The sequence below is a fragment of the Pseudophryne corroboree genome, chromosome 2, assembly GCF_028390025.1.
Source record: "Pseudophryne corroboree isolate aPseCor3 chromosome 2, aPseCor3.hap2, whole genome shotgun sequence".
NCBI classification, from domain to species: domain Eukaryota; kingdom Metazoa; phylum Chordata; class Amphibia; order Anura; family Myobatrachidae; genus Pseudophryne; species Pseudophryne corroboree.
Genome location: NC_086445.1, coordinates 254,646,688 through 254,790,866, shown reverse-complemented (window position 1 = coordinate 254,790,866; position 144,179 = coordinate 254,646,688). Strand labels below are relative to the sequence as shown.

At 44.2% G+C, this 144,179-nt stretch overlaps 1 protein-coding gene across 1 annotated transcript; it reads right to left on the bottom strand.

Annotated features, from left to right (window-relative positions):
• Nucleotides 1-23,773: 23,773 nt before the first annotated feature.
• C1QL4 (complement C1q like 4) lies at nt 23,774-123,053 on the bottom strand. Its single transcript, XM_063957104.1, has 2 exons — nt 121,944-123,053; nt 23,774-25,316 (listed from the first exon to the last, which is right to left on the bottom strand). Exons 1-2 carry the CDS (start codon nt 122,505-122,507, stop codon nt 25,137-25,139), a joined length of 744 nt encoding a protein of 247 aa, XP_063813174.1. The 5' UTR covers nt 122,508-123,053; the 3' UTR covers nt 23,774-25,136.
• Nucleotides 123,054-144,179: the final 21,126 nt, after the last annotated feature.

The window sequence follows — 144,179 nt, the reverse complement described above, 5'->3', positions numbered from 1 at the left end:
GGCGTAGTTTTCCAAGATCAACCAATCCAACAAGCAAAGGCGAGTATCAGAAAACGATCCGATAGAAGAAATTGTGATGGATTGTTAGCTGAGGAAAATTGTATCTGTAGGCTCTGTGGTAATCTGGTTGAAGATGGATGCATAAAGCAATGCCAATCTAGTTTTAATATCCATATGGACCGGCATCCATTGAGTGACTATCACTCTCTAGTGGGTAACGTGTTGAACCAAACAGATTGTTGGGTATGCTCTCAAGTACCTCAGGGTCACAGCAAATCAGGGCTAGTACCATTTCCTTTAACGTTAGGGGAGGTACTTGAGCTAAGTGGTGGGAGACCGGTGGACCGGAGGTTTAACATCTCCAGCCCTCCCAGTTTGAAGCTCCACCAATACCATGTGGATAGGTCCCTCTTATGTTTTAACATCTCCAATCCTAGAAAACCGGGAAATTGGGAAGTGTCATGGAGCAACCTTACCATGACCTTTTCACACAGAGCAGATAGAATGCCTACAGATACAGAGCTTGTACGCCACATAGCCAGTAGAGGAAAATCTTTCCGGTATAGGTATACCTTAGGAAATAGAATTACTAAAGTTGGAGAGGTATCACCAGGATACTGTGCACATATCGTACAAACCGATACATGTATTAGACAGATGGAAGAATTAGGGTCAGGAGATTTCACCTGGAAGGTTTGTAACATGGTCATGTCCTTCTCCGTCCCTTATGTTCTCCCCGATGATGCATATTTCATATGCGGGAGAAAGGCGTACAAGTGGCTTGCCCCAAACTCTGAAGGATTGTGTTATATTGGAAAAGTATTGCCTGAAGTGATGACTGTAACACATGACAAAATGAAGGACATACACCGTGGTGCCCAAGCTCCTTATACTCACACTCACTACGAACACCGAGTTAAAAGACAACTGTCAGAAAGGTTAGAGCATCCGGCCTCTGATCTTATCCATGAATCCACCGGGATTCAGGTTCTGGTAGCGTTAGATTTCACTCGTACCGCTCGAGGAGTGATGAATTATAAATACATTTCCGCACTCGCCAATTTGTTAGATAATATCACTGAAATGTATGATGACACGTTTAGATACACTGGAAGAGAACTTCAAGCTTACAAAACAGAACTAGTTCAGCATAGGATGGTTCTTAATTACCTTACAGCAGTAACAGGCGGATATTGTGTTACATTGGCAACACAGTACGGTATAAAGTGTTGCACGTATATCACAAATAACACCGAGGATCCGGTAGAGGTCATAGACCAAAAGATGGACGATATTCTGCAATTAAAGTGGGAATTTCGTCGGAAACACAATCTCACCCTTGCTGCTGTAGGTAATGAGCTGACTGGTTGGGTGTCATGGTTGAACCCGCGAAATTGGTTCTCCGGTTTGGGAGAGTGGGCTCAAGGAGTCATAATGGATGTTGGAAAGTTTCTCCTGTGTATCTTAGGTGTTGTTATATCTATTGGATTGATATTTAGATGCGGGCAGGCTTTGATGAGGTGTAAACAAAGTACGAAAGTGATGAGCTTGAGGAGTGAGGAAACTGTAATTAACCTGGATTTGATTTATGACCCAATGCTAGAAACCATGACGTAATGATGTAATGAGTATACGGTCCGTCTTTCACCCATTTCTATGTTTTCCTCCGAGGTACAAAGACCCACGTAGACGAAGGACCTGATGAGCCAAGGGGCCGACAACGGAAAGATGGAAAGAAGAAGAGCAGACGACCTGATATACAAGATTTTATGGACAATGCCATGGGTACCCCAGTTTCCCTAGGAACTTTAAAATCACGCTAGCCCAACATTTTTTGTAAATCCATGGACGTTGTTTGCTTTACTCACGATTTATGAGCAAAAGCACAAAGAAGAAGACTGCAATCAAACGACACCAATCAAGACCTCAATCGACGAACGTACATTAACCTGACATAGAATATCATTGCATTTTTCGTAAGTGTTCTTTATCTTCATCTCTGCAACCCTCAGGTAATAACACACATAGTCGATAGGGAATACAGGCACAGATAGCAGCAACCACATACCCCCCCAATTCATGTATCATCAACTAAAATGTGCATCCCCATTGTGTTACAACCACAGCCGAAATGAGCTCGGTAGAGTTTGACAGCCCATCCACAGACCTGTACCACAGGATAAGAAGGAATTCAAATGTATACTTCGCAATACCTCGAAGCTTGATTTACCACACGTACGGCACGATGATACATGACCCCCCCAAACATGGACTCATACACACATGCTCCTGCTTTCTCACTAGGTCATACTCTCTTCACACCTACTCCATTCTTCCTCCTTTCCCCACCATGGAAATCAATTAACCCCTGACTTACATTTTTCTCCTTAAATATTTTGTGGCAGTTATTATTGACTGCCAAAGGGTGGACTGTCGAAGTCAGAAAAATGTCTCAATGCACACTGCCATATTTGCACCGCACACTGGTCCGTGCTGCGCATGCGTATGCTCTCCCGTGGAAGCGCATACCCGCAATAGCGTGCACTCGCACGCGCAGTATGCGCATTTACGGTAGAGTTTATGTGATCGTAGCGTGCGACTCATTCGTTACAAAAGTTCACAATTAATGTCGTTTATAGATCATGTTCCCCTCAATAGTTTCTGTAAGTTTGGTTTAGATAGAATGTCCCTGAGCGGAGGAGTCCCTCTTTGTATTGCACGAAGGGTCTAACAGGAGTCATACAGCAGTATTTGGTACCCATCGGAAGAGTATTTAATTAGCAATATTCCGGTGTTGGTTTGGAGCGTATTAATCGCTCGTGCGAATAGTTATGAACATAAGAAGTTTATGTCCATTTCTATTATTTACCCATACTCAGGTATGCGGCGGGAAACCCAGTTTCCCACCCACCTGAGCCGTTTAAACTCAGCACAGCCCACCTGTATGAATCAACCTATGACCTTTGGTTACAGTACAGGGCCGAATTCCTGTGTCCAATAAACTGAAGGATTGTAGGACCAGGAGATTGCATTGTGTGTGGGGCATAAATAGGCAGGCCGACCACATCCAGCTCTCACTCTCTCATCAACGGTTATCTGCTGATAATCGGGAGCTGGATATCGAGGCGCAGGCGATCATACCCTTTGTGCGTAAGTTCTCTCCGTAATCATTGTCTTTCTGTGAGCCAATTCCTCTCTCTCCCTCTGTGTCTATTTCTCTCTCTCTATTTTCTCTTTTCTCTCGTAACTCCCCTAGACTAAACTTTATAGTATTGTATTGTATTGTGTTAGGCCAGGATAGTATTGTAGTTTATCCCTTAGTTAGGTGTTTGGTTAGGAAGTCTTTGTTATATTGTAGTGTATCATTTGTACTGTGTTACTCTTTTACAAGTATACTAGATATAATACAGATAATAGGCTTTGGAACCCTAAAACAGTATCTGTGTATTTACTATAGTGTTAAGTGTTCACTTGAGCGTCGGTGACGCTCAAACAGCTTTGTAGGTAGTCAGGCTACACAAAGTTGCATTTACACCCTGTACTCACATTAAAGGTATTCTGTGTGTTTCGTCGGTATAAGGTTTAATATCAAGGTATAGTGTTGTGAGCGTCTGCATCGCTGGTGACCTCCTCGTGGTCTCGAGTGTATGCTACGCCATAGCGAATCATTCCCCTAGACATAACCAATAACGTGTCCTGTGATCGCTGGGCCGTGAGCGAACGTGACGCTTGAGCGTCTCGCCTACGGCTGAGCGATCGTTACGCAAATAGCGTACCATTACGGTATTTCTTAAGTAAACAGCGTACAGTGTTCTTAGCTTCATAAGGGTTGTTTATACGACATAGGAATTTAGCATTGTCAGTATGTATAAAGAAAGAAAAAAAAACCACGGTTAGGGGGTATATACAATTATGGACGGGCTGCCGAGTGCCGACACAGAGGTAGCCACAGCCGTGAACTACCGCACTGTACTGTGTCTGCTGCTAATATATAGACTGGTTGATAAAGAGATAGTATACTCGTAACTAGTATGTATGTATAAAGAAAGAAAAAAAAAACACGGTTAGGTGGTATATACAATTATGGACGGGCTGCCGAGTGCCGACACAGAGGTAGCCACAGCCGTGAACTACCGCACTGTACTGTGTCTGCTGCTAATATAGACTGGTTGATAAAGAGATAGTATACTCGTAACTAGTATGACTATAAAGAAAGAAAAAAAAACCACGGTTAGGTGGTATATACAATTATGGACGGGCTGCCGAGTGCCGACACAGAGGTAGCCACAGCCGTGAACTACCGCACTGTACTGTGTCTGCTGCTAATATATAGACTGGTTGATAAAGAGATAGTATACTCGTAACTAGTATGTATGTATAAAGAAAGAAAAAAAAACCACGGTTAGGTGGTATATACAATTATGGACGGGCTGCCGAGTGCCGACACAGAGGTAGCCACAGCCGTGAACTACCGCACTGTACTGTGTCTGCTGCTAATATATAGACTGGTTGATAAAGAGATAGTATACTCGTAACTAGTATGTATGTATAAAGAAAGAAAAAAAAACCACGGTTAGGTGGTATATACAATTATGGACGGGCTGCCGAGTGCCGACACAGAGGTAGCCACAGCCGTGAACTACCGCACTGTACTGTGTCTGCTGCTAATATATAGACTGGTTGATAAAGAGATAGTATACTCGTAACTAGTATGTATGTATAAAGAAAGAAAAAAAAAACCACGGTTAGGTGGTATATACAATTATGGACGGGCTGCCGAGTGCCGACACAGAGGTAGCCACAGCCGTGAACTACCGCACTGTACTGTGTCTGCTGCTAATATAGACTGGTTGATAAAGAGATAGTATACTCGTAACTAGTATGACTATAAAGAAAGAAAAAAAAACCACGGTTAGGTGGTATATACAATTATGGACGGGCTGCCGAGTGCCGACACAGAGGTAGCCACAGCCGTGAACTACCGCACTGTACTGTGTCTGCTGCTAATATAGACTGGTTGATAAAGAGATAGTATACTACTAATATTATATATACTGGTGGTCAGGTCACTGGTCACTAGTCACACTGGCAGTGGCACTCCTGCAGCAAAAGTGTGCACTGTTTAATTTTAATATAATATTATGTACTCCTGGCTCCTGCTATAACCTATAACTGGCACTGCAGTGCTCCCCAGTCTCCCCCACAATTATAAGCTGTGTGAGCTGAGCACAGTCAGATATATATATACATTGATGCAGCACACTGGGCTGAGCAGTGCACACAGATATGGTATGTGACTGAGTCACTGTGTGTATCGTTTTTTTCAGGCAGAGAACGGATATATTAAATAAAACAAACAACTGCACTGTCTGGTGGTCACTGTGGTCGTCAGTCACTAAACTCTGCACTCTCTTCTACAGTATCACAGCCTCAGGTCAATCTCTCTCTCTCTCTCTCAACCCTAATCTAAATGGAGAGGACGCCAGCCACGTCCTCTCCCTATCAATCTCAATGCACGTGTGAAAATGGCGGCGACGCGCGGCTCCTTATATAGAATCCGAGTCTCGCGAGAATCCGACAGCGTCATGATGACGTTCGGGCGCGCTCGGGTTAACCGAGCAAGGCGGGAGGATCCGAGTCTGCTCGGACCCGTGAAAAAAACATGAAGTTCGTGCGGGTTCGGATTCAGAGAAACCGAACCCGCTCATCTCTAGTTACTACTCCATGTGATCAGCTTCTGCATTTGAACACTGATTCCTGTTGGGATGCAAGTCATGATCAGGGCAGGGTACTGAAAGGACATGGCCAAATTCAGGGAGCTGTGGCCACGACAATTGGCAGGTGCCCACAAGTTGGTAGTGCGTAGTGGATGTGTGTAGGGAGGTTAATCTACAAGCTGACCCCAAACCTGAGTAGGTTTTATTAAAGATAACAGGTAAAGGATATAGGTGATAGAAGATATTGCAACACCTTGCGCATGCGTAGACCACAAACTATCAGATTTGTATTTACACCATCAGTTTTGAGTACAAATCCGAATTAGGGCCGTAGTTCACTGAGTTTACCTTGTTCTCAACATGTTCTCTAATGAAATGATAGCGCTGTTCTTTGATCTGCTGTGGTGCGTTGTACAAGCAGACAAGTCTATAGTCCCTTTCTTGTCGCATGGATGTTGAGAACATCCAAAAATATACTGGTAGGTTAGTTTAACAAAAAAATGAACCCTTCTGTGTAAGTGTGTGTATATATGTGTATTTAGAGCAGACTAGATGGGCCAAGAGGTTCTTACCTGCCGTCAAATTCTATGTTCTACTGTATGTTTGTATGGCTTCTAACACTTGCATACATCAGACTCCCAATTGCATATTGGTATGTGATAGCTATCATTTTTTTTTTTTTCAGATTCTGTAGTAGAGACATGTTTCTAGTCAATTTTGTTCTTTTATTGAAAGAAGTATGCACTAGTTTTGCACCTGACATATTTCAGTAGAGCTGTTTCAGTGTAGTTTTGCTGATCTACAGTATGCTGATAGTTCCACCTTTTAGATTTTGCAGAGTCCTTATATTTAAATCCTTTAATTACATTTTTTCCCTAAAAGTCTCTTTACATTTTCAATGTGGCTTTCTTGACCAGCTAGTTCACTATTATGATATGTTGAATCAAAATCTAGTTGCTATTGTTGTCATTACAGAGTACTTTACCAGCGCAGTCAGGATCACCTCTGAGCTATCTTTGAATCATGTAGGCACACACCGGATAGCTCTTTGTGGTATAACTTGTTTGTATATTGAAACTGGAACGGATCATAATACAAACTGATAGTCAAAACAGTATATCTGTGCATGAGCTGCCATCATGCATGCTCCATCTCTCTCCTTTAATGCAACCTTCAGAATACAGGAACAAACAAGTGTAAGACATACATCACAGACTGTAAAACACATAACATATATACGACAGCTCCACCTGCTGTCCCTCCTGTGTAACACATCAAGTCTGAATCTATTGAATGCTGTTTCTCAACACCCCTTCTCAATAGGTGAGACTTGATCCACGAGACCCATCTTTCTAGATAGTCTGTGATGTCTTTCTCCAGCCAATGGCTTGGTGAGAATGTCTGCAGTCATTTCTACTGTTGGGCAATATTCCAAGTTGAGAAGACCTTGTTCCTGTAGATCCTTCAAGAAGTGGTACTTCACATCAATGTGCTTGGTCCTTGGATTTACACGTTCTGTTAGTGCTAATGCAAGACATCCTTGATTATCTTCAAAGATTTCTGTAGGTTCTGCTTGTTGCTGTCCCAAATTAGCTAACAATTGTCTCAGCCATATTAGCTCTTGACTTGCTTGAGCTGCCACAACATACTCTGCTTCTGTGGAAGAAAGTGTTACACATGATTGCTTCCTACTTGTCCAACTGATTAGTCCTTCACCAAGTAGAAATAGGTAACCACTTGTGGACTTTCTGTCTTTAGAGTCTCCAGCCCAATCTGCATCTACATATCCAATCAGATTACACTTTCTGCTTGCTGGAAGTCTAAGTCCTAAACTGATGGTTCCCTTTAAGTAACGTATAACCCTTTTCACGGCATTCCAGTCCATCTGACTTGGCTTGGAGACCTTTCTGCTTAGAATTGCTACTGCTGTGGTAATGTCGGGTCTGGTATTAGTGGCAACGTAAAGCAATTTTCCTATTGCCTTTCTGTACTGGTGATTGTCTGGTAGTGGTGTACCTTCATTGTACATTTCCTTTATGTAGTTGGTCTCCATGGGAGTACTTGCCGGTTTTTCATCTTGCATCCCAAACTCCTCAATGGCTTCCTGTATTTTTTGTCTCTGTTTTAAGGTAAAGTCGCAATTTTCTTCTCTCGCTATTTGAATACCTAAATAGTGTGTTATATTTCCTAGGTCTTTTGTTTCGAATTCCTTGTTCAGAATCTTCAGTAATTCCACTTTACCCTCTTCTTGCTCAAAACATACTACAAGGTCGTCCACATAGATTAACAGGTAAATCCACCTGTCAGCTATTTCCTTAACATATAAGCAGGGATCTGCTTTGCTTCTCACAAAGTCTTCCTGTATGAGTACTTCATTTAATTTTGTGTTCCAGCCTGCTTCAGACCATATAAACTCTTCTGGAGCTTGCATACATGGTCTGGTCTTTCAGGGTCTTTGAAACCTGGTGGCTATTCCATGAAAATATCCTACTTTAGCTCCCTGTGTAAGAACGCTGTCTTTACATCGAAGTGTCTCACTTGCATATCCTTTGCGGCTGCTACTGTAAGTAATGTCCTTATGGTTGTGTCTTCTCCATATTTTTGCGACTATCCTTTGGCTACTAATCTGGCCTTGTATCGCTCCACTTTTCCATCTGTGTTGTATTTGACTTTGAATGTCCATTTGCTGCCTATGGTTTTTCTTCCTGCTGGCAGTTCTGTTAGTGTCCATGTTTGATTGTCGCACATGGATTTCATTTCTTCTTTTGCTGCTTCTATCCATTTTTCAGCTTCCCTTTCTGGTAAGTCAGATACTTCTTCCCATGATGCGGGTTCACGTATACTGATGGTGCTAGCTTTATATGAGAGACGCACTGGTGCTTTGCCTTTGTTCTCTCTGGTCGAGCGCCTTACTTCATCTGTGGTGCGCTCTTGCATACCTTTGGTATCTGGTTCGAGACTAATTTCAAGCTCTTGGTCAGCATCTGTTGTGATGGTGTCACAAGACTCAGCGTTGTCTTCTTTAACCAGATCTGCTGGAATCATCACTTCATTTCTTAGTTCCTCCACGAAGGTCACACTATTGCTTATGGTTATCGTATCTGTCTTTGGGTTCAGAATTCTGTATCCTTTGGAGCATTCACTGTATCCAACAAAGATTCCTTCCACTGCGCGGTTCTGCAGTTTACTGTGTCTTTCTGCTGGAATATACACAAATGCTTTACATCCAAAGACTCTTATGTGTTTCACTTTAGGTTTTCTGCCATGCCATAATTCATATGGGGTTTTCTCCACTGTTCTTGAAAGCAATCTGTTCTGTAAGTATGTGGCTGTCGTTACGGCTTCACCCCAGTATTTGTCAGGTATACCTGAATCTGTTAACATGCATCAGATCATTTCTGTCAGAGTCCTATTCTTTCTTTCAGCTACCCCATTCTGTTCTGGTGTGTAGGGTACTGTCTTGTGGTGCTCTATACCGAGTCGTCTCAGGAAGTGTTCTATTTTGTGACCTGTGGCATTCACCTCCATTGTCGCTATGAAATACTAGTGGATTTCTTTGAAATTTATTTCTAGCCATTGTTACGTAATCATGTAACTTGTCCAGTACTTCATCCTTGCTTTTGATCAGATAAGGAACTGTATATCTGGAGTAGTCATCAGTGAAAGTCACTATATATCTGTTACCGCTTGGTGTACGTATTTGCATTGGGCCACACACGTCGCTGTGTATGAGATCTAGAGGTCTTTGGGCTCTGTTCTCACTTTGTTTTGGAATTGTCATTCTTGTGGCTTTGGCTTTTATATAGCATTCACACCTCATGGTTTCCGAACAGTCTGATACTGTGAGGTCCTTTGTTAGGCCTCTCTTTTGTAGTTCCTTAATGCTGTCTGGGTGCCTGTGTTCTAGTCGTCTGTGCCACATGTGAATATATTCTGTGTGTCCGTGTGTGCTTAATCTCACCTGTTGTGCCGCAGTGTCTAGACGATACAGGTGTTGTTCTCCTTTGGCTGTGGCTATAATTGTCGGATCTTAAGTCTTTAGTTTGTAACCCATTTTACTAAAATTCTACTGAATTCCAGTAGTCTGCAATTTTATGTATCAGGTTTTTTTTGCACTTAGGAAGAACACATGGGTCATCCTTATAAAATTATCTCTTAGTGTCATGAAATACCTGAATCCACTAAATTTATGTTCCATATGACCACATACATCTGTGTGCTCCAACGATAGTGTTATCTCAGCTCTAGTTGCTGATTTCAGGAAGGGGTATTGGGTTTGCTTACCCTTGATGCTACTGTCACAGACCAGATGATCAGGATTGCTTATAGTTATTCCTGTCACCAGGGGCGGATTGGGAATCAAAAGTGGCCCTGGAAAAATTTCGAAAAGTGGCCTCATGTGGGCGGCACGAATCAACTGTAGGTGGAGCCAATACCAAAGTAGGTGGGATTAATACTTAAAAAATGTAATGTACATGGAGTTACACCAACAAAAGGCAGAACATGTTATATTAGCTGGATGTAACACATTCAAAAGTTTAGAAAGTATTGTGTTGTAGCAGACAGAAGTAATTAAGAATTTAAAACTGGGTGACATTTAATCCTCTGTACACTCACTAAATAAATTGTAAGGAAATTATAGCTACTTTATGCTATATTCTGTCACAGTGGTTCTCAAGCTGGGTCCTCATGGGGCACAAGCAGGGGTGCCACGGGATGTGGTCCAGGACCAAAACAGTGATAGGCAAAACCAGTGATAGTGGCTGCCAATCATAAAACATACAGACAATGAGAAGCACAACTCTGTACACCACCACATAACTGAACTAAGGATATCATGTAAGCCCAATTTACCTAACTTAATATTTGTCAAATTATCAATAAGAAAATTTTGGACAAGGGGTGCCAAGAAAAAAAGCCTGATATTCTAATGCACTGTGATTCAAGCAAGTTTGTGAACTTTTGCATCACACAGTCCACATTGTTTAAGCAGCTTAGCATTAAATAACCTTCCTCCCCCTATTACAGAATAGCCCCCCTCAGTACAGAATACCCCCAAGACAAATCTCCATACATAGCATATACATAATCAACTACACATAGCCTATAAATAACCAACAATACATAGCATATACATGGCATACCCCTAAAAAACCTGACACAGGGCAGGTTTTACCAAAGGATCATGGTACATCCTGTCACCTACCGCATTGATACTAATCGCATATGTACTAACATATGTGATTAGTATCGCAAAGGACAGCTCTCCCAAAAAGAGCTGTTTTTTATGATTCACTGTGGCTCCTGAATTTTCGAATCTATGATCCGGGAGTCCGTCTGCACATGCGCAGACAGGTGGCGGCCGTGGGGGATGCTGGGAGAGTTCAGTGAGAGAACCCTCCCACATGGCATTGCCCTGCATGATGGACACCCGGCTCATGAAGGTAAGTACATATGAAAATTTGGTAAAAACCCTGAAAACAGGGGGATGCTGGGAGAGTTCAGTGAGAGAACCCTCCCACATGGCATTGCCCTGCATGATGGACACCCGGCTCATGAAGGTAAGTACATATGAAAATTTGGTAAAAACCCTGAAAACAGGGTTTTTTTCCGCATTTTCAGTTTAGTACATCCCACCCACAGCATGTGCATAGCAGATACATTGACAACTAAACATAGCATACACATACTATATACAAAACTAAACACAGAATGGACATAACATATAAATACCCAAGTATACATAGAATGTACATAGCATATACATAATTAACAGTACATAGCAACCTGCATAACATATACATAACTAGCTATATAACCAACACTATACAGAGCATATACATACCCTTATAGCCCCCCTGCCCCCTCAAAACAGATCTACATTAACCCTCCATCCGTGTATCCAGACAAGCAGACTTAGTCAATGGACCTGCAGCAATGGATCAGCTTTGTTATACCCCATTCACACTGCACAAATAACTCGATATCGACCCGGGTCGACACAGGTCAGCGTGCGGTGTGAAAGGGCCATGGCAGAATTCCCGGGTCGCCTGACCCGGTAATTCAACCTGGGAATAAACCAGTGTTATTCCTGGGTTGAATACCGGGTCAGTGGCAGTGTGAACGGTTTCCCAGGTCGATGTGACCTGGGACCCGTTCACTATATAGGGAGAGGCGGCGTGGAGATGAGCTTATCTCCCAGCGCTGCCTCCGCCCCCTGCTGCTATGTCTCTTTGCACTGTATGTTGTCTGCAGAGGCGTAACTAGGCTTTTTGGAGCAAGATGAGAGGACCCAGAGTGAGAGAGAGAGTGTGGCACCAGAGATCCAGACACAGAGAGAGTGGCAGCAGGTACCAAGACACTAAAAGTGCTAGCAGGAAGAGAGAGTGTCAGCAGGGACACAGAGATGGAGAGAGTGACAGCAGGGGCATAGAGACAGAAAAAGTGGCAGCAGGGACACAGAGTGACAGCAGGGACACAGACAAAGAGTGACAGCAGCGACATAGCAGCAGGGATACAGAGTAGCGTCAGGGACAGAGAGAGGCAGCAGTAACATACATTAGGAACAAAGGCAGCAGGGATGTAGGGACAGAGAGAGAGGCAACAGGGACAGGGACGTAGGGACAGAGAGAGGCAGCAGGGACAGAGGCACCAGGGACGTAAAGACAGAGAGAGAGAGGAAGCAGGGACGTAGGGACAGAGTGAGAGAGGCAGCAGGGATGTAGGGATAGAAGCAGCAGAGATGTAGGGACGAGAAGTAGCAGGAACATACAGTAGGGACAGAGGCAGCAGGGCATAGCGAGAGAGAGAGAGCAGAGATGTAAGGACAGAGAGACAGCAGTAACGTTGAGACAGAGAGAGACAGCACTGATGTAGGAACAGAGACAGACCAGAGACATAGGGACAGAGAGAGGCAGCAGGGACTGAGGCACTAGGTACGTAGGGGCAGAGAGAGAGGCAGCAGGGATGTAGGGACAGAGAGAGAGGCAGCAGGGATGTAGGGACAGAGAGAGAGGCAGCAGGAACATAGAGACAGAGATAGAGCGGTAACAGGGACAGAGAGAAAGAGGGAGCAGGGATGTAGGGACAGAGGGAACAGGGAAGTAGTGACGAGAGGGACGTAGGGACAGAAAGAGAGGCAGCAGGGATGTATGGACAGAGAGAGGCAGTAGGGATGTATGGACAAAGAGAGGCAGTAGGGATGTATGGACAGAGAGGCAGCAGGCAATATGGACAGAGAGAGAGAGGAAGCAGGGACATAGGGACAGAGAAAGAGATGCAGCAGGGATGTATGGACAGAGGAGAGGCCTCAGGGATGTATGGACAGAGAGGCAGCAGGCAATATGGACAGAGAGAGAGAGGAAGCAGGGACAGAGAAAGAGATGCAGCAGGGATGTATGGACAGAGGAGAGGCCGCAGGGAAGTATGGACAGAAGCAGCAGGGATGTAGGGACACAGAGGCAGCAGTAACATACAATACGGACAAATGCAGGAGGAACATACAGTAGGGACAGAGAGAGAGAGGCAGCGAGTGGGGGTGCTGGGAATGGGGTGACAGGCTCTGATTGGGGTCAATGGGAGTGGGGCAACAGGCTGTGAGCGAGAAGGCGGTGTAGTGGGTTCGGGGTGACAGGCTGTAAGTAGGGGTAGTGGATATGGGGTGACAGGCTGTGAGTGGGGTTAGTGGGAGTGTCATGACAGGCTGTGGGATGACCAGGAACAGAGCAGAGGACATGGGTGGAAGAGGAAGAGCAGAGAAAATAATACATTAAAAAAGCCGGATAAAAAAATATACTCACCCGAAATCTAAGGCTTCTGTGACTGGAACGCTCACCTCCGCCAGGGACAGGCAGCTGTCAGCAGTCGCCAGACTGTGTGGTGACCTCCATTCTGTGGGTATGCAGCTCCACCGAAGTTCTTCTTCCCCTGACATAGCTTGGCACGCGGGTGATGTCATCACAAGGGGCGGATTTAATTCATTAAAAGGCATTGGGAGGAAGAGCTGCTCGCCCCACCCTACTTACATCTTTGGTGGGGACAGAGAGAGAGAGGCAGTGGGGACAGAGAGAGACAGCAGGGACAGAGAGAGATAGCAGGGATATAGAGTGGCAGACAGGGACAGAGAGAGACAGTAGGGACAGAGAGAGCAGGGACAGAGAGAGAGATCAGGCATAGAGAGAGACAGCAGGTACAGAGTAAGAGAGACAGCAGGGTCAGAGACAGACAGCAGAGAGAGACATCAGGCATAGAGAGAGAGAGACATCAGGTATAGAGAGACATTAGGGTCAGGGAGAGACAGCAGAGTCAGAGAGAGAGACAGCAGGGACAGAGCGAGAGAGACAGCAGGGACGGAAAGAGAAAGCAGGGTCAGAGAGAGACAGCAGGGACCGAGAGAGAGAAAGAGAGCAGGGTCAGAGAAAGACAGCAGGGACAGAGAGAAAGAGAGCAGGGTCAGAGAGAGATAGTAAGGATAGAGAGTGCAGGGACAGAGAGAGAGAGAGGGAGAGCAGAGTCAGAGATAGTACGGACAGAGAGAGAGAGAGAGAGAGAGCAGGGTCAGAGACAGTAGGGACAGAGAGAGAGGGCAGGGTCAGAGAGAGACAGTAGGTACAATGTAACATTACCAACTTGCAGTAATGGGCCCTACACCAGGGCCGTAACTACGTGTGTGCCAAGTGGGCTTGGCACACAGCGCAGTTGCCCTGAGGGCGCACGGCCAGCGGCATGTAATGAGTCAAATTGACTCATTACATGCCGCCTCTGCTGTGTGCGCCGTGCGCCGCGCTGTGGAGGGAGAAGAGGACCAGCGCCGGGCAGCGGAGAAGGAGGAGGAAGGAGAGGGGGATGCTGCAGCAGCGCTTACTACCAATGACATAGCGCTGCTGCGGCTCCCTGCTCCCCCTCCCTCCTCCTCCTTCTCACCTCACTGCCTGCACCGAGGGAGCTGCACGAGGAGCCTGACTGCCAGCAGGGAGATGGTAAGTATATCTCTCTTCTCTCTCTCTCTCTCTCTCTCTCTCTCTCTCAGGGGGTCACCGTCTGCCGCAATGTGTAAAAACGGGGATGGCTGCCGCAATGTGTAAAAAGGGGGTCTGGCTGCCGCAATGTGTAAAAAGGGGGACTGGCTGCCGCAATGTGTAAAAAGGGGGCCTGGCTGCCGCAATGTGTAAAAAGGGGGACTGAATGCCGCAATGTGTAAAAAGGGGGCATGGCTGCCGCAATGTGTAAAAAGGGGGACTGGCTGCCGCAATGTGTAAAAAGGGGGCCTGGCTGCCGCAATGTGTAAAAAGGGGGCCTGGCTGCCGCAATGTGTAAAAAGGGGGCCTGGCTGCCGCAATGGGTAAAAAGGGGGACAAAAGGGGGCCTGGCTGCCGCAATGTGTAAAAAGGGGGACTGGCTGCTGCAATGTGTAAAAAGGGGTCCTGGCTGCCGCAATGTGTAAAAAGGGGGACTGGCTGCCGCAATGTGTAAAAAGGGGGACTGGCTGCCGCAATGTGTAAAAAGGGGGCCTGGCTGCCGCAATGTGTAAAAAGGGGGACTGGCTGCCGCAATGTGTAAAAAGGGGGACTGTCTGCCGCAATGTGTAAAAAGGGGGACTGGCTGCCGCAATGTGTAAAAAGGGGGACTGGCTGCCGCAATGTGTAAAAAGGGGGACTGGCTGCCGCAATGTGTAAAAAGGGGGACTGGCTGCCGCAATGTGTAAAAAGGGGGCCTGGCTGCCGCAATGTGTAAAAAGGGGGCCTGGCTGCCGCAATGTGTAAAAAGGGGGTCTGGCTGCCGCAATGTGTAAAAAGGGGGACTGGCTGCCGCAATGTGTAAAAAGGGGGACTGGCTGCCGCAATGTGTAAAAAGGGGGACTGGCTGCCGCAATGTGTAAAAAGGGGGACTGGCTGCCGCAATGTGTAAAAAGGGGGCCTGGCTGCCGCAATGTGTAAAAAGGGGGCCTGGCTGCCGCAATGTGTAAAAAGGGGGACTGGCTGCCGCAATGTGTAAAAAGGGGGCCTGGCTGCCGCAATGTGTAAAAAGGGGGACTGGCTGCCGCAATGTGTAAAAAGGGGTACTGGCTGCCGCAATGTGTAAAGAGGGGGCCTGGCTGCCGCAATGTGTAAAAAGGGGGACTGGCTGCCGCAATGTGTAAAAAGGGGGCCTGGCTGCCGCAATGTGTAAAAAGGGGGACTGGCTGCCGCAATGTGTAAAAAGGGGGACGCTGTCTGCTGTAATGTGTAAAAAGGGGGACGCTGTCTGCTGTAATGTATAAAAGGGGCTCTACCTGGTGTAGTGGCGCTACTGTGCAGCGTAATTTGAATAATGTAGACTACTGTGCACCGTAGTATGAATTGCTATTATTTTGTGGCCACGCTCCTTCCCCGTGAAGCCACGCCCCTATAAATTTTGCGCGCGCCTACGGCGCGCACTGCCCCTATCTTACATGGGGGGGCCCCCACTGTCGTTTCTTGCACACAGCGCTAAAATGCCTAGTTACGGCACTGCCCTACACACATACCGATCCACCGCCGAGCTGCCCGACGGCGGATATGGCCGACGGGCGACCCAGCAGCAGGGGGAGTTGACGGGAGGAGTGAAATTTCTTCACTCCCCCCGTCACCCGGCTCCATAGCACTGCATACTAATATGGACAATCTCGTCCATATTGGCCTGCATGCATAAGTGACGAGGCACCAACCATTAACGAGCATGGGGCCGTGCTTCGTTAATCGTTGGTGCCTCCACACTGCACGATATGAACGAGTTCTCGTTTTATTAATGAGCGAGAATGTTCATATCGTGCATTTTATCTGCCAGTGTGTAGAGCCCTTAAGGAATTACGGTTCCGCTCTGCTGAAGTCTCCCAGTCAGTGCAGCCATGCATGGGGGATGCCGTGGAGGAGCGGGAGTCGGAAGCTGCGGCAGCTTACATTCGCAGCAGTGTGAGGAGGTGGAGCCATAAGTGAGGAGAGAAAAGGGCAGTGTGCTGTGTGGTGTGACACGGCGGCTGCTGCTTCTGCACGTCAAATCAGCAAACATCTCCGGCCGAGGTCACTCACCCACACTTGTGGAGATGTCACACCTGCAGGACTGCTGCCTTCCCTCCCTCCCGCTGGGACCTGCGGCGGCACAAACTGCTGATATGGCAGAAATGTAAAAAAAAATAAAAATACAGACACATGGTGCAGAGCCTCCAGGATTTGGACATCCCACCCACCCATGATGCTCCGTGGGCTACTTCCCCATCCCCACCCTTACATACTCCTATTGGCCCGGCAATGACATCGGGTGTGGCTACCCAGTTCCACACTCCCCGACTACCCCTACAGATCGGAGGCGGAGCAGTGGGAGGCTGGCAGAGCTCTTCATACAGTAAAAACCCTTGAAAGACGCTGCACAGGGTACACTGACCTGGCCGGCTGCACCCTCCTCTATCAGACCTGTCATCGCACCCAGGGCAAGCACCCTGCTCGTCCCACCCTGGATACACCTCTGGTTGTCTGTCCCTATTATTCACTTGTCCCCCCCCCTCTCCCCCCAACCAGATCTCCATTTATTTACCCAGACAGATCTCTATGTACCACTGGTACTGTAGCTCTGCAGGCAGCATGTCAGTCTACAGAAAAATGTCCTGCAAGCTGCAGTGCCAGTGGAACATAGAGATCTGTCTGAATGGAGCAATCAGGACAGACTCAATGGCCCCATTTCTTAAGTCCTGGCTGCTTCTTCCCTCCCTGTAGACAGGCCAGCGTCACATCACAGTGGTGGCCCAGGAGCACAGTGCAGAACGCGGTCAGAGTAGACTTATACTACTCACCTCTCCTGCACCGTGGCCGCACTGTCTACTCTCTTCCCTTTCCCCTGAGGTCTGCGCCAATGACGTTCGGCGCGCGGACCTCCTCTTCTTGTCAGCTGGGGTGGTGGGGGCCGAGCCTGTTCTCCCATCGGCTGACGGCCGCGGCCCCCATACACTGTGTAAGCCGGGTCACCTGGGTGTGATGGGGGCGGAGCCTGCCCTCCCAGCGGCCGGTGGCCGCGTCATACTGATTTTACACAGTATCAGTGGGTGAAGCGCGGGGGGCGGGGCCACATAAGACAGTCGGCCCCACACACCAGTCGGCCCACCGGTATTCTCCCCGGTAAAGACAGTGGCCAATCCGGCCCTGCCTGTCACCATCCCTTCTTGAAGTTTTTGTATGTTCTCAAACCCTAAATGTCCCAATTACCTATGCTGCAGTTCCATAGTTTGAGTAAAGTCAGCAGAAGTCATCGCATAACACTGTTCAGTATCTAAAGATGGGTACACACATACACACCTAAAGATTTATCTGTTCAATCTGTCTGGTGGGAACAAAAATCTGGTAATGTGTGGGAACAAATCAACCATTTGTTTCCAAACACTGGAAAAGAGACACTGGTCATTCAGACAAATTGGTTAAATCCGTTTCATTTAACAAACTTATCCGAAAAATGTCTGTCTGTTTTCCATGGTTTTGCATTTGCTCCCATAAATTGCCAGATTTTTGTTCCCACCAGACATTTTGGGGCATCACTATCTTACATTTAAATTTTTAACACTGATATCACTCTGTGTTTTGTATTTATGTGATATTTTCCCACATCTTTCACTTTTTGAACACTTTTAACATTGATCAGCTAACCTCACCTTTTTAACTCTTTAACACTTTGATTTTTAACTGCTATCCTTTATTTGTATGGTATCCTGGGGAGGTTTGGTACGGGTAGTTTGGGGTTGCCCTGCGCCCCAGAGGTAAACCCCTATAATGTTAGGGACCTGCCCGATGAGGTTACCTTGATGATTGGTGGGAAGGCTCATAATAATAATGCCCAATTTTATGCCAAAAACCACAGACATGATGTATAATTACATTTATTATAATTATAATGGTTGCATGGTGTACCTGCTCTCTTTTTCCTATGTTGTAGTACAGTATATATTTCACCTTCAGTAAGAAGTGTCTGGTGACTCAGGCATGTGATGTTATTGTGGCTGATGAGTCATACACAATAACTCAGTTAAGAGAAAGCTTGTAGTGTTTAACCCATACTTGCCTACCTGACCCTCTCCATGAGGGAGAAAATGCTCTGTTCCTGGACTCTCCTGGTAATGTATGATTGCCAGTAGCGGATCTTGCCACTGTCAAGCAGGACTTTTGCCCGGGGCTCCGCCTTCCTGAGGGCGCTGGCGCTATCCGGAGGGCGCCGCACCATAGCAAGATCCGCCACTGCTGTGCCCTCCGCTGCCCGCTGTGTCCCCTGGCTGTGTCCCCTGTGAAGGGAACTAGACGCTACGCGTCTAGTTTCCCTTCGTGGAGAGGACCTTTGCTGTGAAGTCACAGCAAAGGTCCTCTCCACGAAGGGAACTAGACGCTACGCGTCTAGTTTCCCTTTGTGGAGAGGACCCTTTGCTGTGCGGTGCGCGATGACGTCATCGCGCACCGCTCAGCATTTAAGCGGCGCTACTACTGTACAGGGGGCGTAACTGACCACGCCCCCTGTATTAAGCCACACCCCCATTTCCTGCCCGGGGCGCAGAGAGGGCTCAAACCGGCCCTGATGATTGCTATCATCTGTGGTGAAACACCTTTCTTATCAATTAACTTGCTCACCACAGGCGATGGCAATCATACATTACCAGGAAAGTCCAGGAACAGAGCATTTTCTCCCTCATGGAGAGAGTCAGGTAGGCAAGTATGGTTTTACCATTTGACCACATGTCAACAATGTCCCCTAAAAATCATATAGTTGAACTGCACAGGGAACAAGGACAGTACAGGGAACCTCACAATCTTCCCTGGCCCATTGTTGCAGCTGGCATCTATGATTGTGGTGGGGAAAAGCACCTTGTATTGGTGAATTAATATTCGGGGTGATTTGAAGCTACGCAGCATTTCAAGCACCTCAGTCATCCAAAAAAAGGTAAACAGACATTTCTTGGTACATGTCACACAGCATCAAATTTTCAGACAATGCCATGCAGATCATGAGTATTCAATTAAAGAACTTTACAAGTCAATGGGGCATCACCCACAAAGCCTGTAGCCCTCGATACCCACAGTCACATGGGCTTGCTGAAAGGGCAGTTCACTCTGCTAAGCACCTGTTCAAGAAGTGTTCAAGAGATAGCAACATAGAATTTGACAGCAGATACAGTAAGAAACACTTTGCCCATCTAGTCTGTCCTAACAGATGTACATGCAGATACTTACACACTAGAGGTTTTTTCGGTTGTCAGGAGCCACTTAACCTACCAGGAAACCGGAGTACCCAGATGGTGGGAACTGAACCCATGACCTCAGTGCTATTAGGTAGTAATGCTAGCCATTACACCATCCAAACTGATGTTTCAGATATATTCTTGACACTCTCAACTACTGTAATAACAATCTCCAAGTGCCACATACAAGCTGTTTTGGCATTTTCCAGACACTAGCCCAAGTCTAGCTGTTACCGTCTTGGCCATCTACATCCTGGCTAAGCTCAGAGGTGGATCCAGCAATTGCGGGCAGGAAAGAAGTGTTACAGGGGGAGGGGGGCTAATCACCCCACCCCCCTCATGAATACTCCACCACAAAAGCTGTTTATATGCAAACTCTTTTGGGATTCGACAAATTGGACAGTGCAATGACTTGCCAACAGACCCTCCAGCTATGTTGTAGAATCTGGTGTCCTCTTGTATGAAAGTAATAGGTGCCAATTTCTGTGAGTGTCTGAACCTGCACTCTCACCTGCTCCACAACCTGCTGAACCTGTAACACAATCCATTATCATGGATAGAGACTCTGTTAATGACCCACACTGATAGGTCTCAGTAACAGCCTTTACCATTTGATCTTTTCTTTATTACCAAATCTGGTTGATTCTCCAAATTCAGTACCAGGTTCCAAGACTTTGGGGGTCATACCGAGTTGATCGCTCGCTGCCGATTTTCACAGCACAGCGATCAGGTAAAAAAATGGCCAAACTGCGCATGCGTATGCACCACAATGCGCAGGCGCGTTGTACGGGTACAAAGCGGTTCATTGCTGAGTGATGGTTTTAATGAAGAATCCATTCGCACAGTCAATCGCAAGGAGATTGACAGGAAGAGGGCGTTTATGGGTGTCAACTGACCGTTTTCTGGGAGTGTTAGGAAAAACGCAGGCATTTCTGGGCGTTTGCAGGGCGGGTGTCTGCCGTCAATTCCGGACACAAACAGGCTGAAGTGATCGCAAGGGCTGAGTAAGTCCAGACCTACCCTGAAACTGCACAAAATGTTTTTGCATCGCTTGGCTGCAAAGGCGTTCGCACACTTGCAAAGCGAAAATACTCTCCCCAGTGAGCGGCGACCAGGGGTTAAAGTGAGCAGGAATGGGGCGGAACTGCATGTGTGCCGGCGTCACAGGGAGATGCCGGGTGCCCGCTGCACAGCGGAAGCCGGCGGCAGGAGCTCACTACTGCTTCCGACTCCCGGCTCTGTCAATGAGGACCGCAGTGAAGCAGACGCCAGGAGGATCACAGCGGGAGCGGGGATTGATAAGTATGGTGTTTTTTTTTTGTTTTTTTAAAACGTGTGACTACTGGGGGCATAACTACGGGGGGGGGGCTAAACTACAGGGGCTAGCTTCAAGGGGGCAAGCTACTGGGGGCATTACTACATGGGGTAAACCTACAGGGGCGCATTACTACTGAGGGCATAACTACAGGGGCACATTACTACTGGGGGCATAACTACTGGGGCGCATTACTACTGGGGGTGTAACTACAGGGGCATTACTACTGGGGGCATAACTACTGGTGCTAAACTACTGGGGGCATTACTACTTGGCACAAACTACTGGGGGCAAACTACATGGGGCTAAACTACAGGGGCGCATTACTACTGGGGGCATAACTGCAGGGGCGCATTACTACTGGGGGCATAACTACAGGGGCGCATTACTACTGGGGGCATAACTACAGGTGGGCATTACTACTGGGGGCATTACTACTTGTGGCACACTACATGGGCTAAACGACTGGGGGCATTACTACAGGCGACATTACTACTGGGGGCAATACTACACAGGGGCATTACCATTAAGGGCATTACTAATGGGGGTACTACTAATGAGGGCATTGTAAAGGGGGCACTTCACAAGGGGCATCACTCCTGGGGACATAAGGGCACTACTACTGGAAGCATTGCATAAGGGGCACCACTACTATGGGCTCTATATAAGGGGCACTACCACTGTGGGCACTACCAGTACAGTGGACATTGCTGTGGGCATTGTGTATTATTGGGTGCTACTACTGTTGTTATTATGTGTATTAGGGGTGCTACTAATGTGGGCATTATTACTATTGTGTTACCACGCCCCTTTCTTTTTTAGATCACACCCCTTTTTGGGATGCACGCCTATGGCGCGCACAATACCTTTATTGCATTGGCGCCGGGGGTAGGGTAGGGGGGGGGGTTTGAGTTCCACCACCTCTCTAGGACCACTTTAAGCACTGGTGGCGACAATGCATTTGCACGGCTGCTAAAAGTTGCTAGTGTGCGATCAACTTGGAATGACCCCCCTTGTCCTTTAGTACTTTCCCAGTTATCATCCCATACATGGTTGCATTTGTTTTGTGTACACACTGTTCTCACATTCACCATTGTCACACTGTTCTGCATTCACAGTCACACACTTATTTTGTTTACACGTTGAAAAAGGGGAATGTACTGTAGATATGTGTACATCTTGGTTGGCGGATGTGGCCAGGGCCTCATGACAACCAGTCTCTGCATATAAGCACCCCGATTGTCCCTTGTTAGTAATAAAAACATGCAGTAAAGTTACATTTGGCTATAGCTATTGTGTTCTGTAGAGCCTGTACTGATTCAAGTGAATGTAAGTACTCACTCTATTTCCCTCCATGTAAAGCAGGGATGGGGAACCTTCGGCCCTCCAGCTGTTGTTGAACTACACATCCCAGCATGCCCTGCAACAGTTTTAGCATGGCCATATAGCAAAACTGTAGCAAGGCATGCTGGTATGTGTAGTTCAACAACAGCTGGAGAGCCAAAGGTTCCCCATCCCTGATGTAAAGAATGGTGTCTGAACTATTTTCCAAATAAAAAATTGTGCCCCAATATAAAATAAAAATTAGCTCCCCGTGGCATTATAAAAACAGATAGCATATCCCCCATCCTGCAAATGAATACTAGAGTCCTCAGTTTGGGCAGAATGTACAAAATAACAACGCCACCCATCATCGTGATGCTAATCACATATGTGCTTACATATGCGATTAGCATTGCGAACGACAGCTCTCCAATAAGAGCTGTCCATTGCGATCTCCGGCGGCTCTCTGACTTCCGGGTTTCAGCCCCCGGAGTCAGTCTGTGCCTGCGCAGAGTGACGGGGATCACCGCGGGTATAGAAAAATACAAAGAATATATTATAAAATCTTCTTTGTATTATTCTAATCATTTTTATTGTCAAAACTCTGGAGTAAAGAGTCTACGGCAGGTGATGCAGTGCCTCCCCTGTGTATCCTTTCCACACATCTCTAATCAAAGCTCACCATATTTCCAGCGGTATATACTGCTGCACCTGTGTATAATGCCCATATGTATATACTGCACCTGTGTATAATGCCCACATGTACCGTTTGGCTCATATATTGTGTGTAAATCTGGCTCTGGTACTAGCATGTGCCTCCTGAGCCATTTACCTCTCCGCACATCCCTGCTAGAGGCCCTAGCCTGATGCAGAGTAGGTTGTCCTGTTGAGAATCTAAAATATAAAGCTGTATTTTTACCATCCAGTTTTACTATGTGCTTTGGCCTAAACCACATGTATTTTAAGGATTGCAAACCAACACACATTAAATGATACAGTTTCAGTTTCCAGCCTCCAAATGGCGGGATAGTAAATCCTTTGGCTTGGATCCAAAAATTGCATCTGAGCTGTGATGGTTTGCAAACTGCGTACTAAACCTCAGCTTACTACATTTCCCACTGTAACTCTGCCTTAGTATCCCAGAATTCCTTATACATACTTTCATTTCAGTTTCAGCTTAAATACATTGAGTCGTTATTATGGTTTGGAATCATGTGTTTTTATTAGTAGTAGTACAAAACACAGCAATATGCCACGCTGCACAACATAGAGACATGGGACAGAGAGGTGGAGGCTTAAACCCAGTCGCATGCACAGCCAGAGTACTGCTATCAGGCCCTGTCATTACATCAATGCTCCATACACACCTCTGCACTCACTTTCTTGTAGAGGGAATGGTGATCAGACACTTACACTCACTGACTCACCCACACATATACATTACATATCATTATTTCTATAGCACATTGGGGTTTGAGACAATAAGGCTGATGCCTAATGCTGCTAATCTGCTGTCCCGACATCCTCTAAAGTAGAGCACTTACACTGTTTTAATATTAATGAAATAAGAGAACATTTTCAATGGGACTGTATAGATCTGGTGCCTCTGCTACTCTTTGCTTAGTGTAAATAGTTCTTGGGTTCTCCTACTGGAATAGGTTTCCCAGCACACAAGAGGCTGTTCACTTTGGCTTATACAACCTGGCAAAAGGAAAGGGGGGCTGACCTGTATAAGAAACAGCAGACACTCTATGGATGGATTGAAGCACGTGAACTGAAAGTTAAATGCAGTTGGCATTTTCTTTTCACGAACCTACAACCTTCACATTAAATAACGGTGGAACAAACAGCTTTCAGCATTTTAGACATTTGCAAAGGTGGAGTCTTTCTTAGAACTGTTAAACCTGCTGAGTACCAACTGGAAGGAATGCTCTGTGATTGGCGTGTTCTAAGATACTTCCTGTCTTCCTCAGCATTACATGCTCCATTTAAAGGATGAGGTGCCATTAGATTAGCCGTATAACACAAATCCAATTAGATTATGTCTTCTGCATCCACTTATTGACAAGTGGGAAACACAATTAATTACATACATGCACACAGATGGTTCACCATACTCCGATGTTGTGTTTGCCCCAGGTATAGTCCCCCATGTTCACATCTCCTTCCAAGACATCCATAATGATGGAGCATCGAGTTATCCATGATCTCCAAGATAAGATGGCTGATAACCAGCACATATGAGTAGGTTCTGCAGATCAGAACAAGTAAGTCCTGACCTCTGGTCTCCTATAATGGAATCTTCTGTGTTTGTTCTGTTTTATATGGAGGAAGAATCTTTATTTAACCTCTCATTTGCTAGATAAGTCACCAGTATTGTACTAGCCAACAGTAGCAGAGAAGGGGTTAATATATGTTCTACAGGTCACCGGTGAGGAAACGTTCTATGGAGCAACATGGCCAGTCTTGCAGATTAAGGGTTATTGGAGCAATGCTCTGCAAGTCTCTGGCAAAGAAAAGGGGTCATGAAGAAACTGTTTCTAGCTGATATTGTTCCTCAGTCAGGATAGATGATGAAACCAGAGAAGGTGCTATATTTATTGGTATTTCCACCATGCACTTTGCCTCCATCCAACTTCACATATACCTCGTCCCCCACATCCAGATGCAATATTACACTGTTACTGGCGTAGTCATAGTTTTGATCTGCGTCCTGGGCTATGGCACTCGCTCGTACCTGTAAGGTAAATAAAAATAAGAATTGTGACAAGTAAAACAAAAATCATCTTGGTAAATGTAATAAAATGACAAAAAATTGGGTACAGTATGTTGAATGATCATAAATGGCATTTTGGAAAGTGCAAGCCTGCAGTGTAAATGCATTTTTCTGGCATAATGTACCACATTTGTCATAACATATTAATTTGTGGGTAAAGCTAGTTTAATTGGTGCAAAACTTAGTATCTTCCGATAAAAATAATTGGACGGATCAGAGGAGCTGTTTGCACCCACATGCAGAACTCAGATTTGGTTTTGTGGGAGTTTATTTACATTCAGTAGAAAGGTGAAGAGAGGGCATTTTGAGGTGACATCCCCATTTCTCGTAACCAGACATCATCTTATCTTTTCAATGGAACACAGCACTTTCATGAGAAAGCGTCTTTCTACCAATGTAATAAAAACATTCAAACACAAAAAATGACATAATGAAGTAAGAGAGACAGTCCTGATGTTTCATCATTCCCAAAATAATATGATAAATAAAATATTTAAATAAGCAGATTTTGTATAACTGTTTTCTATAAATTATGCTTTTTGTATCTATAGCCGTGTTAGCTTCTGTGGTTTTCCAATCCCTCAAATCTGGCTAGATTGACCTGTGATTGATGTGTCTGGGTTAAATTGGTATCTCTCATGCTGCTTAAAAATAACTTTTTAATTTTTTTCCCCCCCAGATATATTTATCTAAACCTGTGGAAATTAGTGCCCTGCAGTGATAATCAGTGCCAGATATTTGGGCTGATGTATAATATAAATTGTTACAAATTATCCGCTGGAAAACTGTTTTGATATCTGAAACTGTAACTATTTCTCATATTTTGTCTGTGCAGTCCTGCTGTTACGGTGATGGTACACGATCTTGAGACACACCCCTCCCTGGGCGGCCAGCTGGTGACGCTGTGTTGAAGACACACCCGGTGACAGCAGCAGGACAGTGCTGGGAAGTGGGCGTGTTAGTTTGAGCACCTGGGTGAAAGTATATAAACTATGTAATAAAATGCTTCATGTATTTTGTCATGACGGCAGAGATTAAAAGGTCTCCAAAATGTTGACCTCTTTGTTTACAAAGCTGTGTGTTTCCCGAGTGCCATTTATCCTACTTGTCCATATTACTATAAGATATAAATGAGGCTACAATGAGCGGTATTTTAGGAGAAAAAAATGCAAAGCTTAAAATGAGGGAAAGGGATAGTTCTAAAGTGATGGTAGGTTGGACCTGAAGTAATACTGCCAATCTTTCCCCCATGCACATGAAATGGGCATTTCTGGGTGATACCTGAGGAAACACATGCATGTCATGGTCGTTTTCGGGCCTGCCCAATGACATTGCCTGTGTTTCCTGCGATCGGAAACATGGTGGAGGTGCACCTGCCTACGTAGGCAGGGGTCAACCTCTATTTCAGGTTTTTGCAATGCGATCACAATTAAACTGCGATCGCATCGCTGGGGTGTGCCACACATGCTGGGCGGCCTTGCCCTGTGCTGAGCGGCCCCGAGCATGTGATTTTAGTGGTCACAGTTTTTGCTATTATAGTAAAAACTAACTCTGAATAACCGCCTATGTCACATGGTACGGCTGCCAGTACACATTATACTGCACTGTACTCCCAATTCACAGTAGGGCATACAGTGTCCACAGTTCATCTTATAGCACATTACAGTGTCCCTGGTTCATACTGTGCCACATTACAGTGCCCCAGTTCCAAGACCGGATTAAAGGAGGGTCAACAGGGGCAGTCGTCCCTGGGCCCCCACACATTAAGGGCCCCTGAGTCAAAGTCGACAAAGTCAAAAGACGAAACGCATTCGGTGTGACAAGAATGAAGTGACGCCATCTGCCACTGAGCCAGTGTTTGTCTGGGATCGATCACAGACTCTGGGTTTCCGGTCTGCATTGTGGTGAATCGATTCTATGACACATACTTGAATTTTTAAACTGAGATGTATGTGAGCACTGATTTTATAAGTAAAGTTTTTATATCTTTCTCACGAGTGCACTCTCCATTGTTATTTCAATATATATATATATATATATATATATATATAGGTTCTAGCAAGTAGGCACTCTCCAATCCATAAAATGTGCTTGAGGAAAATTTATTATATCATACTCACAAGGATACAAATGCAAGGCTTCATTATATGCATGTAGACAGAACAACAGCGACGTTTCGGTCCATCCGGATCTTTGTCAAGCATGTCACCAGTACAAGCCACCAACATAACACTACAGCAGAGTCATTGCAGCGGAAGTCACATACCTGTTCCCTAGATGCCTCTTAAATACCCCCAGCCCAAGTGTACAGCGCCGTATCCCGTTCTTTGTCAGATGTGCATTCCACCAGTGCCGGACCCGGCGTGCGTTCCACTGCCACATGTCCGATCACGGAAGTACAACTACTTCTGGTTCAAAGGTATTCCATCAATAGTAACTAGCGTAGTAGTGCTCAAATAATACATAATTTTAAATAACTACATCAGTATTACGGATGCATAGAGGTTATTATTCAATATCTATGGTGTTAAACATAAGGGGTAGATAATCCCCACAAAACCCAATAACCAATGGCTGCCTCATCTCCGTTACCTAGGGAACACAGCCATATCCACTCTATCTTATGCATCATTATAAACAATGCTCAAAGCGCATTCCAAAACCGGATACTACAATGTACTAGTCTCATGTTACTAACACAGCACATATTATCACATAATTTGAACACAGGTCCTCTAATGCGGGGGTACTCAAGGGACATCCAAGTATAACATATTATCCCAACAACACACATTTATATAATCACAAAAGACAGAACATACAAGACACACAATACAAATAATCAGGGTGGGTGGTGCAACCAAACAGAAGCACAGTGTCGGTACATATGTAGACCCATGTACACAGGAACCATAATTCCGTGTCACGGGGACAGATATACCAACAAATAGCACAGACCATCACACCAACCCTTACCCACCAAATTATTGAAAAACGACTAAATATTAAAAACCACAATGGCAAAAATGAATAACTATAATAGTATGATGGAGCAAAAAATTATTTCAAAAAATTCTTCAAGACAAGCTGTTCGTTCAATCCTCTTTGGGAAATAGTGTCCAAACGAAAGATCCACTCAGATTCACGTTTGTGCGGTTGCAGTAAGCGATTCCCACCCCTTACGGACGGTGGAATCCAATCGATAATACGACATCGTAACATAGGAATTTGATGTCCAGCTTCAACCCAGTGCCTAGCAACTGGTTTGTCCAAGCCTCCTGACTCCAAAGCCTGTCTGATTGAACATCGATGGTTTGCCATCCGAACTCTAAATCGTTGTTTTGTAAGTCCAACATACACCAGCCCACATGGGCAAATAATAAGATAGATCACATGATCCAATAGGCAATAGGTGCCCCACTATGCGGGTGTGGGAAGGTGGATCCTGCTATTATAGATCGACAAGTCGTGCAATCTAAGCACTTGAAACATCCCTTCTTTGAGGATCTTAACCACGTGCCACTCACTCTCTTAGGTGGACCAGCAAACGGACGCATCAGCATTTGCTTTAAATTCACACCTCTGTGATATGCCATCATCGGTTGTCGTTGGAACTCTCTACCAAACTTGGGATCAGATGAAATGATGTTTAAATTTTTATTAAAGGCCTGCTTAACATTCAGTGCCTTATCAGTGCAATATTGAATAAATGCTTGTACGATCTGATCTTATTGGTCATAGAGGAATCCCGGAGAGAGTTAAATTTAACTAAGGATAAGATTGCGCCTTTGAATCAGCACATCTTGAACAGATCCGCTCAGATAGCACAGTGGATTGGATTACTAAATTGTCTACAGAATTGGACAAATACCGCACAGACCTCATTCAATTTAAAAAATTGAAGCGCAATACAGTTGAGAAGATTATCTGGAACATAGGGTGTACAGCTGGGCATATAATCGCAATTCCAACTCCAAACGGGGATCCAGATAGAGACGGAATAAAAAGATCAACCGTGAAACTGACAACTCCAGTGCAGCATCATCCAGTGAGGCAGAATGTGTCAGTGGATCCCACACACAGAGTTCACAAAAGTCCCCTTTAGGGGTCACTACAAGGGCTCAAAGGGCCCCCAAAAAGGTCCTATACCCGTCGAGGAGGACAATGGGCAAGGAAAATAAAAAAAAGCCAAAAACAGGAGAACATAGTTGTCAACCTCTCGATGCGAGTCCTTACAGATACAGAATTAACGGTTTTGAACAAAGGATTGTCCTTTTCGTAATAAAATTGATCTATACAAATTTGGCCGTCGAGCAAGGTTAAAGGAATATTTTGGTGATAACACATTGGATATGACAACAGCATTGCCAGACTATAAGAGCTCCACTTTTGATCCAGCCTCCTCTAATCAATTGCTAAAAAGTTTTGTGAACTATGGCCCTCATTCCGAGTTGATCGCTCGCTAGCTGCTTTTAGCAGCAGTGCACACGCTAGGCCGCCGCCCTCTGGGAGTGTATCTTAGCTTAGCAGAAGTGCGAACGAAAGGTTAGCAGAACTGCTCGTAAAAATTTTCATGCAGTTTCTGAGTAGCTCCAGACCTACTCCTACCTTGCGATCACTTCAGTCAGTTTAGTTCCTGCTTTGACGTCACAAACACGCCCTGCGTTCGGCCAGCCACTCCCCCGTTTCCCCAGGCAAGCCTGCGTTTTCACCTGTCACGCCTGCGTTTTTTAGCACACTCCCGGAAAACGCTCAGTTACCACCCAGAAACATCCACTTCCTGTCAATCACTCACCGATCAGCAGAGCGACAGAAAAGCGTTGCACGCCCTTGTGTAAAACTGCATAGTTTTGTGTGAAAGTACTTCGGGCGTGCGTACTGCGGCCCGTACGCATGCACAGAAGTGCCAATTTTTAGCCTGATCGCTGCGCTGCGAACAACGGCAGCTAGCGATCAACTCGGAATGAGGGCCTATATGCACACTGTATATGACAACATGAATTTGCATCCACACATATCCACTGGGAATCTGTCTGTTCCTGAAAGACTGGCATTCAAAAATCTGGGGAGTTATCAGGATATTATTATCCGCCCAGCGGATAAGGGCGGAGGTATAGTGGTCCAGAGTCTGAAGGATTACAAGGAGGAGATTTATGATCAGCTTGCAGATCCTCAAGTATACCAACTTTTATCGGAGGATCCAACTACAATATATAAACAAGAAATCAATGATATCTTGAATCACTCTGTGGAAAACAAAGTGATTTTGCCTAAAATACGAGATGTGTTAACACAAGAATGGCCTATAGTACCGGTCTTATACACCATCCCCAAGTTACACAAGAATCCAGTTAAACCATTGGGTCGTCCCATAACAGTGGCCCGTGACACACTGTATTATGTTATCTCCAAATATTTAGACTTCTACCTGCAACTAATAGTACAGTCACAAACCACTTGTCTTAAGGACACTACAGATTTTTTGCTGCATCTACAGGCTTTGACTCCTCTACCACAATAGTGTTTGATGTGTACAATAGATGTCATTAGCCTGTACACAAATATTCTGCATCAGCGAGGAATTCAATCCATCAGGAGATTGATTACAGGCCATGTTGATTACATAGGTCCGGATGTGGACTTCTTTATGCAGTTGCTGGAACTTACACTATCACACAACTATTCTGTATTTGATGGTAAGATCTACCAGCAAAGCTCGGGCTGTGCAATGGGTTCTTGTGTAGCCCCGAGCTTTGCAAACATCTATATGTGTGACGTCGAAAAGGTTTTTTCTTTGCAGAATCCACAGTTTCCATGCATATCAAAGCATTCTTTCGTTATATCGATGACATCTTCATCTTATGGTCAGACATCAAAGATTCATCTATCAAGCTCACCTATTCCACAAGCTACGAGGAGATACATTACCTGGACGTACGTATTAGTCAGGATTCAACTCAAGGCACAATCTTCATACATCAGTGTACTTCAAGGAAATGGACAGAAATACAATCTTGCACGCTAACAGCCATCACCCACCAGCATTAAAATGGGGGTTGCCGTATTCCCAATTTCTGAGGATATTCAGAATTTGCAGTGACGGCCAAGACGCAATCCAGCAGATTGATGTTAGTGAAATTTTTGATTAGAGGCTATCAGTTGAAATTATTGAGAAGTGCGAAAGCACGTGTCCTGGCACTAAACAGGACCAAGACCTTACAAAAACAGAGTAGACTTAACAACACCAACCGTATTGTGTGGCCACAAGACTTTTCTATATCCAGTCAGGAGAGCATGAAAAAGGCAAGGGCAGTATGGCCTATTGTCACACAACTTCATATAGAAGAGGACAGAACATCAAAGATGTTACTGTACACAACGATGTCACGGGGAGAAAACAACAACCATTCAAACATTTCTTAACCCACAAAGCAGGGAGTTATAAATGTTTGGGATGTACTACATGCAGCAGTTTGGAAACTGGTGCATTTTTCAATCATCCCAGGTCGGCCAAAAAATTTACCATAAAATTCCCCTTGACGTGTACCAGCAGGTTTGTCATCTACTACATTAAATGTCCGTGTGGACTTTTATATGTAGGTAAGACAACACTGCAATTTAAGGAGAGAATAGCAATGCATCGGTCAAGCATCCGTGCAGCAATTGAAGGAAGGGGCTCAGATCAACCAGTGGCCCGCTATTTCAAGGAATGCCAACACTGTCTAGCCTTTATACGGTATAAAATTATTGATTTCATCCCTGCTAACATCAGGGGAGGTAATAGAGGCCGAAGTCTCCTACAATTAGAAGCAAGGTGGATCTACACCCTACAAACTGTGAAGCCTCTTGGCTTGAATGACATGCTCTCTTATACTTGTTTTCTATAAGGATTAGATCATGTAGTTATGGGTTATACAACATTCGGTTCCTGGCTATTAATCATTAAGCTCTAAGGTTAATTTTGGTAGTGCTCTTAGATGAGCTATATCATGGTCACTGATCGGGTGTGCAAGCTAGTGGTTGTTCTTGATAACAGTTTGGTTCTCTTCAGTTTCAGTTTTTTGGTACTTCCTGAGATTGTGAATTTGTAAGTATACTTTGAGGCTAATAGAGTTACAGTTAGACATTAATGGCCGCAGTGTTAAAATATTGAGAAGTACTGCGTTTGACAGCCTTTTTTACCCTACTAGTCTAGTTTTGTATAGTTATGTGCTTATAAGACGCATGACATAACAGTCAATGGGGCTGTGAAAATAGGAATTTTTATATACCTGTATCTAGATGCTCTGTGCGCCTTAATAACTAGTTACTGTATGTATAATGGCCCTCATTCCGAGTTGTTCGCTCGGTATTTTTCATCGCATCGCAGTGAAAATCCGCTTAGTACGCATGCGCAATGTTCGCACTGCGACTGCGCCAAGTAACTTTACTATGAAGAAAGTATTTTTACTCACGGCTTTTTCTTCGCTCCGGCGATCGTAATGTGATTGACAGGAAATGGGTGTTACTGGGCGGATACACGGCGTTTCAGGGGCGTGTGGCTGAAAACGCTACCGTTTCCGGAAAAAACGCAGGAGTGGCCGGGGAAACGGTGGGAGTGCCTGGGCGAACGCTGGGTGTGTTTGTGACGTCAACCAGGAACGACAAGCACTGAAATGATCGCACAGGCAGAGTAAGTCTGGAGCTACTCTGAAACTGCTAACTCGTTTGTAATCGCAATATTGCGCGTACGTCGGTCGCAATTTTAAGAAGCTAAGATTCACTCCCAGTAGGCGGCGGCTTAGCGTGTGTAACTCTGCTACATTCGCCTTGCGAGCGAACAACTCGGAATGAGGGCCAATATATAATGTATTGGTAGGTATATTATTAGATTTTATATCCGGATTGTTTTGTTTTGCTACCGTACTGTGTGTATATGTTTTGTATGGGACTAGTCACCATGGTGATGGTACACATTTGTTTTAGCACCCGTCCCCGTGCGCTGATGACATCACAGGCTCTCCGGGAGAGCGGAGGCGGGGTGCTGCATGTGGGCTCGTCACTACAGGTATTTATTTGTTGTTTGTACATTGTTTGCATTGTCTTGATAAAAGGGGTATCCTCTGAAACGTTGACTGAAGCTACAGTGTCATGCATTGATTTTTTTTCTGATGACAAGCCTCCTGCAATGCCCACCTTACACGCAGCATAGATATACAGTCAGTCTACCTATCTATCTATCTATCTATCTATCTATCTATCTATCTATCTATCTATCTATCTATCTATCTATCTACTAGCTGTTATACCCGTTCTTCGCACGGGAGTTTCTGATTTTCATGGCTGTAAATATATGAGTGTTAAAAATCTGGTAAATCTATAGAGCTGTAAATTTGAGAATATTAATGTAAGTAAATATTAATCCATGGTTACCCGAAGAGTACCTGTAGCAGATACGGCAAAAAGTGACAGGACCATTTTTTGTAGTTTATTAAATTCTACACACTGGAGGTGCAATCCAAATTTTGATCCGACTGTCCATTTGGGTGTAATCGTTCACGCAACGCTAGCCACGCATCAGTAATGACATCATTATGTCAACCCCCTTTTCATCCCCTTAGGGGAGGTTTATTAAAATTCTAATTATGTAGTTTTCCTATTTCCTACTTGCAGAATACCTATTTTAAATGTCAGCTTCCTAACGTATCGGGAAGTAAGAGAATTAGTAATGAGTGCGTCAGTGACTGAGTGAGTGAATGAGAGATACGGTAAAAAGTGACAAGACCATTTTTATAGTTTATTAAATTTTACGCACGGGGGGTGCAATCCAAATTTTGATCCGATTGTCCGTTTGGGCGTAATCGTTCACGCAACGCAAGCCACGCATTGGTAATGATCATTATAGCAACACCCTTTGTCATCCCCTTAGGGGAGGTTTATTAAAATTCTAATTACGTAGTTTTCCTATTTCCCACCTGAAGAATACTTATGTTAAATTACCTAACATATCGGGAAGTAAGAGAATTAGTGATGAGTGAGTGAGTGAGTGAGTGAGTGAGTGAGGGTTTTTGCATCTATATATATATAGAGAGAGCTCTCTTTCTCTGTATGTATGTATGTATGTATGTATGTATGTATGTATGTATGTATGTATATATATATATATATCGCTAGTATATAACTTTGATCATTTTATTGATAGGGACCCCCACAAGTTTGTTGCCCAGGGGCCCCCACAGACATTAGTCTGTCCCTGCAGTTCATATTATGTAACATTATAAGGCCCTCCAGTTCATTATATACAACATTACAATGAGCAGGTCCAGTGGCATAACTACATATATTGTAGGTCCCAAGGCAAAAGTTTGTAAGGGCCCCTATAGCTAGCAATGTCAAAAAATGTAAGGTGGGTCCCTCTCAGTGCTAAACTCCATAGCAGCTTCACTTTCTGTACTTAGGATAGCTATGCCTTAAATTTTTTCACAGTACCCCTAGGCCAAAATTATTTTTAATTGAGAATTCTGCAAACGCTTTTTAAATGAAGTAAGTTGTGCTAATCAGTGCTTACTTCCTACACTTCTGTATAAAACAACATTCAGCTTCCTCTCTGCATGGTGAGCCTGTAGCGGGTGATAGCTGTAGTTACTATGCAGGATCCTTTGCATCAGAGGCGTCACCGGGTGTGGTGACACTACTCGGTGTGCACCCCTGATCTCTCGCAGCGCTGGGGGCACGCTATCGGTGAAAAGGGGCATGGTCATATATAAAGGGGATGTGGCCTCGTGGGGATCCCGAAAATCGTCACTCTGGGGGCATGCCCAGCATCTCCAGAGATGCTGAGCTCTACTGGGCTACCCCTGAAGGAGCAAGGTGCTTTATTATTTATTTATTTTATTTATTAACAGTTTCTTATATAGCGCAGCAAATTCCGTTGCGCTTTACAATTTGAAATAACAATAACAAACTGGGTGATAACAGTCATAGAGGTAGGAAGGCCCTGCTCGCAAGCTTACAATCTATAGGGAAATAGGCATATGTACACAAGGAAAGGTGCTATCTATTGCATAGAATGAGAAGACATGTGAGGATATGTGTGGACTGTACAGAGTGGATGTAATTTGATAGGAAGGTTTATGAAAGTTATGTGGGTGGTTCAGGAATTTGATACGCTTGCCTAAAGAGGTGAGTTTTGAGGGAACGCTTGAAGGTTTGGAGACTAGAGGAGAGTCTTATTGTGCGTGGTAGGGCATTCCACAGAGTGGGTGCAGCCCGATGAAAGTCCTGCAGTCTTGAGTGGGAGCGAGTAATGAGTGTGGATGAGAGACGCAGGTCTTGTGAAGAGCGAAGAGGTCGGGTTGGGAGATATTTTGTGATAAGCGAAGTGATGTACGTTGGTGTAGTTTGGTTAATGGCCTTGTGTGTGAGTAAAAGTATTTTATATTGAATGCGGTAGAGTACAGGTAACCAATGGAGGGACTGACAGAGTGGATCTGCAGACGATGAACGTCTAGCGAGGAAGATAAGCCTCGCCGCTGCATTCAGAATGGATTGTAGTGGTGAGAGTCTCGTTTTGGGAAGACCAGTTAGGAGACTATTGCAATAATCAATGCGGGAGATAATGAGAGCGTGGATTAGAGTTTTAGCAGTGTCTTGTGTAAGGTATGGTCGTATTTTGGATATGTTTTTTAGATGCATGTAACATGATCTTGAGACAGATTGAATGTGGGGAACAAAGGACAGATCAGAGTCAAGGATGACACCTAGGCAGCGAGCTTTAGGAGACTTTCACACTGCAGCACCTGGCTCCTGTCACTGCGGAGGAGCCAACATTTTGGTGTCACCCTCTCCAGGTGTCACACCTGGGTGTGGGGTGCACCCCCCACACCCACCTTGTGATTCCACTGCATTGCATAGTAATCAATTAAAATCAAACAGCTGTTACCTCTCACCAAGCAATCCTTTTTCCAAGTACTCATCTCTTCTCAGTCCTCCAGTCCACGCCGTCTCTTTGAAACTTTCAACACTCTCCTTCGCCCCCCTCCTCCCTCACTGCCATTGACTTTGCCTCCTTCTTCATCTCCAAAATTGAGGATATCTGACACGACATCTCCTCCCGTCACCCGTCTGCTGCCCCCCTGCCCCCATCATCCTTCCCCTCCATCTATCCTACCCTGTCCTTCTTCCGTCCCACTTCAGAAAAGGAAGTCTTATTCTCCCCCCTCTCAACCTACCCCCTGGACCCCCTCCCCTCCTGTCTTCTCCGCTCCCTCTCCCCCACTGCCTGCTCCCACCTTGCTCACCTCTTTAACCCATCACTCTCTACCGGCATCTTTCCCTCACCTTTCAAACATGCTCTGGTCTCACCTATTCTCAAAAAAAACAACCTCGACCCTTTATCACTCACTAGCTACCGCTCCATCTCTCTTCTCCCATTCGCCTCCAAACTACTTGAATGACTGGTCTACAGCCATCTCACAATCTACCTTTCTGACAACTCCATCCTTGATCCACTACAATCTGGCTTTCGCCCACTCCACTCCACCGAGACTACCCTGGTGAAAGTCACCAATGACCTGCTTTCGGCCAAATCCAGGGCCACTTCTCTCTGCTCATCCTTCTGGACCTCTCTGCTACCTTTGACACCGTGGATCATCCTCTCCTCCTCCGCACACTCCAAAACGTTGGCCTCTTTAGCACTGTCCTTGACTGGTTTACCTCTTACCTCACTAACCGCTCCTTCTCTGTGTCTGCCTCCGGCACCATCTCACACCCTTCCATCCTTCCTGTTGGTGTCCCTCAGGGTTCTGTCCTAGGCCCCCTTCTGTTCTCCCTGTACACCTCTTCACTGGGTGCACTCATTAACTCCTTTGGCCATCAATACCACCTCTGTGCTGATGACACACAACTCTACCTATCCTCTCTTTATCAGTCCCCCTTTGTCCTCTCTCAGGTTTCCAGCTGTCTCTCTGCCATCTCCTCCTGGATGTCTGAGTGCTCCCTGAAGCTCAACATGGACAAAACTGAACTCATTATCTTTCCCCCAGCCAGAGCAACACCCCCTACCAATATCTCTATCACTGTTGACAACACCATAATCTCCCATGTCCCCCAACTCCGCTGCTTGGGCGTCACTCTTGACTCCTCCCTCTCCTTTGCACCCCACATCCAAGCTCTGGCGCAATCCTGTCGGTTCCAGCTATGCAACATTGCTCGCATCAGGCAATTCCTCTCCCAGAGTGCAACTAAACGTATCATCCACTAACTGGTCATCTCACGACTCGACTACTGCAATGTTCTCCTCACTGGCCTCACTCGCTCCTATCTTGCTCCCCTCCAATCTGTCCTCAACTCCGCAGCTAGGCTTATCTTCCTCTCCCGCTGCTCCACATCTGCCACTCCCCTTCGACAAAATGTACACTGGCACCCATTCCCCTACAGAATCCTCTTCAAACTCCTCACCTTCACATACAAGGCCATCTCTAATTCCACTGCTCCCTACATCTCCAACCTCCTCTCCCTTCATACTCCCTCCTGCCCTCTATGGTCGGCCAATGACCGTCGCCTCTCCTCTGCCCTGGTCAACTTATTCCCATGCTCGAGTTTAAGATTTTGCCTGTGCTGCACTCCTTCAGTGGAACGCGCTCCCCTGCTCCATTAGACTTTCCCCAACCTTGCAAAGCTTCAAACGGGCACTAAAAACCCACCAATTCATCAAAGCATACCCTTCCGATGCATAACCTAGTCCTAAGGTTGCTCCCCCATTCGCATGCCTCATGCCTTGAACATCTCTGCTTTGCTTACATACTGCCATCAGGCTACCTCCTGCTTGCTTGCACCTCATGTCATCTGTCTATCGCCCCTTCCCACTAGATTGTTAGCTCTTCAGAGCAGGGCCCTCTTTCCTCTTGTTGTCAGAGCCCTCTACTCGACACATTTCACTCACAGCTCTCTCCTACTCAGCAACCATCTTTTTCTCCTGCTGGTAAAGGCTCATCTCTATCTATGGCCACCAGCCCCAAGTAGTACGATGATTACTCCCTTGCTACTTACATCTTAGCTGTATTATGGGGGTCATTCCGAGTTGATCGTAGCTGTGCTAAATTTAGCACAGCTACGATCAATCACACTGACATGCGGGGGAACGCCCAGCACAGGGCTAGTCCGCCCCGCATGTCAGTGATGGCCCCTCCCCAGCACAGCAGCGATGCCTTTGCACTTCAGGACTAGCTCCCGACCAGCGCAGCTTTAGCGTGCTGGCCGGGAGCTACTCGTCGCTCCCCGGGCCACAGAGGCTGCGTGTGACGTCACGCAGCCACCACGGCCCGCCCCCCCAATGGTCCGGCCACGCCTGCATTGGCCGGACCATGCCCCCTCCCTCAGAGGCGATCACTAGGCAATGACGGCTGGCATGCGCTGGCGCACTGTGGCGCCGGCACATGCGCAGTTCCGACCCAATTGCTGCGCTGCGAGAAACTGGAGCGAGCGATCGGGTTGGAATGACCCCCTATGTTTTGAGAATTGTGGTGCTTTGTTACCTGTACTCTATTTTTGTTATTTATTTACTGTAAGTTTTGTCTCCCTGTACTGTCCTTTGTACGGTGCTGCGAAACACTTGTGGCGCTTTATAAATAAATTGTAATAATAATAATAATAATAATACCTCTTCTGTCCTAATATGTTGACAGCCATAGCAGTCTGAAGTAAACAGAATGACAAGACACGCCACAGATCTAGCAATCATAGTAGCTAGCATATGTCAGCCATAATAGGTTCATACAAGAACTAGGGGGAGATGTATCAAACCATTGAGAGAGATAAATTTGAGTAGATGCCAACCACAACCAATCAGATTCCAGCTGTTAATCAAATAGCACAGTCTGTAAAATGACAGTTACAAGCTGATTGGTTGCTATGGGGATTTCTCCACTAAATCAAAGGTTTGATACATATAACTCTGGATTCAGATTGAAGTCTGAAGTTTCCTTGTCTGACTGAATGTGCAGACACCCTTTCCAGCAGTGGCAGCTCCAGAGGTGGGACTATAGTGCAGTCCAAATTCAAATTGTAGAGCCCTGCCAACTGCCAGTAGTCCCAGTCTGCAACGTGTGTCAGTGTTTGGAGTGGCAGTTGGTGTGGGCCCACTATTTGAATTTTGCACTGTGTTGCTGCCTCACCTCTAGATCCACCACTGCAGTCCCCAGTATTTTAGATAGATAGATAGATAGATAGATAGATAGATAGATAGATAGATAGATAGATAGATAGACCTACATCTATAAATCTGCTAGGGAAGGGCTGGCAAGGGGAGAAGGGGTGATTTGCCCCACATGAAATGTTGTGTATGGCATCTTCCTGGAGCTCCCAGTGATGTGCAGCTTGTGACAGCTTCTCCATGCTGCCAGACAGTGCTGTTGGAACATAGCCAATGGTGAGTGGGCAGCCACACGATTTATCTCTATGGCCCCATGATACAATGAAGGAGACTGTTAAGAAGTTTTGTCCGTTTACTATCAACCTGTTATAATGGGATTGCTGAGGTCACAAGAACATAAGCACAAAAAAGAATGGGTAATAAGCTTTAAGGGTCAGGGCACCGGCACATTAGGTTACTGGCCATTGAGGCATTTGCCAGGTGACGACCAGTTTTGGGATTACAGCAGTGAAGACAGAGTGACTATGAAGCTGCAAGAGACAGGAGTATAGAAGAACATTTTTCTTTAAATGTCAGCGCAGATGGGGACCCATGGAGTGAGCCTCTCAGCGCCGGAGCTCCGTCCTGCCGCCCGCTGCATCTCAGCTTTTCAAGGCTACCACAGCCTCCACACCGCCCAGAATACCTCCCGCGAGACCCGCGATCGCTATGGATCGCTTCGTGACGCCCGTAACCGCGGCTCCACAGGCCCCCGCTGGCGCAGCCACGAGGCTGGAGAAGCGCCGCGCGGGCAGCAATATGGCGCCTGGCACCGGACCTGAAGTCACCACTCCTGCCTCCAAGAAAGCCGCGGCGGAGGGGACTGATCATGCAGGCTCACAGGTATGCCGAGATCCGGAGGCCCCGGTAACATATGGGGACGTTGTGGCAGCTATAAAAGCCACTATGGCTCCCCTGCTTTCACAGGCTGTCAGTGATATTACAACACAGCTGCAGCACTTACAGCAGAGAGTCTCACACACTGAATCTCAACTGCAGGCTGCAACACATGACATAGAAGGGCTACACCACTCAGTGAAATCTCTTACTACGGAGAACTATCAGATATGGAATAAGTTAGATGATATGGAAAATCGCTCAAGAAGAAATAATATCAGACTTGTGGGATTACCGGAATCACTTAAAGGCACGGCGCTGGCTCATTTTGTCCGTGTTACCCTACCTGCAATTTTAAATATAGAACGGGAATGTAGTGATCTAGTAATTGAGAGAGTTCACCGTGTGGGTCCTGTGCCCACCCCCAACAGACCGCGCCCACGTGTAACTTTGTTCCGATGTCTGAACTACCTTCATAAATTAGCATTCTGGTCCGCATCTCGCAAAATGAGAGATATCCAATGGGAGGGTAACAAGCTTTTCATATTCCAGGACTATTCGGTGGAACTGACCCGGGCCCACAAAGCTTTTTCCCCCATTTGCACTCAACTTGTTTCAGAGGGTCGCAAGTTTGGCCTGCTCTACCCCGCTCGCTTGCGCATTTATGAGGGTACCTCCCACAAAGATTTTCTGTCGCCTGCTGATGCGGCGGCCTACCTCCGTAATGTATCCAGAGAAGACACCGCGGACATTTCTGATCTCCCCTCAGCGACAACTTGAACGTGTTCTACTGACTAACCCCCTGCGGTCTAGTCACTCACTTCACATGGACTGTCCTGGTCTGTTTTGTTATGGCAACAATTACGCACGGACACTACTGTAGCCGCCGCTACTCCGCAATTGCTTTGCCTGTTCTTAGATTCTGTTTTGACTGATTTTATATTTCTTTTGAAATGTTCTTACTTACGTGCTTATTCTACTGACAAATCTTTTATGTTGGCTGGGATATACCCCATTACGCTGAATTTTAATGGTTATATCGCCTTATTAATTACATTAGCCACAGGTCTCCTACTACATGCTGCTCACTGCATCTCACTTATAACATACTGTTTATTGGAGCATTTGGTTATATAGATTAATTACTAGGAGTTTCTGGGTGGGATTTGTTTACGTACATCGCGGTGGGGGGGGGGGCTCCTCCTTTACTGCTGGTGCACACCAATTAATGCCATGGTGCGGGACCGCTACCGCTGGTGTTTGCCCATGCTCGTTGACCAGAGGTCACTGGTCACAGAAGTATCGGCTATTTATTGAAGTTTCTCCTTTTCAATTGTATGGCCTGTTATTTACTACAACTTTCTGTTTCTATTTCTATTTCTTCTTATCTCCTCTTGTTTTGTCTCTCCCCTCCTCCCTCTTTCCCACCCCCCCTCCTCAGGAAGGTAATTATGTTCATGCCTCTTATGCGGACAGCATACAATTCCACTGTTTTGCCCTTTCCTCTGAACTATGCCTGATCTGATGGTGGGATCTTGGAATGTCGGGGGCTTTAATTCCCCAGCAAAGAGACGGAAAATACTCCTGTATTTGGGTAAACAGCAAATAGACCTGGCATTCCTCCAAGAAACGCACCTGACCCCAGAGGAAACGGCAAAATTGAATGCCCTGAACTGGCAGGTATTAGGTTTTAGCTCTTTCAATTCTAAGGCTAGAGGGGTTGTTATATTGGTGAAACGTTCTATGCCCACTGAAATCCTGTCCACTGTTATTGATCCTGAGGGTCGTTATGTGATAATGTCTGTTAAGATTAATGGTAGAGTCTATACACTATGTAACGTATATGCACCCAATGTTTACTCCAAGAGTTTCTTTCAATCCTTACTCGCCAAATTGACCCCCCTTCTCACAGACCCCTTAATACTCTGCGGAGATTTGAACCTTATCTCCTCCTATTTAGACCGATCCCATACACCGACAAGACCTCTTTCACTGCCCAAATTTGGGGTCCCTCTATTAGCTGATAGCCTACAGACAGTAGATATTTGGAGAGCCTTACACCCCACAGAGAAGGAATACACATGCCTCTCAGCGGCCCACCACACGCTAGACTACATTTTATTATCCCATTCTCTATTACCGAATGTATCAGATTCGCAAATTGAGCCAATTTCCTTATCGGATCATGCCCTAGTTACTGCAACACTTCATTTTCCAGACATATCCCCCTCACCTAGATTGTGGAGATTCCCCTCCTATCTCGCACACTCCCTGAAATTTCAACAAAGATTGGAATCCTCTTGGGAGGCCTTTAAAATTAACAATGCATCCCACTTGGATGAAGATCCAATTCTATTCTGGATGACTGCAAAATCGGTCTTCCGGGGAGACATCATATCCTATGTCTCAGACACCAATAAGAAATATGCCTCTCAGTATTTAGAGTTTCAGAGGCCCCTGTCGGCATCCTATCAGCAATACAAATCTTTTCCGACTCCTCAAAATCGCCTCATATACATCGAAGCCAAAGTACACTTTGATAAATTCATGTCTTCCATGGGTAATAGATATTCATTCTCGGTGAACTATCGGTTCTACAAATTTGGCAATAAAACGGGCAAGTTGTTGACGACACTCCTCACTGGTTCCCGCCCTCCCATGGTAACTCATCCTCTGCATACCCCCGCTGGTACTTTAACTACTAATAATCAGGAGATCTCTGATGTTATGAAATCATTTTACAAGGACTTATATTCTTCTTCCTCAGGCTCCTCCCATTCCACTCCTCCCACCCAATCGCCATGGCCCAAGGACTTTTGGGATAATCTTTCTGTTCCCCAGCTTCATTCTTCCATGGTATCACCATTGTTAGTTCCGATCTCGTTAGAGGAAGTCAGGAGTGTCATTGGACAGTTTGGCAGGGACAAGGCACCGGGCTCTGATGGCTTTAGTGCCGATTTTTATAAAATTCTTCTACCCCGAATAGGAGATACCCTGGTGTCTGTCCTTAATGCGGTTCTGTCCTCTGACACTCTTCCCAAACATTTCAACACTGCCATCCTCAAAGTCCTCCCCAAACCTGGTAGAGACTTATCCCAACCGGGATCATATCGCCCAATTTCGCTGTTAAATCTTGACTACAAACTACTCACTAAAATCTTGGCTGATCGAATTAAACTATTACTCCCTCATATCATACATAAAGATCAAACTGGGTTAATCTGGGGCAGACATTCGGAGATCAATGTACGGAGAGTACTAGCTGCCATTTATGCTTCCTCTTCCTCTTCAACTACTCCTTCCTCTCTTCCAGTTATTCTCTCACTCGACGCAGAAAAAGTGTTTGATATGGTGAACTGGGGCCATCTTTTTTCCACGCTACTACACTTTGGCTTCCCTGCAGATTTTGTAAATCTTTTAAAACTTCTCTACACGGCTCCACAAACCAAGATATCCTGTAATGGAGTTCTCTCTTCTCCCTTTGAGATCCAGAGGGGTACCAGACAGGGCTGCCCTTTATCGCCCTTACTATTTGCAATAGCACTGGAGCCCCTGGCGATAGCCTTATGCCAATCGAGTGTAATTAAGGGAATTAAAATTGGAGATGTTGACCTCCACCTTGCCCTCTTTGCCGATGATATGCTATTATTTGTTTCAGATCCGTCGACCTCTATCCCAGAGATCCTTGGATTGATACAGGCATTCGGAATTAGGGCGGGGTATAGGATTAACGTGGCCAAGTCAGAACTTTTACCCTTAGGCCCTCCTCCCGTACCATTTCCACACTTCTCCCGTCTCTTTCATTCAAAATTGCCCACACAAAGATTACATACCTAGGGATTCAAATCCCAGCGAACCTTTCCAGACTATATGAGGAAAATTTCCCTCCTGTCCTGGCACGTATCACCACACTATTGGATGGTTGGAAATTGTTGCCCCTGTCCCTGTTAGGGAGAATAGCTGTGTTACAGAGTATAGTTTTTCCAAAAATATTTTATCTCATGCAGATGCTCCCAGTCCGCCTTACTAAGCATGACATTCAATATTTACGGAAAGTTATGTCGAGGTTCTTATGGAAAGGCAAAAAAGCATTCATCGCTTTGGATAAATTGATGGCCCCTAAGTCCGCAGGTGGATCCGGTGTTCCTTATTACGCGTCCTACTCAATGGCGTCTTTATTCAGATGTGCTGCTGACTGGCTGTTTGACAGGGAACTCTTTACAGACTCTGCTTTAGATGAGGCACTATTCACTCCTTACTTCCCGGGGGCATTGCTCCTCTCCAAACCCTCACTGGTCCCGAACCACATCCTCACCAACCCACTTTTTCGTGATATCTATTATAACTGGCGCTCTTTACACAAGAAATTCAAATGTAATCCCGAGAAATCCATATGCATTCCGCTATGGGGTAATCCAGCTTTTCCCCCATCTGTCATTAACGCAAATTACCGGCTCTGGAAAGAGAAAGGACTCTCAAACTCTTCCAAAGTATTTGACCCGGGAGGCTCTGTGTATTCCTTCTCATCACTCCAAGAGAAATTTGACCTACCCCACTCTCATTTTTTCATGTACCTCCAGACACGACACTATTTAGGCTCAGTCAATCACATGTTTACTAATCCACATGAACCCCCTCCATCTTCTAACCCACTACTGCTCTCGCTTAATACACATAGAACGGGCCCGACACGCATTAGACAAATATATTCTATTCTGACATCTAGTACAACGGACAGTAGATGGGATAGACTACTTACCCAATGGCGTAAGGATATACCTAGCCTGACTAGTCATCACCAACTCAGTGATCATTATGTCTCTACCCCTAAAGCCCTGGCTTCACCTTACTTACAGGAGGTCCACCTCCGTACTCTACAGAGAGCCTATATTTCCCCGAGTCAACATGCTAGGTTCCACCCTACAGAAACTGGGGAATGCCCCAAATGTCATGTACGTACGGCTTCCTTCTACCATATGTTTTGGGAGTGTGGTATGATTAGACGTTTTTGGAACAAACTTCTGGCCTACATTAATAAGCTCCTGAATATATATGTAACAGCAACACCCCTATCTTGTTTATGTGCAAATTTTTCTGACTGGAATTTAGGACCTGGGAAAAGGCGAATTATACCATTTCTCACTATTTTGGTAACGGTCTCAAAGAAAATGATCCTTTCTCACTGGTTATTATCCTCTTCCCCTACACTGGTGGAAGTTCATGGTAAACTTTTACAGATACTATATTACGACAGGAAGTCGGTTCAAGTCAATATAGAGGTGGGGGTTAAAACTTTCTACAAGAAATGGGGTCTCTATATAGAGTCGCGGGATCAGTCCACACAGGCCCAGATATTTAAGGTCTTTGAACATACCGAATGGTTCCTCCATAGGAAACTGTTAGAAGAGCCTACCTCATGATCATCTGTGTCGTTTATGCTGTTGCGACCTTAGGTTGAACTCCTCCACACCCTGCCAGGAGAATGATACATTCACTGCTATCTTTCCTCGATTCTATTGTTAAGAGCATCTTTGCCCTCCTTCCCTATTTACCCTAATGTACTTTCCTGCCCCCTTCTTCTTCTTTCTCTTTCTGAACTTTTTTCTTATCTTCATATTAAAATAGATTTTCGATTGATGTTTCTAATGTTTAGTTTCAGGGAATATCTTCTTGTGGGTTACTATGGTACAAATATTGAATACCTGAACTATGGGAATATGTGCCTTTTTCTATCTCCATACTCCTGTAACTCCGAGTACTATTCTTATTAATGTTACCCTATGCTTTTTGACTTGTTCTTGGAGTAAGAGATTTAACGATTTTCAGATCATTAATGACAACAGGATTGTAGAGTATGATGTAATTACTGGAGTATTACCTCTGTTCCCATACTCAGATGAGATCGAATGTTTTCTTTATGTTTTCTTTTTGATACAGTTTGATGTACCCACTCACATGATCTAATTGTTTACTTCATCAAATGCTGAAGATTTGTTCATGTTGTGCCTTATATTCTATGAAAATCAAAATAAACAGATTTAAAAAAAAAAATGTCAGCGCAGATGCAACAAGATTCACCTACTATGCTAACGGATCCTCCACACACAAAAATATCACAACTGTTAAGTAATTAAAACACGAAAGAACACTGAAATGCTTTATGTGTTAAAACTCCCTAAAATAGGTTGATCTAATACAAACATAAGAATAGCAAGCATAGGGATATGTAAAATTAAGTTCACTGTGCTAGAACATATATCTTAATTGCAAGGTCTTACAAGCTTGGATAACAGTGGATGTAACTAGAGCTGGAGCTTTCTTACAGTATATTAATTATCAGTGCATTAGAGTATGCCAAATGTAGCCTAATGAGTGTCTGATCGTAATCAGTGCCACAATTAATTAACGTGCGTATTTACTTTTGTATAGAAGACAAATACATGTGTTAAATGATAATTGAGGATACTAATGAGCTATATTTATTGTTAGAGCCATACGCATTATTCCAGTGTGCATAATAACTGATCATAAGAAAATATGGGATTGATTCTCATACATGTTTCAAGTGAGGTAAAAGTTATAACTATTATTATTATTATTTTTTTAATGCTCCTTTTTTACCATCTTGTGAAGGCCATAATTCTAAATTTTTCTTAATTTTAATATATGCCTTTTTATCCCTAGTCTGATTAAAGCCCCCCAAATATCTATTTTAATATTTTGTAATAGCAGGGGTGTAGACAGAACTTTGTGGCCCCATAGCAACATTTTCAAGGGACTCCCATCCCAATGCTTCTAGAGAGACATCTCTTGGCAGCGGTTGTTAATGTTATGCTCCATAACAGTGTCCTAGTTCATTTTATGTCCCATAGTAGTGCCCTAGTTCATTTTATGTCCCAGAGTAGTGCCCTAGTTCATTTTCTGTACCACAGTAGTGCCCTAGTTCATTTTCTGTACCACAGTAGTGCCCTAGTTCATTTTCTGTACCACAGTAGTGCCCTAGTTCATTTTCTGTACACAATAGTGCCCTAGTTCATTTTCTGTACCACAGTAGTGCCCTAGTTCATTTTCTGTACCACAGTAGTGCCCTAGTTCATTTTCTGTACCACAGTAGTGCCCCAGTTCATTTTATGTACCACAGTAGTGCCCTAGTTAATTTTCTGTACCACAGTAGTGCCTTAGTTAATGTTTTGTCACATTGTGGGGCTGCCAATGTACTTTATGCAGAGACATATACACATTCCACTTGTGTCTGATATCAGTGAAAGCCAACTCTCATTTGGCCAATAGGTTTAGGCAAAAACAATAACAAACCCTAATCAGTTTAATATTCAAACAATAGTATTTTGCTGAAGAACCTTCTAAAACTTGTATCAGGTTACGGCACTTTTATCTGAGCTGTACAGTTTGCCAGCCTTTTCTTGCTCCAGCGGTTAAACTAAACACGATGATACACTAATGCCTAGTTCCTATTAGTTTGTGAAAAGTATATAATTATAACTTACTTATGCTAATAAATAAAACACATTTTGCAAAAATCCTTTCAATCTACCTCGTCTCCCAGATTGGGCAGTTTTACCACACAATGGACCTCATTCAGGTCCAGTTGTTCTGCAACCTGATGTGCAAAGTACTGATGTTTGCTACTTGCGCATGTGCAGAACCCGTTTGTGTGGTCTTGTGAGCCCTAATACAAGGACGGCATCAGAATGGCAGTGATTGACAGTCTGATGCCGTTTGCAGGCAGGTAGGGGGCAGCAACAATCTCCATTTGTGAAAACAGAGCTTGTCGCCGCCGTTTAGGGAGCGGTAAGAGACCAGGAATCTCATTTGTTGCACAGATATATCCTGACCTCTGCGATGGGCAGTTTGCGCATTCCCATGGGTGCCGCAAGCCATCTGATGGTGCCAGGGAAGACCTGATACTAGATGCTTGGATGCAGTTTGGATAAGTAATGCAGCAGGAGGCGTGACACCTACTGATGCATTACCATAATAGTGCTATCGCTGCTGCTTCTATGTAAGCAGCAGCAATAGCACCTCCAACCACTTCTGAATGAGGGCCGATATTATAAAAATGTCTGGACTCTTGTCCCCTAAAAAATAAAGTATTTTATTAACTCAATATTAGATGGGACAACTGTTGGTCCTGCCATGACTAGATCCAGAATAGCTCTTTTACCAGTGCATATACTGATCTTCACTGTTAGAAATCTTATCTGTTGCAGCCACACAGCATTCCGGCAGGCAGGAAGCAGCAGCCTGTCAGGCAGGTCCTGTTGAGGATGCTGTCAGTGAGGAGGATAAAGAGATCCATGCAGAGACAGAGGAGACAGGGTCCATGCAGCATATTGCTGCAGGACCCTGGACCCTGGGAGGTGATAACTGTATGCTTACCACCCTCCCTGCTCTGTGTGAAATAAAAACTTGTCCCCAAGCTAACACTCTAGAAGAGTACCGTAAATGTTTTTTTTGTATTCTGCTGCTGACTATAAAACCTAGAGAACCTCAATATTCCACCAGGTCATTTTTACTCTTTTTATTTATATATACATTCACCTGTATGACTAGTACTCCTCTTTTTACTTGTATGACAAGTTATCTGGACATTTGGAACGCAGTGTTTCCTATATACTGTTGTAATGCAAGGAGACCTAAAACACTGCCTGATTTGGAGTTTCAGCTTTCTTTATACAATCTCAGTCATGTGCCTGAAGAATTGCTTATATAAAACTGAGACTTAAAAACCTCCTTGTCAAATATTATATAAGTAGCTTGAAAGAAAAATATAGTTCCTAAAGCTTTCTAACTTTTTTTTAATGATATGATCTTATTGTTTTAACTATAACTTGGAGTTAAACTGGTTAATTATGTTGCTTTTTAATAACCAGGGTCTATATATTAATACTTTTTCATTTATGAATTCCCATTTAAGGAATTTCTTTCATGCTAAATAATCTTTAAAAGTGCTCTACACTTTACCTCCCTTTACAGCTGATGGAGTAAATTGGAGACTTATATTTCTGATAAGAAACGTTCTGGGTTATATGGATTGCTAACCATCAGAGCCGTAACTAGACCTCTTGATGCCCTGTGCAAGAGAGAGAATTGGCGCCCCCCCATTTTTTTCAATAGGGACATAAGGCACATGCCTCATGGGGAAGGACTGATCCCAAAGAAAGCTCATGCTATGATGCCCCTTCCCACATGATATAGATAGATAGATAGATAGATAGATAGATAGATAGATAGATAGATAGATAGATAGATACATAGATACATAGATACAAATACTGCTGGCACTCATTAATATCCTCAGGTGCCCTGACTGGAAAAGAAGCATATGATCCAAGAAGTAGACTGCCACTCAGGAGGCTTGTTTTCAGCAAACAGATGTATTATCCCATGATCAACATTTCGGGGGTATCAGCCCCGTCATCAAGACCATATAACAAACATACAGTCTGTATGTTTGTTATATGGTCCTGACGACGGGCTGATACCCCCGAAACGTATATCATGGGATAATACATCTTTTTGCTTAAAACAAGCCTCCTGAGTGCCGGTCTACTTCTTGGATCATAAATATATATAATACACATGCTTTCTAGATTACTGTAAGAAAATAAATTTGCACACAGATCCTGTTTATACAACATTCATGCACTTAACTTGAGAGTTCGTTGTCATTCAGTTACAATACCCTTTATTAAATAACACATTTCAATATCCTGCCATACCCAGGATTCAAACCAGTAACCTGTTGAATTCTGATCAAACACCCTGCTCATTGAGCTAGTTGATCCTGCATAAAATCTAGGAGAACTATATTAAGTTACTGGTACTTTGTAAAAAAAAAAAAAAACCAGCACTGCAATTGAGCAGATCTATGTAGCGGCGTATCTTGTGGATTCGCCTTGTTTTATCTCCTCCTTCAATTTCTACTATTGTTTTTCCAAAAGCATAATTAGGGGAACCACCCCAACTATGGTATACTGGGGTGCAGTGCACACAATAAACACAGTTACATATCCAATCTCTTGCAGCCACACACTGGATCTGCTCAGCTGCAATGCTGATAATTTTTTCACAAAGTACAAGGTAAGCTTCAAATGGTTAGAATTCTCTAGCTTTCTATGCAAGGGCGTATAGCTCAGTTAATAGATTGTCTGACTGCAATGCCACAGGCAATGGGTTTAAATCCTATGTATGTCTGCATCTTCAAATGTAATAAAGTACAGTGTGACTGAATAACAAAGAGCTCTCAAGTTGAGATCATGAATGTTGTATAGGTATTAGCAACAGAAGGGGTCAGGGTAGGAGACAGCAGCGGTCTGGAGATGCTAGTCTTCAAACAGGGGGGAAGCTGCAAGTGAAAGTAATTAAAACAGATAATTGACAAGTGCCGCCAACAGCGCCCCCTACCCTGCAGTGCTATGTGCAGTGCCCCCTCCACACACACCTAGTTACGACCCTGCTAACCATATTCGTTTTTACCCAGATGGGATCATATCAGATACAATGGGAATACTACCTTATGCTTACAGATGCATTTGACAATTTCCCTATTGCTAAATTACATAGGTCAAACCCCAAGTGGTACATAACAGTTCATCAGAGAAATAAAGAATAAAATAACAAACTCTTATATTTACATAGAAATAATTTTTGCAATGATTTATGGCTGGCGTGGGACCTCTTGACTAATGATAGCATTAATTATTCTAAAATGTATGATCTACATACTATGGGGTATATTTACTAAAATTCGTAATTTTCTGAATGAGGTTAAAGTTCAAACACGAATGACATCGAATGTGTGAAATTGCACCTTTTTGAATTTTTTACGACTAATTTACTATGCTGTCGTATTCTGCATTTTCGAGTTTTTCGATGTCAATGTCATTCATATTTTCAGGCAGTGTTTTATGGGAGTGAATAGTAAAACACTGCCGACATTAACACAGTGAATCTCGGCCGGATCTGTGAGATCCGTGCAGGGCTTCATTGTGCACCTTTAAAAAAATTTTTAAGTGTTAAAAATAAAAAATAAAAATGCGTGGGGTCCCCCCTCCTAACCGCTGACCGCAAAGTTCCCACCATTGGATACAATGGAGCGCCTATGCGCTACATTGTATCTTCAGTGCGCAGCCTCACTGACAGTACAGGAGCGCAGAGCCAATTAGGAGAGTGCCACGAAGTGGCGCTCCCTGATTGGCAGAAGGGACCCTCTTTGACAGGAGTCAGGGGGGGTCCTGGCAGTCGGGGAAAGGGATCCCATGTGTAAACATGGGACCCCTTTCAGTGCGTGGTTCGGGTTTCCAGTTTGTTTTTTTGCCAAGTACGTGGATTATAAAGAGGACACACTGCTACACTGGATTATGTGAGTATATTTTTTTTCACAGGTACCCCGTGGAGTCTACATGGAGAAGTGGACCGAGCCTCGTGTGTACATAGGTAAGTATGTGTGTATGTAGGTGTGCATGTATGTAATAAAGTTTTACTGTCACGGTGTGTGTGTCCTGTTTTTTTTGGGGGTATTTTTTTTTTTGTAGTACTGCAGGTACCAGCGGGCCCGTTTGTCCACCGCATGCTGGTACTTGTGGTTCTCCAAGTACCAGCTTGCGGGGGAGGCTTGCTGGGACTTTTAGTACTGCTACAAAAAACAATATTCTTATTTTTTCACAAGGCTGTCAGCCCCCCATCCGCCGCCCTTGGATGGGGGGGACAGCCTCGGGCTTCACCCCTGGCCCTTGGGTGGCTGGAGTGGGGGATCCCTTGATTTAAGGGGTCCCCACTCCTCCAGGGTACCCCGGCCAGGGGTGACTAGTTAGTGATTTAATGCCAGGGCCGCAGGGACCTATTTAAAAGTGTCCCCCGGCTGTGGCATTATCTCTCTGACTAGTGGAGCCCGGTGCTGGTACAAAAAATACGGGGGACCCCTACGCTTTTTGTCCCCTGTATTTTTTGCACCAGGACCAGGCGCAGAGCCCGGTGTGGGTTGATCAAATATGGGGGAACCCCTGTCATTTCCCCCCCCCCCGTATTTTGGCAACCAGGACCGGCTCAAAGAGCCCGAGGCTGGTTGCGCTTAGGAGGGGGGACCCCACGGTCCCCCCTCACGGATCCATGCATGCCTGTCAGAACACGGTAAAAAAAAGCAGGTCTATTTTAAAACTGCTTTTTTTTTTACGATTTGTATTTTTTCAAGGCAGTGTTTGGCTATTGCCGGCAGTGTTTGTGAAATAGAATTTTTAGTAAATTACCGAGTTGTATCAAATAACAGCCGTATTTGACCGATGGTGTATTCATACATATTTTTTTTCTTTGACTTAAAAAAAAATACGAATGCCCTCATCACTGCCGAGATTTGAGTTTAGTAAATTCTCGAGATGACACTTTGATGAAAAAACACCAAATCGGTCAAAATCGTGAGCTTAGTAAATATACCCCTATTATTTATATTACTTTTCTCCCTGCCAGATTTTACAAGATCTTAAATTCCTATTTTAGTTATTCCAAATCAGAAACTTCTCTTGCATACTCATTATAAAGATAAATCAACATTATCCCAGATTCTCAATTTCAACTGAAGACTTTAGAAGATAACATTTAGTTATCTATATTACAATACATTTTTATTATTAAAAACAAAAAAAGGATTTTAATACATGGGGCAGCATAATACCTGTTTTATGGAATCACTGTCATTAAAATTAAGGTTCTTCCTAAGATGCTCAACTTATTTCAGAAAATTCCAGCATGACCCTGAGGAAGCCCTATGATTGGGAGAAACTAGTTGGCCAGAGACGCACACACAGACTGGGACACAGAAGCAGCGCAGTCCAGCGGTTACTAGCAGCTGCAGCACACCTCCGCATCCCAACCTGCCGATGGCGCCCGGCTTAACAGATCTATTCATGAAGCAGTGAAAACAGTGTAGAAATGAACCAGTGGAGAAGAGAAGTTGCCCATTGCAACCAATCAACTGCTATTTATCATTTTATAGAATGCCCTTGATAAATGTTACTTCCACTTGCTCTCTTCTCCACTGTTTTCGCTGCTTCGTGAATAGAACCCATAGAGAGGAAAGAGCATAGGCTGCTAGTAATAGAGCACAGCGGCTTACCAAGCTGAGTATGAAACTGGAGTTCATTTATGCACAATGTACCTTATGCATGCACCCAGTGATAAGCAAAGTAAAGAGATAGCACTTTGCCATACGACTCTTTAGAAGTGAACAGTGTCACTGTCTATGTTATAAAAGTTTGAAATTAAGGAATAAAGATCCCTTTTTGCACCTTTAAGGAAAGGCAGATCATTTAAGCCTAAAGGTGCATACACAATGGGCATTTTTGCCCAGCGTGTATGCACAGTGATGATCGCTGACATCCATAGGTGTGCGCAGGGGGAGTGCCTGGTGTGCACAGGCACCCCCTAATGTCTGGCACCCCGATCTCACATGCCTGATGCAGCAATCACCGAGCAGGCAGATTACTGTCCCCTCTGCGCTGCACCCTGTCAGGACTGCATTACTGACCGGATGCCTGGGTTAATCAAGGGTGCCACTGCCACCGGCTTTCAAATTCCCAGCTCCACCTCCACGTACAAAAACAGTGTGATGCTCGCACGCCCACCCGTCACACCCGCCACATGCCCACCTCTCTCCTTCTTTGCTATGCCAACGCCAGCCACTGATGAGGAGCAGCATGCAGCCAGCGTTCCTCTAAGGAAGACAAGTTCAATACTGGCAGGTGGTCTGCAGCAGCATTGACACATCACTTGTTTTTCCAGCAGCAGCAGTAACTAGTCTGCGACTGTCAGTGTCAGTTCAGTTACCGACTTGTAAGTAAGCTGCTGCAGCTTGCAGGGGAAAGAGAGGGGGAGCCAGACCAGGCTGAGTAGGAGCAGTGTAATTGCAGTGAGTGCCATCAGGGGTGTTTGTTTGGTGCACACCACAACATCTGACAATGTATCTGCTTTATTAGGATTGGTACAAGGGTAGATATTTTATATGCGTTGATCATCAATAGATGTGCTAGACATGCCCAAAAGGCGGTGCTAGACACACCCCTCCGACAGTGCACCCCCTAATAAAATGTGCTGCGCACGCCAGTGCTGACATTGCTGGGCTGACAATCGCTCAGTGCATACACACTGGGCGTCAACCCCCCTGCCCAGCGATGTCAGCGGGTGCGAGCGGCTTTCCATAGCAGGACGCTATGGAAAGCCGCTCACCCCGCCGTTCATCTACTGGTAATACCAGTAAATGAACGACGGCCGCTGGCGATGAAGCGGGAGCGCGCATCAGTGCTCATCGCTCATCGCTTGTCCATACACACTGGGCGGCTTTGAGCTGAAAGCCGCTCAACACACCAAAAGTGATCTGCTCTCAGCTCAAAATCGCCCAGTGTGTATGGGCCTTTGGGCAGCAAGAAAGTTAGTGCAGATTTGCCAAAGACTATAAATAAGGCTGCACAATATAAAAAACACTTTTTCTTACACGGATATAAGAACCTTTATACAAGCAGTAGCTAATAGTGGTACTAACTCTGCAGAAATGTTTTAAAGAATCATTGCATATTGACATTAACCATTGCATGACTGCATTGTTTTAATTGTGTATTGTTCTAGATGTTTTTCTCTGCACAGCATTTGCATGCAATTTATTCAGTGTTTATATTGCATAATACCCCACAGTAATATTATTTATTATGACTAGCGCCAGGACAATAAATACCTCATTTGAATCACTTATCTATTCCAGGATAGAGGGAGCCCTTGGTAAAACTTTGTCCAACGTGCAGCTTGCAAAATAAAGGAGCAGCGCAGATTTCTAACATTCTCAATTCACAGTTCACAATCACAATTCACAGTTCACAATGGTAAAACAGCCTATTGAGGGAAGGTGGTCAGATATTACCCAGGGCCGGTGCAAGGCCTCTCTGCACCCTAGGCATAGCTACAGCCTAGCACTCCCTAACCTGCAAACACCACCACCACCACCTCTCATAGGGGAGATGCAGGTGGCCGTGGTGGGAAGGGGTCGGTTGCATCATTATACATATACAGAGAAAAGGGACAACACTCAAGGACTTTTAAAGTGAAAAAGCATATTATAAACAAAGTCATGAAATTTGGTGACTTTGTTCACAATATATCTTTACTTTCAAATTGTTGAGTGATGACCATTCTTTCTGCCTATGTATACATGCTAGCCAACATGTTAGAATTGTATAGGATCCTGAGGCTGTGGGCGCGGCCATGGGGGCTCTCTTTGGGAGCCATAGTTATATCCACCTCCTATGTGCCTTCACATGACTTGATATTACATGTGTCAGCACGGAGGAGACAGTGGCGCTAACCCTGATGAGGAGCACTCTACATCCGGAAGTGGTAGATTAATTAGCATAAAGGAAAAACATTAAAATGTAATTTTATTAGGTATGCCTTAAAATATGTATTTTAAATAATAATAAGCATGTGTGATCATTGGTGAAAATCTCTTAGATAATTCTTACAATGCATCTGACAATTTATGCAGGAATACGTGAGGGTCCGTATGCACAGTGGTCCCCTATCCGTATGCGACTTTTTAAGGTCCGTACCGTATAATACCTGGTCTTCCCAGGTGGTCGCCCACCAAGTACTGACCAGGCCCACCACTGTTTTGCTTCCAAGATTGGACGAGATTGGGCTTACGTAGTGAGGTAAAGATTGGGCCAAAAGTTATAAAGGTGCCAACTGTGCAGGAGGCCCCCTACTCCAGCTAGTCTTATAGTTTAGGATGAGAGGATAATTTCCTTAAAAAAGTGACCATCATCTGTTAAATAACAGCCAATATGTTGTGGGTCAATATTAATTTTTGAATCATAGGTCACGGAAAATTAATTCCTTCCCTGTGATGACATTCTTTTGAAGTAGGTACAATAATATAGTGCACTACTATAAGTACAGGGTAGATAGTTTATAACATAAAATATTAGGTAAATGATATAATTTCAGTGCCTGAATATAATGAGCTATGAGGCACATATATCTCAATCAGAGTATCCAAAAAGAAGTAAGTATGACAGTTGGGGCCTATGGTGCTAGTACAGATAGGGTTTTAGGTTACCAGTCCTCTGTGTCCACATTTATTTGATATATAGCACTCAGGTAGAGAGAAGGAGGTAAAATCTGGCTTGGATACAGGGAAAACCTCCCCTCTGCTGTTCTTTTGTCTTGCTCATCGGTATTGGATGAAGAATGAGAGCGGGTAGGTTCCCCAACCTAGCCAGAAAGAAGAAAGAGGAGGTATCAAGCTTGTGGGACCAAAACAATTTACCCCTGATGCCTGCAACAGGTAGTGCAGGGGAACGAAATTGGATTGTTGTCCCTCATGCAGTACACTCCAAAAAAACGGGAGAAAAGAGGGTGATATAATATTCTATGGTGCAGAATGATAGCTATTTGTTGCTGACTGTCACTAAGTAATCAAAAATAATGATTGAATTTAGACATATATTGCTATTTAGCTTATAAATTGTGTCCAGATGTCAGTTTGTTGTTAGAAAAAGAACCGCCAAGATACTGTACACTCCTACTGAGACTTAGGGGGACATTTACTAAGCAGTGATAAGAGCGGAGAAGTGAGCCAGTGGAGAAGTTGCCCATGGCAACCAATCAGCACTGAAATAACCTCCATAATTTGCATACTATAAAATTATGCAGAGCTACTGATTGGTTGATGGGGCAACTTCTCCACTGGCTCACTTCTCCGCTCTTATCACTGCTTAGTAAATGTCCCCCATAGTCCCTGAGAGATACACTGCAGTTGCAGAAAGACACAAATGTAGATTAGACAATCAATAGCAACAAAATAGCTTATTGTATACTTTTTCATATGTAACCCATTTTGCCCGCATTGATACCTTTTATACAGACTAATGTTACAAAGTATGTATGACTTGTAACAGTTGCAAGATTGATCCTGTAGTTAATAAAGGAAAATAAGAGGAGGAGAGAGGCGGCCCATTTGCTCACTCTGAGCGGTGGCTGGCCTTGTTATGCTACCATGTACGGACTCACGTCTGGGAAGGGAAATCGCCGTGAGGTTCCTTTATCCGATGTCCTCTGCACCAGATGGTGGGAAGACCAGGGTATGGCCCTTAAAAAGTCGCGCATGGAAAGGGGACCACTGTGCGTACGGACCCTCATGTATTCCTGCATAAATTGTCAGGTGCATTGCAAAATTACTTTCTTCTCTCTCAGTACTTGTTTACTACTCTAATTCTAATTGGCTCAGACTCTAACTTTTAATGCTTTGCCTGCCTTTTTAGTATGTATGTTCTAGGTTCTTCTAAGGTCCACACTGCGGCTGGCAACCCTGAAGAGCAATTTATTTTCTAACATCATTGGAAACATAATATTAATAATGTCATTTAACTATGTTCCTCCTGTTTGTCAATGATTTGGGATACACCAGATTTTTTTCTGTGGCTCTTCATCATCATACTTTCATTCTTGGAAAAGAGTATCCAAGGATCCTAGAATTGTGTAAGATTTTTTTTTAATATATGATTTGTTGGCATTTACCTGTCCAGTTGTCCCCGTGGTTGCGCACTTATATGTTACCTTTACATAACTCAGATAAGTTCAAATTTCAATATTCTGAATGCAGCTAAATCTGTATTAGCTAAACATTGGAAAGATTTAGCTCCCCCTTCCCTTCAGAATGTTTACACACCATTTGGTTATGTGCCTAAATGACATGCGTGCACCTCTGCAAGGGGTTTCACTACTTCAATGGCAGCCTAATGCTGCCACTAAAGGGTCACTGTAAAATGCACATATGCTGCCTGCAGCGCACATTCGTTTGACCAGGCGGAGATGAAGCAAAGCTCTTCTGTCTTTGCAGGTCCCCATTTCCAGATCTCCATCTCAGGATGGCGTTTGTTACCTGGTAATGAAAAGAGAAGCTTTTGTAGCTTCTTAAATAGAGTTAAGCCGCCATCCTAATAAACCTTGGTGGCACTAGACAGGTGGGCAGCAGAGAAATCTTTATTTACTCCAGTGTTATCCTTTTCATAAGTTGACAGAATGTAATAAATGATCTATCTTTGGTGTAAACGCAATAGAAAGCGTTTTTCTCACCTACATAAACAGACCTTCATTCCGAGTTGATCGCTTGCTGACGATTTTCACAGCGCAGCGATCAGGTGAAAAAATGGCATTTCTGCACATGCGTATGCCCCGCAATTCACACGTGCAACATACGGGTACAAAGCTCTTTGTGGTTGTGCACAGGTTCTAGCGAAGTTTTCCTTCGCACTGACGGCCGCAAGAAGATTGACAGTAAGGGGGCGTTACTGGGTGTCAACTGACCTTTTTCAGCGAGTGTTTGCAAAAATGCAGGCATGTCTGAAAAAACGCAGGCGTGGCTGGGCGTTCCCTGGGCGGGTGTATAACGTCAAATCCGGACACGAATAGGCTGAAGTGATTGCAAGTGCTGAGTAGGTTCAGAGCTACTCAAACTGCACAAACTGGTTTTGCAGAGCTCGGCTGCACATGCGTTCGCACTTCTGCTAAGCTAAAATACACTCTCCAGTGGGCGGCGGCATAGCGTTTGCACGGCTGCTTAAAACTGCTAGCGAGCGATCAACTCGGAATGACCCCCTGTATGCAGTCATTTTGAAGTAACATCACTTCTGTTTTTCTTTATTAGAACTTGTGTTTGTTTCAGCCTCACTAACGATAGCTAGGTAGTAACATCTTCCTCTAATCATGTTCAAACAGATGACGCATTACACTCTAAATAAGAATAATGTCTGGTCCAAGGATTAGGGTATTGCCTTTTCCATCTCCAGCAAATGAGCAGTCAGAGATTGTTGGACCTCCTGAATCCTAGTTTTAGTTTGTAGCATGGACAAAAGCTGATCCATTCATTCAGCCTGTGCAGCATATCTATTGACATTTACATTATTTTATTATACTCAATTAGGTGGAAATATCAGGAGTGCAATTAATTAGAAGTACAATCTTTTATGAAATAAGTGAATGAGTAAATCAGTGTTTACATCAGGTTGAGAATATGTTTTCTTTCCTATATGATTGCGCTTTGTGCATTTCTTGCAACACATTTCATTTATTTACAATGGAAAAGGGATGATTTCAGGTACATCAGTGGTGGTCAGTTTCCCTGCATTTCACATGGCTTCAAAAAAACATCAGGGATTCATTTATGTGCAGTAATCAAACTTTGCAGATCATTTCCTTTTTTTTTTTTTTTGGCTCTTACACATAGTAACCATAGCTGCAGGTGTGCAGTTGCTTTAGGGGCTTTAGGGGCCCTGAGTCTGACCCTTCTCCCATATTGTACAGTTATTGTATAGTTACCAAGGGAGGGCTGTCAAAGGGAAAACACAGGAAATGCACCATAGACCAGTCTGGTATTTACAGATGAAGGCCAACACTGAGAGGTTAATGAGAGATCCTCCAATGCAGTGAACATTTTATTATAGGCCACCTTTTAAATCCCTTGCTGTCACTACAAATATGTAGCTGGAACTGCACTCCACTTTGCACTTACTATATACAAGTATCTTTTTTTAGCAATTTCCATTGCATGCTCTGTCACCCACTTTTTGGGTATTATGGCAGTGGTAGATAGCAAAGGCAAGATAAATAACTTCAGAGACTATTAGCTAAGGCATATTTTATATACCAATTCAACTGAACAGTAACAGTATTAATTGACCATGGGCAACCCCATGGCGCACTCAAGGGGGATTTCCAAGTGCCCAGAGACACATCCCCTCCCCCACACACCTCTAGATGGACCATATTTTTGTTTTTAAATAGAGACCTCCGTCTTTGCACACTGGCTGCAAAGGGAGCTGCTGCATATGCCTGCTTCTCATTGGTCTATGCAGAGCTCAAGGCTCTGGCAATGGGAGGTATGTTTCAAGGGCTGCTGGTGAAAAGTAACATTATTTAGTCACTGTTCTGTTATACTGTGCCGGGTTCACTTCTAGCATAATGTGCATATTAGATTTACTGTGTGAGAGATGGAAAAATATGATATAATGTGTAAATAATGATAAAATAATAATATGATTGTCAAATTTGGCTTAGTCCCTGGGTGCATTTTACCAACATTGCCTTGAGTACCATACCAGCTTTACCTACTATTCAGCTAGCATAGCTTAGATGCGCACTACAGCCTAATGAAAATAATCAAGCTATTAGCTATGAATTCCCTATAGAGACCTACTAATATTCTACCCACAGACTCCAGTCCTGGCCCTAGTGGATAATGAAAGGTATGAAGGTGATTGAAAAAGGACAAAGAGTGCGGCAATTAGAGGGACAAATGTGTTGGCTATGAGAGAGGGCAAGGAGAATGAGAGAGGATGGATATATACTAAATAAAAGCATAGGGCCTGATTCAGAGGTGGACGCTGCTGAGTCCACACTTGCAGCTGTCAGGGAAGTTGCATGAGCGATATTATGCAAATGCTATTTCCAGGTGATGCCAGCAACTGAAAGAGCAAGGACTGAGGCGCCCACTTTCTGCAGTCTTGGATGCATTAACACCACCATAGGGTTCTAGACACTCCCCCATCGGCGCTCCATCACGTGCACCATCCACACTCCCTCCTGCCCTATGGCAGGTGCGGTGTTTCTGTCTGAACATGGCTCCTGTGGAAACTGCTATACATCTGGCAGTCGCTGTCATCTGGCACACCCGCCACACTCCCCTTATATACCCATGAGACTGATTTTTTGGTGTTCACTTCAGGCCACCTCTCAGTCACTGCCCAGGAACGCCCATCACTTTACCGCTACTTTCCTGATACAGTCTGAATTGATTTCAGCAGTCACTTTGTGCGCACACTCAGGGTAACACATGCACTCTTGGGGTGTTCAGGATTTTCTGCACATGTGCAGTAGTAGCAAATAATTACTCAACCACATGAACAGCAACACTGCGTGCTGTGCAGTATGCCTGCGCCTCTGAATCAGGCCCATCCAGTGTTACATGTTGTATTTTCTTTAGAACCAGAGATATTGAACCCCCCAGCACAAACACCTGCATTTTCCTCCTGCGGCCACAGTGACCTCAATGGCCCCAAGACTGAATTGGTGAAGCTGCTAGAATGGAGCAAATCTCTGATCTCCACCCAATAGTCACCTGCTTATCATTTCATATTTACCAAAGACCAACTGGATAATGCAGGAAGCTAATGGAAGAACACTGCATACCCACAAAAGCACATGTTCTCCACCATATCGGGACAAGGTGGTGGGACAGTCATGGTTTAGGAGGCTCATAATTGCTGAGGGAACAATAAATTCTGCAATGTACTAAGACAATGATCCTATAAACTGATGTATTAAACAATTGACATTGCTAAAGTCTTGACCTTAAGCTAAATGAGATTTTGCTGTATTACATGAAGTGAGAAATACAGCAAGATAGCCTACCATATACATGAGCTACAGCAGTCTATAAACATTATTCATCAACAGGTAAAGACGTTGTATGGTTAACATTTTACTATGATTATCTATACTAATATTCTAAGAATGTTCTATCTTTCGGGTTGTTTCAAGTTGATGCAAAACCTCCTGGACCTATGTTCATGCATCATTTGTAGTGGAAACTCCTGGAAATAATTTGCGCTTTGTTTCATCTCAATCTGTCAAGTTAAAGCTGAGCAAAATGTATTGGCATCATCAATGCATCATCAATGCAAGAGATAGGAAATGTTGCCAATAAACGTAGAAACTTGGGGAGAAAAAACAGTGAATGCGAAAAAAGGAAGATTGGGCATAGAATCCCAAAAGCCAGCAAGAAAGAGAAGAAAGGCTTATTGAGCAGCATCTTCAGCAGGGTAATGTTAGAGCTACGGAAACTGAAGAGCAAGAAATGTGTCTACTTCAAGACCATGAGTATCACGTTCTGATAAGATCTTAAGTATTAGAGACTGCAAGGCAGGAACAATTAGCCTTAGAGAATGTCCCAAAGAACATTGTTGTTTACACTGGAGCCTAAAAAGGGATAGTGGTTTCAATTACAACCCACTCATTGATTACACCAAACAGTCATATATTGGAGCAATGAATTAAGTCTGCACTTTCTGTAATGCATTAAAGTGGAAAGGAGAGCCACAGGGATTATGCTGTCCCTCAGGTAAAGGCAGACTACATCCAATACAGCCACCACTGGACCCTTACAATCACTACTGAACGGGGGAGCAGCCACTATCGTAAAATGTTCTATGTGTGATAAGAGCATACAATTCTGCATTTCAGTTTATGTCATTTGGTATGAATGAGATATTTGAAGGAAACTTTATGCCTATGTATAAAGTCTATTTTACGGGGTCTTTGCAATGGGAAACCGATACTCCCAAATTCCTTCAAATATACCTTGTTGCAGATTATTTATAACAAGTTTAAACAAGAATGTTATTCCTTGAATTTCTTTAATTCTCAATAAATTTTCCTTCCAGTTTAAGAGACTTCAATTCACAGTAAACGTCTGATTTGCTATGACAACTGACAATAGCAAAGGTCAGACTCTGTGTAAAGTAGGCGTGGGCCTGACAACTTTCTGCTTTCTGCATGGTCAGCTTTATGTAGCCAGTTCTCGAGTCAGTACAAGCAGAGATCTTATATTTGCACTCAAAGCAATACAGCCGAAACAGCAAATTTTGTATACAGGGAGGCTATAGAGTAAGATTATGAACTGCATTAAGGGTGTTATTCAGTATCAATCGCAAATTTGTGAAAACGGAGATCGGCTGATTAACCGCTGTCTGCGCATGCACTGTGATCATATCGCTTGTGCGTGGGCTTTCACAATGCAATCGCATCCTGGCATGATGACGGGCGTTCAGGGGTGGCAACGCGGCATTGGTACGGAGTGGTGTGGGAAATGCAGGCATATGGCCATTTTCGGGGTGACCCGGTGATGTCACATGTGATCCCTGCGATGGGAAACATTGCGCCAGTTCGCCTGCATACGCACCTGGCTGTTTATGCAGGGGGGAAACCTGTATTTCCCAATTTTTCTGCGATGTATTCACATTTGAATAGCAATTGCATCGCAGGGCAGTACTTCACATTGGCCTTGCCCTGTGCTAGGCGGCTCCCAGCATGCAATTTTTACCAGTAGCAGTTCTATGATTTTAGCAGAACTGCTACTAAAGTTGAATAACCCCTTAAATACAAAATACACGTGGACAAAACCATGGGTAGAAGCTAGTCCATTATGTAAACAGCCGCAACATACTATGTAAAGCCAGGTAAACTTTGGAACAATGTTGTGTCTATTTGCCATTTCATAACGTCAAATTGTCTACATCGCTCAGTGTGTACAGATGATTGCATGCTCCCCTGGTTACTAGCGACTGCCGCTAGGTTTGATGCACTCCACATCAAACCTAGCGATAATGCAAGCAATATGGTGCCTATCTTGTAGCATATATGGCCAACCGGACATCCTTACTATATGTCGGTCCAAGTTGGCTGTCACCAGAGCCACTCCCACTCCCTCCCACTGCCAAAACACCCAGCCTGCACAGATCAGTCAGATCCATACAGACTTCAATGTGTTTATAAAAAAAAAAAAAGTTAAAAATCGGGGGGTAACGGCATGTGGTGTCCTGACCCCACCCCAAAGCACAACCAGCACTGGGCTTTTTGGAGCCAGTCGTGGTTGTGAAAATGTTTTTTGGGGGAAATGGCATGGGGTCCCCTGTATGCCTACATGGACCGAAGTGGTCATGACACAAGGGGTGGGTGAGTATGAATATTTTTATTACAACAATCGGGGATTCTACTGGACAAGTGGACCCAAGCAGCACCAGGGGGAGGGTGAGTTATGTGTGAGTGTATGTATGTCGTAAATTTATACTGTCACGATGTGTGTCTTGTCTTTTATTTAATATTGTCATTCTCCATGTGTTGGTTTGCAGGGGAGGCTTGCTAGGACCTGTAGCCCTCCTGTAAAAGATAATATTGTTATTATTTTACAGACTGTATGGGGGGAGGGGGGGGGTTCTCCAGGAATCCCCAGCCTAGCAAGAGGTGATAAATGCTTGTGCCAGGAGTACAAATATAAGCGTGTCCCCCGCTAAAAAGAGCCCGGTGCTGGAAATACGGGGGACCCCTACGCATTTTACCCCCCACCCCCCCGTATTTCCAGTATCAGGACTGGTTCAGGAGCCCAGTGCTGGTTGTGGCACCCCACATCATCCCCTCCCCCCCCCCCCCCCCCCCCATATTTTCACAACTAGAACTATCTCCAAGGAGCCCAGTGTTGGATACGTTTTGGGGAGGTGGGCACACCATTTTTTTCAGCAATTTTTTTTTTTAACACTCTGAAACCTGGCCGGATCTAATGTGCTACAGCACAGCCCACTGTACAGCCCATATTTTAAAGTGTACAGGAGCAACAATATATCACATACGAAGTAACTATAAACTATGGGGCTAATTCAGACCTGATCGCTAGGCTGCGTTTTCGTACAGCGGGCGATCAGATCTAAACTGCGTGTGCATAGGCACCGCAATGCGCAGGCGCATCGCACAGGTACAAATCGGATCGCCACTCAGCGATGGGTTTGTGTGAAGGAACCTTTCGCACGGACATATGCAAGGAGATTGACAGGAAGAAGCCGTTTGTGGGTGTCAACTGACCGTTTTCTGGGAGTGTTTGGAAAAACGCAGGCATATCCAATCGTTTGCAGGGAGGTTTCCGGTCCCAAACAGGCTGAAGTGTTTGCAGCGGCTGAGTAAGTCCTGGGCTACTCAGAGACTGCACAATATCTGTTTGTACATCTCTGCTACACATGCGTTTGTACACTTGCACAGCGAAAATACACTCCCCTATGGGCGGCCACTATGTGAACGCAGGAATGCAAAAAAACCCTAGCGAGCGAACAGATCTGAATTAGCCCCTATATTGTTAGATCATTGACGTGATTGCAGAGTGTGTACACTTAATATCGCTTGTTCTGGGCGCAAAGGAAATCATCAGAAAAGTTGGAATAAATGCCAGTCGTTCAAGTATGTACCCAGCCTAACGCCACAAATTGCATACTCCAAACTGTCCTCAATAGTACGGGTTCCAATGTATAGGTCAACAGTGTCTAGGTAGACAGTCAATAGGTCGACCCCATATGATCGACATGCATTAGGTCGACAGGTACACAAGGTCGACATGGTGAAATGGTCAACATGACAATGGTCAACACATAAATGGTTAACACAAGTTTTTGGGGGGTTTTCATATTTTTCCCCTTTTTTGCTTAATTTACTTTCCATGTGGACTATGATTAGGAATAGTAACCTATGGTGAGTGCAGCAGTAGTGGAGCAAGCCACCTTGCACGAAACGAGGTGAGCAAAGCGAGCCTGCGAGGGTACATGTTTCCACTAAATTATATATGGTTCAACATACAAAATGACACAAAAATATAAAAAAAACTTTTGTTGACCTTTATGTGTCGACCATGGTCATGTCAACTTTTGACCTTATTGATCCAATGTATGTCTACCAAATGGGTTCGACCTAATGACTATCTAGGCCAGCCATTTTCAACAGGTGTGCCGCCGCACACTAGTGTGCCGCAGGCAGTTGCCAGGTGTGCCGCCACTGCTGCCAGCCAGAGATGCCCGCCGCCTGCCGCCACACAGTTCTGCTGCCGCCTGCACACTGACCCGGCGCCGCCGCCTGCACACAGACCCGCTGCAGCAGCTCCCGCACACAGAGCAGCGCTGCCCTGCGAGCACAGGTACATCTGGCTGGTGGCAGCGGCAGGTCTGTGTCACAGACCCGCCGCTGCCACCAGCCAGATGTACCTGTGCTCACCGGGCAGCGCTGCACTTCCGCATCAGCTGGCCCGATCTCCCCACCTGCAGTGCACACTCAAACGCTGCTGCTGCTCCTTGTCCCAGCGCTCCCCACTGAGAGGAAAAGATTTAAGGTTAGAAATATACATATATATATATATATATATAAAACTCACATAAGTATGTGCAAAGAATTACTATGGTGGGGGACCGGTGTGTGTTATATTACTGTAAGGGGGTCAGGTGTGTGGAATTACTATAGGGTGCATGTGTGTATGATTACTATGTGGGGGCAGGGTGTGTGTAATGACAATGGGGGGCAGGTATGTATATTTACTATGGGTAGGACAGGTGTAAGGAATTACAATGGGGGCATGTGTGTGGCTTGACTATGGGGGGGGGCAGGTGTGTGGAATTAGAATGGGGCATGTGTGTATAATTACTATGGGGGGCAGGTGTGTGGCATTACTGGGGGCGTAATGAGTGGAATTACTCTTGGGTAGGTGTGTGGCATTAATATAAATCTGTTTTATTACAGTGGGAGCCAATGTGTTTTATTACTGCGAAGCCCAAAAAATTGATGGTGTGCCTTGGAAATTTAAAAATTTTGTTTAGTGTGCCACAAATTTAAAAAGGTTGAAAATCACTGATCTAGACAGTGTAGATCCTGATCTTCTATACCATACCCATTAGTACAAGACAATCCTGATCTGAGAGCACTGACCCTCCAACCTGAAGATCAGGACTTTTGTCCCGATTCCAGGATAGAATCGGTACATGAGTGCCACTGATAGTCAGTAAATGTGTCCTATGAAAGCCACGCGTTCCAGGAGCATATGTGTGCAGCACTGAAGGGGCTGGGGCACTCCTCCAGTAAACACGGCATGCCCTAGCATATAATTGCTATGCCCCCATGTAACATGACGGCGATCCCTGCTTGTGCATGCTGCACTGCACACTGTCTCAGCTAGAAAAGTCTGAAATCTGAGAGGCAAGAAACAAAGAACATCAAGCACATACATATTCTTCCCTACTAGAACTTACAATTACATTTTGTGGTTACAGGCAAAGAAACACTGGTGCAATCTCAGGAATTCTTGCAATAAATTCAAATATTATGCTTTGTGTTAATCAGTCTGTTTCTTTTCTCGTAGCAGGCCTTAGATAAGATCTGTCCATGTATTCGGTTGAACTACAAATAATTATAGACCGTTTATTTGCTTTTATTATGTTATGTGCGCGCGCAGGGGCATCTTATGAGGGAGGGGGCCTTTGAGTATTGTCAGTGAACGGCACCTAAGTTGCAACCAGTAGCACTGTTGCAAAACAGCTGGAGATTCCAAGGGATGCTGTGGGCACTGGGCAGGCACCAAGCAGTCTGCAGAGCTGTCCAGAGCATCATTAGAACGTTCCAGGCAGTGCTCTACTTCCTAAATCTAGCGGCCCTACCCTAGGCATGATGGCATGTGTTTAGGAGGGCGGGGCTGGCATATGTATGCAAGTGGCATTAGAAAAGTTAGAACACACTGTGATAACTAACATCATCAATTTTCCATCACATCTCATAGATGTGAGATGGAACGTTAGCGATGTCTGAGTAAAATATTTTACTATGATGTTGTGAGCAGCAGAACATTGTGGCCGAACATCAAAGAGAATTGAATGCCCCCCTTCGAACCCCTACTTATATTACTACATGTTGAAGTAACTGGGAATGCTTGCAGCATACAATAATGCGTGTGGGATGCTTGCTATGCTAAGCAGTGGTGACCCAGTGGGAGTTTTGTGCCTTTTTAGACAGTGTGGAGTAATCGAGAGCACATCCATCCATGCAAGATGCCACAGGAGAAAGATGCGCGGAGCAGCCATGCATGCCCAGTAGTGCATGTCAGAGGTCAGACCTCTGAGAGGCCGGTGAGAAAGCCGCTGGGTCCTAGGCCTGCGCAGTGTAAACACTATCCTTGCTATTGGCAACTAATAGCTGAGACCAATTTGATTCTGTGCCTGTGGTCAAGCTGAGAAAAACTGTTACTACCCAGGATTCTGTTACAAGGAAGACAACAAGAGTTATTGTAAAAAGACAATCATTCCGTAACTGGACATAATCTTTGACCACAGCCATGAAAAAGCGGAGTGCATGCACTGTCATTGAAGACTGTGTAGACGATTTAGAGCTTATGTAAAAACAACAGTAAGCAATTGCAGAAACCCCAAACCCACCCCCAGTCATTGATTATCCAAGGGTCAATGAATATGTAAAAAAAACCCATCATAATAAATAATCTCATCTCACAGTAACAACATTTCCTCCCTGAAGAGTTGGGAAAATCTGGGACACATAACAGTAATATATGAATAATAAACATGTGATCCTGCTTACAAATTGTACCTGGGGGCCACTGAATTGGAAGAATCTTGGAAATATTAAATATTTGATAGTGAACAATGGGACATCACTTAGAGACGCTGTCTGTCCAATACTGGCCACAAAAATGATTTTGTATTAATGTACACAGTACAATGAAGTATGCACAGTACATAGACGTGTGACAATGTGCAGCTCCCTGCATCTGGAGAGGTGGAGCTGAGTGTATAAGTGCAAATCATTTACAGTAAGGGGGCATTCACAAGTATTTAGAGTAGATTATATACCCAGATACACCTCTTAGGAATTATATACCCAGATACACCTCTTAGGAGGTGTAAAACCTGTCTGGCAAGGCCAACAAGTACAGAGACATGTTTCTGAGCACATATCTTTTATTAGTTTAACCACTTACCAGGTATGGTTGCATGGGATGCACATGAGCAAGAAGGTAAAATAAAAAATGTACAAGGAAGGAAACTGAAGTTCCCCTCTCAGCGCTGTTGCTGATTTCTGCACTCCAGGTATATATTCATATAATACAATTAATGGAAATGATTTATATACTTTTTATACACATTTTATCAATATTAATCACAGGTTTTCAAACATATAGGGGGTAATTCAGACCTGATCGCTGCTGTGCGTTTTTGCACAGTGGGCGATCAGGCACAAGCTGTGCATGCATATGCACTGCAATGCGCAGGCGCATCACACGTGTACAAAGTCGATCGCCGCTCAGCAATGGGTTTGTGCAACGGATCTGTTCACACGGGCGATTGCAAGGAGATTGACAGGAAGAAGGCATTTGTGGGTGTCAAATGACCGTTTTCAGGGAATGTCTGGAAAAATGCAGGCGTGTCCAGTGGCGCACCCAGGGGGGGTTTCCGAGTACCCAGAAACCCCCCTCCACTAAAAAAAAAAAAAAAATTTTTTTTTTTTTTTTTTTTTTAGCTGCATGAGTATTTTTAATGACTGTCTAGCGTCCTCTGCAGCCTGCTGTCTTCCTGGTGGCACTTGTAAGTGCAATAAAAGTTTACTTTATTTTAATTATAGTACATATATATCCATGTGCATACATATATACACATGTATATACATACATACAAACACACACACACACACACACACACACACACACACACATGATATATATATATATATATATATATACATGTGTATATATATGTGTACTGTATGTGTGTACATATATATATATATATATATATATATATGTATGCATGTTTAATATGCTATGTATATGTGTATATGTATGTGTGTGTGTATGTATGTATGTATATATATATATATATATATATATGTGTAGATATATGTATATACATATATATATATATATATATATATATATATACACACACACACACACACACACACAGACACACTAGTTTTACGGACCCAGCATATACTGGGTCACCTCAGTCCCCACCCCCGTGATTGGCTTCGCCCAGTTCTGGAAACCCCCCCATGCAAATCCTGCGTTTGCCACTGGTGTCCATGCATTAGCAGGGAGAGTTCCTGACGTCAATTCCGGTCCCGGACAGACTGATGTGATCACAGCGGCTGAGTAAGTCCTGGGCTGCGCAGAGACTGCACAAAATCTGTTTATACAGCTCTGCTACGCATGCGTTCGCACACTTGCACAGCGAAAATACACTCCCCCTGTAGGCGGCGACTATCTGATTGCAGCAGTGCAAAAATCACCTGCTAGCGATCAGGTCTGAATTAGGCCCATAGTTATCTCTAATACATAAGAGGTATAAACCCTTTAAGTCAGTAAAGGATAAAAGTGTAACAATTACGTTTTATTCTACACTGAGCTTATTGTCCGCTGAATGATAATTCAGTAGCAGATTGATTTTTCTCTCTTTCACTATTTACCATGAAACGCACCATAAAATATGCTGTAACAAGGTTTTATTGTAATGTTATCCCACATACAGTATTGCAGTGGCAATTTTCTTGCAGGATACATAAAATAATGAACCCCCTACTGTGAAATATAAGAATATTAGAGGGGGGTTTTGCGACTATATAAGGATAACAAGCGCAAGCTCAGAGTATTATACAAGTTGTAGATCTCAGAGGAGTGCTATAATAGCCATGTACTTTATATGTAATGTACAGGTTGTTACATGTTATGATCTTTAAGTAGCAGTTTCTGACCAAATTATTTTAATTTTAGTTTTGCCATATCTTCTTTTTTTAATGATGTCTGTTTAATAAATGAAAAGCTCTGTTGTTCTATAGGCCAAAAGAGCCTGTATATTAAGCCATTATGGTACATTTTCGTTTCACTGCTATTAGTCATCCCTATTATTTATTATTTCCCTGCTATTAATTATCTCAGTTTGCTGGTGCTCCTCCACTCCCTCCTTTTGCAAAAGTATTTATGTGCTAGTTATTTATTTATTTATTAGCAGTTTCTTATATAGCGCAGCATATTCCGTTGCGCTTTACAATTAGCACAACAGTTATAGAACAAAACTGGGCAAAGACAGACAGACATCGAGGTAGGAAGGCCCTGCTCTCAAGCTTACAATCTATAAACCTATCTTTGGGGGTCATTCCGAGTTGATCGTAGCTGTGCTAAATTTAGCACAGCTATGATCATCTTCCCTGACATGCGGGGGGACGCCCAGCACAGGGCTAGTCCGCCGCGTGTGTCAGTGCCCCCCCCCCCGCACAAATACAAAAGCATCGCGGCTGCCCGGGAGTTGTGTGTCGCTGTCGCTGGCCCCCCAACGGTCCAGCCACGCCTGCCTTGCCCGGACCGCTCCTACTAAACGGCGGCTTAACGCAGCCGTTCAGCCCCCTCTTGCCCAGTGACTGCCTCTGTCTCAGAGGCGATCGCTAGACAGCGATGACTACCATGCGCTGGCGCACTGCGGCGCCACTGCATGCGCAGTTCCAACCCGATCGCTGCGCTGCAACAAACTGCAGCGAGCGATCGGGTCTTGATGACCCCCTATGTGCATGTGTGCAGTAGGTATATCCAGAAAGTATAGAGAACTGATAGGACCCATATATCAGCAATCAATCAATCAATTGGGACAATTTTGTGTTTCACAGATGAGTGTGTAAAAAAATCACTGTTTGTGGTTCATCAATTGCGAATGACGAAAAAAGTGACCGGAATCGGTAAATCAGGTTGTCCAACATGTTGAATTTCACCAACCAATTGCATGGAAACATAGAATTTGACGGCAGATAAGAACCACTTGGCCCATCTAGTCTGCCCCTTTTTTTTAACCATATTTTTTTTATCTCAAACCTTATTTGATCCTTATTTCTTTGTAAGGATATCCTTATGTCGATCCCATGCATGTTTAAATTGCTCTACTGTCTTAGCCTCTACCACCTCTGATGGGAGCCTATTCCACTTGTCCACTACCCTTTCTGTGAAGGCATTTTTCCTCAAATTTCCCCTGAACCTACCTCCCTGCAGTCTCAGTGTATGTCCTTGTGTCCTATTGCTTCTTTTCATTTGGAGAATGTTTCCCTCCTGGACTTTGTTAAAACTCTACCTACCAACATTTTAAAGTATAGATTTGTCCAAAAGGGGCGTGGCCTATTCAAAAGTGGGCATGGCCTTGCGGCAGTGAGCGGCGATCGTAAGGCACACCCCCATTTTACTTCACTAAGGGGCATGCCTTCTGCTGCTTTGCCCAAAAAAAACGAAAATCGGGACAGTTGGGAGGTATGCAATTGGCGCTATATTTTGCTAGTGCAATGAGATGCATCAGATAATTTGCAGACAGCTATTAATATTTTACTAGTAAAATGGCCACTTTTATGATTTGCTGATCTGATCTTTGGATGAAAACAAACGGCAAATCACTTGGCTTATTCTAGATGGGTCAGAACATTATTTTCTATAATATTCTACTGTATGTTAAATAACCTCAAGACATTATCAAGCTTTCTCTTTGTTAAAGAATTCATAAGCAGCCCTGCTGTTTTTAATATGCACACACTGATACTCCAAAAGTAATCTTTCTAGAGAATGTCCCCTGAGATGAGCCCAGGAATGACCCCCCCTAACCTGGTCTACATGCATGTAAAGGAGGAGGTCTCCCACTGCTGACACTCCTCTCCTTTTCCTGGACAGCAAGGGGCGGGTTGCCCTGGAAACCAGACAACTGGGACGCTTATGGTGTGTGCCCTGCCAGATGGTCAGGTGAGAGTGTGTTCAGCCTGCACTGTGTCTATATGACAGCAGCACCTCTAGTCAAGCTCCCAGTGTAAGCTTTTCTCTTTGTAATTCCCCATTTATTATGAAACAAAGCTATTCCTCATTGTAATATTTTTTTCTGTAGTCAGTCATCAGTAATGACATTTGAATGGGGACATTTATAAAAATGGTTTCACAAAAAACCTGGGGGGAAAAAAATCAAGCACCATAAAATAAAAAAATAATCTTCATTTGAACTGACGGTTTTATAAATGTCCCCCAGATATCTGCTTGTGCCTGTTTTGCTGCCAGTATTACTTAGCTTTTGTAAGTGTTGTAAAACAGTCCAACTCATTGAGACCCCACCTAATTTTCCTCGCAAAGGTGCCTGGGGAGCAAGATGGCGCTCAGCTGTACATCTTTGTGCTGTAGCACTTATTACTCTAGCACCTAAAGGGTGCACTGGCGTTTAGATAATGGATGCAGTGTGTGCGGTGCACAAGGGCCCCTGAGTTCAGAGGGGGGCCCCCACCGCACACGCTGCACCCATTTTTAAAATACTCACCCCTCCGGAGTCCAGCGCCAGCATCCGGCAGCGCTGCAAAAACACAGTGAAAATGGCTCAGCGGCCATTTTCACTGAGTTTTGCGCATGTGCAGTAGAGGAATCTCAGGAAAATGGTCGCCGTGCCATTTTCCCGGAGATCTGCGCATGCGCAGTAGAGTCTGAGCCCTCTAGTGCTCAGGCTCTACAGCGCTCCGGGTAGAGAGGTGGGGACCCAAACGGAGGAGGCTCAACACGGGCCTCACCCTCTCTTAAAGCGCCCCTGAAAGGGTGACAAATGAAGAATTAGCTAGCCCATAGCTATCATTTATCAAGTGGTTTCTCGAAAATGATAGCTATAAGCTGATTGGTTGCAATGGACAACTCCTCCACCTGTCATCTTAAGGTGGTTTAATACAAAATGAGAACTGTTGCCTGCACGGCTGGTTTTTAAGGTATTAGCACGCAAGCATCAGAAACTCAACAAAAAGTCTCTGAGGTGTCTATTTACTAAGCCTTAGATGGAGATAAAGTGGACGGAGATAAAGCACCAGTCAATCAGCTCCTAACTGCCATGTCACAGGCTGTATTTAAAAACTGTCAAGAGCTGATTGACTGGGACTTTATCTTTGGATGCTTTTTCTCCATCCAAGGCTTAGTAAATAGACCCCATCAGATGTCTGTCTGGTAGTCAGGGACAGACTGAGGCTGTAACTTGCGTCCGGCATCCCTTGCTTATGGAGGGCATGCACCAAAAAGGGGCATGTCCACACTTTATTGGGGAATGGCCACACCTCATGGGCATGTCATTAGCCACTAGGGCATGCCGGTCGAGCAGAGCGCTAGATGATGCAGCTACTCAGCCAGAATTTCGAGCGGCTGGTCCTGCCCATTAGGCTCTTCTGGCATTTGTGAGAATTGCAAAATGGCCAGTCTGGTACTGTTGAGAGTAATAAGTGTTGTTGTAGGTTTCTATTTTGTGAAGGAAACTGTTCCATGTCACAGAGGGTGTGATATGATATGTCGAAAAGAACATGGGAGACAATGGGGCATATGTACTTCTGTCCGAGTTTGCCAGAGGTGCGGGATGCCGGCCAATATCGGAGTTTTTTTTTTAAAGCAGCAATTATTTACAAGGTTTGCTTTTACCTTGTAAATGATTGCCGCTTTAAAAAAGATTGTCTGGCATCCCACACCTTCAGAATACTTGGACACCATTACATATGCCCCAGTGTTCTTTTCAGCATTATAATCCTGGCTCCTAAAATGCTAATTAAAGCATGTTAAAGCAGCGTGTTTACAGTTATACCGCATCCACCGTTACAATGCTTTATTTAGCAATTTAGGTGCAGGTATTACGGTTCCTCTTACAACATGAATGTTGTCTGCAGTGTTCTTGTCAATATTGTGACCACATACCATCACAAAGGCAATGACATCTCATAAAAACCAACGGATTGCCTTCCTGCGCTGAAATACACACTGGATTGAAACCTCTGCATCTCTCCACTGAGAAGTCCTTCAGTTTGGCATCTACTGTACTCTGCATTGGACATCCCAGACAAGGGACTGTGGACTACAATCTATCTTTGGTTCTATCCAGCCCCTCACTTAGACATCATTCATCTCTGTTCTCTGAGCAACAAATAACTCTGACTTCTTGCATTAATCAACTAATATACACTATATTCAGGCTCTGAATTGCTGAAAGGTCACTGTTCATTTCAAATTGTAATACCCTAGCCATTCTCCAGGACACATGTTATCACTACCCCCACAATAAATGTACTTCAAAGGTCTCTCACACTGAGATTTTTCACACCTACACAATAGGAATTGGATTCTAACACCTCAGTAAATTCTCAGGTACTCAGGACTCGCCCCCCGGCCAAACTCACCGGAGCTGCTGGCCGGATCGGCAGTTCTCACTGCTCTTGCCGTCCTGTGTGGGGGCAGTGAAGCCTGAGCGGCCGGAAGTATGGCAGCGGCCTTGCAGCAGCCCAAGGAGAAAAGATGACCCATCTGGAAACGTGTGGCTGGCTGCCCGGAATCCCCACGGTGGCCCTTTGTGGCGCGCCCGTGAGATAGTCGCCGGCGATGCCCTCATGCCTGGAGCCTCGGCAAGCACCTCAGGAAGCAGTACGCATGCTGGGCACAGAGGAGGAAGAGTGCCCTTCAGCCCACGATCTTGAGACCCGGCTCCTGGAAAGGCTGGCGGTGGCTCCCATGGGACAGCCAATGGAGAATGCAGCATGGAAGCCGCTGCCCTGGTGAGTACTAGTGGCGGCCCCCAGCCCAGTGATGGCCCATCCCACAACTCCAGCTCCTGTAGTCGCGGTGCGGCAGCGGCCCCTGGGAGCTGTGGTGCGAAGCTGGTCCCCTGCAGCACCACCAGGAGGCACAAAGGAGCAGGAAAGGCCCCCGTGGCATGGGACAATGACCGACGGGTGCCTCGCAACTAAACTCTCAGCAGTGAAACAGCGAAAACCCAGGCTGGCGTGCTGGCCCACCCAGAATGGACTAGGCACCCCCGCAGCTGCAGCCACAACAGCGGACAGGGTGCCCCAGTGAGACCCCCAGCGAACTGAAGGGCTGAATGTAGCACACAAGAGGTGCAGAAGCCGCAAGAGGGGCTGCCGTGCTGGGGCCCTAGTCAGGTGGAGACACAGAGGCCACCGATCTGCTCTTCCAGCAATCCTACTCTCAAACACTCTATCCCTCGCGAACAAGATGGATGAGTTATCTCTGCTCATGAGCAACGCAAGGTCGGGCACTACTGGGTCATCCATCCTATGCTTCACTGAGACATGGCTGGACGACCTAATTGGCGACTCTACACGGTCACTGCCGGGCTACAGCCTCTTCAGGGCCGACCGTGATAAGGACCTCACCGGAAAAACCAGAGGCGGTGGCATCTGCTACTACATAAACGAAGGGTGGTGCTCCAACGTTACGATCCTAAGTAACTCAAGCAGCCCGCAATTGGAGATGCTAATTTATTAACTGCAACCCATTGTACTCCCCCCCCCAGGAATTTGCTTCAACAGTACTTGTGGGGGTGTATATCCTGCCCCCAAACAAGAGCAAACGATGCCCTGCAACAGCTGGTCACCAGGATAACCGATACAGAACTCAAATATCCGGACTCATTGCTTATAGTACTGGGAGACTTCAACAACGCCAACCTTAGCCAGCAGCTATCTAAGTACAAGCAGCAAGTCAAGTGCCATACCAGGGAGGGGCGAACCCTGGACCACTGCTATACCTCCATCAAGACAGCTTACTGGTCCATCCCCCACGCATCGCTAGGCCTCTCTGACCAGTGCATAGTCCATCTGCTCCCCAAATACATCCAGAAGCTGAGGACGGAAAGCCCGTGGTCAGGTCCATCAAACGCTGGACAAGCAAAGCAAGGCTGAAGCTTCAAGCCTGCACAGATTGGAGGGCTTTTGAAACTTCTGCTACTGACCTGGCTGATGTAGTGACATCCTACATCAGCTTCTGCGAGGACACATGTGTGCCAACAAAAACAGTCCGCACCTTAATAACATCAATCCTTGGTTCAACTCCCAGCTCAGGAAGCTTCGTCGTGCCAAGGAGGAGGTATACAGCAGTAGGGACAGAGTCCTGTACAAACAGGTCAGGAACTCCCTGACACGCAAAATCAGGCTGGCTAAAAAACGATTCTCCAACAGGCTGACTAACAACTTTTTGGCCAACGAACCCACGTCAGTTTGGAGAGGTATGCGAGCCATAACCAGCTACAAGAAAACCCGAAAACCCACTGTCATGCACCAGGAACTGGTGGACGAGCTAAACAACTTTTACTGCAGATTTGAAAAGGAGGCACCCTGTCCCAGTCCTACCCCTGTCCCGGGTGAAACTGACCACCCACCCCCCTATCCTGGTCTCCACTCCAGGCACTGTGGGTGGATCAGAAAGAGGTAGAAGGAATGTTCAGAAGGGTCAAACCTAGGAAAGCCACAGGCCCGAACAGAGTATTGCCATCTGACCTAAAGAACTGTGCTGTTCAGCTCACCCCCAGCTTCTCCAAGATCTTCAACACCACACTGGAGATGTGCAAGGTTTCCTCCTGCTTTAAATGTTCAACAATCGTCCTGGTTCCAAAGAGCGCAGCTGCAAAAGACCTAAACGACTACAGGCCGATCGCACTAACATCTGTGGCAATGAAAGTGTTTGAACAGCTGGTCCTTAACCACCTGAGAGAAGTGACTTACACCCACTTAGACCCCTTGCAGTTCACAAACCGAGCAAACAGGAATGTCGAGGACGTAGTTTACTTGGGGTTGCACTACATCCTACAGCACCTAGACTAACCAGGCTTATGTGCGATGGTCCTATTTGTCGACTTCAGTTTGGCATTCAACACAATCGTCTCCAGTATCCTGCAAGCTAAACTCCTCTCCTTAGGGGTCCCAGAATCAACATGCTTCTGGATCGTCGACTTCCTGACAGCAAGGAAACAGGTGGTGAAAGCCGGGTCATTCACATCTAGTGGGCGCATGATCAGCACGGGGGCCCCTCAAGGATGTGTCCTCTCCCCCCAGCTCTTCTCTCTATGGCCCTCATTCCGAGTTGTTCGCTCGCAAGGCGAATGTAGCAGAGTTACACACGCTAAGCCGCCGCCTACTGGGAGTGAATCTTAGCTTCTTAAAATTGCGACCGACGTACGCGCAATATTGCGATTACAAACGAGTTAGCAGTTTCAGAGTAGCTCCAGACTTACTCTGCCTGTGCGATCATTTCAGTGCTTGTCGTTCCTGGTTGACGTCACAAACACACCCAGCGTTCGCCCAGGCACTCCCACCGTTTCCCCGGCCACTCCTGCGTTTTTTCCGGAAACGGTAGCGTTTTCAGCCACACGCCCCTGAAACGCCGTGTATCCGCCCAGTAACACCCATTTCCTGTCAATCACATTACGATCGCCGGAGCGAAGAAAAAGCCGTGAGTAAAAATACTTTCTTCATAGTAAAGTTACTTGGCGCAGTCGCAGTGCGAACATTGCGCATGCGTACTAAGCGGATTTTCACTGCGATGCGATGAAAAATACCGAGCGAACAACTCGGAATGAGGGCCTATATACCAACGACTGCACCTCGGCCGAGCAATCAGTAAAAATTATAAAATTTGCAGACAACACCACAGTCATCAGCTTAATGAAGGACGAAGACGAATCTGCATACAGACGCGAAGTGGAACGGCTAACGCAGTGGTGCAGCAGGAACAACCTTGACCTAAATCCCCTCAAAACAGTTGAGATGGTGATGGACTTTAGAAAGAAACCCAATGCCATACAACCACTCGTAATAGCCGACAGCGTGGTTTCGTGGGTCGACTCCTTCAAATTCCTATGATTAAAAATTTCCAGACACCTCAAATGGGGACCCAACATAAGCACTGTTGTAAAGAAGGCCCAGCAGCAGATGTTCTTTCTGAGGCAACTCAGGAAATTCAACATCCCGCAGAAGCTGGTGCTCAACTTCTACACAGCGATCATAGAATCGGTCCTATGTTCCTCGATCACAGTTTGGTATGGAGCTGCCAATAAGAGTGACAGACGGAGGCCGCAAAGGGTGGTGAGGACAGCTGAAAAGATTGTTGGGGCTGACCTCCCTCCCGTCCAGGAATTATATCAGTCAAGGGTCAGGAAGCGAGGAGAGAAAACCGTGGCAGATATGCAGCACCCAGGTCACAAACAGTTTGAACTGCTTCCATCAGGCAGACGCTACAGGTCCATTCCAGCGAAGTCGACCAGATCCATTAAAAGCTTCCGACTAGCTGTCCACCCGCTGAACAATATATAAAAAGTCTAACATGTATAATATGTCTAATATGTTGAGTCTATCGTACAGTTGCAATGTGCAGTATGAACTCATATGTATAATGTTTGCAGGGGCGTAGGGAGGGCGGTGATAGTGGGACACACAGCACAGCACACTATTGGTACAAAACCATGAAGTGCTACTACTGATTTTGATTCTTTGAGTATCACATGCCGATTTTAAAGATTGATCAGGTTGTGAATTATAATGTATCTCCAGTGGGTTTTTTATTCCATAATTTCCACACTTTCATCCCTCCTGATTGGTCAGGCATTATTGGCAATGTACTCATACTGGATGATCCACTTTTTTACCGATGTTAATATCCCAGAGCAAATTAATCCATTGATTGCTTGAGGCTAATTACTAGAATAAGATGTACCCCTGATGAAGTCTCTGTGAGAGACGAAACGTGTTGAGTTATCAAATTTGTTGGGATGTGACCTCCAACTTACAATCCTTGAAGGAGGAGTTCACAAAAGAAATATTTGTACATCTGCTCTTATGTGGACCACCACTGGATGTTAGTGGTGGTTGAAATCTTTTATAGACAGTTATATCAATACAGTATCAGATGATCTTTTATAAATTTTAATAAATTTTGCGTGTTGGCACATATTGTTTGTTTTCCTAAACAAGATTTTATTTGACATTAGGTCATTCTGTCACAAAAATAGGGGTGTTATAACAACCCCAAGGCGCTAATTACACTAATACTACATATATATATATATATGTATGTATAAATAAATATACAGTGGGGCAAAAAAATATTTGGACAGCCACCGATTGTGGAAGTTGACCCACTTAAAAAGATGGGAGAGGTCTGTAATTTCCATCATAGGTACACTTCAACTGTGAGAGACAGAATCTGAACCCCCCCCACCCCCAGGAAATCTCATTGCACATTGTATGATTTTTAAACAATTTACTTGTATATTCTTGTGGAAAATAAATATTTGGACACCTACCAAGCAGCAAGATTACTGGCTCTCACAGACCTGTTACTTCTTTAAGAAGCTCTTCTATCCTCCACTCGTTACTTATATTAAAGGCACCTGTTTGAACTGGTTTTGTGTATAAAAGACACCTGTCCACACCCTCAAACAGTCAGACTGCTACCTCTCCACCATGGCCAAGACCAGAGAGCTGTCTAAGGACACCAGGAACAAAATTGTAGAGCTGCACAAGGCTAGGATGAGCTACTCGACAATAGGCAAGCAGCTTGGTGAGAAGAGATCAACTGTTGGCACAATTATTATAAAATGGAAGAAATAAAAGATCACAGACAATCTCCCTTGACCTGGGGCTCCATGCAAGATCTCACCTCGTGGGGTATCAATGATCTTGAGAACGGTGAGGAATCAGCCCAGAACTACACGGGGGGACCTGGTCAATGACCTCAAGAGAGCTGGGACCACAGTCACAAAGGTTACCATTAGTAACACACTACGTCGTCATGGATTGAAATCCTGCAGCGCCCAAAAGGTCCCCCTGCTTAAGCCAACACATGTCCAGGACCGTCTAAAGTTTGCCAGTGACCATCTGGATGATCCAGAGGAGGATTGAGAGAATGTAATGTGGTCAGATGAAAGCAAAATCGAACTTTTTGGTATAAACTCCACTCGCCGTGTTTGGAGGGAGAAACATGATGAATGGCATCCCAAGAACACCATACCCACTGTGGAGCATGGGGATGGAAAAATCATGCTTTGGGGCTGCTTTTCTGCAAAGGGGACAGGACGACTGATCCGTATTAAGGAGAGGATGAATGGGGCCATGTATCGTGAGATTTTGGGCAAAAACCTCCTTCCCTCAGTAAGAGCATTGAAGATGGAAAGTGGCTAGGTCTTCCAGCATGACAATGACCCCAAACACACCGCACGAGCAACTAAGTAGTGGCTCTGTAAGAAGCATTTCAAGGTCCTGGAGTGGCCTAGCCAGTCTCCAGACCTCAACCCAATAGAAAATCTGTGGAGGTAGTTGAAAGTCTGTGTTGCCTGGCGACAGCCCCAAAACATGACAGATCTAAAGAAGATCTGCATGGAAGAGTGGGCCAAAATACTTGCTACAGTGTGTGCAAACCTGGTCAAGAACTACAGGAAACCTCTGTAATTGCCAACCAAGGTTATATTACAAAGTATTGAGTTAAACTTTTTGATTGCCCAAATATTTATTTTCCACAAAAATATACAAATAAATTGTTTAAAAATCATACAATGTGATTCCCTAGGTTTTTTTTTTCAGATTCTGTCTCTCACAGTTGAAGTGTACCTATGATGGAAATTACAGACCTCTCTCATCTTTTTAAGTGGGTGAACTTGCACAATCGGTGGCTGTCCAAATACTTTTTTGCCCCACTGCATGTAAACAAATAAATAAATATATATATATATATATATAAAACATATATATATATATATATATATATATAATCCTAATCGAATGGACCAGCACTCCCACTTGCGGTATAATATGTTTCCGGTGCCCTCTCACAAAAATAGGCTAGGTAAAAACAGGATTAACATGTTACTCACCTTGACAAAGTGACATGTTAGCCCCGAAACGTTGGGATATCATGAAGTGAATTTTTAATACACGATTCTGTTTTGGAAGACTTCGAGTGCCGCTGCGTTCTTTCCTGTTTTTACATTTCCTTTAGTGTAATTAATTACACTGTTACTGTCAGTCCGCATGTGCCAGCTTTTTTAAATATATATATACTAGGTGCTTCATCGCGCCCTACGGGCGCTCTTCACACCGTCAAAAGGGGCTACGCCCCCTTAACCCCTGCACGCCTTGCTGCGGTTCAATATTTGTATGAGTGGATAGAGGGGATAGAGAGACGCGGGCCGGTAGGGAGGGGATAAATAGAAGGGGGGCGGTAGGGAGGGGATAGAGAGACGCAGGGCGGCAGGGAGGGGATAGAGAGACGCAGGGCCGTAGGGAGGGGATAGAGAGACGCAGGGCGGTAGGGAGGGGATATATAGAGACGCGGGGCGGTAGGGAGGGGATAGAAAGACGCGGGGCGGTATGGAGGGGATAGAGAGACGCGGGTCGGCAGGGAGGGGATAGAGAGACGCGGGGCGGTAGGGAGGGGATAGAGAGACCCGGGGCGATAGGGAGGGGATACAGAGAGGCGGGGCGGCTGGAAGGGGATAGAGAGACGCGGGGCGGTAGGGAGGGGATACAGAGACGCGGGGCGGTAGGAGGGGATACAGAGACACGGGGCGGTAGGGAGGTGATACAGAGACGCAGAGCGGTAGGGAGGGGATACTGAGACGCGGGCGGTAGGGAGGGGATACAGAGGCATAGGGAGGAGGGGATAGAGAGAGGCGGGGCGGTAGGGAGGGGATATAGAGACGCGGGGCGGTAGGGAGGGGATAGAGAGACACGGGGCGGCTGGGAGGGGATATAGAGACGCGGGGCGGTAGGGAGGGGATAGAGAGACGCGGGGCAGCTGGGAGGGGATATAGAGACGCGGGGCGGTAGGGAGGGGATAGAGAGACGTGGGGCGGTAGGGAGGGGATAGAGAGACGCGGGGCGGCTGGGAGGGGATATAGAGACGCGGGGCGGTAGGGAGGGGATAGAGAGACGCGAGGCGGTAGGGAGGGGATAGAGAGACGCGGGGCGGTAGGGAGGGGATATAGAGACGCGGGGCGGTAGGGAGGGGATAGAGAGACGCGGGGCGGTAGGGAGGGGATAGAGAGACGCGGGGTGGTAGGGAGGGGATATAGAGACGCTGGTCGGCAGGGAGGGTCCCCAGTGAGGAAGCTGATGAAGAGAGGGGGGAAAGTAGTGGAGGGGGAGGGCACCAGAAGAGGAGACTTGTGTAAAGTGGCGAGCAGACATAGAAACAGTGGGTAGGATGGCCGGAGGGACTCACCGTTGGGGCTGTGGGCGGCTGCTGCAGGCTGGTAAACAGTACAGTGTCCAGAGGCGTCACTGGGTCAGCATTTCAGCATTACTGTTACACACATTTCCCCCCCCCCACGGGCAAAAAGGGGGCGTGACCTGCTGTGAAAGGGGCGTGGCCTCGCGGGTCTGTTCTCTCTCACTCCGGGGGTGTTTCCAGCTTGCCTGTAGATGCTGGCAGCCCCCGGAGACTGGTGAGTGTGTGCCGGCTGTGTGACAGGAGGAGAGTGCTGCAGTAGATGACGTCACTGCAGCACTCGCCTCCTGTCACAGCAGGAGAGCTGACAGCGGGATTTGTGCGGAGGAGGCGGCGGGTCTGTGTACACGGCGCAGGGAGGGCTATGAGAGCCTTCTCCTGCGTCACCCGTCCCTCCTAATGTGTATGCCGTGGGCGGCATCAGCCGTTGTTGTTGGGCCGGCGCCGCGGCCGGGGAATCAAAGCTGCTGATGGGTGGGGGGAGGGGAGAGAGAGAGATGGACAGGCAGCAGGAGCAGAGACTTGCTGACTCCGCCCACCGCTGTGACTCCACCCAGCGTTACGGGCACAGAGTCACAGATTTAGACAAATATATAAGAGATATATATATATATATATATATATTTTTTTTTTCTCCCCCAAGTGTAGCATGCCCTCACATGTTGGCTACGTCCCCAATTCAGTACGGGTGGGGGAGGGGGGGCAAAACATACCTTGCTCCAGGCACCATGACACCTTGCTACACCTCTGAATGTTTGTAATGCATGCTACAGTACGTCCCCCCCCCCCCCCCTTCTTATGCTATGATGTATTCCCCCTTCATGTTGCTGCTTGGCGATGTACTGTACCGCAAAAAATTCCTAGTGTACGTGAGTACGCCTGGCCAATAAAGCTGATCCTGCTGATGCTGATGATCTAGTGTTGCACAAAACCCTGTTTGTGGAGTGTATCTTGTATGAATTTGCACTGTGATTGCTCTGATAATAGCTGCATGTATGTAAGGCAGTGCTGAGCCATAAGAATTTCAACTGCATCTACACTTGTTTCCAAAGAGGCAGAGGAGCATGGGTGTGACAAAGCATCCTCACTTGGACTAAGTTCAGTAACGGCGAGAACAGCTGTCGAGGCACTGAAGCAAACATGACTTGTTGCCTCATATGCCTGCTTTGTACATTCCCTTCCAATTCAGAGCCAAAGACACCTGTACACATTTGTTAGTTCTGACTTATTGCAGATATAAAGGCCTGCTCTACCATTATGCAGCTTTAGGCGGCTTCCTAGGGGCACCATTGAATTAATCTAGCAAAAACTGAAGGCTGTTTCTGTATGCGGGTCAGTAATGAACTTACAGATAGGGAGATGGAACACAATAAGGAGCATACAAATATATAATGCCGGAATACTGACAGCTGAATTTTAGCATGCCAGCGAGGGAGAGGGCTGCGGAGAGGGAGGGTTAGGGTAAAGGGTAATGTTAATTAATTGAATTCAAGATGTTGGTATTATAGTAATATGGTAACGATGCCACTGTCGGTATTCTGACTGGCGGCATCCCATCCCCATCCCCAATTAAATATACCTACTAAACCCCATATACAGTATATAAAGAATAGACGGCACTCAAGCGCTTTAAAGTGAAAGTAGATTGTGAACAAGGTCACAATTTTTTTTTTCTCTCTTTACAATATACTTTATCACTTTAAAAGTCCTTAAGTGTTTTCCCTTTTCTCTGTATATGTATAATGATGCAATCCACCCCAGCCCACCTGCATTTCCCCTCCTGGAGGTGGTGGTCGTGGTGGTGGGGTTTGCAGGTAAGGGGGCGCTAGGCTGAAGCTTTGCCTAGGGTGCACAGAGACCTTGCACTGGCCCTGGCAGATATTCACAGCAGTGAGTAAATAAAGAAATACAGTGCATTGCACATTATATGACAGTGGCACAATTTTATATGCTCCAAATTTGAATGTGGAATTCTGTGTTATGTGTGAATACCATCAAATCAGTGTCTCAGTACACATGGGATTATGGGACTATATTGTGTTGTTGACCTTTTGTCATTGGCGTTTTAGTATTGCCTTCATATTGCTGTTCCTTATTCTGTAAACAAAAGATTCTATGGGCTGGTCAGTGCCTAATATACAATTTTCAATTATATCAGTTCTTTTATATAGTGCACACATCATTCACATCAGTCCAATATATATATTACAATATAGATTCCCTATACCTGTACACATACACATAAATACACTATGGTTAATTATGATGGTTTCATAATAATAATAATAATAATAATAATAATAACAACAACAACAATAATCTGAGTAGTAATTGCTACTCTTCCATTACTGATCGTTAACCATCTTTTGCTGCGGTGAATTATGCGACATCCTTATAGAATAGGGACTTTCCTTTCTCTGTGAGTTCACCGCTACATAGTGTGCATGTATGAGCCCAGATTGTATAAAACAGCTGTTTCTCATTCTTATGGAAATATACTGAGATGCATTTGACATTGCAGGCTGTTCCTCTTTTCTTTTATAATCGAAGGTAAGTCCTTTATAATATTGTTTGCTTGTGTTGTGTGGTCTCATTCTTTTCCGTAGATCTTAATGAAGTGCATCTTGACTAAATAGTATCAGAAGTGGATTTGCTGGCTCAGTTATTGTGGATAAGAGTGATGATGCAAGAGAAATGGGGGTATCCAAATAGCCGTGATAACGCTGTTTTGGGATACTTTATGACTTGGTATCCAATTAGCTATGAAAAGTTATCAGCAATAAGTCTCTATAGAGTTTATCGCAAAATTCTCTTCACCATCTCTAAGTAGTGCAAAATCCCTATTTTAAGTAAAAAATGTGGGGATTTGGTTCAGAACCCCTGGGGCACCCCCCTAAATGACTAATTAAGCACTTAGCAGTTTTTAATTATTTTGATTGGCCAATAATTACATATCATTTTTGGGGTCGCAAAATGTAAAGTGATGGAAATTGGGGTTAAAATGTATGGGACAGGTATATTGGGGTGCTTTATGAGTGGGACAAGTGTTTTTAGACTTGTAGGTGGGAGTAATTGGTACGTTTCCACTTTTTTTTTTAAAGTTCCCTAAAATGATCCAAATATATACAGGTTCAGTTTCCCATATCCACAATGCTTGGGACCAGAAGTATTTTGGATATTGGATTTTTCCGTATTTTGGAATAATTGCATACCATAATGAGATATCATGGTGATGGGGCCTAAGTCTAAGCACAGAATGCATTTATCTTTCATATACACCTTAAACACACAGCCTGAAGGAAACTTTAGCCAATACTTTTAATAACTAGGTGCATTAAACAAAGTGTGTGTACAGTACATACACACAATTCATTTATGTTTCATATACACCTTATACACACAGCTTGAAGGTCATTTAATACAATATTTTTAATAACTGTGTGTATTAAACAAAGTTTATGTACATTGAGCCATCAGAAAACAAAGGTTTCACTATCTCCCTCAAAAAATTCTGTATTTCGGAATATTCCGTATTTCGGAATATTTGGATATAGGATACTCAACCTGTACTTATATCCTTTTTGAGAGCACTTTTTTTTGCTGAATAAATAGCTTTTCATAATTTTTTTATTTTTTTTTAAAATGCATATATCAGTCATATAACCCAGTTTAATTGCACCAAATAATATTATTATTATGACCACTGATAGTCTTCTATAAGGTTTTCCTATATTAGTTTGGCTTTTTTGGGGGTACAGGCAAATTTCCCCATTTTCACTTATAATTATCTCTGGTTTTGCTGACTAGAATTACCTTGTGAATCCTGTTATCACCATTTTGGCAAAGAACAGGTGCGATAAACAGGTGAGCACAGGCTGCGATAAGCTGATTTTTTGGGAGATAGGTTTAATAAACTTATCCGCAATCATGGATCGCATTATTGTGGCAAATTTGATACCCTCCAAAGTATCTTTGTTTGTGGAGCTTGTTAACATTTTGGTAGATATTTTTGCATTATGTGGGCATCAGTAGTCATGGTTTTACATTATCAGTGGGCAAATAAGAGAAAATGTTTAGCAAATTCCATAATACATTTAGTGGGATAGAGATACTTGGGGCCAGTGGCGTCAGAAGGCGGGTGCGAGGGGTGCGGCCCGCACCCGGGTGTCCCCCTCAGAAGGGGTGACACCAAAGTGCCAGCTCTTCTGTAGTGACAGGAGCCGAGTGCTGCAGTGAGATAAACCCCTGCAGCACTCGGCTCCTGTCACAGATAAGAGCCGGCACTGCATGCTGAGCAGTCTCCGGGGGCAGCCAGCATCTTCAGGGAAGCTGGACATGCCTCCGGAGCGAAGAAAAAAAAAGATATGTGAGACCACGCCCCTTTTATTTGGCCACCCCCCTTTTTGGATGCCCACGGGGGGTGATAATACAGAGTGCGCTCCGGGTGTCACCACACCCGGTGACACCTCTGCTTGGGGCTAAATGTAATAGCCTGCGAGCTGCCGGAGGTGCGGGACTTTGGGTGCATATGACCTTATTTTTAAAGCGGCAATCATTTAAAAAGCAAATCCAGGGTGGTTTTATCTTGTAAATGATTGCAGCTTTAAAAATATGGGGCAGAGTCCCGTACCTCCGGCAGCTCGCAGGCTATTACATTTAGTTCTTGGTCTGCTACTCACTTGATGGACATTTTTTGGCCAATGGTGCCCTACTGTACAGGTATAGGATATAATGAACAACCTTATAATGTAAACTTGTGCCACTATAAGCCCATATGTAATTAAGGCAATTTAACCAATAGATTTTAGCTGCAAATTTTTTAGCAATGATGTCGGATTTGTCTTTTACATTATAGGTGCTTTAAATCTATGGGCTAAATCTCTGGATTTGTGATGTTTCCTGCAAATTCAGGCTATTACATATAGGCCATAGAGTCATATCAATAGACTGTTGGATGGTTGTATCTGCAAGCACTTAATGATGAAAAAACACTGCAGTTCATTAAACCATGCTTAGAGTACATCTGCTGAGGGACTGAGGACCGAGAGGGTGAATCTACACAAAACTTGTAACTATTGTAAATATAAAACATAGATAATAGAATGTGAGACAGACTGCTAGAATATATACAGTACTGTGAGTCAGGAGCAGAAGAAGGAAAGGTCACAGACAAACTCTTAATATTGTGAAATGGAAATACTGCGAATGCTATAGATATGTTTCAACACACTCATATGGAATACATACTAGTATTTACCCCACAGAGGGAGAACACCCACAGAGGGAGAAAAGCCTATGGCGCCGGTATTCCGGTGGTGGCATTTCACCGCCTGTCGTGTTTCCGTGTGAACCCTGGGATCCCGACAGGCGGTCTCGTGATTGCCTCCTGAGATCTGGTAAAATCTCATGTTGTGGGGTCTGACACATTACATAGACTAAAGGAGAGTCTGGCTGGGGTTAGGGTTAGTTGACAACTGTGTGGAAGAAACTTAATTACGACATGCCAACTGTTGACATTCTGGCAATTTTGACTTGTCAGTGTCGACATTTGACACACTGCTCATGTTCATATTCTGAATGTTGACTTTTTGTACCAAACCCTCTGAAACCTCCATATACATAATACATATACATATAGCAGTTTCTCTGTTAAAGCCTCTTGGTGAATTATAAGAGACAGATAAACCTCAAAGAAATGTAAATGTAAAAATGAAGATCACTTGATATTTGTGGACTTACTGCAAAGAGGTGTGCCAAAAGAAAATATTGATCGGATTTTCACTGTCAAGCTGTTAAAGATGTGAGGTAGAAGACTACAAGACACCAGAAAGTGGCACTTAGTGACATTGAGGAGGCTGTTCCTTCAGCTGTGTGCATGTCTGCTTCTGCTGTACAAGATTATTTAAAACCTTATAGAACACAGTGTTGGGAGATGTCACAAATATGAGCATAGGATGTAGGCAGGTTCCGAATGCAACATTTCATTACATTGTTAGTCACAGGGGTTGAAAAGGTATTTTCATGACTAATATAAATGAACAAAAGTAATTTTTTTCCACAGAAGTGAGAGTGTAGGGTTTGAGTGGACTTAATACATTAGCGTTTTAGAGTGATAGTGATAATGGCTAGGGGACAGTTAATGTCAGAGAAGGGCCCCATACACTAGAACGATAATGCCCGATTTCATCCGATTACGACCTTTCGGGCCTATAAATCGAATGAAAAGTGGCAAATCGGATGTGTTTTGCATCCGATCCTATCCGATGCGCGGTTCCATGTGCATCGGATCGGAGCCCCTAGGTCGTTGGTGCTGGACTCATGATATATCGGAATCCGATGGAATGGGATGGAAAAAAAGTGTGTTTTTTGTGCATGCGATATATCGCACAAGTTTGACTGGCATTCTCCAGGACACTCCCAGCCCACCTAACCCTCTAATCCAGCCCATCAGATATATCTTATGGTAAAATTGTATGCGATACGATATATCACATGCAAATTATCGTGGCTTGACCAATCGCATGTGATATATCTTATGCAAAATTAACACAAAAGTACCAAATCGTATGGAATCACTCCCGGGAAGGTCAGGGCTGTCTTAACAGCAGTGTAGGCCCGTGGGCAAAGCAATGTACTGGGGCCCCAACCCATCTGACAGCGGTAGGGGTGGGGGGTGCTATCAGCGGCAACTTTGATGTCCCGTGGGCGGTAGGGAGTGTTCTATCTTCCACTCAGCATGTAGGACCTGGAGCAGTCATTTCTCTTAATTACTCCTTTACTGCATAGATGGTGGGAGATGGGGTGGGAGAGAGGACACTAAACTGTAGAAGGGGGCATCGGGCCGATTTTAAAAAATCTGGTACCCCTGGAAAAAGGGGATCCTCAGCTATCAGCAAACAGCCCTTATACTCTTGGGGCCCTTGGGCAACTGCCCATTGAGGCCATATGAAAAGACGACCCTGGGGAAGGTCCCAGGGGAGTTCAAGGGAAATCACATCCAACTTCAGGCTTAGAAATATCGTTGTAGTGTATGGGGCCCTTTACAGTACCATTAGTGAGATTTGTTCTAGCCTGATTGGATACATATTTGTAGGGAGGCCAATCCCGGGATCGGGATCAGTGGGATCCCAGGATTTAGGGCCAAAACGCAGGTATTCAATCCCGGGATTGGATCGTCCATTCCCGGGGATTGAGGGATCAGCGTTGAGCGTCCACGGGACGCTCAGACGCTGCCCGGCTTCCTCCTTCCGGCTCCCCAGTGCACTGCGAGGTCACGCTGTGCCGCCGCCGCTGGGGGAGAGAGAGACAATGTGGAGTTTCCCACCTGCCCGCCGGTGGTATACGATTAGTTATGTGTGCGGGGCGGGCGAAGCGGGGAGGGGCGAGAGGGCGGTCACTTAGTTAAAAGCTTCCCTACGTATTTGCAACAGCAACATGTCATGCTGGATACTTTATGTGAAACTTGAATTCAAGTTATGCCGGCGTTTGGGATCCCGGCGTCCAGCATACCGGCACCGGGATCCTGACCGTCGGCATGCAGGCAGCAGGGTGAGCGCAAAAGAGCCCCTTGCTGGCACGGTGGCGTGCTATGCACGCCACGCTATTTATTCTTCCTTCAGGGGTGTCGTGGACTCCCCAAGAGGGAGACTAGTTGTCGGTATGCCGGCTGTCTGGATTCCGGCTTTGGTATAGTGAGCGCTGGGATCCCGAAAGCCAGCATATCAAATGCCTCCCGAATGCAATACATTGGGGGGAATTCAAATATTTGAAAAGTCGGTTGGGTGTCTGTTTTTCTTGTTAATTAGATAGGAAAAAACGGACACCAAACTAACTTTTCAAACAACTGAATATCCCCCATTCTGTCCATGTTCAAGGGAATCTTGAGTCTTCCACTTTCTGTAAATATCACAAGTTTGTTTCACAGGCTTTCAGACTTATATTTGCTATATTGGACACTGCATACCCATGAGAATATATCTCAAATTATTTAATTGCTGCAAATGTTATCTGTGAATTGTATTTTGTTTATTTTGAACACAAATATTTCGTTTGCAAGCTAGATATACTGTAGTATTTTTACCATGTTTGTTTGTCTTTGTCTGGTTCTCTGAGGCATTAATGATTATATATTTTAATTGCTTAATAATAAAAGTTAAGTTTTAATTTAAGTATTAAGTGCCCCCCCCCCAAAAAAAAATACATTTTTTTAATGCTCTCAGGGGGGCACCTCCACGAAAATAACAGAGATCCCCAATATTGGAGGATTGATAGTGATAATTGTGGCTCATAACAATCTACTATATGATTAAGTAAATAATTGGTACTCTACTTGTGCACAGATTAACACAACCCCCTTTTTCCTTTTTTTTTTTCCAGAAGATGCCAGGCTATGCTCTTACTTTGAGATTTCTGGGCATGATATAGGCAGCGCCAGCTAGGACTATTTCACAGCCTGTATTGGATTCTATATTTAATATAAATCCTAGAAATGGGAAAGAAGCTCATCAAGTTTTAGGACTACTCACATTTTGGCATGATGTTATACCACATGTCAGGATCCGGTCTCTAGGTCGACAGTAACTAGGTCGACACTATCTAGGTCGACCACTATTGGTCGACAGTAACTAGGTCGACAGGGTTTCTAGGTCGACAGGATCTCTAGGTCGACATGTTCTAGGTCGACAGGTCAAAAGGGAGTTTTTCACTATTTTTTTTCTTTTTTTGAACCTTTTCATACTTAACGGTCCACGTGGACTACGATTGGAACAGTAACCTGTGCCGAGCGAAACGAGGCACCTTGCCCGAAGCATGACGAGCGAAGCGAGCCATGCGAGGGGACACGGTGCACTAATTGGGGTTACCGGTGACTCTACGAATAAAACTACACCAAAAAAACATTAAAAACTCATGTCGGCCTTTTGACCTGTCGACCTAGAGACCATGTCGACCTAGTTACTGTTGACCAATAATGGTTGACCTAGACACTGTCGACCTAGTTACTATCTACCTTCCATACCACACCCACCCAGTGGCGTTACAAGGGAGGTGCGGGGGGTGCGGCCCTCTCCCGGGTGTCACCCGCCGAGGGGTGACACCAAAATGCCGGCTCCTGCACAGTGACAGGAGCCGAGTGCTGCACTGTTATATTATGTGCAGCACTCGGCTCCTGTCACTGTGTAGGAGACAGCACTGCAGGCACAGCACCCCTGGGAGTCAGCCCTCACCTCCCACACCCTCCCAGTGACAAAAAAAAGGGTGTCGGGACACAAAGCCCCGCCCCCTCCCACAAAGCCCCACCCCCTTTTTGCGCCTTCAATGGGCCAAAAAACGGGTGCCGCCCGCGAAGCACCGCACCTCTATTAAAGCCCCGCCCATTCCCACGAAGCCCTGCCCACTTTTCCCTCGCTGCCACACCGGGTGTTACAGAGGTGAGTGACGCCTCTGCACCCACCACGTCATAAATTTGCAACCTACAGTATATATGTTACAGTGAAAAAAACTTTGCTCTCATTGTGTTTGAGCCAAAACATTATTTTAGTTTTTTATTTAACATTTCTGCATTTTACAATGTACAGTAGGTAACTATTTTAAAAGATGTTTAATAAAAACAGTTTAAATAATAAAGAAAATTGCAGCTTAGGTCCTCTACCACCAAATCAGCCATTCTTGATGTATTTAACTGTCGGTGAATATGGCAAATTTTGGGCTTTGTGGAAAAATGAAGTTAATGAAGGAGACTGAAAGATTCTATGGGGATTTTGGTACAATCAATTCAGGTAAATATAATAGTCTCTAATAATAGTTATTAGCAGTCTATGGACCAAATTCAGTACGGAATGCAAATTCTGCTAAAAAGCAGAATTTGCAATCTGTTCTTTCGCTTGCTGGGGGGCCACCCATCGTAGGGCAAGGCCACCCAGTATGCTAAATGGCGACCACCAGCTGTGACTATGCTCTAATTGTGATTGCACTGCAATTAGTGCGTGGTCGCAGAAACTAGCAAGCCTCCTGCTGGCGCAGCCTGGCTGCACCGGCAGGAGTCCTGCTGCTATTTTTTCAATTGGAGCGGCTGCATGTGATGACATGCAGCTGCTCCGATAATGCCGCCAAAACGCCCCCATTTTCCCTGTGCCACTCCTACAATGGTTCATGACGAACGCCTCTGCTTGTCAATCATGCAGAGGGGTTCACAGTTAATGTGAGCCAACCACATTTACTACGTGCACACGTGCAAGATCGGACTTGCCCGTGCGCACTGCCACCGCACAGCTGGGGTTATTGCGGGTGCATCGATTAGCTATGTGACCTGAATAATCCCCCATATGCTGCACTTCATCATATGTGACCTTATTTAATAGCCTGCGAGTTGCAGGCACTGGCACAGTATCAATGAGTTAGGCCATTTTTATAACAGCAGCAATAATTTAAAGGAAAAACCAGGCTGATTTAGGGGGTAATTCCAAGTTGATCGCAGCAGGAATTTTGTTAGCAGTTGGGCAAAACCATGTGCACTGCAGGGGAGGCAGATTTTACATGTGCAGAGAGAGTTAGATTTGGGTGTGGTGTGTTCAATCTGCAATCTAATTTGCAGTGTAAAAATAAAGCAGCCAGTATTTACCCTGCACAGAAACAAAATAACCCACCCAAATCTAACTCTCTCTGCAAATGTTATATCTGCCTCCCCTGCAGTGCACATGGTTTTGCCCAACTGCTAACAAAATTCCTGCTGCGATCAACTTGGAATTACCCCCTTTGCCTTTTAAATTATTGTATGAAGGAACTACCAAAGCACAACCTGTGGCTATACCTGACAGCCTTTGCAGACTGGATCAGACAAGGAGGTATAGCTGCATGAACAATTGGGATGAATCTGATCAAATGGAAGTTGTAGTTGCCTTAAAGGAGAAAGCTTGAAAGGGAAGTCACAAAATCCCTGTAAATAGCTTGTGATATTTCGTTTGCATTTTGCTTACCAGGATCATTTGTAAAGGTTCGTGATGAAATTACTCTTAGTGAAGATCAATTATGAATGTTTCTTACAGATTAAGATGGCACTTCTAATTTAAAGCCACAGTGTAGGGTCTAGTTGGCTGCAGCTATGTAACTTACAACTTAGACTATCGTTCATCAAACAAGAGATGAAGGATGAAGTCAGTATGCTGAATTAATAGCAATTGTATCAATAGTTGAAGAAACTACTGAGCCACAAATCATTTAAAGTGACAGCTAAGCTTTGTTCAAAGGGACAGGGTTCTATCTCAAACTGCAGGCTAATGAAATAATCATCCCATAGGGAGTTCTACTGTAGTTCTTAGATAGAGGGATGGAAGGACAGAGGCAATGGGGGTCATTCAGATCTGATCGTAGATGTGCTAAATTTAGCACATCTACGATCAATTTCTCTGACGTGCGGGGGGACGCCCTGCACAGTGCTAGTCCGCCCTGCATGTCAGGACCTACATCCCCCCCCTCCCCCACAAGGGTGCAAAAGTGTCGCACAGCAGCAATACTTTCGCACCCGGCGAGTAGCTCCCTGTCTGCGCAGGCTAGCTGCACTGGCAGGCATCTATCCACCACGTCCCGGGTCGCTCCTGCGTTGTCTGGACCGCACCCCGCCAACACCGCTCTAACGCCGTTGGCACGCCCCCTCCCACCCCGCGACCGCCTGTGCCCGTCAATCAGGAAGAGGCAATCGCAGCCCTGAGATGCTGTTAGCATCTCACTGGGTCTCCCGGGGTGCGCAAGTGGTGGGCGCAATCCACAAAGGGCTTCAAACTGCGATCCTCCAATGACCAGCCACGGTTGTGCCTATTTTTGGTACTGCAGATGTTACAGAAAGACATGTCTAAGACACCGATGATTGCCAGATATACTATTCAGATAACAGGTGAGGAGCCAGGTAATACCAAATATATTCCCATATACTGTATATTCCAGCAGGTGTTTTGAATACTGGACCTCAATCATGATTGAATTTAATTCTTGATAATGTGTTAGGAGAAAACTTGGAAAAGAGGAGATGTTATGAAATATTGTCTGTGCAGAACAAGAGCTCCCTGCAAACTCCTTGATCGGACAGTACATAGTAAAATAGTAAAAATAGTGCAAATATACAGTAAAGTGTAAACCTTTTAGACAGTTGTGGAAAAAATGCTGCAATTAAATTATGTTTTAAACTATATTATTGAATTTGAGAAAAATTATATTGGGTGTACTCAAGAGGATATGTTATAAAGAGATAAGAATCACACCAGTCTTCTATAAATATAACTTTAATCCCAATTATGGGGGATATTCAGTTACAGTCGGAAGTTCCAACAGGGTGGAAAGACGGCACTTTCCAACACTTTAATATTCAATTGAAGTGCCATTTTTCCACCCTGTCGGAAATTCAAACAAGTCAAAAAACGCTTTGGATGAGGGGAATCCATGTTTTTTTGCCCATGAAAGAGGGCGGAAATGAATGGTCAGAATGGGAGAGGAAACGGGCGGAAATGGTCCGCTATTGAATACTGAAGTGTGGGATCCTCTCCGTCGGTGAGGATCCGACTGTAATTCAATATCCCCCTATATTGTGAATAATAATTGATTGAGACTGATGCTCCACTCTATTAGGTATAGAGGGTATTAGTTACTCCTCAAAAACTATGGGGGTAACTCGGACTTGATCATAGCAGCAAATTTGTTAGAAGTTGGGCAAAACCATGTGCACTGCAGGTGTGGCAGATATAACATGTGCAGAGAGAATTTTATTTGGGTGGGTTATTTTGTTTCTGTGCTGGGTAAATACTGGCTGCTTTATTTTCACACTGCAATTTAGATTTCAGATTGAACACACCACACCCAAATCTAACTCTTTCTGCACATGTTATATCTGCCCCCCTGCAGTGCACATGGGGAATCATTCCGACCTGGTCGCACGCAGGCTATTTGCTGCGACCAGGTAATCGCCGCCTACAGGGGAGGGGGTTAGGGCTGTGCAGGGCTGCAATCGGTTGTGCAGAAAGCTGCACAAACAAAAAGTTTGTGCAGTCTCTGCACATCTCTGGAGTTACTCACCCACTGCGATGATCCGGCAGTGACCTGACGTCAGGAACCCTCCTCTTCAACGGCCGACCACGCCTGTGTTTTTCCGGACATTCCTCAGAAACGGTGAGTTGCCGCCGCCTTCCTGTCAATCTTCTTGCGTTTGTCTCTGCGAACACTTTCTTCGGGCCCCTCGTCGCTGCCTGGCAATGGCCGTCGCCGGACAATGGCCATAGCCGGGCAGTGATATGCCTGCGCAATGACGCCCGTGTGCAGGCACAGTTCTGACCCATTCGCACAGCTGCAAAAAGTTGCAGCGTACGAGCGGACCGGAATGACCCCCATGCTTTTTCCCAACTGCTAACAAATTTGCTGCTAAGATCAAGTCTGAATTACCTCCCTATATTCACTGATATTTTTAATGACATTTCACTGACTATTAAGGTGTAGTTTTAATGTGTTATGCCTAACTCATTGTGTGTGTGTGTGTGTGTGTGTGTGTGTGTGTGTGTTTGTGTGTGTGTATATGTATATACAGTGCATCTGGAAAGTATTCACAGTGCTTTACTTTTTCCACATTTTGTTATGTCACAGCCTTATTCCAAAATGGAATAAATTAATTTTTTCCCTCCAAATTCTACACACAATACCCCATAATGACATTGTGAAAAAAGTTTTTTTTAGATTTTTGCAAATTTATTACTAATAAAAAACTAAGAAATCACATGTACATAAGTATTCACAGCCTTTGCCATTAATATCAAAATTGAACTCAGGTGCATCCTGTTTCCACTGATCATCCTTGAGATGTTCCTATGGCTTAATTGGAGTCGACCTGAGGTATATTCAGTTGATTGGACATGATTTGGAAAGGCACACACCTGTCTATATAAGGTCCAATACTTGACAGTGCATGTCTGAGCACAAACCAAGCATAAAGTCAAAGGAATTGTCTGTAGACCTCCGAGACATGATTGTCTCGAGGCACAAATCTGGGGAAGGGTACAGAAAAATATCTGCTGCTTTGAAGGTCCCAATGAGCACAGTGGCCTCTATCCTCCGTAAATGGAAGACGTTCGGAACCACCAGGACTCTTCCTAGAGCTGGCCGGCCATCTAAACTGAGTGATCAGGGGAGAAGGCCCCTAATCAGGGAGGTGACCAAGAACCGGGTGGTCACTCTGTCAGAGCTACAGCATTCCTCTGTGGAGAGAGGAGAACCTTCCAGAAGGACAACCATCTTGCAGCAATCCACAAATTAGGCCTGTATGGTAGAGTGGCCAGACGGTAGCCAGTTCTTAGCAAAAAGCACATGGCAGCCCACCTGGAGTTTGCCAAAATGCACCTGAAGGATTCTCAGACCATGAGAAACAAAATTCCCTGGTCTGATGAGACAAAGATTGAACTCTTTGGCGTGAATGGCAGGAGTCATGTTTGGAGGAAGCCAGGCACCGCTCATAACCAGGCCAATACCATCCCTACAGTGAAGCATGGTGGTGGCAGCATCATGCTGTGGGGATGTTTTTCAGCAGCAGGAACTGGGAGACTAGTCAGGATAGAGGAAAAGTTGAATGCAACAGTATACAGAGTCATCCTGGATGAAAACCTGCTCCAGAGTGCTCTTGACCTCAGACTGGGGCGACGGTTCATCTTTCAGCAGGACAACGACCCTAAGCACACAGCCAAGATATCAAAGGTGTGGCTTCAGGACAACTCTGTGAATGTCCTTGAGTGGCCCAGCCAGAGCCCAGACTTGAATCCGATTGAACATCGCTGGAGAGATCTGAAAATGGCTGTGCACCGACGCTTCCCATCCAACCTGATGAAGCTTAAGAGGTGTTGCAAAGAGGAATGGGCAAAACTGGCCAAAGATAAGTGTGCCAAGCTTGTGGCATCATATTCAAAAATACTTGAGGCTGTAATTGCTGCCAAAGGTGCATCAACAAAGTATAGAGCAAAGTCTGTGAATACTTATGTACATGTGATTTCTTAGTTTTTTTTAATAAATTTGCAAAAATCTCAAAAACACTTTTTTCATGTTGTCATTATGGGGTATTGTGTATAGAATTTTGAGGGAAAAAATTAATTTATTCCAGTTTGGAATAAGGTTGTAACATAACAATATATATATATATATATATATATATATATATATATATACGTACAGTTCGCAATAGCAGCACTCAGCGACGACTTCTTCACAAATTTAAAACACCATCACTCTGGATTATAATCCAGAGTGATTGTGTTTTAAATTTGTGAAGAAGTTTTCGCTGAGTGCCGCTATTGCAAACCGTAAATGAGTTATCCCTTATGGGATTAGATGGCACCTGGACGCAATTGCTAATTTAACAGAGGAGTGCTGGCCCTTTGAACACACACACTATATATATGTATATATATATATATATATAAAATTATTTTCATGACAGTCTCTAATTTGGGGACATTTTCTTCAACATAATACATCCATCGTGGAATTGCAATGTATGCTTCCCATCCCACGTGCAGCTCCCCCTTTCCCTCTTCCCTGATATCATAGAGGTGTCGAAGTAAAAAATATTACATAAAGAGAACATACAAACTACACACATTTAAGTCGCTATACTTGCAAATACGCGCAGCGAGCACAGCCATATATGGTAACACACGCATTTACACGGACATGCCACAGAGATGGATTCGACACTTATTTCATACAGTACATAATTATAATAATATCAAGCGCCAGACATCATGATGATTTAAAATTATCTAATGAAATGATGTCATGAATGTGTATTATTTGAACGAAGCAAGATAGACCTGTCATATTTACTATTAAAACAACCAGCTTAATGTGTAGATTAATTTGATACTTGTTATGAAGTTGTAGGACATTGCAGCGAATAGTTATGATTACATGTATAAAAGCTAAAATCACTTTTGTTAGAACAATGAATGTTACAGTGGACAAGGAACTCAGGCCAGCCCTTTGGAAGTCTTCAAGGCTGAACCTGATCAGCATATACAAAGAGAATAGTGACTCATCATGAACCCCTCCCCCAGAAACTAGTTAACACATTTTGCTGGTCACATAGGAAAGTAGTTTTTGTTTTGGTCTGAGAGTGGCTGTAAGGTCTGAGACAATGATGGAGGTCTTGCATGATTTTACAGAGAGAGAGAGAGAGAGTCATATGGAGGGACAAATTTATATGAGAAAGATATGGTAATTGTATCGCTGGCATGTAACTGAAACTGTATGTAATTGTATGTTATAACTGCTTAATGTGTGAGTGTAACCATGTAACTATAGGTATACTGTACTTTGTAATATATATTGAATCCATATCCTTTCAATAGCAAATATATACTTCAATGAGCTTTGGAACTCAGATAATGTATGGGTGTATTGTTTTCTCTTATGGGATACAGTGTTTTGCGATTTACAGCGCACTTTTATCGTATATGGTAATAAGAGGTGCAGGCATTTACAATATATATTACAGCAGGCATTTTAAATATTTGTGAGAAATCAATTTGGCATTCTTAGATGAGGGCCCTTACGGGATATCAGGGTCTTAATGATGTACTGTACATTACAAACGCGGCTGTAATTGACCGGCTCCAATGGACGCATTGCAAAGCTGATGAAAATAACATCCACGTTAATGTATTGTTGTGATATCAGTAAGCTAATGATATGAAATTCAAGGGACAATGTGTTTCTCATAATATTTAAGATGCTAAAATGTATTTTTATTGTTGCAAAACAAGGTTCAAATAAGTCATATTGTGTTTGATTCAGATTGGATTGCTTATCTGTTAAGTAGGTTTAAAAGTTTATTTAAAAGTTGCTGCATAGCCTTGATATAGTTTTTATTTTTAACTCAAGCCTAAAATAACTTCTGATGCTTGAATGATGTGTGAATTCTTTGTGACAAAGGAAGCCGCATGGTCTGTCCTCCATTTTGGACTAACCACATGGCCTGTCCACCATTTTGTGTAACCCTCATGAATGTGGAAGGGGGAGAAGCAGCAGCCATTTTAGGAAGGTCATTTTTCTAAATGGCTGATTTTCACTGATCAGAATAATCAGCTTTCCTTGGTCACATCAAACACCATTTATGAGTTACCAATGCATTTATTTAACCCATGCCATAGTCAATTACAAATAGTTTCAGCTGGGCCTAGTGAGAGTTTAGAGATGAATACCTAGTGTAAGAATTACACACAGATATAAAATAAAAGTTTTTTTTTTCTTTTACCTCTAGGATTCAGTTAACTCTGTTTGCTAGTTTAGGATAGCCATTGAAATGTTAATTAACCTGTCCCACTACCCTCTTGAACAGGCATATGAACCTCTGTTGATATGCAAATTAGAAGCACTGAATGGGTAAATGAGTCTCCGGAGACCAGTGAATGGTACATATATATATAATTATTATAATTATGTGTATATTTATATCAGTGTATGTTCTGCAGGATAGCTATCCAATCTGAATCATATTATTTAAATTATTGATTATTGCTAGAGTCATTATAGATCTGTGTGAAATAGGATACATTTGTTGCTATATAGGTAAATTTAAAGGTAAATCTGAAATAACAGTATTTTAAGGAAGTAAGCGTAAAGACACAAACGCAGTTCTGCATAAAAGTTTATACAGAACAAGTTGTGTCTAGTGGGCAATAGTAATTAGTATTGTTCACATTTATAGAGCTGTGTGATTTATTGCGGACGCAGGGTTTTGTACACGTGTCTCGGACAAAGTAAAGGACTGCGCACGCAGCGTAAGAGACACGCACGGTCGCGTGTTTGCGCAAAGTGCGTAAGAATGCGGGCGCTGAGTACAAATTATACAATAGTGTCGTTTAGTACAAAGGTGGGATAGTAGACATTTAATACAATAGCACATAACTATCAGATTTCAAAAGCAGGTTACTCTAAATTTAGTTTAAAAACTGTATTGCCTATCTGAATGAAAATATTTTCTGTACAGAAAAACCAAAGTGTATTTGAGTGAGTGAAAGCGGAGCGAGTGGAACTGAACCCAGAAACTGAAGTGGTAACACCGGGTTAGCAGAGGCCCGGTGGCGTAGGGTTCGCTACCTTGCGTTATTAAAAACTAAAGTGGTCTGAAGTGATCCCATACAACTGAAGTGGTCTAAAGTGGTCTGGAGTGGTCTAGGCTAAAGTGGTCTACAGCAATCGTAGGGCATATAGATAACTAGTATCTATAGGCTGTGCTATTGCATCGCATGTCCGTTTGTTCTGCACAGCACAACGTGATACCATTGTGTCATATGCGCTGTGGAAGAGCATACGCAGACGTGATTGTATAAACAAAGGGGTTTTTCTTTGATAACGTCGGGAAATCTCCCTGGTGGGCTTCACTGGAAAAAGTGAAGGATAGTTATCTAATTTCTCTGTTTTTCACCCTACAAACAATACCAGTTGAAAGATACCGATAAGGAATTTTTCGCTGCCTCTCTCAGGAAAATATTCCAAACAGAACTTCCACCGAAAGAAATTACAGTGTTGTAAGGTCTGATAGGAGCCCTAGGTTGGGTACATTGCCTTCGCTATCGACAGTGTATGGTAGTACTGGCCAACGTGGGCGGTGAGCAGGTGGAAGCGCTCGGAGAACTTTCACTGTCGCCTTATATTGAGTATTTTGGTGTTTGTGGGAAAAGGCCCACAATTATGGGAGCCAGTTGCTCAAGTAAGGGACGTTTAACCAGGGTTCAGGTTGAAGAGCCGCGGCCCAGGGGGTCAGCGAAGTTTAAAGGAAAAAGTATTATGTGTGGAAAATATGGTCCACACGCTGAAGACTTTTTGTCTGAATGGGAATGTATGACTGACAAAGATAGGGTACCATTCCCTAGGGTGGACAGCTTTGAACCAGAGGTATTGCAGAACTTAAGGATAAGAATATGTCTGATAAAATCCCAAAAACAAAGGGTCAGACATACAAATTGTTTAAACCTGTGACAGCAAGAGGGGTTGGTGAGGTTGATCCTAAGGTATTGCAGGTGGTATGTTTAACCAAAGTCATATAAGACAAGAATGGAAATATAAGAACTGTTTGAACTTGTAGCAACAATAAATAAGTAGGAAAAAAAAAGAGAATGCAAGTATACCGCCTTATGTAGATGTGGAAGCAGTTACGGCCAGCATACAAACTAAGAAAATAATAAAAATATGAAAAAAATATGACTGTAACCTATATATGTACTAATGAATGTTGAAGTTTTATTTAGGAGGAGAAGGTGACCTGATTGTTTTCAGCCATTTCTCATGCACCCAGGGGAGTATCCAACCGGTAAAAGAAGAGCAGTATCCTGTGGGGGAAGTGGCTGAGACCAGTGGAACAGGTAAGTATGGTATTATTCATGTACATATATAGTAAAACCCAAAAATAAAACAAACAAAATCAAGAAAGTAACGTCAGAAATGGAGAAAAATCTGTCCGCATATTAGTATTTGCCAGTAGGAAAGCGGACAGAGACAAGGTAATCCCAGGGTATTTCTTTCAGTTACCATATAAGAAGTATTCATTCCTAATAATGCCCCTAGTTAAGATGAGCTTGGAAATGTTTGTTGGACCACGTACAGACCCTTAATATGGGATGAGAAGGATTGAATGAAATACTTCGCATGACCTAGTAGCTTGTTAAACTTTTTTTTGTTTTTGTCTTTTGCAGAAATAGAAAACTCTCCATCTGGATAAGACCACTGGTAAACACTAATTCGGCAAATGGGAGGTGGAAGTCTCTGTGCAAATTGATGGGCTCAATAAGGCATTGAGTGTCAGGGTGCAGACTTCTTTGCAAAATTGGAAAGGTCACAGTAGCTAATCTTAGATAGTGTGCTATTGAATATCACAAGATTAGTGTTAGGCGCAGAGAACAACAGGTGGAGAGGTTGAGGACGGTAAGTATACTGGCACATACAGGAACGACCCATCAGTCCAAACCCCAGATCCCAAATGGTCAATAATATGTTACACTTGTAGGAAGGAAGGGCATTTTGCCAGAGATTGTAGGAGTAGTAGGACACATAGTCAATATAGATCCCCTAGACAGAAAACACAAGCCACATTATTAAACACATAGACGGGACCAAGGGACATATAGTAAGGAATCATAAGCCATATAGAAAACACAGATTCGGCTAATGTGAAGAACAGAATAAATGCAACTTAATAATGTTACATTTCGCTGTTCTAGATGCATGTCCATCACAGGTAAAGAAAATTAACTCACAGATACCGGGTTCCCTATGAACTTAGGATGGACAGGACACTGGATTGATGGCTGGGATTGTTCCAGTAGAGAAAAGACACACAGAAATTTTTTTTTAAGGGGAGTAGACCAAGTAGAGAATCACTTCCCCGTAGTGCCCAATCCAGTTGTCAATTTTTTTATAAAATCTTCTCCACCTCTACAAACTCATCTGTCACCAACCTCTATTCTGTTTCTCTACAGTTTTCCTCTTCATCTTTTGCGTTCAGGGTGGTACAATACATGGACCCAAGTACAGTTCAAACTCCACATGCCTAGTTCCTTCAGAGTTCTGCCCAAACACAGTATATCTCAACAGCACGATGACACCAGTATTACTGCAGTGTGCCTTGTCATGCACAAAGGGTGGAGAATGGGAATACTGGTGAAGGGAAATTTTGTATAGACACTGATATGCCTGTTGGTGAATGGCACACCTGACATTTTCTTTTTCATTTTCTTCTTCTTTCTCTCCTCTAGAGATGTTTTTTTTTCTTTTTCTTTTTTTGAGTTATGCTCATGGTACTCTACATTGCAAACACGCGATAGTTAAATTAAGATACAAAAATTTGTGTTCCCTGCAAGAAGAGGCAGTCTGGAGGACAAAGGGGTATGGCCAGGAGTCCTCAGGACTGTGGGCAGGTGGACACGGTAAGCCAGTAGCCCCCAGAGCATACTTTCCAAATCTAGCTGAGGTGGCACACGGTCTGACTTATCTAGGCAAAGAGGGTAGGTGCAGGCTGATGAGAGCCTACTGGTGTGCACCAGGATTCTATTCTCATGCAGGTAAGAGAGCAATGTCCTGCTTTGCTTGCTTGAGGAAGAATATTGGTAAAGCAATACCAACAGAGCCATCCCATATCCCTCCTGCAGACGGATCTTTACAGGAAATACAAATCGACTTCGTACAGTTAACACCGTTTAGGAATTATTGTTATGTATTGGTATGCACTGATGTTTTCTCAAACTGGGTAGAGGTATTTCCTGCCGCCACGGATGCTGCTGTGTTTACCGCAAAGAAAAATTGCGCAGAAATTTGTGTGTAGATAATGGTACCCCTAGAAGTAGGAGCAAAGCCTGAAATTGTACTATTGTGATCATAGATACTGCCACTAGTATTATGTAGCTTCGGAACCACTCCCAGATCTTCACTCGACGAATCACCCTCTTCGAAATTTGTTTTTGTTTTGGTATTTGTGTTTTTTGGTTGTTTTTGGAAGACAACCTCATGTCATGATTGATCCGCACAATGATCAGAAATACACCAATGAGGTGACAGTACAGTACCTTGTTGAGATGAGCCAGCATTTGACAACTTGACAAAAGAACTTGAAACTGTTGATTGCTGGTATGCCAAATGCTAACTGTCTTGATTGTGAACCAAGAGACTGTGTGATTGTTCTTACGCTCAGGTTGCCTAATAGACAGGTGGGAAGGACCATACCAAGATTTGTTGACAGCACTAAAGATCGCCGAAAGAGAGACTGGTGTCCACTCGTCCCACTACAAGAAGGTCGCTGACCCGGAGAGAACTCGTGACAAAGTAGTTTATTGCTCACGTTCATCGAGTTTGTGAACTGTGTGGTCCAAGTGAACTGTGTGTTCCAAGTGAACTGTGTGTTCAAAGAGCAAGGTGGAGAGCAAAGTGAACTGTGTGTTCCAAGTGAACTGTGTGTTCAAAGAGCAAGGCAAAGAGATTGCAAAAGTATCACCAGAGACTCTGTTCCGTGAAGACTGAGAGGCGGCACTGTTAAACACTACCTGAGCGTACTAAAAGACTGCAGAAAGACCAGTCATTGTAATTGATTTGTTATGAACAAGAGTTGTTTTGTTCTATTTCTCTTTTCTCTCTTTCCCGCTAACAAACATTTTCTTTCAGGATATTCTATTTTTGCGAGGTTTTTTTATGAGGAGTCGAGTGTGGGACTGGAACTGGTTCTGTAGGAAGGAGTGATTTCCTTATAGGATCCCAGGATTAGCCGATCAGTTTGTTAAAGTCAGAGAAAAATCAAAGTTCCAGTAGTTATGGAGTTCAGAGGTAATCAGGAACAGTCAGACAATGGCTATTCACTCATTGCAGATAAAGAGCTCATTAATATATGTGGAAGAAAGGTTTATGAGTGGCTCTCCCCGAACTCCGAAGGTTTATGTTATTTAGGAAGGACACTACTTATAACCCTTGTTCAATGATTAAACAGACCTAGCATACGTTCCAGAAATGGAAACAATGTTCAGAAAATGATAGGAATATGTAGATCATGAAAATTTTATATGTCACTGTCACGATTTGTTTGTGTCTTCTTCACCTACCCAGCAGAACCTCAATTGAATCCAAACATCAGTGTACAAAGACGTAGGTACATGTATGTGTGAAATGTTCGTCACAAATCAGACATTATAGGCCAAAGCACTGTCCCAGCATACTCTATAGGTTGAATGTTGTCCCACACCCAACCAGTGGTCCCGTGACCGCCGAGTGCATATAGAGGATGTCTCGTCATCCTCCCTGTCTTCCCCAAATATAGTCAAGTGTCTGATTTGCGAAATGCATACATACTTGTGTCTAGGTCACCGGTTATGGTATGAAATATTTTTTTCTTATGTTAATAATTGATGGCAGTTATTGTTTACTGCCAAAGGGTGGACTGTCAAAGTCAAAAATATTACATAAAGAGAACATACAAACTAGGGAGGCCAATCCCGGGATCAGGATCGGTGGGATTCCGGGATTTGGGCCCAAAAATGCCGGGATTTGAATCCCGGGATTGGAGCATCCAATCCCGGGATTCACGGGATTGCACTGCGCATGTGCGGGAGGCAGCAATAGATGAATGCAGAACGCGGCGACACTTCAAATGTGGCGCCGGCCGCCAGCCAATCAGAGCTGCCGGACCGGCATCCAATCAGGGAAGCTGCCGCGGCAGCCAATCAGGAGCGACTGCTACGGCCGCTTCCCTGATTGGCTGCTGGTCCGCCAGCTCTGGTTGGCTGGTGGCCGGCGCTTCATTTGAAATGCCGTCACGTTCAGTGTGTCCATGGCTGGCGCCCACCTAATAGTAAGTGTTATTACTTACACCCAGCCTCCCTCCCGCGCCGCTACCAACCCTCCCCGCTACCTACTGTACACCCTCCCGCCCAGCTACCTACAACCTCCGCACCACTAACTACACCCTCCCGCCCAGCTACCTACACCCTCCGCACCGCTACCTACACCCTCCCGTCCAGCTACCTACACCTTCCTGCACTGCTACCTACACCCTCCCTCCCTTCCCCGCCGCTACCTACACCCTCCTGCACCGCTACCTACCCTCCAGCGCTGCTCCCTACACCCTTATTCACTGATCCCTACTGCAATCCCGGAATCCCGGGAATCCCGGGATTGATCGTTTTTCAATCCCGAATCCCGGGATTGAAAAAACGGCCCGGGATTGGCCTCCCTAATACAAACTACACACATTTAAGTCGCTATACTTGCAAATACGCGCAGCGAGCACAGCCATATATGGTAACACACGCATTTACACGGACATGCCACAGAGATGGATTCGACACTTATTTCATACAGTACATAATTATAATAATATCAAGCGCCAGACATCATGATGATTTAAAATTATCTAATGAATTAATGTCATGAATGTGTATTATTTGAACGAAGCAAGATAGACCTGTCATATTTACTATTAAAACAACCAGCTTAATGTGTAGATTAATTTGATACTTGTTATGAAGTTGTAGGACATTGCAGCGAATAGTTATGATTACATGTATAAAAGCTAAAATCACTTTTGTTAGAACAATGAATGTTACAGTGGACATCAAACTCAGGCCAGCCCTTTGGAAGTGTTCAAGGCTGAACCTGATCAGCATATACAAAGAGAATAGTGACTCATCATGAACCCCTCCCCCAGAAACTAGTTAACACATTTTGCTGGTCACATAGGAAAGTAGTTTTTATTTTGGTCTGAGAGTGGCTGTAAGGTCTGAGATGATGATGATGGAGGTCTTGCATGATTTTACAGAGAGAGAGAGAGAGAGAGTCATATGGAGGGACAAATTTATATGAGAAAGATATGGTAATTGTATCGCTGGCATGTAACTGAAACTGTATGCAATTTTATGTTTTAACTGCTTACTGTGTGAGTGTAACCATGTAACTATAGGTATACTGTACTTTGTAATATATATTGAATCCATATCCTTTTAATAGCAAATATATACTTCAATGAGCTTTGGAACTCAGATAATGTGTGAGTGTATTGTTTTCTCTTATGGGATACAGTGTTTTGCGATGTACAGCGCACTTTTATTGTATATGGTAATAAGAGGTGCAGGCATTTACAATATACATTAGAGCGGGCATTTTAAATATTTGTGAGAAATCAATTTGGCATTCTTAGAGGGAATGCTCTTGTTCTGCTAGGCACATGAACACAAAACTGTGCTGTCTCACTGACTTCATTCACTTCAAGTTCATTCTCTGCTCCTACAGCTCTGCACATTCAGTTGCTAAACAATCTCTCATTTACTCTTCTCCAACCCTTGTTGCCTCTTTGCCAATTTCAATCCCTCACCAAATTCAGGCACCTGTTGGACAACTGGAGATCCCTAGAGTGGGCCTGGGTCACGCAATGGGTAATCCAGCCCTGGTACATAGTGTCAGAAAAGAGTAAGACATTGGGTGTTTACTGTGTTGGCTCAATGTTTAACCAAAACATACTGTATAAAATTATACTTAAGAGGAAAGAAAGAAAGAAAGAAAAAAAGAAAGAAAGAAAGAAAGAAAGAAAGAAAGAAAGAAAGAAAGAAAGAAAGAAAGAAAGAAAGAAAGAAAGAAAGAAAGAAAGAAAGTGAGTTGTACATTTTGCATTGACTATAGTAAATGGCAGCAAATTGCACATTTTGCAGCCGCTCCAAATGGGTTTCTTTGGAGAGTTTTAACAAGGCAAATTATTACATCTCCAGTTCTTGTAAAATTTCCAGGTCGCTTTATTGATTCTTTCAGTTCTGATTATCAGGATAACCTGAGCCTATTGTATGAAAAGGATTGTAAGCAAACATGGAATCCAGCCTGGTATATGTAGTCTGTACATTTTACATCTCTGCATAAATATGGCCAGTGGTACATTAGCATGAAGATTGAAATTGCAGAATAGATCTTATCTATCTTCATATCTATTCAGTCTTCATTGTAAATGGCTCTTCCTGTAAAGTGTTGCCGTTTAGATACTATATGCCTCACACTCTTTCTTTCTTTCTTTCTTTCTTTCTTTCTTTCTTTCTTTCTTTCTTTCTTTCTTTCTTTCTTTCTCTTCCCCTTTCTGTCTATCTCTGTCTCTCTCTCTCTCTCCCCATCTCTCTAGGCATATACAGTGTAATGATTTTCCAGATTTATTGCTCCTCACCTTGTCACTTCCTTCTGGCACTGATATAAAGACTGGGAGGCAGAATGCCAACACCTTACCCATCTGTATCGCACCTAGTAATAATGGTGTGCTGAGTACATGTGAAGGGACAGATGCAGGCATAACCACGCACTATACTCTGTGAAATAAGACAGACATCAACAGTGCTGCTGTATAGCTGCTATGGAACTACTGTAACATACAGGTAGGAAGCAGTGTAGCAGGGATAGCAGGGGTTACAATTACACATAGAATCAGAGGCTGTGGCACTCCACTATGCTACAGTAAGTCATTGTTAGTTGGTTCTGTGTCTCTATTGCCACTGTGTAATCACCCGTGCAAACTATTTAACATTTACATCAGGGTTTCTAGTACAAGAATGATGTCAATCCAGCAAGAATTTTAATTTGTATTGCTGCTTATTGCAACAAAACAGATTTTAGTTGTTGCCATGCATAAGCTGTAGTATGCCCAGCCTGGGTTGGGGACGGGATACCAGCAGTTAGGATGTCGGTGGTCAGAATGCCAACACCAACATTGTGACTGCCATAGTTCTGACTGGTTAAAGCAACTAAACTAACCCTAACCCTTACCTTAACCCTAACCCTTACCTGCAGCCTAACCACAATCCTCCCCCTAGTACCTAGCCCTAACCCTCTCACCGCAGCCGAACCCTCCATGGCATTCTTACGTTCGGGATTCCGGCTGTTGGGATTCCAGCATTGGTTTTCTGGCTGCTGGCATTTTATTGGGATGCCAACTAAATCCCCCAGCTTAACCTGGAGCTTTTGCAGGGAACCCTATTCATTTTGTCTCCATGCATTAGCACTAATCAGCCAGACTATAAGTACTGATGCTGTCAAGGATGTAGCAATAGTGGGTTCACGGGCCTAGAAGCTAATAAGGCCAGGTCACCTACACTCAGGTTATGTTGTTGTGTACCAACATGAAGTGGTACACTACAGTGTGGCATAATATGTACTGGTGGCACTCTGTGGCATAATGTGAACTGGAGGAACTGTGTGGTATTTTGTGAACTGGGGTCACTGTGTTACATAATATGAACTGGGGCAATGTGGCATAATGGGCACTAGGGCACTTCTATGGGGCATAAAATGAACTAGGACACTACAATGAGACATAAAATAAACTAGGGCATTACTATGGGGCGTAAAATGATCTAGGACACTACTATTGGGCATAAAATGATCTAGGGCACTACTATGGGGCATAAAATGATATAGGACACTACTATGGAGCATAAAATGATCTAGGACACTATTATGGGGCATAAAATAAACTTGGGCACTACTATGGGGCATAAAATGATCTAGGACACTACTATGGGGCATAAAATAAACTAGAGCACTACTATGGGGCATAAAATTATCTAGGACACTACAATGGGATATAAAATAAACTAGGGCACTACTATGGGGCATAAAATAAACTAGAGCACTACTATGGGGCATAAAATTATCTAGGACACTACTATGGGGCATAAAATGATCTAGGGCACTATTATGGGGCATAAAATTAACTAGGGCATATATTATGCATAATTAACAACTGCTGCAGATAGAGGTGTCTCTCTAAAAGCACTGAGGCCGTGGCCCCATCAAAATGTTACTATGGACCCCACAAAGTTCTGGCTATGCCCCGAAGCTAGTTACACTTTTGCAAAACCTGTACTTGCTTTAATGACAGAGCAATGATAATCATCAAATTCATATTCTTACTGGTACATTCAGTTACACATATAGTAAGATATATGCAACTCAAGATACACACATTAAGCCTCAGTTTTGCTAATATAAGTGTAGGGATGCAAAATTACAGCCTGCTGTAAATCTGGCCTTCCTGAAGGAGAGTTTTTGGAATTTGAAACTCATTAGAGTTCTGTTGATCTTTTGGTGGACTTGTATGGTATTGGACTGTTGCTCACTCATTGGCTATCATTTTCTAACATCTTGACGTCATCTCGCAGCCCAAGGTAAGGAATGGAGGACCCTAATCCTTCACATGCTAATTTTACAAGGAATCTGATATGAATACATCTATTATATATTATTTATATTAACAAACATCCCTCTTATTTGAACCTTGTCTTTGTTATCATTGTCTTTTGTGGTGTAATAAAACTATTATCAAGGGTAATGCTCCACAGTCTGGTTCCCTCTATTATATGTACTGCAACTATTATATGCAAACAAGAGAAAACAATAAGAGACCAGTGAAGGCTATTTCTGCTAAATGACACAGGGGAGAATGTAATAGGGTGTGAGAATCAGAAAGTGAGAGATTTTGTTAGCGTTCTCCTATGTTTGTTTAAGTGGCAACCATTTACAAGGCAAAATCATCCTAGTTTTGCTACGTAAATGATTGCCACTTTAAAAAAAAAAAAAAAAAAACATGAGAACTCTCACAAAATCTCTCACTTCCTGATTCTCACATTCCCCGACTACCTTTTTAGCATAATTTAAGTAAGCACACTACCAACAGGGGTGACCCTCTCCAAGTACCTACAGGTATACAGTATGTAGCCTTAACTTTTTTAATATGCACTTTTTCACATAACACAGAAATTTAGCTTGAAGTTATAACACTATTGCAAGTCTGTTTTGTATTCTATGTGAGCATCTGATTCTCTTCAGTGCAATTGGAAAGGATTACCTACAGTATTATAGAAAGTCTATTTCCTATAACTGCACTCATTGCTCTCATTGTGTTCATAATTATTAAGGTGGTCAGCAACAAGTATTACTCCCATCCAATGGCGGCTCCAAAGGTGGGGCTGCAGCGCAGTCCAAAATTCAAATAGGGAAGCCTCACCAACTGCCACCCCAGACATTGCCTAACACTGCCGGTCAAGACAGTGGCATAACTACAGCCCACACAGCCATTGCGGAGGTGCCACCGCTGCTTCAGTGCAGATTTCAATGCAGACTAGCCGTCCACATGTCTATCTGCTAAATGTCCCTCCCAAAATGGCCGCTGCCATGGAGGAGACAGATGCTAGAGGTCATACTTGACAGAGCCAGGAAATGCCGGGAGAGCATAGTACTGGGTAGTGTTAATGGCAGCCTTACACCCAGCGCATGAAACCCTGGCCATGAGCATGACACCCAGAGCATGAAAACCCCTGGCAACAAACCTGGAACCAAGAGCATGAAACCCCTGGCAATGAGCTGGTAATTTAAAAGTAATTAGAAGACATACAGTGGGGGCATAATGTGTAATGGACATTGCGATATGTGGCATAATGTATCACGGACATTGCATTGTGTGGCATAATGTATAACAGGCATTGAGGTGTGTGGCATAATTTATCACAGGCATTATGGTGTGTGGCATACTGTATCACGGTCATTGTGGTATATAGTATAATGTCTCAGGGGCATTTTGGTGTGTGGCATAATGCATCACAGGTATTACGGTGTGGCATAATATATAACGGGCATTTGCGGTGTGTGGCATAAAGTGTCACAAGCATTACGGTGTGTGGCATAATGTGTCAGGGGCTCTACGGTATGTAGCATATTGTGTAATGGGCATTACGGTGTGTGGCATAATGGTAGTTAGGAGCTGATTGGCTGGTCATTTATCTCCATCCACTTTATCTCTATCCAAGGCTTAGTAAATAGACCCCTCAATGTTTTGTAGTGGATAACTTCTTTCTCCTGTGCTTTTCCATTTGTTTTATTTATGAATGTATTTATTCATATAAGGTCCTACATACTGATTTTTCCTGTAACGCTACATTTTTGCATTCATACATACACCAGTCCTGTCCTATTTTAAGACTTAAGACCTGTCTAAATATGACATCCTAAGTAACATATACTCTTTGGAAAAGACATTTGCATCAAATATAGGAAACTGGAGCAACAAGCTTTGTCTTGGTCTCAAGTGAGGCAGATTTTATGGAGCACAGTCATTTTTACTAGCAGTTGATAAAGAGTTATTCTTCAGTTAGAAGTCTTCAGAAGGACAGTGCTACTAGAATCTGGACTGTGCCCATTTGATTTCATACTCGGGTGTTGTGGTCAGAAATCCACTTTCCCCTAGACACGACATTCACACATAACAGTATGCCAGTATATCAGCAATATTAAAACTTTTTTCTAACTGTGTAATGGTGGGTACACACTAGTGGATATATCTGCAGCTCAATTGATATATCTATGGACAGACCGGGCATTGTGTTGCGCATACACACTGCCTGATCCGTCGGGACTGACGTCACGAACTGGGTGAGCATTTACATGCGCCTGTCCAGTTCAGCTGTCATTCACCGCTGCCTAGTGCAGCATGAGTACGGGTGGTCGGCTGACTCGGTAGATATATTTGTCATCGGCTGTGCTGCAGGGCCGGCGTTCACATATCGTTCGTACACACTGGCCGGCTGACCCGCGATATATCGGTATTCATTAGATATTTCAGCCAGCGTGTACGCACCATTAGATCAATGATATATTAGTTGGCAGCACAGTGGCACAGTTGTTAGCATTGCTGACTGGCAGTGCTTGGCTCACGGCTTCCATCCTATCCAGGACCCTGTATGTGCATGGTTTGTAAGTTCTCTCCATGTTTCCTGTACTCCAGAATACAGAATTACAGGTTTATTGGCTTCTAACAAAATGAATCCTAGTGTGTGTGTGTGTGTGTGTCTATATAGCAAGGAAAATAGATTGTAAGCTCCAGGGACGTGCGGTGAGCTAAATGGCTCAGGAGGCACTGGCTAGCACCAGAGCCAGATTTACACACAATATATGAGGCTAAGGGTACATGTGGGCATCACTGTTAAGCTCCACTGGGAAGGAACTGATGTAAATAGTTACTAACACAATAACTATTAATTGATAAAAATCTATATTACTGCCATTACGTAAGGTTATTCTAAAAATGAAATCAATCAAAATGATAGTAATTTTAGGTTTAATTAGAGATGGTATTGTTTTGGTATGGACCTTGCTTTTTATTCGCAGCTATTACATGGACCAAAGAATATATACAACCACTACACTCACAAGAATGCATCATTTCCTGCCTGTTAGCAAGAGTGTGTAGTCATTAAGTCGGCATTAAAAATGTCAACAGTTTTGATGTCATCATGGTTAAAATGTAAATATAAATTTTGTTAATATGTCTTTGAGATTTAATGTAGCATAAAAGAATGACAGCAATAAATCTCGAGGACACATCACCCAAATCTCGCTACAGTCCACAAATCTCAGGCTATTATATTTGGGCCCCAGTCTATAACTTTAGCCAATCCCTCCAGAAACTCTTTATTATGCTTAGTTCACATGTGGAACAGTTCAGAAGCATGGGATTATATCATAGCTAAAGCCCTGCCTCTGGTGGGAGAGACATTACATGAATTGAAACAAATGAAAACACATTCATACTGTATATCAATTTGTTACTGAATTGTTCTCCACAAATGTACTATTGTTAGGCAGTACTTATTCTAAGTAGTGGGAGGTGTGTTATGATGGGTATGAGACTCAGGGTCAACAGTGTCTAGGTCGACACACATTAGGTCGATGCCTATTGGTTGACAGTGACTAGGCCGACACAGGAAGTGGGTCGACACGGGCACTGGGTCGACACGAACAAGATCAACATGGAAAAATGTGGACATGACTTTTTTATGGTTTTTTTGGTGTCGTTTTCTCCGTAAAGTGATGGGGAACCCCAGTTAGTTCACTGTGTCCCCTTGCATGGCTCGCTATGCTTGCCATGCTTTGGGCTAGGTGCCTCGCTCCACTACCGCTGCATTCAGCGCAGGTTACTGTTCCCAGTTGTAGTCCACTTGGATTGTAAAGTATGAAAAAGCTACAAAAAATGAAGAAGAAAAAATGTGAAATACTCATGTTGACCTTTTTCCATGTCAACTTTGTTCATGTCGACATAATGATTATGTCGATCTATTTCATGTGTCGACCTAATGTGTGTCGACCTAGAGTCTGGATACCTGTTATGATACTGTATGTGGTGTGTTTAACCTTGTGTAGAGGGAATTAAAGGCCATCCTCTTCTTTGGGTCATTGATTAACAGAATCCACAAAATAATTCTGTTCTTTAGAGGCTAAGAACATAAAGTGTTTTGTAAGTGATTTGAAGCTGCTTTCATTAATCTTGTTTATTACAGGTGACTTTCTGAAGCTTTAACATGACATATGCTGTAACCACAATTAATACACATCTCAATCTATTTCTCCACTGAAAGTGTACCTAATCAGACACAATGGCACTTATCTTCTGTGTTCTTTTTAAAATTGGTAACCTTTGGAAACACAACTACGTTTGCTAAAACATTGTGGAACAAATGCAGCATACTGTATATTCGAGACTCCTCTTAAAGGTATTATTGAATTCCGTATGTCCTGAAAAATATTCCCTTTATAGCTGCCAGTATACAAGTTACAGAAGTGTGGAATTCCCAGTGCAAACTGAAGGTTATCCAGGGCAGGTGCTACAGTACCATTAGGAAAACCTAGACAGTTTCCTAGGTCCACAATAGATAGGAAGCATCTGATTCACTGGATGAGTGACATAATGTTACACATACAAAGTTTTTAGTGTCCCCATAATAGATGTTGGCCACTGGCTTGGAGGTGAATTAGTCAGCGGCATCTGCATGTGAACATGTCGGCTGCTACTCCTCAATGTCAGTGTTAAGATGTCCATACATCAGCAAGTAATTGGGATAATGCCCCATTTTGCCGATGACTGTATTGGGCGATCAGCAAACTCCAACATATTGAACAATCTCGTTTCACCAATTCTGACCCAAAAATGATTGGAATAGGTGTCAGGGATTTTTAACACTAAGGGGCCCATTTATAATCAAGTGATAAAGTCGTGAATGATAAAACTTGTTGCGTATGATAAATTGTGCTCCAGCCAATCAGCTCCCAACTGTCATTTTTCAAGCACATAACAGGAGCTGATTGGCCGGAGCACCACTTACCATATGCAATAAGTTTTATCATACACAATGAGTGTTATCACTCGTTGATAAATGAGCCCCTTTGTCATTTTTTGGCCCCATGACAGATTGACGTTTATCGGAATCTGATGGTTGGGGAACCTGAGCACCAACAGGCTAATAGAATTGGCATTGGAGAATAACTTTTTAGATGCATTACTCTGGGAAGTGGTGCGCGGCAGTGATGTCACAGCCCTGTGCCACACTCCCATTCTGAGGATCTGAGGAAGGCACTGCCATCTCCTGCATGCTATGGTGATTGGGGAAAGGAGGGTGGCCACTAGAGGGCCTCATATACTAGAACGATTATGCCCGATTTCAGCCCAATTCGGGCATTCGGGCCAATATATTGGGTGAAATCGGGCATTTTTGGTGTCTATCCTATCCAATCCGATGCGCGGCCCCCGTCAGCATCGGATCGGATCCTCCAGATTGAACGTTCTGCACTCATGATATGTCGGACCCCGCAGGCATGGCTGGGATCGCCCAAGATATATCGTATGCAAAAGGACCGTATACAATGTATCTTGGGCGATCCTGTCACCCGGGAGGCTGCAGGGGTGATCGCCAGCGATCGCCTGCAACATGTCAGATGGACTTGTCGCAGTAGTGTATGCGGCCCTTTAGGATGCTCCCAGTGTTTTCACAAGCCTTGTGTATAACCCTTAATTATTACTTCATATTATGACATCCTGGGCAGTACTATATTAGAACCATTGTGCACAGAACCAGTGACAATGGCTTCAGGCCATCTAAAGATGCAAACAGAAAGGGCTATGCACAAAGCAAATAGGTAATGTGCTGCATGGCAAGCATGTTTCTGCTCCATCATGCAAACTTTCACACAGATAAATAGGTTCAGGCCCCAAACATTAGTTTTGTGGCTCAGCCACTTTGTGCACTCATTGCATTTGTTTGCTGTCAATCAGACAAGCAGGGATGGGAAAACATAAACTGTCAGGTCACATTTGGACCTCTGACTCATTTATTAGATCTTTTCCTTTCTACCAATGTATTATCTGTGTAGCACCCAATTGGCCATTATATAAATAACACAGGACAGTAAGGGAACAGAACTGCCCTTATTTTATGCGTTTTATTTATGTGTTTTCAGTTTTCAAATACATTGTTTCACTAGGGCAGATTTTTGTATTGGCTTAATATCATGGTGTGACTCCTTACATGGTAATCAGATTTATTCCCTGGATCAATACATCCAACTGTTTCATTTGATGTATTGTAACTATCGATACAATTCCTTGTTAAATTCTTTTTTTTTTATATCCATCCAGTAAATGTGCCAGTACTACGCCTATACAGTATGTAGAGAATTCCACGGTCTAACTAGCCTCACAAATGAATGAATGTGCTGTTTGAATGAATGTGCTGTTGAATTATAACAGGTTCATTCATTGCGATTTGTCCACTTAAGGCAAAGTGCACACCGCCATTTTTTTTTCCATCTCCCCTCTAGGCATTGATCTCTATGTTGTAATGTAGTCATGACAATGCATGACTTTGATATGATATGTTATAAACATGTTCGACTTTCCCTTGTCCATGCTCTGACATTGAATTCCTTAGGTGCCAGTGTGCACAGGCACTACGTTACCCCATACGGAGCAATGAGCTTTATGGGGGCAGCAGTCTTCCTTCCGTTTCCCTATCAAACATTGAACAGAGAGGAGACGAATACTCACACAGAGATGGAAATAACAATGGAGGTGTGCCCATGGACTGACTTGTCTTCTTTGTTGCCACTTATTGTTTGTGTGCGATTTACATATATTGTGTAAAGATTTTCATTTTTGCAATTTTTAAACAAACTGATTTACTATGTTAAACAGCGATAAAATGTTTTCTCACATCTGTGTGGAACGCGGGGGTTCATATTCTCATCAGTCCTGGCAGTAACTCTACTGATGTTCAGCAAAGTATAGATGATTTGGAGTACACTTTTCAATTGAGCCCACAACCACTGCATTGGGCATACTGTGTGCTGCACAAATGGATAAGTCCGAAAATGCTTTAAAAAAAATGTTTTTGATGCAGTGATTACAGAATTTGACTCAATTACAAAATGTTAATAAAATTATTTTTTTCTTAAATCCTTTTAGTACTTAAGCATTATGTTTTTTCGTGCTTTTTTTTTTTTTAGGAAATTAATTACTATAGTCATTCTATAGTCTCTGCAGACGGCAATTTTCTACTTTCTAATGTGTAGGGCTAATTCAGTCACAACAAAACCTAAAACATGACTACAGTACATCACATGTATTCTAGTAAAGTGACTTTGGAGGTAAAGTAAACCACGCCCACTTTGGGCATATCAACCTAAGGACAGGCAGAAGCGGCAGTACAATGAAGCACATTCCTAAAGATAGGTTATTGTGTAGTGCCATGCCTCATGTTGTATAGATGGTGATTGGATAATGCCATAGCTCCTATTGTGTAGAATAGATGGTTATCGTATAATACCATGCCTCATGTTGTATAGATGCTGATTGGATAATGCCATGGCTCCTATTGTGTAGATGGTTATGGTATAATACCATGCAAAATGTTGTATAGATTACCCCCATGTGTCATTGGTAAGGAATAAAAGTTCGTTTTCAGACCAGTAATTGGCGTCTGATTTGCAGTAGCTCCTTCTGCCTGCATCCTACATCGGATACAGTAATACAGTCGCAATCTGTGCCCACTTGTTCTCAGTACTGTGGACAGAATGTTGCGGGTGATGAAACTTTGGTATGACTGTATTTGATATACGGTATATTCCTCTTTTTGCCAGAATTCGGCGCCTGCAGAGACAGATCTATCATTGTCTGTTACTCAGCATAATAATGCCACGGTGCTGATGATAATCACTGTGTGTATTACAAGATATTGGCATCAACAAAAACCTGTATGTCCTTAATATCAAATGATCTTTATCTTTTATGAGTCTACAGATACGTAATTGTTGATGTATGTTATATCACCCACACCTTGTTGTTAACCATGCTTTTGTCTTATTTCACTCAATTGTATTCAGACGAATATCATACTCCTGCCCATGTGCGTGCTATCCTGCATTTCACTCATCAGGTGATGCTGGTGTCATCACCTGTTACCCCAATTAATACAATAAGCATTGTGCCCCCTGTTGTCTAAGCTGCCCTCTGTTTATCATGAAATGCCCTACATTCCTCTGCACTGGGGCACACAGTAATAGATCAGTTGGTATATGGCAGGCAGCAGTATGAAATATAATGATTATTTAAGAGAACTGTATGCAAATTATTATTATTTTTTTTCTGTAAGCCCTTATGAGTGTGAGACATGTGAGCAAGAATATCAAGTGAATTGTCCTTCCTTTGTCACTAGTCTCCCCTGATGGGCGCCTTGATGAATGGTCCCCTGGCTGGGCTCCCCAGTCCTCCACCTGCAGAGCTGACCTCTCTGGCAGCAGAACGATTTAACCCTCTCGCTGCCGGCTCATTTCCAGCCAGGGTCTTCCATCATAACAGGTTGTCTGTGGTTCTTTATGGTTCACCTGCTGCCATTCCGGGAAGGGGAGAAACTGTCTTTTAAAGCGTGGCACACAGTTATATTATGCTGTATTGTTTAACATTATCTGTCCCATTTATATTGCCAGATGATGTGATATCTTTCTATCTATCTTTCTATCTATCTTTCTATCGATCTTTCTATCTATCTATCTATCTATCTATCTATCTATCTATCTATCTATCTATCTATCTATCTATCTATCTATCTATCTATCGGTCTATCGGTCTATCTAAAAAAATATATATATATATATATATATATATATATATATATTTATATCTATATATCTAATATATCTATCTTGGAGTAAAACATATTGAAGTTCATTTATTCAGCCAATCCCAAAAGACATCAGTGCGAGGGTTAGAATGCCTGTAGTGTTATTTAGGGTGAGAACGAGATCAAATTGAGGCAAAAGTAAAGTAATCACCGCTAACCTTCAATTAGTAGTTGTGCCATCTTCTTGAGAACTTTGTCAGCAGCACAGAATAATGATGAGATAATATATATGAGATATGGAGGATATAGATCACTGCGTGCGCTGTCTATAAAATATTCACCAGTTCAAACTGCGGGACAAACATCTCTCTTTAATCTGTGTTGATGCTTCTGTGCTACACAACATGTCATTCATACACAGTGTGCGCAGCAGCGCCGGAGCCTTGTCACTTAAATAAAGGGCCCTCTTTTGCCTTTCACACCACTGGGATATTAATAGAGAAAATGTGACACTTGCAGAAAGGAGCAATGCAGAGGAGGACACTTTTACTAGTACAAAAATCTGGGTGTTTGGGGGAGGGGGTGTAGCGAAGATAACGTAAATGTAGTCATGACCCTTAAACAAATAACACAACTAAAATATGCAACTTAATGAGCATCAAGGGACAGACAGCAGCTGTTACCCCACCAGCACCCCCCCCCCCCCCCCTCCCATGTCATACATCTAATTCTATCTATCAAATGAGCAGCATATATGCACACACTCAATCTCTGGTGCAGGGTATATACTTTAATAATTTAGGGCAAGAATGTGTATGTATCCTCATCAAATTGGTTTTCCCTAGCTAACAATTACATTTGATTTCTTTCTGTTAACCTCTGCTCAATAACCACACACACACACACACACACACACACACACACACACACACACACACACACACACACACACATCTATTATATATACATTCTTTTTTATATATATATATATATAATTTCACGAACTATATATATATATATATATATATAAATATACTTTTCCTGCTATATACAGCAATGTGAGAAGGTATAATAGATACTGTTTTCATAAGTTAAACTTCTAACGTTCAGTAATAGACAGTAACAGCACCAGGGTCACTGTAGCCAAATTGCTACGCCTTTTGCGGCTTGCATGCTCTGTGGCAGTAGGTAGCTGTGGGTGATGGAGGAAAACCTCAGGGCACTGTCCGTGGTGTCTGTGGACGGAGACTTTCGTGTACAGCCACTAATCACTCCTGGGGAGATGATTTATTTATTCGTTAGTCTCTAAACACAGAAACACAAGTAAATGACCTCTATCTTATGTTACACGGCCACCGTGTGTCTATTAGCTCAGTATTTAGTGATCTCAGTTGGTCAATAGCAGTCAGTAATATTTACATTTACAGGGGATTGATATGCTCTTTGTTAAATAGTGTAACGTTATAGTGATTTATGCTGTAATGAAACGAACCTAAACTAGTGTATTAACAGCGTCCCTAGTGTACTTTAATCCGTCCCTTACACCTGAGTGCTGGATGTGTATGTACTCTGTGCTGCAGTATTGGGGGAGACTTCATGTAAATGTAACTTTTACTATCTCTCCTGCTGGGATTTCATTGGGAGATTACAATTCGTGGGAACTCTGCTGTGTAGACAACTGGACGTAAATTCATAAAATGCTGGAAAAGACGTGATCTGTTTTGTTTGACCTTTACAGCCGTGATGAAACCTCAAGAGAGGGAACAAATCAATTGCCAAAATACAATCAAATGTACTGCACAAATAAAATAACATATATTAAATTACGAGAATTACGTTCAAAATAAATTGCAAGAAACAATGGGAGACATTTACAATTTTACCCTTTGTGCGTGTGAGCATGTATGTGTGCATGTATATATATATATATATATATATATATATATATATTTATTCAGGAAGATGGCACAGCTATATGCTTATATATATATATATATATATATATATATATAGTGTGAATATATACATATATTTATTTATTTATTTGTGTGTATGTAATGATGTATATATATATATATATATATATATATATATATATGTGTGTATATATATTTACAGAGAGAGAGACAGATTAAGATAGATAGATATTAATATATGTAAGGTGTGAGTTGTGTTCACAAGTTGTATGCACAGAAGTGATGAGTACCTGGAGTGAGCCGGCTATCCACCTGTTGCCCGCACTTTCCCTATAGTCTCTGCACAATGCCAGTCCTGTTCTGCTACTTACCTCACATTACCCCTTTGCATCTCAGAGATAACTTTGCAGTGGGAGGGTTGTTGTGTGGGGGTAAGGGTTGCAGGTTGCTGGATTCATTTTATTTTAGGTCTGCTATGTGCTATTATATAACTGCTAATAGGGCTACTCTCTGTAGCCTTACCTGTGAGTTCTTCATCAGATCAGCCCACATGCTGGTCCCGTCCCCACCTCTCATTAGCACGTGGTAGGCGAAGAAGTAGATACCAGGCAGGGGGCAGGTGAATTTGCCGGTGGAGGGCTCATAGTAATTACCCACATTAGTCACCACATCATCAAATCGCAGAACTTCGTACCCCTCGTGTGGTTTCCTCAGTCCTGCATAGAAGGCGATTTTAGGGCTATAATAGGAAGACACATACCCCCCTGGTCCGGGACCTGGTGGGCCTGGTGGTCCTGGTCGGCCTGGTTCTCCAGGAGGTCCTTTAGGACCCGGTGGTCCAGGAGGACCAGGTAATCCCCTGATTCCAGATTTTCCCTTCTTGCCCTGATCCGCTTTGCCCACTTGCAGGTGAGGAGGGGGAGAGATGACCGCATACTCCTGGCTGGCCTCGGCTGAGGATGCCCCATGTGTCTGCGGGGTGTAGGGGTCACAGACCATCCTGCAGCTCCCCAGCATTTCATAGTGGGAGCTGCTCTTAGAGCTGCTGACCAGCAAGGGTATGGCTATTAGCAGAATAAGTACCATTGCCACCCCTATGGCCGCCCCAATCACCCTCTTCCTGCGGCTCAGCCTGGACGCTGCCAGGGCTAGGAAATCTTCTTCACTTTTGGAAGTAATGGTGAAAACTTCTTTAGGACAAACCCAGAAAGGAAACCCCCAAAATGCCCTCCTATGCCAAGCACCAAGCGCAGAGAGAGCTGTTGGGAGGTGCTACCTGTTGGCCACCTAACAGGCAGTCCTTGGCTGGATCCTTTGTCACTTATCAGAGTTTAATGTCTCCCTGCTTGGCATAGATGAAGTGGGAACTTATTCCTGTCTGGTTGAGTATCCTGCTGTAGCCTAGATTGCCGCTGTATTGCTCCAAGGCTTCCTTATGCGTGCCAGTTCATATGGGCATGATGTGTGCATCACCTCCTAGCTCCTGTGAAACTCTGCTTAGATGCAAGCGATAAGGGAGGTCTGCGGAGGCAAAGATGTGTGAACTGTCTTTAAGAATATCAGAGCGACCTCTGGTGCCATGAGGAGGAGGAGAAGCTGAGAGCTAAGCTGCCTGCAGGCACACTGTCTGATCCCATCCCATCCTTTGCAAACCAGCTCTCTCCTCATTTACATGAGAAAAAAACAGATTGGCATAGACAGGGTACCTTTCAGGGCATGGAGGAGGAGGGGCTGTATTATCTTTATGCCATGTTACAAGCAAAGTCACTGAATGTTTACAACTTGCAAATATCCCCTAGATCCAGCCTGTATATGTTCTTTTATAGTACGGTTTTAGTATATATAAGCTATAAATAATAGAAGCCTTTATTTCACTGCATCTTCCACACCTGTTTATTGAGAATTAGCAGCCAGCGTGTCTGCAGTAATGTTTAAGGATGTGTTTTATATGCTGGGCTAGTACCATCCCAGCGCAATTAAGTACTTTCCTTGTGTCTCCCTGTCTCTCTCTCCCGTAGAGATTGATTAAGAGCTGACAAATCCAGCAGGAATCACCTAGGGGTGCAGCAAAAGATCATAAACCCCATCTCATTCCAGCCCAATCAACAATTAATCAATTAAAAAGGCTGCTCCGGACAGATGTGTCTTCCAGGGCTGCATACAGAAGGTCATAGGTCCCTCATTTATTTCCCCACAGAAACTGTTATCGGTATGAATATTCCAATATGACATATATTTGTGCATATTTACAGTGAGCACACCAAGGCAGCAGTTTACAGACACAAACCCTTATAGTGTCAGTATGGCGATCACCTGCGTGTAAGAAGGCTCCTTACTCTGTCCTTAATTATAAAGCCAACACTTAGTCTGCAACCTACAGTCTGTATTTGTTGCACTCACTACATATGTGCATTATTGCCATTAACTACTACAGAAGACGTGTGTGTGTGTGTGTGTGTGTGTGTGTGTTTGTGTGTGTGTGTGTGTATGTGTATATATATATATATATATATATATATATTTATTAGTATCTACAATGAAATGACGTAATAAACTATTATCCACCAGTGACTGTTGTTGTGTAAGAGTTTTGCCTGCATCATAAAGTTGACCACAAGTAGAAAATGTGGTTAAAACAGTTCAAGCCAACAGCCAGCATTGTGTTTGTACTCCCCACTAATAGAGCTAATAGAGGTAACTTGTATACTCTGTGGCATGACAGAGGCCATATAAAGTAATAAGCATCTACACAAGTTGCAGTGTGCAATATTTAGTTCATTTGAATTCTTTCATATTATACATTAAGACACTATTTCATTGTATCATGTACATCAGTGTAATGGTTTACACAACTCCAATGAAGCACCTTGAAGCCTGCAGTTAAAAGTCAGCGAGCTTATCATAAGAGCCCTGTAGATCCATATTATCAATTTCAATGGACTTCAATCTAAGATATTTATAGGAAAATGTAAATCTTATGAGAAAGAGATATTGAAACAGATGGCATTCCAGAGTTGTATCCATAATGCAAGTCTCAATACATTGGGAGTATTTCAGGAAACCTAAAACACATCTGCATTTATTTTTAAAATCCCACCTGCGCTATGTACTTTAACAAATATATTATTACATATAGTTCTTGATTAGTAATTAATTCATTTCCAAAAAAAAAACAAAAAAAAAAACAGACCAAGACCATGTGATGTTAGTGCAGCCAATCAGGGATTCTCTTCATTTTTTCGATTGTAGCTGCTTTTGGGATGATTCTAGGTTGTCTCATCCTATTTCTCCCAGCTGCATAAAGTTACCCAAGATGATGATGATGATGATGATGATGATGATAGCAATAATAAAGCTATCACCAATGACGTTAGCTACTTTCTCAAGGGCTGTTTGGTATTGCAACATTCTGAGCATGTCCGCAATGTCATAGAACTGAAATTACAGGAATGCCTTTTATACATATAAAGCCCTTTATAACATGAACAGTGACTACTGTTTAGCAAATATTATAATGTTATACATGACTGATGATTACAATGAGGAGCAATGCACCAATCTCTACATCGATCAGTAGCTATGTCTCGGTCAGGGTAAAATTGACTGTTACATGCTACAGGGAACTCTTATATGTGGCTGTGTTTACACCTATCACTTACGTGTGTGGGTCTCCAGATGTTCTGAAACCACACGTCCCAGCATACCCTGCTTATACTTGCTGAAAAGCCAACTCACGCTAATATTTAAATCTACTTCTTGATGAAAAAGCTGTTGAAGACTGACATGTGAGCACCTCCAGCACTGCATATAGCACTCATACCTTTTTCCATAGTATAGTACACATAGTACAGTAAATCACAGTGAGTGTTTGTCAGTAATAAAAAGTTCTCAGTTTGGGTTCTTGCTGGATGCTGCATCTGCCAAAGGTAAGCACACCTGACAAGTCAGAACGCGTGGGGGATGCTAGATCATTATGGGAAGACAGATTAATAAACTCCCACATAATATACACAATTATTACAAGTACTCTTGTAGATAAAACCTAATCAGATGCTAACTTACATATCCGTGCAAGCTTGTGTGCACATATAAAACTTACGTGTAGTTACAGGTAGGTCACCCAGGCTCAGCTCCGCTGCTATTTTTTCCCCCCTTGAAATACTTCAGCATTTGGACAGTTCCTGGAATGCGAGTGGTGCCCCTCCCTCTTTCTCCAGGTGGTGTCCTTCCCTCTTTCCCCAGGTGGTGTCCTTCCCTCTTTCCCCAGGTGGTGTCCTTCCCTCTTTCCCCAGGTGGTGGCCTCCCTCCTTCCCCAGTGGATCCCTCCTTCCACGGGTGGCTTTCCTCCTTATCTGAGTGGCGTTCCTCTCTCCCATCCCTGATTGTCTGGTCGCCGGTGCAGAACTCAAGCACAATCCACCGCTGATTTACAACAATCTAATTTCCAGGGACAAAGTTCCCCATGTAAAACAAATATTTACTCAAATATATGTAGTCAACTAGTTATTAATACAGTGTGAGATAACTGTTGGTTCTAAATTAATTTTGCAGAAGCTGATGTATTATTTTAAGTAATGACTGGGATTATGCACTTTTGTCAAAGCAATTATACAAAATGAGTGTGGAACGTGATTGATTTAGAAATGATAACGAGAACATTGCTATGAGACAACGGAGACATCAATACTTCTCATTTTCATGTGAAATGTAGGAATAAGGAGTGTTTACTCTTTAATGGTCATGTATCAGAGCAAAGTGACTTTAATTACTTTCTGGCAATGAAAACATGACTGTGTATTGAGAGTTACATAACTAAGCATAAATCAGTGTATAGAAGGGATTCCTTTTATTTCATTTGCTGTTTTATGTAGCAGCAGCAGCAGCAGCAGCAGTTTAGCAATATACGTAACTACTGAGACCTGACAGCTTTGTGTTATTTGTACTCATGTCAGATTGCTACATAATTCTCTATCTTTCCCAACATTTTATACAACGCTTATAATACAGTATACATTGTTTTTATTCTCTACAGTTTTGTAAATGAAATCCAATTGTGCCGATTTTAATACATCACCAACGTGTAAAAGTTTTCAGTTACTGAGCTAGTAATATTTTATCTATTCAATTAGGTACTGTACGCTCTGCGCTCGGTATCTGAGTGAAAGTAATTTTAACTGGTGCTTAAAATTGTGTCAGCAATAGTCCTTTTCCTACTATCTGATCTCATTCTAATAGACTGGATTTGCAGTTCACATGTATCAATTGGACTATTATGTTTACATTAGTTATGTAAATGGAAAGTGGGACAGGGAAGACAAAGGGGAGAGACCTGAGGAGCATAAGATAGGGAAGCGCAAGAACAGAATTGTATGAAGTTTATCACTTTTAAGTTGAAGATTCAGAATGATTCCTAGAAGTTTACTGTTTAGTTTACAAAATATTGTAATGTGGATAATAGTAACAGTTTTCACAAGTGTGGTTAGCATGGAATGTTCATTGTACATTGCTAGACTGAAATAACGATGGGGTAGATACATGTTGCTTCCTCTACAGAACGTTTTTTTTTTTTTTTTTGAGACAAAAATTATAGATCATAGCTGGTAAGTGTCACCACAAGTTTCATGTAACAGCCCCAAGTGTAAAATAGTCTACATGAAATAGCTACTGCTACTTTATGTAGACCAAATGTTGAGTACTGGTTCTCTGGGTCTGTGTGCTGTTTCTGTATGTTGTATACTACATGATAGTGCTTGAAGAACTACAGAAATAGTTTAGCAATCGTGCTATGTTGATGAGTCTAGCACCCTATTTTTGTCTACATTGCCCTATTGTCATTGCATAGATACACTGAACACTATGTATGAATGAAAACCTCTCACTGTATGTTTCTTATCATCACAAAAAGCTAATTTTATATATCTTTTTCTATTTAATATTTTATGTGTTAGAAGGTATCAAAGTTGTGTTCTCCACCAACTGTCTGGAATCATACTGCTCTCATGACTCTCTTCTAAGGCAGGGATAGGGAGGCAGGTGTTGCACTTCAGCTGCTGTTGAACTAATCATCCCAGAATGCCCTCTCACATTTTTAGCATGTTTAATTTGGGATTTGTGGTTACTAAACAGTTTTGCTCCAAGAGTGAACAGGCAAGATCTTGAGGGGAAAGGTGTGGCCATTTTTCATTATTCTGGGACTGACATGACCTCCACATACAGACATGTAACAGACATACATAGCAGCCAGCAACAATGTAATCACCATTGCATACAGCCCATCCCAGTCACCATCATGCACCTCCTGCATGGCTGCACCATCCCCCCATACCATGCCTAGGATACCAGTGCCCGCTGGAACCCACTACCAGACATGCCAGTGTTACCAGTGTGGAGATGAGTCCTCAGTACCATGTATCCGGTGATTTGTGCAGTGCTGCAATGTGAGACTCCAGAGATGTCAGTATTGAAGAAATAGGTACAGGATGTGTGATTTGGGCACGTGATGCACCGCACACCCTGTACCCATTAAACTGTAGATGCACCATTATGCAAATCACAGGATAACAGGTGGTCATCTGGAGTGCCACAGGTTGCCTACCTCATTTCTAAGGGTACAACACAGATGCATTACTTTGGTGTAACACATGCGCTTTTTTATGGTTAAAAATGCAAAAATTCGACTTCTCATTTCTGACCATCACATTTATCACATTTTTGTGTAGGTATATGTAATTGTTGTCAAAAGTCAGGGGATGGTGGCTGCAGAGAAGAGCAACAGCACCGGTTGAGAGTCTGGTTGGGAGAGGTTGGAGATTGTGGTGTGTCAGCAAAAGGAGGAATGGAAATAAAGTTGAGGCACATATAAGAATTTGTATTTTACCATATTCAATATAAAATTACTTTCTCATAAGACTATTGATCAAACTACATGAACATATATCTCATATACTGTATATGGGTGATGGGAAGAGATAGTGGGAGATGGAGAGGCAGTGGGTAACAGTGAGAGGAAGTGGGTGACACCAGGGAATGACAGGGAATGACAGTGAGTGATGACAGGGGAAGGCAGTGGGTGACGTAAAGGATGATGGGGAGAGGCAGTGGGTGTCAGGAGAGAGAATTATGGGGATAGTGGGAGACAGAGAGGCAGTGAGAGACAGGAAATGGTGACAGGGGGAAGCAGGAGGTGTCAGGGAGAGGGTGATGCCTTGGAGAGGCAGAGGGTGACAGGAGAGAGAGAGGTCGATGGGAAGATAGTGATGCAGGGAAGAGGTAGAGGGTGAGGCATTAAGTGTTAGGGAGAGATAGTGGGAGATGAAGAGTCAGTAAGTGACGAGGACAGGCAAAGGGTGACAGTGAGAGCATAGGGTGGCAGGTAGAGGCAGTGGGTGAGAAGGAGAGGCAGTGAGTGACAGGGAGATAGTAGGTGACAAGGGAGGTAGCATATGACAGCAGTGATGTGGTTGCAGGCAGGCAGACATAAGTTTACTTATTGTTGGGTCTAGGGCCTCTCAACACACAGGAGGCAGAGAGGAGTAGTTGGGGAGACATGAGGGGGGCCGGTATCCGTTCACATGGTCGACCATGTTATGGTCGACAGTCATTAGGTCGACCACTATTGGTCGACATTGACATGGTCGACATGGACACATGGTCGACACTTGAAAATGGTCGACACATGAAAGGTCTACACATGAAAAGGTCGACATGAGTTTTTTAACTTTTTTTTCTTTTGGGGAACTTTTCCATACTTTACGATCCACATGGACTACGATTGGAACGGTAAAGTGTGCCGAGCGAAGCGGTAGCGGAGCGAAGGCACCATGCCCGAAGCATGGCGAGCGAAGCGAGCCATGCGAGGGGACGCGGTGCACTAATTGGGGTTCCCAGTCACTTTACGCAAAAAACGACACAAAAAAAAGTTAAAAAACTCATGTCGACCTTTTCATATGTCGACCTTTCATGCGTCGACCATTTTCATGTGTCGACCATGTGCCCATGTCGACCATGTCAATGTCGACCAATAGTGGTCGACCTAATGACTGTCGACCATAACATGGTCGACCATTCATACCGGAACCAGGGGGGCCACCCTGCCCTTACTCCACCTCCTCCAGACAGACAGCATCCTTTCAGTCATTGCACATGGTGCGGGGGCATACCGATGATGAGTCAGACTGACTCATTATATAGCTGCACCACCTCTACATCCGCCCCTGTCCCAGGGAGGGCTGACAGGCCAGCTGAAAGCCAGCTGCTCATCCTGGTCACAGGTAAATGACAGGGGGGGGGGGGGCACGTGCCTTGGTGCATCCCCTGAATCTACCTGTGATAGCCCCTTTCTTTGTGTAGCTATTTCCCTGTACATTGTAAGCTTACAAGCATAGCCTGTGATATATAAGTAAATGTTATTATAAATAATAATAATGATAATAATAAATAAATATAGGGACAAAGGTTATGGAAGCATTGGATGGTTTGTGAAGTGCTGGGCTCTTGTGAATGAGGACTGTAGAATAAAAGTTGTATATTTTTAGGGTGACATGATTAGGTGGTTCCTGCCTTTTGCATTACCTAGTTCTGTGTTGGGTTATACCAGTGGTGGTTCCATACTGTGTGCCGTGGGACTTCGGGGTGCCTTGGAGGACTTGCAGTGGTGCCCTGGGTTGGTAGTCCATGACCAGTTCAAATTCTTTATGATATGATAGGCAAATTCAGTGCTTGTGGCTGCCAATCACAATATGGGGGTAATTCAGACCTGATCGCTGGGCAGCGATTTTTGCAGCCCTGCGATCGGATCATCGCCGCCTACAGGGGGAGTGTATTTTAGCTGTGCAAGTGTGTGATCGCATGTGTAGCAGAGCTGTACAAACTGATTTTGTGCAATCTCTGAGAAGCCCAGGACTTATTCAGCCGTTGCGATCAGTTCAGCCTGTCTGGGACCGGATTTGATGTCAGACACCCTCCCTTCCAGTGCTTGGACACGCCTGTGTTTTTCCAGACACTACTTGAAAATGGTCAGTTGCCACCCACAAACGCCCCCTTCCTGTCAATCTCCTGGCGATCCCCGTTGCTGCAGTCCGTCGCGCCTGCGCATTGCATACGCATGTGCAGTTCAGATCTGATCGCAGGCTGTGAGAAAACGCAGCCTAGCGATCAGTTCTTAATTGGCCCCTATATTTGGACAAACAGAAGTGGATCCTGGTCCTTACCACAAAACTGACCCAAAGGACAACATATAAACACAATTTACTCAATGTAATATTTTTTTCTGATTTCCTCGATGAGAAATTTCTGGCCTAGGGCGCGCTTGTGTGTGGGTGTGCTCATCATCACTGTTGTATTAACATTTTGCCTTGTTCTTGTATTTTCCCTAAATTGTGTTTCCAGTGTGTGTGTTTTCTGTGTGGCTTCATATAAGAATTAAGACATAATTCTAAATACCAGTTTTTGCAGTGCACCATTTTTATATTTAACCTGAGTTCCCCCAAACCTAACTAATTACTAGTACATCCTAATGAAGAAAGGATGCAACACTGACACTCAACAAGATGAGTGCTGCAGTAAGAGAAACCTAGGGGCAGATTTATCAACGAATGATATTCTTGTTATCACGCATACTGAATGATAAATGGTGCTCCAACCAATCAGTTCCTAACTGACTATTTTCTAAACACAAATCATAGCTCTGGATCATTAGCATTGTCACAAAGCCCAGTAATGACTGAGCCTCTCATAGTGTGAATAGCGCTCTTAAATGTTTAACACTTTTGCTTTTTGCCTATTCAATAATCTGCGTATATCCTAAGCAACCTTATTAGGTTGCAAGCGCTTTGGCACAAGTACTCTCTATACCAGTGATGGCTAACCTTGACACTCCAGTTGTTGTTGAACTACACATCCCAGCATGCCCTGCATCAGTTTTAGCGTGGCCAATTTACAGAACTGTAGCAGGGCATGCTGGGATGTGTAGTTCAACAACAGCTGGAGTGTCAAGGTTAGCCATCACTGCTCTATACAGTATTCTACAGGTTGAAAATGTTAATCCCTGCAATGTGTTAGTCAGAATTTAAAGTGAGCCGGAACGGGGCTGAATTGCGTTTCCGTCAGTTCCATTTGGAGCCAGAATGAAGCTCCGCCTCTTCCGGCTCACCTCATCCAGAGAGAAGTCGGGCGCCCGCTGAGATTTTGATACCAGCGGGTGCCAGCTACTTCCTCTCAGTGTCTGCCGGACGCCTCCGGCTTCTGGCTCAGGCAGTGTGCACGTGCGGCGCTAAGGGAGAGACGTCATGATGTCTCTCCCATAGATCCGAAGAGCGGGCGGCCAGGCGGAGGGTAGCAGCGGTCTGGAATCAGGAGCGGGGCTTGTGAGTATTGTGTTTTTTTGGGGGTTTTTTTGTGTATGTGTGTAGGCGGCGCTACTAGAGGCACATCTACTGGGGGCACATCTACTGGGGGCACAATTGCTGGGTGCACAACTACTGGGGTCACATCTGCTGCTGGCACTTCTACTGGGGGTATAACTTCTGACTGGGAGCATAACTACGGGGGACATAACTACTGTGGGCATAACTACTGATAGGGGGCATAAATACTGGGGGCGTAACTACGGGGGCATTACTACTGGGGTCAACATTACACGGGGCATTGTCACTGGGGGCATTACTACTGGGGGCACTACGAATGAGGACATTGCATAGGGGGCACTTTATAAGGGGCATCACTCCTGGGGACCTAAGGGGCACTACTACTGGTGGCATTGTATAAGGGGCACTATTGCTGTGGGAATTATATGTATTTGGGGTGCTACTACTGTGGGCTTTGTGTATAAGGGGCACTAATGTGTGTCATAACAAGAATAAGGGACACTACTATGTGGTGTAATGTTAATAAGATTATGCTACTGTGCGGCATAATTTGAATTGGGGATACTATTGGGTGACCACGACCCTTTTTTGAGACCACGCCCCCTTTTTTTGCAGTTCGCACAATCCCTTTATTTCACGTGCGTGGGGCAGGGGGGTGAGATCCACCACCTATCTAGGACCACTTTAAGAACTGGTGTTAATTGATTAATGGCGAGTAATTGCAACATAATGACTGAATATATGAATCATTTGAAGAGACCTGCATACTGTAAGTACTCTTAGAATTTGCTAACTATACTGAGATTACATCATTCTAACTAAGGACTCAACAAAACACCCACTGGAACATTATAATAAGTTTGAGAAAATGTATCATCAAAGTTGAAATCAAAATTTTTATGTGGACTCTATTCAATGTTCCGTTCAGCACATCTGCAAACTAATCATATATATATATATATATATATATATATATATATATAAATATATATATACTTCATTATTCATGTATAGTCCTATACTTTCATATATATATATATATATATATATATATATACTGTATATATATATATATATACATGAGGTTGGAAAATATTCTACTTGTCAGGTGTAATAACCGTACCACCTGGAGGAATGAATGTGCACACTGTAAGTTTCATAAATACCGTAATAAGTCTTCAATAGTCTCCCATCTGTAAGTATTCTCCTGTTCCTCAGCCTTGTGTTCTCTCCCTGCAGGGCACATTTATCAAGCTCAGTTAAGAATAACACAAGTCGCTTGGCAGTACTGTATATACCATTAACTTGAATGGGAGTTACAGCCAGAACGGCCTCGTTATCCCTAACAGAGCTTGATTAATCACCCCCTCTGTTTGCTCTCATCTTTGCTGCTTCTGTATCACTTGGTCTTGTTCTCCTTACATATATGTCTGTCTATGAAACTCAAATCATATCAAGGTTTATTGACATGACAGGACATTTCCCATCTTAGGTAAAGCAAAAAGATGCTGTCCTCGGTAATAAGGCCGCGAATATGGAGCGGAAATCATTGCAGATTGTGCAAGGTGGCGATAATAATTCTCAAATGAGATTTGAAGTCCTAGAAAACGAATCCTGCACTTGTATTTAAATACAAAGGGGCTAATTTATGATGAGAAATATAATTTAAAACTAAAGCTGGTTTATGATATCAGGGTCCTGCTATATACGTATTATTATCATTATTATTATTATTATTATTATTATTATTATTATTTTGAAGGTTCCAATTTGTCCTACAGGACATATACAGGTAACAGTGAGACAAGCGTTACAATCTTAGGTGGTTGTTCAATACCCTCATCATTAAAGTGGGCCAGTTCCTACAGTTGTAATTGGAGACGGAGCCTTGCCGGGCACAGTCAGGCTGCAGCATGTAGCCGCAGATGGTAATGCCTGGAACCCCTGTAGCCTGCAATGCTGAGCACCCCCCTTTTCCCCAGCATGCAGCTGTGCGCAATAGTGCCTAAACACATCCACCACTTGCAGCCATGGCAGGAGGGATCTCCCCAGTAACTGCATGTAGCTCCACTGCGGCAGTTCCCATGGGTCTCTGAGAGCTAGCTGGCCGGGTGATGTGCTGTTTCCTCCAACTCCCTCAGGTAGGCGAGCGGGAGGGTGAGAGGGCAGCACACAGGGAGGGAAGGAGATGGTAGCACACAGGGAGGGAGAGAGAGGGCAGCAGTAGCTATGCATGCAGTCGAGAGTTGGGGGGTGGTACAACAACAGCCATGCATAGACTGGGAAAGGGGTTGGAAGGACAGCAGAAGCCTTGCATAGAGTGGTGAAGTGTGTGTGTGAGGGGTTTGCAGCAGCAGCCATGCATACAGTGTGGGAGGGGGTGTCAGCAGCAACCATGCATACAGTGGGGAAGGGGTGGGGACAGACAGCATCAACCATGCATACAGAGGAGTTGCAGAGAAGCCATTGAAGGAACTGGATGTGTTATGAGGACCGGAGCAAAAGAAGCTGAATTGGAGCAAACTTGATGGTGATGCAGGGTGGTAGAAAGCAGCGTTGCAGAGCTAGAGCAGTGGGGTGCTTCTGAGAGTGCAAAGAACCAGGAGAGCAGATGTGAAACGTTGCAGTCGCGGACCAGACACAGCCAGGCCTATGCAGAGGTGCGGACACTGCGGCCATCTTGAGAAGCTGAAAACCGCGGAGACAGGTTCAGGCAGAGAGCGGAGTAACCTGAGAGGGTCAGAGTAAGTAAACAGTGTGAGACTGTTTGTGTTGCAGACTGCAAGCTGGAGAGTGCTAGACCCAATTGTCCATTTGTCACACACATACTGCTCACATTCGCATGGAGAAAAGCGGTGCTACCAGGCCTTTAATAGAGAATCTCACAGAGTGACCCCTGCTTGAACACAGTTTACCAGTATAGAGACATTATTTGGGAGAGAAACTTGAGGGAGACATTGAGTTGCTTTAAAGATTAAAGACTGAGGGGTCTATTCAGACGCAGCGGACGCATCCAGGGGGTCTGTGCACATGCAGCATCTAGTGCACGTGCACAGCCCTTCACCATTCGGCCGCATCCCAGGAACAGGGACGTGCGGTGGGGTGAGGCAAGTGAGGCAGAGCCTTTAGTTTCCTGTCATACTAACGTATATGCCAGAGTTCTGACTATATAAAGTATATGAAAAATACAAAGAATATAATATAATTGTCTTCTTTGTATTATCCTAATCATTTTTATAATCAAAGCTCTGGAACAAAGTGGCATGTGAGGCAGTGCATCACCTTTCTATCTTTTACACACATCTCTGATCAGAACTAACCAAATGTTTAGCAGTATATCCTGCTGCACCTGTGTATAATGCCTACATGAACCTGATGGCTCACATATTGTGTGTAAATCTGGGCCAGGTACAAACCAGTGCCTCCTGAGCCATTTACCTCACCGCACGTCCCTGTCCTGGAAGGATGCGGCTGTAAGGTGATTAACAGCGGCGGCCAGAGCCGTAACTAGGTGTGTGCACTGTGTGCCTTGCACACAGCGCATTTGTGATAGGAGCGCATCATATGCCTTGCCCCCAATTGGCAGCCCTGGCCTGGTAGTGTGGCAGTGTGACTGACTGAGCAGGGTGCCTGCGTCAACCCTGGCTGCTCCGTTCCGATGCAAAGTGTTCCAGACCACCTCCTCCAACAGCCCTGATGGTCTAGTGTTTTACGCGGCTTTAGCCATGGCTATCTGACCGTGACTGTTGGCTGCAGCCACGGTCACGTGATCTCTCCACAACGGGTCCGGATTTATAGCCTGCTCGGCCATTGAGGAGAAAACCTGGTCCTGCGATAAGCTTGGAGCCGGAGACTGAGTTGGGGGTGGACGGAGAGGCGGCTGCTGCTGTGAGCTGCTCTGCTGCAGGGAGTGAGCTCCTCATTCAGACACTCTGGGGTGCAGTGCATTTTTCTCACTGGTGAACTCAGCTCCAGGCAGTGAAGTCCGCTCGGTGTCTGATCCATGGTAATGAAGGTAATGCCCCCAGCCCATGTCATTCCATGATTCAGTGGAACGACACTGCCTAATGTGTAAAAAAGGGAGACTATTCTGCTTAATGTGTAAAAAAAAGGGGGACTATGCTGCTTAATTTGTAAAAAAAAAGGGGGACTATGCTGCTTAATGTGTAAAAAAAGGGGACTATGCTGCTTAATGTGTAAAAAAAGGGGTACTATGCTGTCTAATGTGTAAAAAAGGGGGACTATGCTGCCTAATGTGTAAAAAAGGGGGACTATGCTGCTTAATGTGTAAAAAAAATGGGGACTATGCTGATTAATGTGTAAAAAAAGGGGATTATGCTGCCTAACGTGTAAAAAGGGGGACTACAGTATGCCGCCCAGGGGCAGAACTCTGGGAGGCAACGGAGTCAGCTGCCGCCGGGCTCCTGCTTTGAAGGGGGGCACCTCTCCTCCTGTTCCGTGTGTTCAGTGACATTAATCAATGAAGTTAATTGACAGCAGCCGGTATCTCTTCCGTAGCCAACGTCCCCACTAGTCACTACACCTTACAAATCATACCCTCTTTATTATAGATACACTGGAAGCAGACACCTTACTGATGAACCTATTTGCTCCTATAAAGGAAGCATGAGAATTCTAACTATGGTGGTCATTCCGAGTTGTTCGCTCTCTAGCTGTTTTTAGCAGCCGTGCAAACGCTATGTCACCTCCCACTGGGAGTGTATTTTAGCTTAGCAGAAGTGCAAACGAAAGGATCGCAGAGCTTCGTTAAAGTTTTTTTGTGCAGTTTAGAGTAGCTCAAAACCTACTCAGCGCTTGCGATGACTTCAGACTGTTCAGTTCCTGTTTTGACATCACAAACACGCCCTGCGTTCGCCCAGCCATGCCTGCATTTTTCCTGGCACGCCTGCGTTTTTTCGAACACTCTCTGATAACGGTCAGTTGACACCCAGAAATGCCCTCTTCCTGTCAATCACTCTGCGGCCAGCAGTGCAACAGAAATGCTTCGCTAGACCTTGTGTGAAACTACATCATTCGTCCGCATACGCATGTGCAGAAGTGCCATTTTTTTGCCTCATCGCTGCACAGCGAACGAATGCAGCTAGCGATCAACTCGGAATGACCATATATAGTTAAAATTCTCCTACTTCCTTTGCAAGAGCAGATATCTCCATCAGTAAGGTGCATGCTTCCAGTGTATAAGGTTGTGGGTTATAATCCTGGGTATGACACTTGCAAATTAATTGTCCGAGAAAAAATCAGCATTGTGAGTCACTGAGCAGATGTAGTGTGTGGCTGGACCCCTACATAGATCTGCCTAGTTGCAACGGTTTTGTAGTAGCGTCATATTGTTAGAATCTGCAGGCTTGCATTGCATGAGTAAAAAATAAAAATTTACTTTTACATATATATATATATATATATATATAGGGGGCACCAATATTTTTCTTGCCTCTGGGCAACTGTGACAAACTTATGCCACTGATGCCGCCTAATGTGTAAAAAGGGAACTCTGCTTGCCTAATGTATAAAAAAGGGGACTCTGCCTGCCTAATGTGTAAATAAAAGGGGGACTCTGCCTGCCGTAATGTGTAAAAAGGGGGACTCTGCCTGCTGTAATGTGTAAAAGGGAGCTCTGCCTTAATGTGTAAAAAGGGGACTATGCTGGCGTAATGTGTAAAAAAGGGAGATTCTGCCTGCCGTAAATGTGTAAAAGGGGACTCTACCTGTCGTTATGTGTAAAAGGGTACTCTACCTGCCATAATGGGCAGCTATGTGGCCATGCCCCTTCCCCATGAAGCAACACCCCTATATTTTTGGTGCGCGACTACAGAGCGCTGGCCTTGTTTTGTAATTGGGATGGTGGGGGGTGTTGCCGATGCTGTTTCTTGCACACAGCGCTAAAATGGCTAGTTACGGCACTGGCGGCGGCCATTGGAGGGGGCGTCAATGTGGCGTTTAGTGGGCGCAGTCCTGACAACACAGGTGGGTCTGGACTGTTTTCAGGGTGGCTGTGTGACGTCACATGCAGTCGCAATGAGAAAAAAGATGGCTCCGGACCGCCTGCCACAGCAGCCAGGCTGTGCAGGTAGATGTCAACCTCTGATCGATGTGTTCGCAATTAAATTGCAAATGCATCATGGGGCAGTGCCACACACATGCTGGGCGGCCTTGCCTTGTGCTGTAGATGGAAGATCTTGCTGCAGGAAGCAAGATCTGTGTCCATCCCTGAATAACTCTCTCAGTTATTTGTTCAAGGAATAATTACTACAGAGGATGTTGCATTGCTAGAGATCCCAAGATACCTTCACTATTTATATTCTTTTGCAATACTAAAGAACAGTGACATATCTGCTAATAAAACCCAGGATTAATGGGGGTCATTTGCGGAATGCGCATGCACGGCGGCCAAAGTGCGCGTGCGCGATGTTGCCCGGCGACAGAGGTCGCCGGGTTACGTCACGACTTACACAGAAAGCGGTCGCAGAGCAGACCGCAAAGAAGATTGACAGGAAGGAGGCGTGCCAGGGCTGATCCGGACCATTTGGAGCCGTTTTCGGGGAGTGGTGAGTATAACGCAGGCGTGTCCAGAAGAACGGAGGGCGGATGTCTGACGTCAAAGCCGGCTCCAGCATCGCAGGGATCGTCGCACAGGGTAAGTATGTATAGGGCTAGTCATCTTTTGCTTTAAATTTTTTTAGCTTAGCAGGGCTGCACAAGTGATCGCATCCCTGCTAAGCTAAAATACACTTCCCCATAGGCGTGTACTAGTTGATCGCAGCAGCAGCAAAAAGTTGCTGGCTACGATCAACTCGGAATGACCACCAATATTGCTTCACAAGTGCCATTACCACCATTGCAACACTGTGACACTTTAGGATCCCCGTCCCTTGGGCAACAAGAACAGTTACACCCAGGGGTGTAGCGAGGGTGGCTCTGGTGGAACACGAGCTCCAGGAGCCAGCAAAGTTAGAGGGCACAGGTGCTGCATCAGCTCCCTCTGCCCTAGCTTATGCAGCACCTCTGCCAGTATAGGGGTGCTCTGCACCAGTTATAAAAAAAAAAGCTAAATATATCATTAAAAATTAATAATAATATAAATATAATATATATATATATATATATATATATATATATATACATATATATATATATATACTTGTGCTAAATCCCTGACTGAGACACTGTCAGTCAGTCCACAGTGTATTATCTCATACACATATTGTGCAACATGGTTGGTGAAATTAAACCGCAGTATTCGATTACTATTTCTGACTCATACTTGTATTTGTGTGACACTGTGGCTGAAGGTGGTACCACAGTAATACATTTTATTTTCTACTTATACACATATTGTGCGACACGGTTGGTGAAATTAAACCGCAGTATTCGATTACTATTTCTGACTCATACTTGTATTTGTGTGACACTGTGGCTGAAGGTGGTACCACAGTAATACATTTTATTTCATACTCCCACAAGTATTGTGCCATACTGTTGGTGAAATTAAACCGCAGTGTTCAGTTACTATTTCTGACTCATACATGTATTTGTGTAACACTGTGGGTGAATCTGGTACCACAGTAATACATTTTATTTTCTACTTATACACGTATTGTGCGACAGTGTTGGTGAAATTAAGCGCAGTGTTCGATTACTATTTCTGACTCATACTTGTATTTGTGTGACACTGTGGGTAAAGCGGATACCAAAGTAATATATTTTATTTCGTACTCATACATGTATTTTGTGACACTGTTGGTAAAATGAAACCGCAGAGTTCGATTACTATTTCTGACTCATACACATTTTTGTGTGACACTGTGTGTGAATCTGGTACCACAGTAATACATTTTATTTCATACTCATACACGTATTGTGCGACACTGTTGGTGAAATTAAACTACAGTGTTCCATTACTATTTCTGACTCATACATGTATTTGTGTGACACTGTTGGTGAAAGTTAACCTTAGTGTTAGATTATTATCTCTGACTCATATACGTATTGTGACATTGTAGGTGGTACATTTTTTGTACAAATTGTATAAATTGTGGTGTGTGCTGTACCCCACTTGGTCCATGTTTGTTGATAGATATGGAGGACGAACAATTGAGAAAAAAGCAGGAAGCACATACTAGTGCTGCAGGTGCTGCCAACAGTCATGATGATACAAGTCAGTCAACGTCATCTACTAAGGCCAATGCCCAAGGGAATAGACGGCTTAAGTCAGGGCATGTAAAATCAAAGAAAAAGTAAAAGTCAAATTAGTACAATAACCAATAAAAATGTTGTCTATGCAATAAAAACCATCACCAATGCCCCAATGATTAATTAAAATGTTATAATCAAACAAATTAAATTACTAATCAATCCACTACATACATACTCTACCCCTGATCTAGGGGGATATACTATTAGGCCCGGTAAAACATTGGGTGTGAAAATCGTATGTTTTTCGTGATTTTTCCCGATGTTTCACCGATTTTTTTTTACAGGCTATACAGATTGATCGCTTGTAAAAAAAAAATGCCCATTCTCCGAAAAACACACAGGTTCACTGAAACCTGTGGGTTTTCGGTAGAAACAGCCCCGTTGTTGCACGGAAACGAGGCTGTTTGTGGGGATTTGGTAAAATCCCCAAAGAGCAGGACAACCTGCAGCGTCCCATGCCTGCAGCAGCAGGCTGGGACTGCAGGCATCCGGAAGCTATCCTTGGCATGGTGGCCCCCGGCATAGAAGCTAGGGCAGCGCCGTGACCGCATGCCCCTCTCCTTCTTCCCTGGCAGCGGTCACATGACAGGGGAGCAGCCATGTGACTGGGCGAGCTGGAGGAGCAGCGCTGCACCGAGTGCTGTCAGGAGCCGGCACCTGGTGCAGCTTCAGGTAGCTCCCGATAAGCCACCACTCGTGCTGTCTTATAGGGGGTAATAGGAGCAGCTTCAATGGTCAGCACCCCGTGGACCATTGGAGAGGACGGGGTGCTGACCATTGGAGCTGCTTTTCCCGGGATTGCTGAAACATCTGCACAGCTTTTATATAAGCACTTCAAAATTTCCAAATCTGGTAGGAAGCCACCCTCACAAATTATTGGATGTAAAAGTGGATATATGCCATATCCCCATGTGACTGAATTGTATTCCATGACTGGAACTGTTTTTAGTATTAAAGAAATTGTATTTTATACATATGTGTGGATCACACTCATTAGAGATTGAAATTAATGAATTTATGGTGCATTGTCCCTAACGAAGGGATTTTTATGATGGTATTACACTAGATTGTGTTTTATTTTTCTTACATGGTTTATTATTGGACCATTGGACACATACCACCCATTATCACTCACACTGAAATCTATTGAGAAGGAAGTGGGACGTGAGAGAGATTACCGGCCTTTAAAGATAAGTAAAGGTCTACTCCTTCTTTGAATAAGTGAACTGGGAGAGCGCAGGAGATAGGATATCCAAATTTTACTAGTAAATTGTCAAGTGCTGCCAACAGCGTCCCCCTACCCTGAAGCGCTATGTGCAGTGGCACACTTCGCACACACCTAGTTACGGCCCTGCCTCTCTCTGCAGCTCAGCGCACAGCACTGGACAAAGTTTAAACAAAACTCAAAGGAAAGATAAGGGTAGGTAATATTGATTAGAGATAATCACTGAGGGTGTGTTAAGAAGCACACCCTGGCAATCATGAGAGTATCATAAACATTAAGATACACATTTGGATGAAAAGTATAATACTTATCAGACTGCCAGTGTTCTGTGCACAAGGATCTGAATTATCCACAGAGGATGCGCGTTTCGTTTGGTAAGGCTTGTTCCCAAGATTTGTTTAAACTGTGACCAAATACCTGGAAAATTGTTTCTTCAGCATGTGTACTTGACTGAAAGATCTGTTTCTAATTCTGAGGGACTCTCAGTGTTTGGCACTCACCTCACTCCCCTGCGCTGGTTAAATTCCAACAGGGCTGAAAGTGTAATCTGCCATACAATAGCAGTTCCTTCTCTTACATACACTTCCTCACCCCTGGCCCATCCCTTCAAACTCTCATCCTCTTGTTCACTGTCTGTCAGGACACACAGGGGGACAGTAGAAGTGAGCAGGGCTGTCTTTTCATATGGGCTCAATGAGCACTTGTCCAAAGGCCCAATGAGTATAAGTATTAACCTTATAGCCGAGGATTTCCTCTTTCTAGGGGTACCAGATTTTTTTCAAATCGGCCCTGTGGAACTGGAGATATATGACTTCAAAGTAGTGGTCCCCATCCAAGCTTGTTAATTGCTCTTACCAACCAGATATCTTGGGTTCTGTCTGACTTAGAGTTTTTCTGATGGAATACTCCAAAAGCTGGTGACTCTCCCCTTTCAGTGGATGTGGAGATGTGCCCTGTGTCCCAGGGCACATCACCACAACAGTGTGCAGGGGATCTGTGTCCCCTGCAGAGCGTGAGGGTGGACAGCGCTGGGGCAGCTTGTCTGTCCCCAGCGCTGGGTGTGCGGCGGCGGCGGGTGTCCGGTGCAGGGATCGGACGTTTCCCTGCACCGGGCTGTCGGCGGCGGCGGGTAGCGGCGCGGCGGCACTTTAAACTTGGCGCCATTCTGGCCGCCAATCAGAAGTGCCGCCCGCGGCTTTTCAAACCCAGCGCCGTCAGCGAGCCAATCGCGGCTCGCGGGGCGCCGGCCAATCGGAGGTGGGCGCGGCGATCCAACCGGCGCTCGCCGCGTCACAGGCCCCGCCCCCGGCATCTGACGTCAGACGCCTGCCGGGAGCCGAAGAGAGAGGAGGCCGCGCCGAAGAGCGCAGAAGATCCCGGCGGCGCGAGGAAGAAGAGGACGTCGCGGTAGAAGGTCCTGAGGCCGCGGAAGAGGCGAGGAGACGACCGGCTGCGGGAAGAAGATGTCCAGCGGCGGCTGGACGCGTCGAGGCGACGGCGGCGCCGCTGGCCAGGACTGGCCAGCGGCCGAAGATTGAATAAGAGAGCGCCGGAGAGGTCACCAGGGGTGGAAAGTAAGAGAGCTGACGAAGCTCCCCCCTGGTGCCTCTCCCAGCGGGTCAGGTAGGCCCTTCTCAGGTGCCCCTGTACCCGCTCCTCCCTAGACCACCGGGTGTTCGGGCATTAGTCCCGTGGGCACAGTCAGGCCCTTCCGGCCTGTGGGCACGTAGTCGGGCCCTCCCGGCCCGTGGGCACATTGTCGGGCTCGTGGCCCTGTTAGCCGGGCACTAGGCCCGTGGCCACATCTAGTCGCCCCCCGGCCCGTGGCGCAAGATAGGCGGGCATTAGGCCCGAGGGACAAATACAGGCAATAGGCCTGGGGGACAGTAGAGGGCATTAGGCCCTAGTCCAGTTGGCGGCCACTAGGAACATAAGGTGACCCTGGGCACTAGGCCCAGGTCACCCAACGAGCAACAAGTTAGGCGGGCGTTAGGCCCGTGGGTGAAGTCAGGCCTCCGGCCTGTGCGCAGTCAGGGGGCGCTAGGCCCAGTGAATAAGTGCCCCCGAGGTGAATAAAGGTGGTACTGGGCACTAGGCCCAGGCCACCCTGAGATGTTTAGGTAGGCAGGTCCGCTCGGCCTGAGCCCCTGAGAAGAGAGTATGGGAGGTGGGTGAGCTGTGCGGCCCCCACTACCGGGTGTTCTGAGTCGGGTACTTAAAGGGACAGCACCGTGGGATCTTGTAATCCGATATTGTGATGTATGTTGTTACCGTGCAGGGCAAAGTGTCTGTTTGTTTTAAGTTTGTGCATAGTTGTGTTGCCCCACCCACACGAGCTAGTTTGAGGGCTCTGTTTATGTAGCTAGTGTAGCGGACGCACACTAGGGTAGTTCTTGGCCCTGCACGGCTGTTTTCTCTTTACCTCCTTACAGGGACCTGTAAGTGGAGAAGATCGGAGTGCAAGACTTGTGACGGTGAGTAGCATCCATGTACGTTTGTCCCTTGTCTGTCCCTGAGCGCCGGAATAGGGATTGCTCATGGACGTGAGACTCCCCTTCATCACACTACGCGCGAGAGTGCGAGTGTTTGAAATCTGGGTGGCTGAGGCTTTGTGCCAGTGATGACCTTTCACCCAACCGGTGAAGGTCGCCGTCACCCCTGGGGTATCCCCTTTTCCGGTGGAAGAAGAGTTGATACCCCCCTTAAGGTAGACTATTTTCTCCTCAGCTCGGTCGTCGGTCAGCTCCGAGAGGGAATCGCCGTGTCCGGATCCGACTGAAGATTGCCAGGTCCGTTGAAGGTTCCGGTACCTGAAGGTGAGAGAGAGCGGCGCCTGGTGAGTACCGAAACTACACCTGCACGGCAGCAGGCACCACCACACGCACCGCCGCCCTCTTACATGGACACTAGCCGTTTGTCTCTACTATGCCCACAACCAGAGATATCAGCCTTCAA

Excerpts from the sequence above, each read along its gene's own strand:
- C1QL4 (XM_063957104.1), bottom strand. The coding sequence starts at position 122,507 with ATGGTACTTATTCTGCTAATAGCCATACCCTTGCTGGTCAGCAGCTCT. Across the intron at positions 25,317-121,943 it reads ATCTGATGAAGAACTCACAG|GTACGAGCGAGTGCCATAGC; the intron begins GTAAGGCTACAG and ends TTTACCTTACAG.